We start from the raw sequence: 144,179 nt of genomic DNA, 5'->3' as shown, positions 1-144,179 counted from the left end.
AGGTTAGAGTCCATTAATGATTAGCAATGCCTATGTGCAGGACTAAGCAGAAGTTGCTAACTGACATGTCAGGCTCAAGCAGGATGGGGTCAGAAAGACTGATTATTTTGTTTTATTACATCACCTCACTCCTTTTCTTACTCTTGTACCTCACTCTTGAATTTAACTTCAAGCACTCTTTTCCTTAATTCTATTGCTCTTATTGATTTACATGAATGGCAAATAAGCTATGTAAGATTCAAGAAAAAAAGACTCTTGGATCAAAAATTGGGACAAGTAACAGGAGTGGTGATAACTTATTCTTTAAAGCTAAGAGCTTGAAATTGCCTTCAATGTAACTACTGATTTTAATCTTATTCTGAAAACTTTCAACCATTCATAATGAACCGTAATACATGATGAGACACCTAGATTAAGAGAGAAGACAAAGAAGCTAACATGTTTTGAGACCTCTACTATGACAAAGGCAGTAAGTACCATGGCAATATTTTACATGTAGCAGACCAGGACATTTTTTGATATCGTTTGCAAGAAGCTTGTTATTTATTTCCTGAAGAATCACTAAAGTAGCTCTATTCTTCATGCAAATGTCAGGCAGGCAGAGGTCTTGAATGAAGACGTAATGTCCTGTAATGAGAGAATGTAGCAGATATCTTTCATCACTCCATCAAGTCTGTCACTGTGATTTCCTGGAATATAAAGCTGGTCACTAGGGCAGAGGTAGATCAATTTGCTTAAAGGAGCCCAAGGCCTTCTGTGAGAGAATAAATCCTAAATATCCTCTCTGGAGATAACCTCGCCCTCCTCTCTGAAATATGAAATTAGAGAATGCTGTTGGAACGAATAAGGCAGGCTTCATTCACCTAAGGGCCAGTTGTAGGGACTGGCAGTATGTCTCCTAAAATAAAATTAATGTAGAGAAAAGGATTGTCTGAACTAGAAGCTCTAACTCATGACAAACAAATAATATAGAAGTAGGTAGTGATACATATGTTTAAACTTTTTCAACGTAAAGGATTACTTGTATCCTTCCCCTGAACAAGATAAAACTTTTACCTAGTATTGGGTTTCCCCTCCTTTACTTTGCACTGCCTTGAAATTATCTGGAAATGCAGCTCTAAATTAATTGTGTACACCATACCTCTACTTTCCTAGAAAAATTACCTATGTATAAAATACTGTTGCTTGTATTTTAAAATTGAGGGAAAATAATTTAGAGTCAGTTGTAGTGGACAAAGCAAGAGATGTTCAAATCCGTATAGTCTGCTCAATGGCTGCAGACTTCCTCATCCTAACTCTGACTTCGTTTTCATCTTACTTCCTTATCTGAATAGTTCTCACCCTTGATTTCCCACCGCAGGTCCCATTTCCTCCTTGAAATCTCACCAAGCATCTTACATCACAGAAATGTTTTTCTACCTCTGAATTCCTGTCATACTTAACATTCATTTTCATACATTCATGAGAGAATGTAGCAGATATCTTTCATCACTCCATCAAGTCTGTCACTGCGATTTCCTGGAATATAAAGCTGGTCACTAGGGCAGAGGTAGATCAATTTGCTCTTGTTACATTTTAAGTATATAAACTAAAATGGAACTTATTTGAAAGCAGTGACTGCATTGTAAATCTCCCTGGATTCTTCAGGGGCTTTAATGTAAGGTTTTATGTGTCGGTGAACATCAGGCTAAAACTCTAATTTGGTCAGAACACATGAGTTCTTCCCCTACTGCTCTTTGGTTCTTTATAGCTTAGTAACCGTCAGGGACAACTGGGAATCTTAAGGCTGTTATTGGTCTACCTAGCAACCATGAGGGTTCCCAAGAATACACACTCTGAACACATACCCTTTTGATATGGAAATGAATGAAACTAAGGAGGCAGTCCTAAAACAGAGTATATTTCCATATAAACTGAAATCATATGTCAATATTAGAACTATTGTATAAATAACTGTAGCTTTATGGTCTTAGGAGGAGCTATTATTGACTTCTCTATAATCAAACATTTTTATTTTAGTCACATCAAGCAAACATCTCTAACTTTTAAAAAATGAAATAGTGAGGACATTGTTGACTGAAAAATAATATCGACTAGAGAACCATATGATTTCACTGATATGCGGTATATAAAACTGAAAACAACAAAGGAACAAGGCAAACAAATGAAGAAACAAAAACTCATAGACACAGACAATAGTTTAGTGGTTACCAGAGGGTGGCGGGGAGGAAGGTGTAGATCAGGGTAAAAGCGATCAAATACATGGTGATGGAAGGAGAACTAATTCTGGGTGGTGAGCACACAATGTGATATATAGATGATGTATTACAGAATTGTATACCTGAAACCTATGTAACTTTACTAACACTTGTCACCCCAATAAATTTTAATTTAAAAAGAAATAATAATAATGATATCGACTAGGTGTTTCGTCACCAAAAGGGATTTATTTGAGAAAAAAAAAGGTTGTAACCCAGTGCATGTAGACATGGCAAGCCACGTGCACACTTTGGCCTGCATGCCAAGATGGAGGGGTATTTATAGAAGGGGAAAGGATGGTAAGTGAAGCGGAGGTTAGAACCATAATGCTTTATTACAGAGTTCTTCTTGCAGGGTTCTCCTGTGTAGAGTTCTCACACGTAGGGTTCTTGTGATTATGTAGAATGGAAGACCTTCCATAAGCCCTGACTCCACTCACAGGCCCTCCCGACTGACTGATTGTTTGCTTAAAGTTCCAGTTAGTCTTTATCAACATATAGAAGAGTACCAAGAAAAATATTACAACCAACTACATATAGATAAAGCACATTTAACAAATATTAACATTCAGACATTTTTTCCTAAGAAATAAAACATTATAGAGGGTGGAAATTAAGAGAATAGAAATAAAAGAACATATTTGAAAGCTATTTTACAGAAATTATTCACAGAAGATAATAAATAACTAGATTAGGTTAAAAGGAGATGGATAAATCCAAGATTTTCTGCACAGAAGGCTATGTGACTTCTTGAATAGTACAATCAAGAAAAGCAAGTAAGTTGTGAGGGGTCTGAGAAATAATCTTTGTGATATTGTAATTTATAGTAAGAAACATATGTTAGGTCTTTGTCCCATTGCTGTCATAGAGCTCCTGAAACCCTTGTAAATTCCTCAATGATAACAGTACTCGGAGCATATTTTGCTCGAATGAGGTGACTCCGGGTGGGCTCCTGGATGGCTCGGAATGGGGGGGCTGGTTACCAGGAAGACCAAGCCATGATTAGAAGTTCAGGAATTTTCAGTCTCACACCCTACACCCCAGGAGAAGGGCTGAGAAGGGACTTAATAACTCACCATGCCTATGTGAGGAATCTTCTGTAAAATCCCAATAGTATGGGGTTCAGAGAGCTTCCAGGTTGGTGAACTCATCCATGTTCCAGTAGGATGACATACTCCAACTCCACAGGGATAGAAGCTCCTGTGTTTGGGACCCTCTCAGACCTCGCCTTATGTATTTCATCTGGTTGCTCATCTGTATCCTTTAATAAATGTAAGTAAGTGTTTCACTGAGTTCTGTGAGCCACCCTAGAAAATTAACTGAACCTGAGAAGGGGGTCAAGGGAACCTCAGATTTATAGCTGATTGGTCAGAAGCACAGATGACAAACTAGACTTGAGATTGGCATCTGAAGTGGGGTGGGAGGAGTCTTGTGGGACTAAGCCCTTAAGCTGTGGAATCTGATGCAGGTAGACAGCATCAGAAATGAGTTTGAGATAAATTGCAGGACAGCCAGCTGGTGTCAGAGAATTGCTTGGTGTAGGGAAATTGGATGCATAATCTTAATCTCCAAAAGTGACCGCTGTCAATTCTTCTTCATGCTGTACAACATACGCTACTCCTTTCATTCAGATTGCCTTGTGACTCATTTTGACCAATGAAATATGGCCAAAGTGGTATTGTGCAGTTTATATGGGCCTTTACTTAAAGGAGTCATCTTGAACATTTTGGCCCTAGCTAAGCTCCCAGCTGAATGTAACCCTAGTCAACATCATTCAACGGAAGCTAGCCAACTCAAAGAATCATGAGAAATTACAAACAGTTGTTGTCTTAAGCCATTAAGTTTTGGGTTAGTTTGGTACTCAGTAATAGATAATTCAGAGAGAAATTGGTACTGGGCATGAAGTTCAGTCAAAACAAAAATCTTAAAAAACGTAGCATTAGCTTTTGGACTAGATGGTGAGCAGAGAATAGAAGAACACAAGGAGACTGTTAGGGGAAGCTGGAAAGGCAGTGAGGAAATTATTATTGGAAACTAGGAAAGGGGGATCCAAAGTATGTAGTGGCAAAACAATTAGCAAGGCTGCCATCTGTAGTAACTTGAAAGAGAAAAAGTAGTCAATGAGCATACAGATTTCTTTACGGAGATTTCCAGACAGAACATTTTAAAGCATCAGTTGGTGTCTGTTAGCAACAACATATGATCAGGTATTACAAGAAGAAGATGAGGGTAAATAAAGGGATTGTTCCATTTTCAAGTGGAATTTAGAGGATATATAGAGACCTAGGTCAGTCTTACTAGTAAGCAAAAAATTCTCAAAGCAAGAAATCTCCTTAGGTTAAAGTTAAGAATCCAGAATTCTGCCAGTAAAACACAGTCAAGATCAAGTCAAGGGTGCAGCTGTAAGACCATTAGTTAAGGCCACAGAACCATTTATGGAAGAGTCTTGTGGAGCCTTACAATTATACAGAAGGACTTCTAAGAATCATAAGGCCTTTGCTCCATAGCAGCCTAATATACTCCAAATAGAGAGAGGGCTGTCTTGAACAAAAAATTATCAATATGGCTTTGAGACATGAAGTGAACCCCAAAAAGAGTTATTTAAAACTTCCAAAGTTGTTAAGAGAATTGTCCTGGTAAAAACAATGTTTTACACTGAGAGATACAGACAGCCTAGCCTCTGGCCACCCAACTTCTTTTCTTTTTTCTTTCTTTTTTTTTTTTTTAAAGATTTTATTAGGGAAGAGGAACAGGACCTTATTGGGGAACAATGTGTACTTCCAGGACTTTTTCAAAGTCAAGTTGTTCTTTCAGTCTTAGTTGTGGAGGGCGCAGCTCAGCTCCAGGTCTAGCTGCCATTGTTAGTTGCAGGGGGCTCAGCCCACCATCCCTTGCGGGACTGGAGCAATTGAACTGGCAACCTTGTGGTTGAGAGCCCACTGGCCAATGTGGGAATCAAACCTGCAGCCTTCGGCGTTAGAAGCACGGAGCTCCAACCACCTGAGCCACTGGGCTGGCCCCTGGGCCCCCTAACTTCTAATGGCAGAAAGCAGGCGGTAAGAATCTCTTACAGAAAAGGAATGATAACTTAGGTAGAGCAAAAATCCCACAGAGGCCAAAACCAAGAATAAATAGAACAATGAATTTGGAAAATCCCAAGAACATAACTGGGACCGGTCTCTTGGGACCGGTCTCTTGAGTTTGGGGAAAGGGCCACATGCACTGGCCAGATTTCAGGCTGCTATAGACCAGTAACTACTATGTGTCATTCATTTCCTACTTTTAGAACATTAGTTTTTCTTGCAGTTATCCTACCCGTTTCTCATATACTGGGTACGGTCGGGGGTGGGAGGTGGGATGACAGGTGTTTTTAACTTACACATCTCCAGATCAAGGTGAACTGAATCTGAGGCATCTCATCTACATCTGGACCTAATACAGATGACAAGATCTTGGACTTTGAGCCAGCAGAGTAGTGTGATGACATTTGAAGACAATGGGGGAGATGAATGTATTTTGCGTGTGGGAAGAAGATAAATTCTAAAGGTTGGACTCTGGTGGATTGTGTCTAAAGATAGCTGCCAACAATTCCTCCCTCTCTGCTGTGCATGTCACTCCACCAATCAAAATGTAGAACCTGTTTCCCCTCTCCCAAGAATTTGGGATGGATCGTGACTTGCTTTGTCCTACGTAATGTGTTAGAAGTTACGTTTTAGAACATCCAACCACAGGCCTTAGGAAGTTTCTGCTTTTGGGGGGCTCCAGATGCCTTATAAATAGCTTGGGCTAGACTACTGAATAGTGAGAGAGAAGGGAGTTCAAGTTTTGTTTGGCTTCCAGTGCTTCCTGCCAAAGTCCCAGACACGAGGGAAACTATGCTGGATATTTCAGCCCATCTTAGCTTCCAGATGCATGAATGATTTCAGCTGATACTACATGAAAAAACAATAAGCCATTGTCACCGAGCCCTGCAACAAACTGCATAATCATACACAAATAAATTCCTGGTCTTAACAGACACTAAATTATTGGGGTGGTTATTATGCAACAATAAAAAACTAAAATAGGTTGCTTGAGAACATTTTGGGGATGGTGGGAAACATTTAGGGAAACGGAAAATGATTTAATAATTAGGGACTCAAATATGTTGAATTTGTGATCAGAGTGGGATCTATGAACAGGATGTTGTGCTGTTAAATTTATAACACCTTTAAGAAGAGTAAAACAGGGTTGTACGGTCATATAATACTTTAAGAACTGATTTATCAAACAACTATTTACTGATAATGTCTTATGTGCCAGGCACTGTGCTAGGGGTTGAAAGACGTGTTTCAAGATGACTTAAATTAATTTAGCCAGTTAGCAATTTTCAGAATATTTTTGTAAATATTGGTAGCTTCTAGCAATTAAAAGTAGGCGGGTCTATTTCTCCACTTCTCCATCCCCAATTCTTAATAGACTTGATGTCACTGGTATCTTACAATAAAAGGAAATCATAGACCAAATTCTGACAAATGTATTAACATTTATTAGAATGTCATTTCAATATATATAGAAATTATGGTCCTTTCATGGTGAGAATGCAGAATTCCATTAAGAAATACACATTAAGATTGTTGAGGAGCAAGGGAGAACTCCCCCACTCTCTCTACCCTTCTTTAGTCCTTATGGCTGGACTAGATATAAAATTAACACAAGACTAGATTAGCAGGAGGAAAAAACAATTTAAGTGCACTGGGAAATCTCAATATGATTCTCAGATCATAAAATGAGTCTCAAAGAAATGAGGCTCATGATGAACTTGGCACCTTTTTATACCTTTGTAGACAAAGAAACAATAAATTGGTGAGAAATTGACAGGACGAAGGAAGTTAGTGCTCATTAGAAAGGAATCTAAGCAGGTTTGGGGATTTGTTAGCGAGAAATTTAAAGTTTGGGCTTGGGTAGTATATTGGTAAAGGCATTTATACACGCTTTTTTGACTCTGGATTTTATAACTCTTGTGATAGGTTATCTTTCAGGACTTCAGGACCGGGGAGGGCACCTATCATGGAGATTTATTTCCTGCTTTTAAGGGGACCGAGGAGAGTCAGAGAGCTCTTCCTGCTCGTCAGGTGGTTTTAGTTCAAAATAATCAATATGCCATCTGGGCCCTGACAAGATGATGAAGCAAACCAAAGTCATAGTATTAATATTTTTATGGCAGGCTCAGGAATAAGCTGTTTATCCTTGGTATATTTTAATGTTTTTTGTTTTAATGCTTTAAGGAGTTTGACACTTTTAATATTTTACAGATTATCCTTATGATTCCAATATAAAATGTTTCATTGATTTAGGCTTGCAATTTTAAGGCATAAGACACGTTGAAAGGCGTAAGACAATGTTATTAGGTTTGTCAATAGTATTACAATTTTTAAAGTAACTTGAGATTCAATATAAATATGTGTACATATTTAATTTCCTAAATTTATGAGTTATTTAAACACTTGGGAAATTTTGCCAATCAGACAATTGAAAGAGTAAATCAAAAGCGTAAACGGCACCAAATAGTAATGAAAGGCCTCTTAAAAGTAATTGTTAAAATGTTTGAGATTTATAAATTAATAAGTTGATTTATAATTGAAGTTAAAAGTTTAAGAAAAAGGTATTAAAATTTTAACTTTAGTAAGTCAAAGATTAATTTTTAATAGCCTCAACTAATCTTTTCTTAAGTCATTGTCAAGGACACCAAGATATTCTCACTAACATAATATGGATCGAAAGTTCATCAATTTTAGGTACAGCTTTGGTTGAAAAAGAACATGCTGCTGTGCGTGTGTGTGTGTGTGTGTGTGTGTGTATGTGTGTGTGTGTGTGTGTGTGTTCTTTTGCTTTCTTTTTCTATTTGTTTAATTTAATGGCTTAAATTTACATTTCTAAAATTTGATTTGAATATTTAAGTATTTTAATAAACTGCTGAGAGACAGATTTTTTTTTTTTTTTCTGTACTGCTCTGTAAGGAGCAGAATTGTTCAAAAGTGGACCAGAGAACTCATTGGAGGTTTCCCAGACAATAAGCAGCTCCATCTCCCAGTGGCTAGGACTGCAATTGAACTCAACTACCCAACAGCTGGTGACTTCTTCTACCTAGCAGAAGGTTTACAATTTCTCATGGGTCCCAAAATCTCTAGGAAGAAGTGGATCTAGGTTTTGTGGGCTTGAAGTTTACCCCTCTCCTTTTGCTGACCCTTCATTTTTATTTCCCAAATAAACCTTATTCCTTGACCATATCATGTGACACTGTGGAATTCACTTTTTCTCTCCTCATCTCAAGTTCTACTATTTGTGTGCTGGCTCAGTGCTATTACTTTACATCTCTTTGACATGCAGCTACAAAGGAAACTAATTTGAAATTTTATCCTGGTCAAATACAGTGGAAGTGCAAGCTATAGCCCTGCAGTCACAATTTTATGTGTAAATGGAATGTAAGAAGCTTAGAAAGATAATTAAAATAATTAAATTAGAAATTGTCATTCTTATCAGCAAATTATGACAGATCTGAAAAATGTTAGGAATAAAAGTGGCTATTGTAGCAAATTATTAGTATGTTTTTCACTATATAACCCTTTCTCATTTATGCAATTAACTTGATTTTCTTATTAAACACAAGTTTTTCAAGAGCAAACTGATCTTAAGCTGGGAAAAAAAAACATCTACGTTTATGGACTTCAGTTTCTACAGATGCCCCAGTGTGATAAGTAGGTTTAGGAAGAAGACTAAAGAGAGCAGGTTGCGGTCCTGGTTCTGCCTTTCACCTGCCATGTGACTTCACTCTAGCTCACCTGGAAAGTGGAGGTAGTAGAGCTTACTCTGCCAACCTGACAAAGCTATTCTGTAGTTTAGCTGAACACGGGGATGTGACAGGATCTCTAAAGTTCAGAGGAGAGGTACTATTATATTACTCACTCACTCACTGCTCCGTAATGCTAAACACACACACAGCATCCCTGTGCCTAGAATACACTGCTCTCTCCTCTTTGCCTGTTGAAATTGCACTTCACTCTCTAAGCCGACGTGCAAGTGTTATCACCTAGAACTTTCACTGAACACCCCATCTGCAGTCTTCTTATTCTCAAAGCATTTATTATATAATTATTTAGCTCATACTTTTTGCTACCTGTATATTATTCATTTTCTTATAATGGATCAATTATCCTGAGGGGGCCAAAAAAATTATACACATTTTAAAAAAGGAAAACTATTAAAATTGTAATACTCAATATATACGGATATCAAAAGATGAATACAAGTCATATTTGACTTCTGCAATTACAAGAGGTGCTTAAAGTGGTTACCATCAGCATCCAGACACTTCTGGTTACGGTGAACTACTGCCTGAGCAATGTTGACCAAAGTGTCCACTTGTGTACATTTTTTTGACACCCTGGTGTTTTTCAATAGTACAATGTCGCACATGGAAGGTAGAAAGCATACAGTGTTCAACTTCATGTGCTGAGCGAACGTTGCCTGTTCTTTGCTAGGCAACATGGGGATTCTAAGGTGAGCCCTCTTCCTGTTTCAGAAGTACAATGTAGTAGCAGAGATGACATTTTGTTTATTGAATATTACCATGACACACCTATAAAACCATTATCCTCTAGATATATCTGAAGCCCACACAGTAAAGGAACTTGATCTGAAAAGACTGTAGAGAGATGAGGGCCTAGAGCAGAGCCTTAGAAATTCAATCTATTAGAGATAGGAAAAGATGCTGAGAGTCCAGGGAAGGCTGTGAGGCTAAAACTGCTCTAAAAAAAGTCCATTTAAAAAAAAAAAAGAGCACTGAAAAAAATGTTCAACATCATAAGTCATCAGTGAAAAACAAATTGCAACAAGATACCACTTCCCATCCATTAGAGTAGGTAAAATTTCAAAGACTTAAAACATCAAGTGTTGGAGAGAATGTAAAGCAACTGGGACTCAAGGATTGCTGGGGGGAATGCAAATGGTGTGGCGATTTTGGAAAACGGTTTGCATTTTGGAAAACAGTTTGGCAGTTTGTTATAAACTTAAATATACTAATAGTACAACCCCAAAATTCCATTCCTCCATTTTGAGTCAAAGAAAATGAAAACATATAGGTACATAAGGACTTGATCCAGAATAATTACAGCAAATTTATTCATAATAGCTCAGAACGGGATCCAACCCAAATGTTGATCAATAGGTGAATGAATAAGCCAATGTGTTCTTGTATATTGCTAAATAGTATTCTTAGTATGGATGTATCATAATTTTTTTTTTTCTATTCAATAGCTGATAGACATTTGAGTTGTTTCCAATTTAGGGCAATAAAAATAAAGCTCCTACAAATATGCACCAGAAGTCTTTGTATGGACATACGTTTTCATTTCTCTTGGGTAAACATCTAGGGGTGGAATTGCTGGGATATATGTTAAGGGTATGTTTAATTTTATAAGAAACTGCCAAACTGTTTTCTAAAATGGCTGTACAGTTTGCATTCCCACCAGCAATGTATGAGAGTCCAAGTTACTCCGTATCCTGGCCAACATTTGCTATCGTCATTTAAAAAATAATTTTAACCCTTCTAATAGATATTATTATGAACTGAATTGTGCCACCCCCTTACCCCCGCAAATTTATATGTTAAAGCCCTAACCCCAAATGTGGCTGTATTTAGAGACAGAATCTTTAAGGAGGTAATTGAGCCTAAATGAGGTCACAAAGGTAGGGCCCTCATCCAATAAGGACTGGTGTCCTTAGAAGAAGAGTAAGAGATACCAGGAGTACATGTGCACAGAGGAAAAGCCAAGCAACACAGTGATATGCAGCCATCTGCAAGCCAGGAAGAGAGATCTCACCAAAAACCAACCTGCTGGTACCCAGAACTGTGAGAAAACAAATTTCTGTTGTTTAAGCAACTCGATCTGTGGTATTCTGTCACAGCAGCTTGAGCAAACTAATACAGGTGTATGGTGGTATTTCATTGTAGTTTTAATTTCATTTCTAATGATTAATAATATTGAACCTCTTTTCATGTACTTATTTGATATTTCTCTTCTTGTGAAATATGTTTGTACATAAATATGAATATTAGAACACCAAAACCAATTTTTGCTCCAAGTTTTCTTAATTTGTTAAGATCATTGTTTTTATCATGATTCTGTATTCCATCAGTACTTGTATTTGAATAATCTTTGTAAAAATTAGGTTTCAATACTGAAATTTTAAAATGGAATTTATAACATGGCTCTCACAATAATGTTAGAGGTTTAGATAGTTCACCTTGGACAGAATGACCTTCCCAAAGCTTTTTTTTTTTTTTTATTCCGTGAATTGGATTAAAAAAAACTATTATTGAAATAAACTGATTTTCTATTTGAAGCATTAAACTGAGGTAAAAATAGGCATCAATTTAACTGTAAAGTTCTTGTTCTGCTAATGGAGCCAACACATTAACAGCTCTTGCTCTACTTTTTATAAATACACAAGAAAACATTCAATAAAAAAATGAATGAAATTAATTGAAACAGTCATTTGATCTAAAGACTCACAATGTGATATATAAATGGATTTTCTTCACCTGCATATGCTAAATTTTTGTCTTTGGACATAGTTGTTGTTTTTATTTTTCTTTTAAATAAGTATTCCCCTTTGAAGTAGACACCAATGTTTCTTCAACTGCTTTGTGTCTTCTGAATTTTCAGTAGTCAGTGCTATCACTGTGGTCCCCAGGGCGAATGTAAACAGTGGCAAACATGTTATGCGAGTTACAATTCTATCATCAATGTTATTAAGAAATGGAAACACAGTAATTTTTCATTACACATGTATGTTATAGGTGGAATTGTGTTGTGGTCTCCTCCAAAATTCATACATGTTGAAGTTCTGGTCCCCCAGTACCTCAGAATGTGACCTTATTTCAGAATAGGGTTGTTGAAGATTTATGTGGTCATACTGGAATAGAGTGGTCCTCTACTCTAATATGGCTAGTATATTTATAAAAAGGGTAAATTTGGATATAGGCATGCATACAGGGAGAACACTATGTGAAGATGAAGATGGAGATTGAGGTGATCCTTCTACAAGCCATGGAATGCCAAAGATTGCCAGAAAACTACCTGAAGATAGGCAAGAGGCATGGAGAGTTAGTCTATCAGATGATATAAGAAGATAGGATGGGACGCTAGGATATTGGTGCAAAAATGGCTGACGTGATGCCCTACTGCAGTGTAACTTGAATAGAAACAGAAGTGAAGGTGGAAAAGGGCTGATAAACAGCCAGTCCAGGTATAGGGCCATTTAAGTCTTGATGATCTCAAGGAACTGATAACAGGAATGACAGAGGGAAGAGTTGGAAGTTTAAAGTCCTAGAGTAGTATGTTTGAACTTAAGATTTTACAGTGGAAGAGTTTCAGGTAATGACTGGATGTGTGTGGCTAATCCAGGGGTTAAAGTCTTTGATGAGAAACAGGAAATGACCAACTTATCAATAAGTGACAGTTCCAACAAAGCTTAGAGGTTGACACAGCTGATGACATGAATCGACTGATCAGTGAGATTGAAAATGTAATGATGTGAAAATGGTTCAGGGACAAAGGAAAGATCCATCAGTTGCTCTAACACATGTCTGACACTCCCTGGTCGTCTCCCTTCCAACAATTAGCTCCCAACTTTTTACACCTATATCCCAAGAAATTAGGTCCTTCAAGATCCTTTTCTTTCCTCCCAAAGAACTGGTCTGGCAGGGAAACAATAATGAAGACACTCAGAGGCTAACAGGTAAGAGAGCAAAAACTGGGATAACAATTTTTACTTCATTATATTTATATATTTCAATTGTCTACTGGAATCTCCAGCCGAATGTATCAGAAGCTTCTTAAGCAAAATATGCATGTCCAAATGCATGATTCTGTCAAAAACAGAACTTAATTTACTCCTTGACACATCCTACCATTTCTCCCTGTCTAAACTTTTGCCTCTCCTTAGTATTCTCTCTTAGAAAAAGACATTGCCAACATTGCGCACAACGCCTTTCATAGTTTTTTTTTTTTTTAAATCCATCCAACTGTTTTTATATCCAGTGCTTCTTCTCTGCTTCAGGCTCTCATCACCTCCCACCTGGATTATTATAACATCCTTTCAATTGTTCTCCCTAATAATCCTACTTTTATTTAAAATTTTCCTAAATTGTTCATCATGGATTTTTTGCATTACTTTTGAATTTTTTAAAAAAAATATTGCACTAAAATATTCATCTTGTTTAGTGTTTTGGTGTGTCCTTAAATTGTGCATACAAAGCAAGTACTTCACTCACTTGTCCCAGCCCTACTTACTACCCCTAGTCTTATCTCCTGCAATCTGTTTTTAATCAGCAGGGACAGTCAACTAAAATGCATAAGAAATGATGCCACATTCCTGCTTGAAATTCTTCAATAGATCCCTCTCAGGTTAATTCAACAAGACCTTAATAAGATTAGTCTTTTTCTGGTTCTTGCTTACTAGTTTAGCCTCTAATCTAGATTTCCTCCTCCTTTACCCATCATCACCATGGCTAACATTATGTACATGCATGAGCACAGAACAAACACTTTGTTCTTAGCACTTTACATGTAATTGATCACCCTACATGATGAGGTGAAATAAATACTGTTATATTCTTTTATAGCCAAGCCACTGAGCTATAAAGTTCCACAGCTCACTTCCTTTAGGTCTCTTTTAGGCTTTTCCACAGCCTGGAAGACTCCAATCTCTTTCTATGGTTATTTCCATAATGGTCCACATCCAAAGACATCCACATCCTAATCCCTTAAGCCTGTGACCTTACATGGTGAAACAGACTGCAGATGTGATTAGGTTTAGAATTTTGAGATGAATTATTCTGGATGAATTTATCCTGGATGGATGAAATGAATGAATTTATCTTAGATTATCTGGGTGGGTCCAATGTAATCACAAGAGGGAGGCAGGAGGATCAAAGTGAGAGAGAAGACGTGACATGGAAGTAGAGATCAAAGTGATGTTATTGCTGGAAGGGGGCCCACCCAGTTCATTTCCCTATCTTAGGGTCACTTCTGCCATATAACAACATAATCACAAGAGGAAAAGGTATTGTATTTAGTCCCAGGGATAATCAAGGCATGCACAGCATATGGGGGGGGGGGGGGGGAATTTTAAGGCCATTTTAGAATTCTGCCCTCCACATCATTACCCATGAAAGTTTATCAGGATGGGGAAAGGGAGTATATTTTGAAAATAACCTAACAAATAAACAACATAAAAACCATTTACGGTGTTTAGTACTTTTCTCCACATTCCCGTAAAGAACCATTCTTTCAGTGGAATTAAACTTGAACAACTCACAATTATATAATTAGTTTCATATAGTGTGATTAATATGACTAATTCAATTCTTTACCTAACAAATAAACAAACAAAAAACATTTACGGTATTTTCAGTACTTTTCCCCACATTCTCATAGAGAACCATTCCTTCAGTGGAATTAAACTTGAACAACTCACAATTATATAATTAGTTTCATTTAGTGTGATTAACATGATTAATTCAATTCTTCCAACATGACTCTTAACTCCTTTTGGTTATGCAATTCACCTGTGCAGGCTACCCCTGCTGGAAGATGAGTTCAAGTGCATTAGCTAATCCATAAACAACAAAACATTTTTCTGGAGCGCTAACAATATCAGGTGGTAGTTGTGTCATGATACCAGTTTTGTAAGATGCTCCTGCTAGGGAAAATAATGTAAAGGGTACATGGGATCTCTCTGTATATTATTGCTTCTTACAACTGCATGTGAACCTATAAATTCCATCTTAATGTTTAATTTAAAAAAATCCATTCTGGGTGGCACAGGAGATCCTGGTGCCTCGTGTTAGATATCTGGAATATAGGCATTGGCTTTGCTCTTCTCCCTGTCCTCCCCAAAAAATGAAGGATGAATGGAGGCAGGATAGAATTGGAAGATTGAGGAGTGGGTAGGGGATTTAGAATACTCTGAGTAATCTGGTAAGAGCTCTGAAAAATGAAAAAGAACACTAAATAGTCTCTTCCTCAGTGGTCTTGGCAGTTTCTAGATTTTGCAGAGTGGGTAAATTGGCTATTAATGTTTTGGAATTTGTACATTGTTTAGAAGATTAGAAATACAAACCTTTTTCTCAGTTTCCATTATATTATGCAGAGAACCAGATACTTTAAGTAAAAACATTGTGACCTTTGTAACCACTTAACAGAGAACAATAAAAGAAAACGTTTAAAGCCCCTAAGGAACGAGGTACCTATTTTCTCCTAGACAGTGTTTCTGTGATTCCAGTCACCATCGCCATGTGACAAGAAAGGCCTGGCCAGTGTGTTCTTCTCTATGGATACGATACACACTGGCAAGGAAAGCAGAGAACTGAAATGAGCCTTTGATTCAGTCAATTATGATTTCTACAATAAAAAGGTTTTTTTTTAAGATTTTATTGGCGGAAGGGAACAGGACTTTATTGGGGAACAGCATGTACTTCCAGGCCTTTTTTCCAAGTCAAGTTGTTGTCCTTTCAATCTTAGTTGTGGAGGGTGCCGTTCAGCTTCAAGTTGTTCTTTCAGTTTTAGTTGTGGAGGGCGCAGCTCAGCTCCAGGTCCAGTTCCTGTTTCTAGTTGCAGGGGGCACAGCCCACCATCCCTTGTGGAACTCGAACTGGCAACCTTGTGGTTGAGAGGATGCGCTCCAACCAACTGAGCCATCCCAGAACTCAGCGGCAGCTCAGCTCAAGGTGCTATGTTCAATCTTAGTTGCAGGAGGCGTTGCTCACCATCCCTTGCGGGACTCCAGGAATTGAACTGGCAACCTTGTGGTTGAGAGCCCACTGGCCCATGTGGGAATCGAACCGCAGCCTTTGGAGTTAGGAGCATGGAGCTCTAACCGCCTGAGCCACAGGGCCAGCCCCAATAAAAAGTATTTTAACATAACTATTAACTTTTACCTGTCACATAATAAAACATCGAAATAAAAGTACTGTATTCTATGATTGACTTCAATTCTAATTTATTCTATTAACTCCAAACAAAATTTCCAGGAATGTTCCAGATGCCATCTGTCAGCTATCTTTTTCCCTTACATCTTAGTTGTTAAATCTTCATGTGTTGTTACTCTAAGCCTGTAATAATTAGGTTATTGACTAAGGTGTCCTCACTCTGCTAATCCCTGCTTATTTTTCTCAAAATAACTAATCTTCGGGGAACACCTTAAATCATCAATTTTATTTCTGAGTCAGAAAAACAAAAAGTAGAGAAAGGTATGGATGACAAGGAATCTTGGAACATTAGACTTCAACATGGGCCATGTAACAGTCGCTCCTTTATCTGGAAGGAGATGGATTTGATACAATGTCATTAGAAGTTCAAGATGCTCCAAAGCTAGGATTATTTGATTATCAATACATAACTTTTAAAAACTAAGACAAGGTCTAGGGAAAAAAGTATGGAGGGTGTTTTTGTCCTTGTATCTTACTCTATGTCATGAGAATTTTTGTATGCGTGTAGCACTTTAATTAAAGGAAGCCCATCTTTCAAGGCTCTAAATATTAAAAAACAAACAACATTTTAATTTGATGTCATTTTAGGCATCAAAGTCACTTTGCAAGGAAAGAAGTGATTAGGTCATGGCAATGGGTCCTGATCATATATGTACTTTTCAAATATTGAAAACAATTAAGGCAAGAAATTTCACCAGCAGATGCTTTTGCCCTGTTGGGAATGCTGCCTGAGACTGCCAGGTAACAGCCAATTTATCATCCCAGAGGATGGCAAGCCATGCAGAGGAGACCTGACACCCCTAGCTGACAGCCAGTACCAAACTGCCAGACTTTTAAGGCTACATTCTAGCCTAACCAACCTGTATGCAGCTACATGAGTGGGCCCAGCAAAACTAACAGAAGAACCATCCAACCAGCCCACAGAACTGTGAGCTTAATAAATTCTTGTTAAGTCACCTAGTTTTAGGGTGGGCAAAACAGATTGGAATAATTGAGGACGAGTTCATGAACTCAACATGTACAGAACTTGAATCATTTTTCTTGACTTTCAGAGTTCACTATTTATAGCAATAGTGCCATCATTTGTCTTTTACTGTTTTGAAACAGAGATGTGTTTTTCTCTTCATTTTCTTTATTTCCCTCCCTGATATGCAGTGTCTTTGAATCCTCATGTAACTGTTATTGTAGTAAAATATTGTTCTAATTATGCTTCTTTCCAGCAAAAAACTCCTTAAATGGCTTCCTTTGCCTACACAATGTTCTTGAACCTTAGCCTTATCTATTGAATCACCTTCGCAATTCTGATTGCCATGTATATTTCCAGGCATAACCTATCTTTCTTTCAAGTTATCATTTTTCTCCAAAAATCCCCACCCCAGCCAAATTAGCCTAGTCATTCTTTCTAGACTACAACATAAGCATTCTTTCTTAATACTTTCGCTCTTAATTTTTTTTTTCTTGAATGAATTTCCACTACCTAGATCTTGCTTGTGCACAAGTGTCCAATTCAAATTCTACCTCCCATGTGAGGTTTCTTCCATAATTATTTCCAGATAAATTTTTTGAACTCCTTTGTTATTTTATTGTCCAAACCAACTGGTTAATATCCACTATTTAGTCATTTATTATAGTTACATTTTTCATGTATAAATGCTTTATCCACACATCTAAATTGCAACATTCTGGAGATCACGGTCCATGTTTTATGCCTTGTGTAAACATAAAGTGTTGTCCATAAATAATAATTGATGTTGAAGGAGAGAGTTAAGATTTGGATAGGTGGGCAGAGAAGAAACATTCTAGAGGAACAAGAGGAACAAGTGAGAAAAATGTATAGTTTGTTCCAGAGATGGGAAAGATAACATCAAATAAAGGGTCAATTTAATTATCTAACAACAACAACCACCACAACAAAAGCAGCACTCAGCCATCACTTTTCCCTTTGCTTACTTTTCTTCAAAGCACAATGGTGCTCATTTTTGCCTCACTACTTTTAACTCATGGAAAATACGATCACCGCAATATAATTTAAAAATTACTTTGTTGTTTGCAAGAACTGTGTTACAGGAAGGAAAGAGGCGGAGTGTTCACTAACTGTAAGCGAATTAACACCATACCCCAGTTCTTTAACATACAGAATTACAGGATCTATTTTATACCTATGTCCCGCCCCAGTTGCCCTGTGGTTAGCACTGGAGGAAATGTCTCAAAACATCCAGCAGGGTGGGGGAAGGGAGAGGCCTGCAGTCAAAAGTTCCAAAGAGTTCTTTGAAAGGGGCGCTCTGTGAATATATTTGAAAGGGTCACACAGTTGAAAACACTGAACTACTATTTAAGTGAGATCTTAACTTTCTCCAACAACTGACACATAGTACTGTCTTCATTCAACAAATTCATTTAATCAACAAATACTCCCTGAGTGCCCACTATGAGATGAGCACTGTTCTAGGGGAAACATGCCTTATAATAAACAAAAATTATATACGCAGAAGTTGAAAAAAAAGTAGGAAAAATATATACCATGAGAATACTGGCCAAAAGAAAGCTGGTATAGCTATATGAATATAAGTGAAATATACTTTAAGGCAAAAAATATTACTAGCAGATCACTTCATAATGTTGAAATGTTCAATTCATCAGGAAGATATCACAATTTTATTTCTGTATCCTCTGAAAAATAGCCTTAATATAAAGTAAAAAAACTGACAAAACTATAATGAAAAATAAATAAATCCATAATCACAGTAGATTATTGTGGAAAAGCTAATTTCTTTACCATCCTTTTTCTCCCCACATCTTTGCATTACTCATTTCCTTCCTTTTTTCAGATATCTCCTCAGAGAATTATTTTCAAGTTATTACATTTAAAATAGTGTCTCTATCATTCTTTATAGTATTTACATATGCCCAATGTTATAGTACTCATTTCTTAATTTTTCTCTTACTAAAAGTATTCCATGAAAACAGGGATATCACCTTGCTCATTCACCATGAAATCTCTGGTTCTCTGAACAGTTTCTGTCACGTACAAATGTTTACTGAATCAATGAATATCTAAATAATAGTTAACAATTGTTGTATACTTCTTTGTACAATAAGTAGTCCCTCCTTATTTATGGGTGACATGTTCTAAAATCCCCTGTAGATGCCTGAAACTACTTATAGTAATGACCTTATAGATACTGTTTTTTCCTACACATATATACCTATGATAAAGTTTATGATTAACAATAACTAATAAAATAATTGTGACAATATACTGTAATAAAGGTTACGTGCATATGGTTCCTCTCTCATGCTCTCAAAATATCTTATTGTATTGTACTCACCCTTCTTCTTGTGACGATATGAGATGACACAATGGCTATGTGATAAAATAGAGTAAGGGGAATGCTGTAGGCATTATGACATAGCATTAGGCTACTATAAGGGTGACTTGAACACAAGCACTGCTATACAGTGACAGTCAATCTGACAACCAAGATGGCTACTAGGTGACTAACGGTTGAGTAGAGTATAGAACATGGATATACTAGATAAAGGGATGATTCATGTCTCTGGCAGACAAACTGGGATGGTGTGACATTTCAGCACACTTCTTAGAACAGTTTGCAATAAAACTTACAAAGGTTTATTTCTGGAATTTTCCATTTAATATTTTGGACCAGGGTTGACTGCAGGTAACGGAAACCATGGAAAATAAGACTGTGGATAAGGGGACCAACTGTACTAGAAACTTTAAATGCATTATCTTAATTCTCTGAACAATCCTTTCTTTCACAAGAAGGGGTAAGTAATTTACTCAATTTCACACTGTGAATAAATGACAGTCAAGACTTGAATCCAGGGATATTGTCTCCTTGTGAGTCCTTGACATTTCACTGGACTTGGGAATCCACCATAGGCTCTTCTTACACAGGGATATGACATTTTATTCATTCAATAAAAATATATTAAAATGCCTACTGGGCATTATGTGTCAGAGAGGCAATCGCGAGGCAGAAATGGATAGTGCTTGATTTCATGGGGGCTTGTATGCTATTAGAGTAGAAGACATTAAATAATACTTGCATACTTAATTATTTAGTTACAATTATTTTAGTATCAGAAGGGTAACTTAAGGTACTTATGACACTACATAACAGGAGAAGCTGACCTAGTCTGGGGATTCAGGAATAGTTTATTGGAGGAAGTGACATTTGGGTTGAAATTGATTCTTACTCATTTTTCAGATTTCAAACCAAATGTCATGAGCACTCCAGACAAGGTGAGTAAAATGCATCACAGTAGATAAAACTGTAAAAGAAAACTTTATTATTGTATGTATTTCTGTAATATAAAGTTAAAATATCTACAATATTGTTATTATGCCTAAGAAACTTAACAATAAATATCAAATATCCAATCAAAATTAAAATTTTCCTAATTGTTTCAGAAGTGTTCTTACAGTTGATTTGTTAACATAAGAATCCACTCAGGATTCATACACTACCTTTGGTTGAATTGTATCTTAAACCTTTTAAAATATATAACATTTTAGCACCTTTTCTTTCCTTTAATATGTCGCTTGAAAAAACTGGACCATTTGTTCTGCAGAATTGCCCTTAGTTTGAATTTTCCTGATTGCATTTCTATGGTGTTATTTAACATATTCCACTATCTCTTATATTTTCTGTAAACTGGTAATTAGGTATAGAGGTTTGGTCAGATTCAAGTTCAATTTAGAAGGGGGTTGCGGCAACCTACTTCATAGGTGTTGTGTACGTCTTATTGAGTCAAATCAGGAAACATGTAAGCCTAACTGCTCTCCTTTTGTGATGTCAGCAGCCATTTATCACCAGGATTTCATTAGGGATTGTAGATTGGTAGTATTTTAATTTTACCATTCCTTCTTCATTTATTATCTGGAATATTTCTCTATAGAGAAACTTTCTATCATTAATTATTCCCTCAGATTACCCTCAGGTGCATTTCTTCCAGGAAAGGCAAGATAAATGCTTCATTCATTCTCTTTATTTAGTTTTTGTTTTCAGAATAATGTGTAGCATTCTCCAAAGGGCTCAGCGAGTTTTGTGTTGTTTTTTTTTTTTCTATTGTTAATAGCATATGGACTCTGGAGTTTTACAAATTTGATGTGTTCCAATAAAAATATATATTATTATATTTGATGTGTTTCAATTATATGCAATTCTGAATATACACAAATGTTATTACTAACAATATGATTATTGAAAACAGATTAATATTTCTTTGTCCTTAGGCTATTTCCCAGTAAGGATGTATAGATGTGATATTGGTTTATGATAAATATGTATTTGGTCTTCATCCCTGTTACTGGCACAGAGCTCCTAAAACCCTTGGAATTTCCTAAGTGATAAGAGCAATAAAAGTATCTTTTGTTCTAAAAGATGGTCTTTGACCCTAGTTCATGACACTAGGTTCCTGAAATCCTTCTAATTTCCTGGTTGATAGCAGTTTCTGTTGTTCTAACAAGGCAACTCTGGGTGGACTCCTGGATGGTTCCTGGGTGAGGGACCAGTGGAAAAACTAAGCCATGATTAGAAGCTTGGAATTTTCAGCTTTTCTCCCTATTCTCTTAGGAGGGAGAAAGGCTAAACAAAGGCTAAACATTGATCATGCCTACATGATGAAACCTCCATAAAAATTCTAATAGTATGGTGTTCAGACAGCTTCCAGAACAGTGAACATACCCACGTACCTGGAGGGTGATGCGCTCCGACTCCATGGGGTCAGAAGCTCCTGCACTTGGGACCCTCCTGGACCTCTCCCTATGTATCTCTTCATCTGGCTGTTCATCTGTATGCTTTACCATATCCTTTAAATGCCTGGTAAATGTAAATGTTTTCCTGAATTCTGTGAACTACTCTAGCAAATAATTAAATCCAAGGGGGACAAAGTCATGGGAAACTTCGATTTGTAGCCAAGTTGGACTAAAATTGTGAGACACCTGGGGACCTACTACTGGAGATAGCATCAGAATTGAGCTGAATTGCAGGACACCCAGCTAGAAGAGACTTGCTTTGTGTGGGGAAAAAGTTCCACACATTTGGTAACCAGAAGTGAAGTGTTTTGTATGAGGAGTAAAGGAAACTCATAGGAGGGACTACTGGGTTTTTCCCTACATGGGAGGAAAACTAGGCTTTTCCTAATACAATAGATAATTTCTATGTAGTAAAGAAACTTGGAATAATTCTTCTCTGTGTGGTTAATCTGCCATCTCTCTATATAATTAGGTTTATTTATTTCATTTTGCTTTCAATTAAAATGTATTGATTTTATTTTGCTTTATAATTATGTAAAACATTTACAGGTTTCCAAAATCTGTGCTACAAAACAAGGTACTTTTGGGCCGGCCCAGTGGCTCAGGCAGTTAGAGCTCCATGCTCCTAACTCCAAAGGCTGCTGGTTCGATTCCCACATGGGCTAGTGGGCTCTCAACCACAAGGTTGCCGGTTCGATTCCTCGAGTCCCGCAAGGGATGGTGGGCAGCGCCCCCTGCAACTAAGATTGAGCATGGCACCTTGAGCAGAGCTGCAGATGAGCTCCCGGATGGCTCGGTTGGTTGGAGCGTGTCCTCTCAACCACAAAGGTTGGCGGTTCCACTCCCGCAAGGGATGATGGGCTGCGCCCCCTGCAACTAACAATGGCAATTGGATCTGGAGCTGAGCTGCACCCTCCACAACTAAGACTGAAAGGACAACAACTTGAAGCTGAATGGCACCCTCCACAACTAAGATTGAAAGGACAACAACTTGACTTGGAAAAAAATTCTGGAAGTACACACTGTTCCCCAATAAAGTCCTATTCCCCTTCCCCACTAAAATCTAAAAAAAAACAACAAAAAAAAAACAAGGTACTTTTCTGAAGAAATATCTAGTGTCATTCCTATCTCACCCACCCTGATTTCTCTATCCCCCCATAGGTAATTATTTTTATTCATTTTTGTTTACCTTCATTAAAAAATATACGTAAGTACATTTTTCTATATATTATTCCTTCCCTTTCTTAGATGAAAGATACTGTTTGTGTCCTCCCCCCCAAACATGCTTGTTTTCCAAACATGCTTCTTTTAAATGCTTAACTGGTATATTTTGGTGACTACTCCACAATAGTATGTAGATATTGTCTTTATTCGTGTTACAGTTGCATATTATTTAAATATGCAAACCAACATAGTTTACTCAACCAGTCTTTTTTATGATGGGTATATGTGCTGTTCCTAATCTTTTGGTATTACAAAGAATGCTGCCATTAACAGCTTATGAAGTTAACTTTTTGGGATAAGTTCCTGGAATGAGATTATTGGGTTAAACATAAATACATAGGCAATTGTGATGAATATTACCAAATTCACCTCCATATGGGTTATGTAATTTTACGTTCAAACCAGCAATGTATGATAGTGTCTATTTCCCCACAGCTTTGGCAACAGAGTATGTTGTCAAACTTTGAGAGTTTTCCCTTTGTGATATGCAAGAAATGACAACTCATTATGGTATTAATGTGCATCTTTCGTATTAAGAGTAAGTTTTCATACGCTAAAGGGCCATTTGACTTTCATTTTCCATGAATCATCTGTTTATATTTCTTGTCCATTTTTCAAAAGGATTTTAGAAGTTCTTTATATATTATGTACTCAGTGAAGTGGTTGCCTTAATCACTAGAGATTATGGAAAATATACCCCAGTGGGAAACACATTTTCTAAGAGCTCCCCTCCCTCCCACTGTGAGGGCATTAGCCTTGTGGCAGGGGAAGGCTCCAACCCATCTGGAAAACATACATACAATAAGAACATATTGATAACCCATACTAAGAGGCAGTTGAATGAAGTCTAGTTTAAATGTACTGTGGTGGATGAAGGAATGCAAAAACAAAAAAATGGGGTTTGCCAGGGAGCTTTGAAGAACCAAGTAGCCATTTTGGGGTTCCCATTGCCCCAACTATTCCTGTAATTTACAGCCATTGTTTACCCGTCTTAGTCTCTCTGGTTTAGGAGCTGACTAGTTGCCATGTCCCAAGGACATCAGGATGGCGAAAGACTGGCAATAAGAGGTCATTTTTTGCAGAAGCAGAATGGAATCCATCTATATTTGCCACAATCTTTGTAGATTTTGTTGCTGAGGCCTTTTCATGAAAGTCAAGGTATTTCAAATATAGAAGGTTAGCTTTTACTATTGAGAAGATTCAGTTTCTTCAAGTAATCAAAAACCTTATTCAGACAACACAAAACACAGAAAATTATTTTGCAAAAACATAGAATCTTTCTTTTCTTGGCAGAAAACTTTTCAAAGTATCTTATCATGAGCAGAACAATAAAGAAAACTTTGTCTTTTCAACAGAGAGAGAACCAAACTCTAATTTTGCAATTTTAGAACCAAACTCTAAGTTTACTTTTGATATTGACATTCACTTAATTAAATTAACTTTAATCTTATTCAACTTGACAACACATAACATTTGTTCTCAAGATTCATTTTCATTAACCTTCTACAACTTGTAATTTCCTTTAAAAAAATGCATTTCCATACCTTATACCTTCTATAACTGAAAACACATACCCTACTTTTCTTGAAAGTCAATGTCATTTCCCTTATTATTTCTAGTAGTTTCAGTTACATACGTTGGAAATTTTAGTTCTTTAAAACCTCAATTTGTAATGAAAAATAAGTAATTGTAAACTGTTATATCAATGTTTTTTTTAGATTGGTAAATTTATGAATACATTACCTCTAGAAACATATTCTTTTACTGGCAAAAGTATTTCTTAATTGTTAGAAACAAAGCACTAAATAGTCATTAACAAATCCCAATTTATCTTTTAGTTTCTCTGTATTAAGAAGACAAAAGTAGGTAAACTTATTTAACAATCAATGTTTCAGTGTTTTATCTTACTTTGAAATGTCCTAGACATTCAATAATTTCCATTTTAATTTAACTTAGTAAAACTCTAAAGTTCAAGTAACCAAAAGAATTTGGGAAACTATTTTTAAGTACATATACCATATAATTACTGTTAAAAATTTCACTTAAGAGGTCTATTAAGTTCACGAATTTGCCACTATACGCTTTCATTGGCAGCACTATACAAACAGCTCGGTCAGGTTTCATAACCTTGGTATATCAATATCTCACAGCTGTGTTCATGTCGATGTATGACGGTGTCTCACTGAGTGGTATTCATTACATTCATTACTGTTGCTGCGTGTTTTTTGTGTGCCGTCACAAGAATGTCTGAGCTTGAATTAGAATAATGAACAAACATTAAATTTCTTGTTAAACTTGGCAAGAGTGGAAGTGAAATCAGTCCTATGTTAGTCCAAGTTTATGGGGATAATGCCATGAAGAAAACAGCAATGTACAAATGGATTAAACATTTTTCGGAGGGGAGAGAATGCGTCACTGATGAAGAGAGGTCAGGAAGGCCAGTAACTAGCAGAACTGATGAAAACATTGCAAAAATTCGTTGAATTGTGTGTCAAAATTGTTGGCTGACTGTGAGAAGCATAGCAGACCAAGTCAATATTGATAAACAGTTAGGAAAATCTTAACTGAAAATCTTGGCATGAGAAAGGTGTGTGCAAAAATGGTCCCAAAGGGGCTCACCGATGAACAAAAGCAAAGGAGAGTCGAAGTTTGCCAAGACCTTTTGGAGAGGCAAGAGGATGTTTTGACCGTGTTATCACTGGTGATGAAAAAATAGGTGTAACAATACGACCCCGAAACAAAGGGTCAATGGAAGTCAGTCAATTCTCCACGACCAAAGAAGCTCCATCAGTCCAAATCAAGAGTCAAAACGATGTTGCTAACCTTTTTTTATTATTCAGAGGAATTATTCATGATGAATTTGTACCAATTGGACAAACCTATATAGTTAACCAAGTTTACTATTTGGAAATGCTGAAAAGGTTGTGTGAAAAAGTTAGATGACTTGAACTTTTCACCAACAATTCATGGCTCTTGCGTCACAACAATGCACTAGCTCACATGGCACCATCTGTGAGGGAGTTGTTAGCCAGTAAACAAATAACTGTATTGGAACACCCTCCCTACTCACCTGATCTGGCCCCCAGTGACTTCTTTCTTTACCCAAAGATAAAGGGAATGTTGAAAGGAAGATATTTTGATGACATTCAAGACATCAAAATTAATATGATGACAGCTTTGATGGCCATTCCAGAAAAAGAGTTCCATTTGAAGGGTGGACTAGTCACTGGCATTGGTGCATAGCTTCCCAAGGGGAGTACTTTGAAGGTGACCATAGTGATATTCAGCAATGAGGTATGTAGCACCTTTTCTAGGATGAGTTTGCAAACTTAATTGTCAGAACTACTTATTTTATTTACATCTATTTACTTAATTAGTTCTTAACGATTATGTTTAGATCATTCATGAACACTCGTGCGATGTTAGATGAAGTCAGCCATCATTCTAAGTCATGTTTGCTGAAAATTTTGTAAGCCTATGTAGAATAAAGGTATTATATTTAGTGCTACTAATTCTAAAGACATGTATGTTACAATTAAACCAAAAAACGTAAACTAGCTTTTATTTACAGAAGATTAATCTTAGATAACGTGAACTTGAAAAACATTTAGGTTTTTTTGCTATATTTTCAAGAATTTATGTAAGTGCTTAATTACTTTAAGCCAATTAACAGAGCTTTTTAGTAATATTCTCTGGCAGTAGAAAACTACCATGTTATACATAAAACATACAGATAAACACAGAGATTTCACAGTCCGTATTTTAAAATGATTACCACAGTTGGGTATAACAATGTAACAGGCCCGCTGGATTCAAACTGTTTCTGCAGATAGAACAAATTACGGTTAACTGCTTAGATAGATAAATCTTTTTATTAATATTTATGGAGAAGACAATCTCATGGAAGCTATGGCTAGATTTTGGGCAAGGGTGCTTCTATAACAATTTGTACTTAAAAAAAAAATCCCCCTCCCACCTTTTTTTTCTTCAGTCTTGGAATTGAGAATGGTAAAGACAGGTGGGCTTAGATTTGCTCCTCGAGTTACTTTTCTGGTTTTGCAAAGAATTTCAAGAATAGTTGCTCTCAACTTCCCAAAGAATTGGGTTGTAACTTAAGTGACATTATAGGTTGGTCTACCCATCCAACTACATAATTCCTGACCTGCTTCTTTTCCTCTGGGTACAGAGTTTTATTTTAGCTTAGTTTTATTTTAGCTTTAAAAAAATTCCGATCAGGCTCTGAACCTTCAGCTTCCAATTTTGACAAATTTCTGATAAAAATGTAACTAAATCCTTTCAAGTGTCTCATCAGGTTTCAGCTTGGAAAAAACAGTAAATATTTCTGATAGTGTTAAATGATTCCACGGAGTCAAGAGGGTGCAAAGTTTATTACCTTCCAGAGTCATTCCCTCTGGAATGTACTGACAGCCTGCAAATTTCAGGCAGAAAGAAAGCCACACCCACTCCTTAGAACACAGGCAATAGTTAGCAGTAGGAGAAAAAGGACCAATAACCACTTGGTCTAGATTTGGGAAGGAAGGGACAATGTGAAATTTTATTTCCAAATCTCACTGGGATCAGGAGATAATCCATTTACAAAAACTTTTAAGGATCCTTCCTGGGTTTAAGAAATTCTCTCATTATGTCCCCTAGATTCACCTTAGACCAAGGTGTGAAGAATATCTGAGGAAAATCACTTGCAAAGAATAACATCAGTTTTAAAGTCTTTTGTTTTAGTACCTTTTATCTCTTTAATATTTCATTAGCCTTTTTCAACAAATCTTTCAATGAAGCCATAATTTTTTCTTTGTTAAGCATATCTAATTAATATTGCTTGAAGGGTGGATTTATATGCCTTCTGTTTTACATTAGGCAAAGGTACATTTCCCAGTAGACACAATGTCTATTTCCACAATACAATCAGGTAGAAGAGGTAAAATCACTTCACATAAAGCCTGTTCAAAATTTACCAGTTGATGAAATTTTACCTTAATCTCATCAACTCTTACATTCTTAACTATAGTCTTCTTTAGGACTCTGTCAATAGGGTTTGGTTTTACACTACTGGGTAGCAGATGTGTTTATTACCAGACATAATAACCATTCCCATAAAACATTCAGGCAAAGTTGATATAATTTCTTTACATAAAACTTGTTTAAACATTCTAATTTTCATAATTTTATCAATCCTTATATTTCTATATTCTTTTAAACTAATTGTACCCTGAGTCATGGCTTCACCATTAGGTTTTGGTACCACAGTTCATAGAATGCCCATATCAAGGAGCCCTGGAAATTTCTCTTTTCTATCCCCTGGCTTTGGGTCCTTGGTGAAGGGTCAAGACAAGAGACCTTGGCCCTGCTGTCAATCTTTAACTTGATTAACTGGCCTAAATGTTGCCCCCAAGCAACTGCTGATCAGGTTTTCTCACTGTAATCTTTGCTTTGCTGCCTTTTAAATTCCTCCAAACTGGGGTAAACAGAGCAGGTTTGTTCAGGGCTCTTTAATGTTGGGAGACCAGGAAGGGGTCTTCTTGGCTTACCCAACCTTAGGTAGTGCTGTATTAACCCATTGTTTTAATCCCGTTAATGTCCATTTTTATTTATCCCAATTATTCAAAATAACTATGTAAAGATTTCCACCTTGATGGGAGGCATCCTGTGAACTTCCTTTCGATTTTCTCTCTGTTTCATCCCTATCAATATTTTTTAAAAATTGGTATCTTATTCTGTTTATTTAATTTGGAAATCCTTGTTTTTTAAATACATTTTTAAATGATCCAATCTAATTGGAACTTTCCTCATACTAGACATCGTAATTTTAGGTTATAATTTCCCTGAAGGCTGGCAGCGATTTGATGGGACCCTAGCTGTAAATCGAGTTTAGCCCACATTTTTTTTTTTAAATGAACATGTGTTAGAGATTTTATTTAATTCGTTAATGAGGAAACTGGTGAGGTATCACAACCAGTTCAAGAAGTTAGTATTACAAAAGTATGTAATTCTTTATTTTTATTTTTTTAATTTTTATTACTTTCAGGTGCACAAAACAATGTAATAGACATTTATCATTTATATCCCTCACACTGTGTCAACCCCCCTCCCCCCATCCACTATCCCTCTGACATCGCACATAGCCATTACATTTCCACTGTCTCTATTCCTAATGCTGTACTCCACTTCTTGTGGGGACAAAGCCATGGAGGGCAGTTTCCAGGCTCTCGGCCTCATGTGGAAAGGTGCTGGCTCAGGTAGTAGATGGCCATCAGCTGTGGCTAGTTGGCCGTCAGCTGTAGCCAGTTAGCCAGTTGGCTACTGATATAACTGCCGCGACTGCACTGGGGAGTGGGAGTCAGTCAGTTGGCAGAAAAGCGGACAGCAGGTCGCACGTCGTGTGAATCCAGCCTCCAGTGAGACTAGAGTGGTATGAGTACCCTACCAATGGCTCCGTGGGTGTTCCTTTTTAGCCTAGCCACATCCTGCGTTCTTATGTGGGGAGTGGGAGCAGAGACCCTGCGTGACTCCCCGCACAACATAGATACTATATATATATATATGCATATATATATGTATATGTATATATACACTCACATATACATACACATACATATACATGTATATATATACACATTTACATATATAAACTTGTAGTTGACATTCATTATTGTTCAGCTTCAGCTTCAGGTGTACAGTGCAGTGATCAGGCATCTACATCATCCCTGAGGTGGTCTCCCTAACGAGACAAGTGTCCATCGGATACCCTACAAAATCTTTACAACATTATTGATGACATTCCCCAAATTAACTTTTGTAACCCTGTGGCAATCTTGTGGTTACTGACTGTGCTTTCTAATCCCCTCACCTTCCCCCTTATCCCCACACCCCCTCCCATCTAGCAACGCTCAGTTTTTCCTCTATGTCTCTGAAACTGTTTCTGATTAGTTCATTCATTTATTCTTTTCTTTAGATTCCACATATAAGTGAGATCATATGGTATTTGTCTTTCTCTGCCTGACTTATTTCACTTAACATCATGTTCTCTAGGTCCATCCATGTTGTTGCAAATGGTAAGATTTCTTTCTTCCTTATGGCTGCGTAATACTCCATTGTATAAATGTACCACAGTTTCTTAATCCAGTCATCTACCACTGGGCATTTCGATTGTTTCCATGTCCTTAGCCCACATTTTTGTCTGACCATATTTTCGAGCTTCTAACCCGACAGTTACCAACCTGAGTTCTTAGGACGTAAAAACTTTAGGTTGTCTTTTAGTAAGATTCTGCCATTATTTTTCTTTCCTCCTTTTTCTTAAGTGCAGGACAATTATATTTCCAATGTCCTGATTTGAAAAAAAAAATATTTATTTATTATTATTATGTTTTTACGATATCTGCAAATGTCTGAATGGCAAATAATAAGGGGTCTGAGTAGATATTGTTTTTTTTTTCTAATTTCTGTCCTTCATTCTTACCAAGGATTCTTAGTGACTAGCAATTACAACAATATGAGAGCTCTCTAAACATTTTTCTTCCAATTTAGAATTTTTTCTAGTTCAAAGGACCCATCATGTGGCTTTGACAAGTAGGATCTTAATAGAGATTCAAACCAATAAAAACTATGGATGCAAGAGGAATCCCCCAGAGAGACCACAAAAAGATGCAATCCTCACAAAATAAAGTTCAATTCCAGAGTTAGAAACAGCCATTCCAAAACACAGGGAGTCACATGCCCCTCCTCCACTTTTGAATGGGGTGTTTAGATTCCCTACGCTCAGAATCACAGCATACTCGGCTGCCCAACAGATGCACATGCATCCTCTGACTGATGGAAAACAAGAATGAGGGGCCTTATTCTTACCCTCTCTGGGAGGAAATGGATAGACACAGAAAATACCCTTGAGAGCTTGGCATAGCTGGATAGAGAGCAAAGTGAAACCTAGTTAAATGCACCCTCTGGATAATAGAGGCCAAAGAGAAAATATTCTCACTATTCATAAAGGCCATGCCCTCAGGACATATGACAAGATGAAGGGAGAGAAACTAGATAGAGGAATACAGAATTAACAAAACCCTGTATATGTTTTTGTATAACAAAACATATGTACTCATACCAAATAACCAATAGTTGCTAAGCTCAAGAAACTAGTTTCAGAAATATTTTCTCCTGCTAATCTAAATTTAGAAAAGGAAAAAAAAGACTCTCACCACTTTGCTTCCACCAAACTGCAGATAGAGATCTGGGAGTCTGATTTGGCAAGAATTCTTTCCTTGACAGCTCATGCTAGAGGTCCCAGGATCTTTCTACTGCAGCAGCTTTGGGGTGAGCAGTGACCAGCTGCTGAGGAATTCTACTTACAGTGCGAACTGTGGGGGAGGAAGAAATTTTCCTCTACCCTTCAAGGTTCTTTTGGCTGGTCTAATAATTAAATCTACATGAGACAGATTAACAAAATAACACAATTTAATTGCATACATACATATGGGAACCCCACATACATGAGAGAGTCAGAGACCCCACATACATGAAAGACTCAGGGTCAGAAAGTTCAAACGATGTATATATGGCATTCTATGATAAGGATGAGGTAAGGTCCTTGGGGTTTTAGAGAGAAGGAAGGTCATTGCAGGATGAGAGATGTTCAATAATTAGTAGCTTGCCCTGCGATGTAGATGTCAAAAAGGTATTCTCTGACCATCTCTTGTTATGGGCAACACCCTCGATTTAAATTCTTCTAGGTAATTAAGGGAATAGAAGTTTCTCTTGAGTCTGTAGGGCCTCAGTTGCCTTTAGCTCAACATAGCCCACATACCACAGAAGTACATGTTGGGGTAACTTATTCTGAACCCCTACGACTTCTTCTGAATTGCAGTCAGTAGCTGTCTGCATGTGCGATACCTGTAAGGTGTGAAACTATTCCACCCTGTGGTTAACAACACACCTGATAGCAGGTTTAGAAATCCTTCATGCAGCTGTCTGGAACAGATTGACTAGGTATCATATCACAGTAAGTTGTACAGAGGTACTAGCCATAGACTCAGTTCACTTTTGTTCTTGCCATCTATTGCAGTAATTAGTAACTTCCCCGGTTGTTAGTATTTCTCCTTTACATAATGCACATCCATAGTGAGTTTAGCCGGGAAGCTGAATCTTGCTCATGACAAATTTAGTAAATATATATACTATATATCTAGCTTTGCTTTCCAAGGTACATTGTATACATTATCGAATCACTCCTCTAACAATAAGAAAAAATTGAGAAGTTAACAAAGGGGTTGGGAAATTATATATCAATGTAATTAACCCAATTAATGTTACAGTTAGTGTCTCTGTGAAGATAATAGGATCATAAAAACTCTATTAGTGCCACCTAATTGGCAAAGGAAAAATGGTTGTACAAGAGGAAATCCAGTGTTGGGTTAAAACTTTTGTTGGTCAGGCATATAACTTGGATGGCATGAACTGAGGTGAACTGGCACCTACCTCAGTTTGTAGATACTGAAATGGAACTGTTCATTTGAACAATTCATTTGAAATGGAACAATCTAGCACTAGGTGATAGGGTAATACAAAGTGAAGAAGTCATAGTTTGACTTTAAACCCAACAAGACAAAAATAAAATAAAATTACAAACCCACTTCTGACTCTATATTGAATTTCTGAACATTTTAACTTCCTTATACAGAAAAGGGTCTGACAAGATTAAGGGAGTGCCTTCTGATCTTTGGCAAAAGACTCTCTTAAAACAGAGTAATACAAACGTGTTTCTATTAAAAAAGATCACTTGGCTGCTTTATGGTGAATAGATTAGAGCGAGGCAAGAATGGAAGTGGGGATAACCATCTTTCAGGTGATATATAATGGTGGAAATTAGATAAATATGAGAGATGTTTAGGAGGTATAAACAATAGGACTTAGTGATTAATTGGGTGTCATGGATAAGGAAGAGGAAGGGTCAAACATAATTGTCAAATGGGGTTAGAATTTTCCACAAAGGCCTTAAGTAGACACAAGCTGAAAATCTCCAGGCTTTGTAGTACAGGCACCAAAAGGGGAGCTTGTTCTGGTCCTGGCACAATAACGAAGCCAAGGTATATAATAACCTGCCCATTACACCTTGGCGACATGGCTCACTGAGTGCATTAACAGGTAGTGATACAAGGCGATGTGTTCCACTTCAATTATGTTCTAATCAGTAGAACATTTTACTCAATGTGGCCGTTATGCCCACTGTACAGCCGACATACCTTTATGAGGTACAAGGGAACCAATAAGATGAGCTTCCCTATCTGCCTAGTTAGCTCATTTTTACACTTTACTCAGTTGATTTGCTACTTTAGGAATAAATCAAAGCAAAAGTAACTGAACTGAGTTCAAGTTGTCATTTTCATCCACCCTCAAACTTAAACCAGTGAATTGACTAGGTAGCTGGTGTTGTCACAGATCGAATTTTTTTTCCTGTATACATTTCAGTATTTTTTTTTTAATATTTTATTGGGGAAGGGGGACAGGACTTTATTGGGGAACAGTGTGTACTTTCCAGGACTTTTTTCCAAGTCAAGTTGTTGTCCTTTCAGTCTTAGTTGTGGAGGGAGCAGCTCAGCTCTAGGTCCAGTTGCCGTTGCTAGTTGCAGGGGGCGCAGCCCACCATCCCTTGCAGGAGTTGAACCGGTAACCTTGTGGTTGAGAGGACACACTCCAACCAACTGAGCCATTCGGGAGCTCAGTGGCAGCTCAGCTCAAGGTGCCGTGTTCAATCTTAGTTGCAGGAAGCGCTGTCCACCATCCCTTGCGGGACTTGAGGAATTGAACTGGCAACCTTGTGGTTAAGAGCCCACTGGCCCATGTGGGAATCAAACTGGCAGCCTTTGGAGTTAGGAGCATGGAGTCCTAACCTCCTGAGCCACCGGGCCAGCCCCATTTCAGTATTTTTAAAAACATGAATTGGTAGTACTGGTGATCCTTTGATTTCAGTAAAAAGGCTATTTCAACTTTACCACCAAAATACACCAGAATTAATGGGATCAGATAGTGTAGCTGACCTTGAGAGTTTGGTAAGGGCATTTTAAGGATAGATAGACTTAGACTCCACAAAAAGGCTGCAGGAGGATCTAAGGAAATTTTCATGGGGTCTTTGAACTTTTGTCATAGTTTGAATGGATAAAGGATCCTCAAGTCCTAAAAGCCAGCGATTTATCTTGTAGATTTTTATTTTGAGAAAGTCTTATTTTTTTCTTTGCAAGAGTCCAACTACTCACTTATGTACATAAAACAACACTCCCTCTGGAGAAAGAATTTTTGCCCCGAAGATAATTCTGGGTCAGCATTGCCTGGAGTTCTTAATTTAACCTGTTGAGTATTTCTGAAGATCATCCTGATATCTTCATTTAGGAATTTTCCATTCCTGCTGAATCCAGTGGTGTTATCTTTCTACTATAATTGTTAATGCTGATTTTGTATTTGAAATGCCATGAACTGTTAATGCTGTTTTTGTTTTTTGTATGCCGCGATTGCCTTATATCCTGTGCGTGTGCCTCAATTTCCCTAATATTTTTCTGACGGTCTGAGCCTATAGATTATGCGTTTTAGCACCTATATATACACATATACACACATACATATGTCCTGAACTCCTACCATCAATGAAGGTCTTATCTTTAGGCTTGTAAACGCTTAATAAGCACACTGAGACGATCTATGAGGGCAGGGCAAACTCCTTCAAGCAGTGACTTTGGATTTCAAAGTATTTTTTCCCCCCAAGACCTACAGTAACATCTTTAACCCAGTACACAGTACACGTGTGTGTGACAGAATGAAAAAATGTTATTATAGAATACTTATTCGACTATCCGAGATTCCTCAGAAATTTCTTACTCTATATAAAACAAAAACTTCATCCCTTCCAGGTAGAACTAAATTGATTGTACGAACCACTAACTGGTCGTTAAAGGCTGATTGAAATCGCTCCTCTAAGCAGTCTCCGCCGCTGCTACTTCGGTCACAGCCCTGCGGAAACACCACGCCCATGGCCGGCGGAGAAGTCACTGAGCTGCACCAACGCTTTGCTCCTGGAGGTTGGAGCCAGCTCTCCTCCAGGGAAGCAGCGCCGCACTAACCTTACAGCCCGGACTGGGTGGATGATGCAGGGCTCGCCCCATTTCCCTGCCCTCCAGCTAGTCCCGCCCCTTTCTACTTTACTCCGCGTATTTAATTTCTGCCCTGCGAAGTGCGCCGAGCGCCGAATAATCGATGCTTCCTCCACACCCCGAGAGCCGCCATTTTTTGGGGGGAGGAGAAACACTTGTAGCGGCTGCAGAGGCTCAGCGGGATGTTGACTGGCTGTTGCTTCTCTTGCCAGCACGCTAGGACCTGGGCAGAACAGTCCAACGGGGCCACTCCGGCTGCCTCTTCGGAATGAGGCCTCAGTTCCCGCGCGGGACGGCCCCCTTTCTCTTCCTAGCGTGAGTGCCCACGGCGGCGCGGCGCGCCCTCCGCTGTCAGTTACCCGGCGCGCTCCCGCTGGCGCGCACAGCTCCCCACGCGCTCTCACTCTTCCCCCGCCCGACTTGGCGCTCGGCGCAGACTCGTTTGTTTGTTTCTGCAGGAGCCCAAGAAGAGGCCGAAGCCGAGACGATGCCTGGGAAGCTGAAGGTGAAAATCGTGGCCGGGCGCCATTTGCCAGTGATGGACCGAGCTAGTGACCTGACTGATGCTTTCGTGGAGGTTGGTGCAAGGTCCTGCTTCTCAAACACAGGGAGCGCCAAGCCCTGTGAAGGATCCTACCCATCTCGGCCCCATCCCATTCCCCTTCCGACAGTCCTGGGTGCCTTTCTTGTCCAGGCATCCCTCGAGGGCAGTCAGAAGGCTGACTGCCGAGACTTCAGCCCATGTGATGGGTGCACGGCTTGCAGGTGTCCGCCGCACACTGCGCGGCGCCGGTAGGCTGTTAACTGCTCTGCATGTTGGGGTGACTGATGTCAGGACTCATAATAGGCCACCTGCCAGTCAGGAGATCAAGGCGTGGCCGTGCGGCCATCTAAATACACATACGCACAAATACACCCTTCTTTTGGGGAGGGGTGGCTCTTCACTCTAGAGTGATGGAAATGATGTTTAAAAATGTAGATACACTGTGTTGTGGGCACTTGGAGACCTACAAGGCTATGAGATCCACTTTTTAGTATAGTTATTTTCTGAATCATTAGTGTAAGTTCTAAAACACAACTGTATCACTTTCTGCTCTTGTATGGACTGGTAGGCTGGTGAGCTATTTCTGGGTAATTTAGTGCCTTGGGGTAGGAAGCCAATTAAATGTCATGGATTAAAATTGCAAAATTGCTTTTTGAATCTAATGATTAGTTTTAAACTTTTGCAAATTAGCACAGGCCTAGGGCCCTGCAAGTAACAACCCAGAGTATGAAAGAAACCAAATAAAAATTGTAATAAAAATTGACATGATGAGCCAGAGCATTAGAACAATGATCATTTGGGCTATTAATGCATAGAGTTGATAGATACATGAATAATATACAGCCTGATTTCATCTCAATACAAAATATTCTTGATGTTCTCTAAAGGTTCTCTAACCTAGTAATGGCAGTTTTGCCCCCAAACATTGCCATGGTAAGTCTTCATCTCAGCTTCATTTTCATTTAAGAAACAGTTGCTGAGTGTGTTCTTGGTCCAGATGTTAGGTAATGGGGATACACCGATTATCAAAATACAGTTTTCAGGTAGCTCAGAGACTGACTCCACAGAGTTTAGGTTAATAACATGTATTGAGTCTTATTATTGTCAGGTCTGTGCTAAGTACTTTTCAATTCTTGGTCCTCAAAACAGTCCTGCTATTGTATTGCTATTATCCCATATTACAGTTGAGGTAACTGAGGCCTAGGAACAGTAATAATTTGCCTAAGATGGCTTCACCTTGGAAATCCCCATAGCCTTGTTGCTTATCTTAATCGCTGTGCTAATACTGCCTCTCCGGGGCAAGATGATGAGTGTTGTAGAATGTGGAAATTTAATTCTGTCTCTGAAAGTTTAGGGAGGCTTCCTAAACTTTGAGCTGGACGGTGACATTTGAGCTGGGCCTTGAGGGACACACAGGATTTTACCAGGCAGAGGGAACATTAAAAGCATAGGATGGAATGCATGGTATATTTATGAAGTTTGGGATGTGTCTGGAGTAAAAGGGGATATGTGGGTAGTAGAGGTCATGGGGAATAAGGCTAGTAAGGTAGGCTGGAACCAAACCTCATTTTCTATACCAAAGAAAATTTTCTTTATTCTATAAGCAGGGGGTTAACCAGGGAAGCTTTCTTTTTAAGCAGAAATGAAATAAGATCATGTTTGTGTTAGGTTGTTTCTTTCTAGGGTCACTTGAATGATGATGTTATTGATGGACTTGACAGATGAGAGATGAGGCCAGGAGATCAATTAAGAAGGTGGTAAAATTATCCAGCACTATGTGCAGTGGTAATGGGAACGGGTTAAAGGAGAAAGATTTGAAGGACATTTCTTAAGTAAAATTGTTAGGCCTTGGTAACAGATGGTTTTTGCTGGTGAGGGAGGGGTTGGATTTAAGGGTGACTCATTAATTCCTTCTTTCAACAAATAGTTATCGAATGTCCCTTATTTGCGAGGCCTATGCTAGTCACTGGTCTAGCTGATGCATATATGATGGAAAGTTGGTTCTTGTTTTTAAGGACCTTATATTTTGGTGGGAGAGACAGACATTAAAAAGTTAAAGGAATGATTAATTATATAATTGCAAGTTGTGATGAGTGCCACGAAAGAAAACAATAGGAAGAAAATAATAGGGAACATCTATTTTAGTTGAGTAATCAGGGGAGGCCCCTGAGGAAGAGTCAGTTAGGCAAAGACCTGCTGCATGAGATGGAGGTAGCTGCTCAGGGGAGCGTATATGTGTATGGAGGGGAGTTAGGAGCAAGAGAGGCTGGAGGAGAAGAGAGTCTCAGCAGAGGGAAGATCCTGAGGAGACGTGCTTTGTTTTAGGAAGTGAAGGAAGATGTGTGTGGCTGGCATGTTATGAGTAAAGAGAAGAGTGTATAAGATAACAGTTGGAGAGTTAGTCAAGGAGCCAATTTTGCAGGATCTTAGAGGCCATGATTAGAAGACTGGATTTTATTCTCAGTTCAGTTGTTAAGGTGAGCAGTTTTGTTGCTATCTGGAGAGTGGACTGAAGAGGGGAAAGAGTTAAAGCATGCAACTAGTTAAGAGATTCTGTGATAGTTCATAAAAGAGCGGGTGAGGGCCAGGGTGCTGATTTTGGTAATGGAGAGAAGTGGATGGATTCCAGACATACTTTGAAGATAGACTCTAGAAGATTTGTTGGTAGATTGGAGTAGGGGCCCAGGGAAAGGGAGACTAAGAGACGACTCCTAGCTTTCTGAAGTCATTAGGGGGTAATTTTCGGAAACTCCATGGGGTTGATAGAGATTGGTTGAGTGGGTGGAGAATCACTTTCCATCTGGGCATGTTATATTTGAGGGGTCTTGTCTTTGGACCTTCAATTGGAGTTGTCAAGGAGAAAGTTGGATTTGTCAGTATGGTGTTCAGAAGAGAGATATGAGTTAAAAATGAGCTCACACAGGCCAGTGCTTCTCATCTCCGTGAGACCCAGTATCTCCTTATATAACTGGTATTTTGAAATCCACTCTTTACTTTCTTAGCATGATATTGATAGCTAGTATAACCTATCTATGCTCACAATTTAAAAAATCGAAAATGCTCTAACTGTAATATGACAGAAACATAAAAGTATATTTTTAGTATGTATTTTAGTATGGAAGTACTTGTTCATGACCATAGTAGAGCCATGAAGTAATCAGATTGAGTCCATACATGCTTATTGAGCTTTTGCATACATCAGATATTATACTGGATATAGTATAGTGTGCTGTGGATATAGCAATGAATAACAGAAATTTTTTTTTAGTCATGGAACTTTTGTTTTAGGAGGAGTAGGGAGTTCATAAAGAAGGTAAGCAAAAGATTAAGTAAGAAAAGAGTGAGAAATGCCCCATGTGGAGAAAATAAAGCAACAATGCAGGATAAGGGAGTGTCTCACCTATGTGTAAAGTCACATGACTATGATTGTGCTCCTCACACAGTGAGACAGTTGTGTAGTTTTGGCATCTTAGATAGGCCTTTACTGCCATTGGTAGGCAAAAGGAGAGTTGTCCCTTAATGTACATGATGGTTGTATTTCTTGACAATAATGTGTATTAAAATCCTATCACAATATTTTTATCTATAAAACTGCGTTAGGTTCTAGGTAGGTTTTTCACCCACGTAATCTGGTGGGACAATTGAAAGTCATGACATAAGACAAGTCTTCATTCTTGAGGAATATTTCTTGCATTGCAGGACACTAGCATCTTTCATCTTCCTCACTAAATACTGCTACTACTTGTCCCAAAACACCACTAGAAATGTCTAAAGTTCCCTTAGAAGTTGGTTCTATCCCTTTTGCAGGCCCCTTCTGGGGAGAGAGAAGAGGGATGGATCCTCGAAAAACTTGGCATTAAGAATTTTATTAGATGTGGAGGACTAGGGGAAGGAAACTGAGATTGTCAGCCAGTGGGTAGGCTGCAGAACCGGAAAGTAATGTCTTAGAAGGCAAGAGAGGAAGTTTCTAGAAAGCGGAAGCCCTCAATTGTCAAATGGCACTGAGAGGTCAAGTAACTGGACAAAGAAATCACTGGCTTGGGCAACATGGAGGTGGTTAATGATCCTGACTAGAGGAGTGGAAGCCCACACTCGAGTGAGGTAAAGAGGGTTAAAGCACACGGGAGGTGAGTAGGAGTGGTAGGTATAGGCAGCTGTTTCAAGAAATACGGTATGAAGGGGCGAGGAGAAATAGTGTGGTATTTTGGGGACGACGTAGCTTTTAATGCTTAAAAATAAGTTAGAAGATAGAACACGTTTGTATGCTAATAGGAATAATCCAGCAGAAAGGGAAAGATTAATGCAGGAAGGAGGGGATAATGAGGGATTAGAATATAACAAAGGGATAAATTGTATGTTGTAGACTCTAAGTACTATATAAGCTCATAGGAGAGGGACATAATGAAGCCTGGGCTGGTGGTAAGAAATCTTTGTGCTGGGCTTGAAGGATGGTAAAATTTCCACAAGGTGAGAGGAAAAAGGGACATTTTTCTGATGAACCGGACAAACTTAGTAAAAGCAAAAGACAGGATAAAGCACGTTATTTCTATTGTTGAATAGAAGGGGGAAATTACCTTGACTAGGTAGTCAGGGATACAGATGACCAAATAGTCTGAAAGCTAGGGGAGAAGTCTGTGTAGTAGAAGTTCACTTAACTTCTGCTAACTGACTCCTTAACAGTGTTCTGCATTCCTGCTATAAGCACGTTCTTCAATACCCCGGATAGATTATTCTCCAGTGTACCTGTGTGCCTGCTTCTCCCATCGGTTGGCTGATATACTTTACCAGGAAGGCAGTTGTTTATACCAACTCTACTTGTTATTGTAATTTATTTAAATCTCCTATAAATCGGTGAAATGAGTGAAAATGATGTTGATAATGCTATGTAAAGACTTAGGGATATAGTCACTAAAAAGTACTCTTGAACTAGATGAAGACTGTAAAAAAAATCTAGGATTCTATGTTCGTGGTTTTTACAAGCAATTTTAAGGTCTACCACCACGTTTTAAAGAAAACCAAACTGTCAATCAAAGATGATACATTATAGGTGTAGTTTATGCAAACAAAGATGATGTAGAACTCTGAAGAATGGACCCTTACTCAAAGAAGAGACCTTAGTCTTACATTAAAAGATAGAGAAATGAATATTTGTATGTTTTATCTTAATGTTTATCATTTGTATCATTTGTAATAATTCTCTCGTTTAACCAAATTATTTGATTAACCAAATACTGGCCTTGACTGCATTGGTGAAGGGAATTTCTACAGTATATGATGTGAGGAGTTTAGGAAGCCAGTGAAGACCAAGTAGTATTTAAAGAAGATTATTTTTGCAGGAATCCCAAGGATGAATGGGATGGGATTCTGTACAAGGGAAGTATTAATGGAAATCTATCCCAGCATTACTGTGCATGTTACAAACTGTTCTGCCAAACTACGTTACCATTTTGTGTTTATCCAGGAGGCTTTGAGGGAACAGAGAGGAGAAAAGGAATTAGTATTAAATGGTGTTTTTTGGGTATCAGACATTTTGTTAGGTCTCTGCATACATTATCTCATGTAATGTTCACAGTAACCCCCCCTTTTCAGAGGAGGAAGCAGCCTTAAATAACAGATTAAATAACTTTCTCAAGGTAGTTTAACTAATGAGTGGGGAAAGAGAATGCTTTTACTTTACTAGGGAATCTCATTAAAATCCCAGATGTTCCTTAATAAAGTGGTAAGGCATTCACTTAACTGCTGAGTAATAAAATCTTTGAATTAAACAAAACTGAATGAACTGTGATTCTTCTTTAGTAGAACAGGAATCATCACAATGTTGGCAAAATACACACTCTAGCCTTTTTTTACCTTAACTCTTGTTTTTTGCTTAATATAGTGTGGGGACTGTCAGATCTTTATTATATCTAGAATGGGTAGTTGACCAAAAAAAAAGCAAAAATATGCAATCTAGCACTACAGTGTAGTGGGACAAAACTGAAAGGGGTTTTAAATCATAATTTTAAAAATATGCTATTTTTGGCAATTGAGCCCAAACCCTTAAGTACATTTGATTTTTGAGTGGTTTTGAATGGTTTTATGAATCCTAACATTTTACTTCAAATAAGGTTGTTTTTAGGTAAATTAAACATTAAGTATTTCTTTGATATTTTGAATATTGAAATGTAACGAAAGTTAATTAGTAGTTGAGCAGTAACCTCTATTCTTCCTGGGTTTCTTTTCCTCCATTGAGTTTTATTTCTTTAACATTTATGATTTAAAATTTAAATTATGCTAGTAATACATGAATAGGTCCCATTTCAAAAGATTTGAATACTCAGAAGTAAAACTTGAAAGCCTCTTCATACTTACTATACTGTACTGGTTTGCCTACACACTGTCAGTCCTTTCTTCAGAGATAATTGCTGTCAGGTATATATTCTTTTACTTGGTTTTTTCAGGTACTCGTATGTCCTTGACATTTTCTCCGCACAGTACATATAATCGATTCCATTCTTTAGCAGGATTCTTTAGGGATTTATTCAGTCACTTTCCTGTTGACTCACTATTCAGGTTTTTGTGTATTTTGGGGGTGGAGGCCTCATGTGAAAGTGCTTCTTTAGTCTAATTGTCAGACGTGGCTCTATAATTTGAATGAAAATAAAGCTTTTGCCATTTGTATTTTATGTTAATTTTTGGTGTTTTTGAATTTTAAAATAATGCATTTGAAAAATAGGTAATATGTGCAGGTTCAAAATTCCAAAGGTGCAGAATGAGTCAACCTCTTATTGCTTTTCCTTTAACCAATCTGTTCTTTGTAGTGGCCACCATTAACATTTCCTGTATGTCCTAGAAATAATCTGTGCATATATAGGCATATATTATATGCCGTATAACTAACAGTTTGTCATATTTATGCAAATTGTGCCATACTCACTGTTGCGTAGTATAAAGGTTTCTCTAGGATATTGTTCCATACCATGGCTTAGAGAACTGCTTCATTCTTCTTATTAGGACTGCATTGGGTGGCTTTACCAAATTAATTTTAACCAGTTCCAAACTGTTGGTCATCTAGGTTGTTTCCAATCTTGCTCTACTGTAATGTTCCTTTCATACATTGCTTACCTCTGTGTGAACTTAAAGGGTATAGACATTTAAAATTTCGATACATGTTGCCAAATTGTACTCTATAGAGATTGTTCTAATTTACATTAAGGGAGTGTGAGTGCCTCACTAACACTGTTTTGAAACTTTTTGATCTTTGCCGACCTGATAAGTAAAAATGTCGGTTTAGTGTGCATTTCTGTTAGTGTGAATGAGGTTGATCATCTCTTGACGTATTTAAAAGACATCTGTTTTTCCATTTCTTTGAATTGGCTGTTCATGTCATTTGCCCATTTTTCTGTTGGTTTGTTGATCTTTTAATTACTTTGTAGGAACTTGTTAAAAATTTAGTAAATTATCACTGTGACATATTTGGCAAAGACTTTTTCTGTTTTTTATTTATCTTTGATTTTACCATGTTTCTTATCATGCAAGAAGTTATTATTTTTATGTAATCATTTAAACCTTTTTTACCCTCTAACCAAACTGCCTAGGTACCATATGGTTATTTCTAATAATTCAAATTGAGTGATAAAATAACTAGAAATATATACAGAAGATAAAAATAGTTATAGTTTTGGATATTTTGCTTTTAGAAAATTTCCTGGACTGATTAAACATTAATATCTATAAGTATTATAATACCAAAAGTAGGATTGTAGGTCAAAAAGGAAAGGAGATTTCATAGATGATCTGATTGAACCAGCACTTCCTAAGTATCTACAGTGTGCAAAACTCTGCTGGGTATTGTGCTAAAGGGGATAACCTTTAGTGAATTTTGAGGTTAGGAAAGATGCTTAATGTTGATAACTGTTAGGAGTAGGGAGGACCTTGAAGAGATCAAATTTAGGGAAGGTGATGCAATCTAGGATGTAGTGGCCTACTAGCTGTTTTGCTCTTAAACTTCCTGACCAACTTCTCAAGTTCATTCTGAGGTTTCACGATCTCCATTCTTGGTTGGAAACAAATCCTAGGGATTTAGCCCACTTTCCGCCTTCTTCATTTCCTTCTTATTTACTTATTTTTAGATGTTTGTGATTTAGTGTTTGCCCAGACTGGCTATGAAATAAGAGTCTCTCTATCCAACCCTTTTCATTGTCCCTGAAGATAGGAACATAAAATTCCTACTGACCATAGTTTATTGCTGATCACTGTGTGTGCACAGATATGGAATTAAAAAAATGAATATGGGGAAGGTAGAAAATACAATGTACAACAAGTGTATTTTACTGAGTTCTTATAATAATGAGCTGTAGTTCTGGATTACCTTGCTGAGATGGTAAGAGAAAGCTGGCCTTTTATCTTCTGATTTTATTTTTGCTCGTCCTCTGCCTGTAAAACTGTCTTTTGTCTGAGCTCCTGTTTAGTGAAGGCCATACTGATTCCTTTCTCCATACTTACATAATGGTCTATGTTTCTAATTTCCTGTAGAGCTAGTCGAGCAGTACAGTGGGTAATCCCATGTTCTAGATGTCGTAAGTAAATTTACTGGGACCCATCCATACTTTCTTCCCTTTTGTCTCAGGGGATAAGTTGTCTTTTTTCCCCTCCAAGGTTAATCCTCCCATCGCTTGGCTGATACTAAATTTTTTTATTCGCATTTTTGATACTTATATTTGAATTGTTTATTTGTTTTTAGGTAAAATTTGGTAATACCACCTTTAAAACAGATGTATATCTCAAGTCCCTCAACCCTCAGTGGAACTCAGAATGGTTTAAATTTGAGGTAAGTTTTTAAATGTCAGCATGTTTTAGTGTGTTTTTTTGAGGTGACCTCTTTCCCCAAGAATGATAGGAGTACCTTTTATTTCAGGTATAACAGTTTTCCTGCACCATAAATGTATTTCCTAGGAATATAGAGTTTTTAAAAAATATTAACAGTTAAGAAAATATATGAATAGGAGAACCCAGACTAAAAAATAATTATATTATTATATATATTTATTTTCTCTGAATTTTAGCATATACCAGAAATCACTTAAGAACAATGTATAGATTAAAAAATTTTTTATCACACTTTTTATCACTCTTAACACTTAGGAAATTCCAAGGGTTTTGGGAGATGTGAGCCAGGATGAAGACCAAATATCTTATAAATCACAATATTGTACCCACCCTATCTACCTCCATTTAGTGACGTATGCTTATATATTGTTAGCTGCAAAGGAGGCTAGGAACTAGAGTGTTTTAGCTGGGCATCTTGCTATGCAGCTACACTTTTTAAAAACTTAGAACATTTCTGAGAAAGTCTTAATTAAAATTAGTTGCTGAACTCCTCTATTCATATTATTTATTAGTTATCTATATGTCATGAACTATTTCTAGTCTCTAAGTATGGAGCCCTATAATGTCAGGGAAGGGATACTTTGTGTTTCATGAGATAAGTTGATAGTACTCATAGGTGAATGTGTGGGTGGTTAAATAAATGTACACAAAAAATTGTCATTAATGGTTAGTTAGAAATTGGAGGGACGTCTTTAGAAGGATGGTTAATGGCTTAGTTTATGACTCTTTTCTTTTTATTAAGTGTATAGAGTATGTAGAAGTGGTAGAACACCATTGATGACAGATAATTCAGAATGGATTAGAATTCAAAATGATCATTTTATTTGAACATTTCATTATTGAAATTTTTAAATATGCACAAAAGTAGGTGTATACTGTTACAATACCATTGACTGTATTCCCTATATGTTATATATATCCCATGACTCTATATACATATATATTTAATTATAGTTGACATTCAATATTATTCTACTTCAGCTTCAGGTATATAATGCAGTGGTCAGGCATCTACACAGTCTATGAAGTGAACCCCCTGATAAGTCCAGTGCCCATCTGTCACCCTACATAATCTTTACAAAATTATTGATTACATTCTCCATACTGTATTTCATATGCCTGTGGCTATTTTGTGAAGAACAATTTGTACTTTCTAATCTCTTCACCTTCTCCCCCATCCCTACCCCCCTCCCACCTAGCAACCATCAGTTTTTTCTCTATCTCTGAGTCTATTTCTGTTTTGTTTGCTCGTTTATTTTGTTCTTTAGATTCCACATGTAAGTGAGATCATGTGGTATTTGTCTGAGAAAGGCTCCTTGTTTAAAACAAATCATCCAGTCACATCACATTAATGATATCAATAGTAACTCCTTCATGTACTTTAACTCTTAAAATAATCTGAGAGAGGCTGGCTTATTAGCCTAAAATCAAAAAGAAATTAAACGGGATGGGGAAAGGCATAATAATGTTCATAATTAAGTTTAAAAATTTAATGAAAACATGAGGATTGCAGAGCTATAACTTGACCAAAGCATATGTAATGAAGATGTAGAGATTTTAACCATAAACTCAATCTTAATGAATTGTATGCTGTATCTATTATAACGGCAAACATTCATAGACTGCATTTAAAAAGTATAGTATTTTAGTTACAATAATCCTTTTGTATTCTATCCTAGACTTATTACTATCTCTAGTGTTTTGTTCCATCTAGCCACTATATTTGATGAGGAGTACTGGCAAATTATAGGATGACATGGTATCCAGAGGATGGCAGCCAGCATAGTCAATGTGTCTTCCCCGAGGGAGAAATCTATTGTTTTTTGCCTTGTTCATTGTCTTAGTTTGGACTGGTATAACAGAAGACCACAGACTGGGTATCTTAAACAATAGTATTTTATTTCTCATGGTTCTGGATGTGGGGAAGTCTGAGATCAGGGTACTATAATGATTGGTTATGGTGAGGGCCCTCTTTCTGGTTTGCCCATGGCCATTTTCTTGTTGTGTCCTTACACGGTGGGGAGAGAGATCATCTCTCCCTCTTTCTGTTTATAAGGATACTAATCCCATTGATAAAGCCTCCACCCTTATAATCTACCTCCCAAAGTCCCCATCTCCAAATATCATCGTATTAGGAATTAGGGCATCAACATTGAATGTTGAGGGGACACAAACATTCAGTCCATTGCATTCCCCATGGTAGTCCCTCTCTTTGGCACAGTGCCTGGCACATCATAAGTACTTGATAATAAGTAAGTGAAAAAAGAAGAGAATTTAAGTAACAAACTTAAATTGTTTTTCCTTACAAATAGTGTTAGTTTTGCTTACAGTTTTATTCTCTGCAGTTGTCCTTAGAAATTGTGTTATTGGGCTCGTTAGCATCCTTACTCTCTGTAGCTAATATAGGGACTCTATTATGACATTCCTAAAGCATTTTTGCTGGATATCATAGGTAGAGGAGTAAGACACAGGATAACATGTGGAAAAGGAATTAAAACCCTTTTGTGTGTTAATCATACTAACTTTGTGCTTGGAGGTAAACTGTACTTTTTTGTCTAGAAATTTGGCATTTTGTATAGAAATAGGAGTTACAACTTTTTGTTTGTGTGTTAATCAGATTTATTTTTCAGAAATAAGTATTCTTTTACATTTCCTGTATGCATACATTTGTGGTAATGCTGATTTTTAAATTATAAGATTTAATTTTACATTATACTTTTAGGTGGACGATGAAGATTTACAGGACGAACCTCTACAGATCACCGTTCTTGACCATGACACTTACAGTGCAAACGATGCCATTGGTAAAGTGTATATCGATATCGATCCTTTACTCTATAGTGAAGCTGCAACAGTCATCTCAGGATGGTTTCCAATTTATGATACCATACACGGTGAGGAGTATATTTAAAATTTTTTTTTTAACCTTCATTTATTTTAAGTGTGTTTTTCCAGGACCCATCAGCTCTAAGTCAAGTAGTTGTTTCAATCTAGTTGTGGAGGGTGCAGCTCACAGTGGCCCATGTGGGGATCGAACCAACAACTTTGTTGTTAAGAGCACCGCGCTCTAACCAACTGAGCCATCTGGCCGCCCCAGGAGTATATTTCAAGAAAATAAATCAGTCTTTTACATTTGTCTTTAAAGACTTTTGTGCTACACTTGGTGGTTTTAAAATTTATAGATGTCTTCTTTTTAGACATAGTAGTAAAGTATTATCGGTAGAATTGTTCTCTGAATACAATTTGAAATACAATTTCCTGTGCTAAATTTGTACAGTATAGTAAGTAAATGCATTATTTAAAAATCATCTCATATTTGTACTCTGTTCCTAAAACATATTTTCAACTGTATTCCATGAAGCTAGACATTATAGAGATTTGTAAAAATGTAATATAGTGCTACTCTGGTCATTAATTTTTTTGGTTTTCAAAATAGTTATTTGTATAAAAAGTATTGTTTATATTAATATAGATTTATTATTACTGTAAATGGAGTAATGAATAATTTTTTTTAATTCTCAATTTTAATTTATAATATGGTAAATATTGATAAATATGAGCCATATAAATAAAAACTCAGTAATTTTTAAGATTAAAAAGAGTCCTATGATCAAAAAGTTTGAGAACTGCTAGCCTGAAAATGTGCTGTCTCTTTAGAATGGTAAATGGACTTCTAAGGAACTGGCAGATGCTTCTATCTACAGTATTGTATCTTTCTGCCTGTTTTACATTTTTGACCTGGCAATTCCATTGATAATCATTTATTATAAGAAAATAAGATATTTGCTGAAATTAATGTAGATTTATTATACTTAACCATACGTATGCATTTATTTATGTTATAAATATATAATATGTCATATATATTGTTATTATTTACTAATGTTTAAATTGGTAAAAATAAATTGGAAAACAGCAATTACTTAAATAATTTAGAGCACATATAGACCATAAGTTACACAGCCAGAGCAAAAAGCATGTTTGCAGAATACGATGGCATAAGGAAATGTTATGAGTTAACAAAATTCAGATTGTAAAATATTATTATATGATGATCCCAAATTTGTTAGAAGCAAAAGCATTGCATATATGTGTTATCATTGGATAAATTGGCAGAATATGTGATAAAAATGTTTATCCTTGGATAGTTTTATTTCTGCACTAGAATTCTACTTTTCCTCTTTGTACTCTTTGGCTTTATTCCATAGTTTCTACAATGTATGTGTATTATCTTTGTACTCAGGAAATAAAATCCAGTCAAATGTTTTATTACCAATAAAAAAAGTCACTGGAGAATTATTCTGGGCTTGGATTAAAGGCAATAGGTCTATGAGTGAATGCATTTTCCAAAAAATTAAGTATTGTTTATAATTGGTTTAGTATGTTATATGGGCCCTTTGTTAGGAAAATAATCTCTTATTATTTCAATTGGTAAATGTGCAAGGCTTCTCAGAACTATTCCATAAGTATGAATTTGTCAGGAAGTCAGGATAATTAAACTACTTAGTAAATGTTTAGAAAAGGGCTGGGTCATACTTTGTTTTGTTAAAGCATCTTCTGAAAAACCCTTTTTCTTAGCTTGTTTTATTTTATTGGAATTTCTTAGCTTATTTTATTACTGTATATTCATTGAAAAGAATAAAACTTCTTTTGTGTTAAATCAGATTCTTGCATTAGTTACTAAGAGCGTTTAGTCTGGGATAATAATAATCTGACTTATAATCCTGGCTTCACCACTTACTAGCTATTGACACCATGCAAATTACATAACTTTTTTTTTTTAAAAAAGATTTTATTGGGGAAGGGGAACAGGACTTTATTGGGGAACAGTGTGTACTTCCAGGACTTTTTTTCCAAGTCAAGTTGTTGTCCTTTGAATCTTAGTTGTGGAGGGTGCCATTCAGCTTCAAGTTGTTGTACTTTCAGTCTTAGTTGTGGAGGGCGCAGCTCAGTTCCAGGTCCAGTTGCTGTTGCTAGTTGCAGGGGGCATAGCCCACCATCCCTTGCGGGAGTTGAACTGGCAACCTTGTGGTTGAGAGGACACACTCCAACCAACTGAGCCATTAGGGAACTCAGCCGCAACTCAGCTCAAAGTGCCGTGTTCAGTCTTAGTTGCAGGGCTGCCCACTTGCGGGACTCGAGGAATTGAACTGGCAACTTTGTGGTTGAGAGCCCACTGGCCCATGTGGGAATCGAACCAGCAGCTTTCGGAGTGAGGAGCATGGAGCTTAACCGCCTGAGCCACTGGGCCAGCTCAAATTATTTAACTTTTATTAAACTTTGGTTTCTTTCTCTGAAAAATGAGGATAATAATACTACTACAGGAATTACCTTACTGGGTAGGTGTGAGCACTATGAGATACTACTTGTAAAGCATTTAGCACATTATCAATGCTCAGCAAATGTTATCATCGTCATCATCATCAATTTAAATGGGACTCCTTTCCTGTTAAATTGGTTCAGATAAGTGCAGGCTTGTGGTAAAAATGAAAATCATTGATTCTTTAATACTTACATGTTTTTCAGAAAATGTAATAAAGAAACTAGTTACAATGAAAACAATTAGGAAACAAAGTTAGAATTGCTATTATGATTGATACATTATTTAAAAATCATTAATTGGCATTTATTTTCTTCTTTAATTATACTTTATTTTCTTAATGTAGAAACTTGATTTTCCTTTTGAAATTATAGGTATCCGTGGGGAAATCAATGTAGTTGTCAAAGTAGACCTCTTCAATGATTTAAATCGATTTAGGCAGTCATCATGTGGAGTCAAATTCTTTTGCAGTAAGTAATACATTTTATTACTCATTTAACAAGAAACGTAATAATTGATAAATATGGGAAATCAAGTTAATATTTTAAAAGGCTAATGGGAAACCTGCTATACTTTGGTTTTAAAGCCAAAGAGAAAATTGTTAATTTTTCAGAAACAATTGCTGTAGCTCTGGGGACTATCTAATTTTAAGTAAATGACACCTAAGTTTTTACAAGTTCATAGAAATTTTTGTTAGAAAAATTTATTGAGGCACATGTGCATGCAGTCGTCATGACAGTGCCACTGTGGCCCACGGGGAGGGTGTACTTGGCCTTGCCCCACACCTGCCCCACTCCGGCCCCTTTTCTAGCCATTGCGCTAATCACCCTGGCCTACAAGAATGATTGGAAGAAATAACATTAAACGTTGCTGGTGACAGCCACTAGAAAGAGTAACAGCCAGCAGGAACAGTTTACAGGTGAAGATTTTTGGATTCTTTCCAGAATTTTAAAGAATAATTCATATATTAATGAAACAACTGAATCTGATTTACTTAAACCTTACGTTTCATGATATTAGGCCTGAAGGTAGAGAATTGATTGTTAAAGCACTACATAAGAATAAAACTGAGATACCTAAGAATGACTGGAAGAAAGATTGAAAATAAAGGTGGAATGTGTTTTGCTGCAATGCTACAAAATAATTCATCTTAGAGAAATTAGATCTGGGTGACTTTCATCTGGAAAAGCAAAGTGTGATAGCACTTGCTGGAGTCCTAACTCAAAACCAAACCATTAAGGGAATACACTTAAACCAACCTATACTCTATGGTCAATAGGAAGAGTCCACAGTTCATCTAGGCCACATGTTGAAAGAAAGTCACTGCCTTGTTGAACTGTATATGTGTAAGTAAGCATGTTATAAAAAACTGGTATAAAACAGGTGATGCACTGTATCTGAAGAGTAGCCTGTGCTGCCTTGATGTCAGCGGGTTGTCAGTGGTCAGCAACAACTTCAAGGGAGAAGGACTTGGACTTTCTCAGTCACTGAATACAAATCTCACACTCTGAGACTTCATTCAAATGGGCTGTCTAAAACTAGACAATACAGATGTGGAGCCGTTTGTGGTGAATGGATGTGTGTGTCTTGCCAAAGTTCTCCAGTGGCCTTAAAAAACATAATTATTGGACACCAACTTACGGTGAAGCTTGCAGCCACTCATCTAATGCAGGTTTTAACCTTGTACCAGAGGTCAACATCTGTGAAAAACAAGCTCAAAAATAATTTTCACATATTTGTCTTAACTGCTTTCACAGAGATTAATATTTTATTGCCTATTTTTATTTCGTAAGTCAGAACAAGTTACATTTGTGAAATGTGTAAAATATATGACTATATTAAACTTCTTATAACTGTCAAAAAGAAAACGAAAAAGCAAAATCCAGTGGTATTTTACTCCTACACGACACTGCAAGATAGGAGCAGAGCACTATAGCCAAACATTGCAGTGTTTTCCAAAATTATATATGCTTCTCTGGGTATGGAGCCCCGTGAACGCGATGCAATATGGATTGTAATTGGGCAGATCTGGGCAATTCATAGCCAGTTTAGATGAATAGAGTTGAAAACTCCTCAGTAGTTGAGTTAGCTTCAAGGCACGAGTGTCTATTTTAAGAGACTAGCTTGGTCTAGATGTTTTCAGGTTCTCATGCTGCTGAATCTGACAAGATCTTACTCAAATCCAATGACATTTGGTGTCCTACATATTAAATGAGTCTGTTAAGTAGTACAGTGACTACTGAACCAGTTGGCCATATGGCCATGGATTATTAGAAACTGTAGGGCTGTATGACTGTAAATTATATCCAAAAGGTCATGGTTTGATTTTTGAGACTGCCGTATGTGGTATGTAGAACTTTTTCAAAGGGCTTTGAATAAGGACAATTCTTTGTATTCATTATCTGCTTTCTACCTATTTATATAACAATCAGCTAGCTGACCTTAATTTTGATTTTTTTTGAACTTTGTATTGAGTGCTATTTAAGAAGTCTATAGCTGGTTTCTAAATTACAAAAATGCAGTTTATATCTATTATGCTTACATGAAAAAGGTGAGAGGTCTCATGAAAGAAAATGATTATATCTAAGAATAAAATGGAACTTAGAAGACTGTTAGATTGGATTGGAAATATTATTATAATTACATTGAGATTATCACAGTAAAAGATATTCTTGTACTATATACCTAAAAGGTAAGAACTTAGTTGTACATTTTTTAAAAAATTGAATTTAACATTTTGATAAATAGAAGCATAATAGACAATTTCTTTTAACAGCGACATCTATTCCAAAGTGCTATAGAGCTGTAATAATTCATGGATTTGTAGAAGAACTTGTGGTCAATGAAGACCCAGAATATCAATGGATTGATCGAATTCGCACACCAAGGGCATCAAATGAGGCCAGACAGAGACTCATTTCTTTAATGTCAGGTATTTAAAAAAAAGAACTTCATTACTGATTGACTTACTATTCCAATTTTTTTTTTACTTCCTTTTAACATGCTATCTGAAATTTTGCAATGAAGACTGTAAATTAAGTGACTGATTCCCTACCCTTGGCCCCATCCTACATTGTCATCTTATAATAAGAAATTTGAGTCAGAACCTTATAATTTCTGCTTAACTAGGTAGTAAAAGGAAATTGTGCTTGTGAAGTGACTTGGTGGAAAGTGACCTGAGCAAGGAGGTAGGAAAGTGTGTTCTAGTTTCTCTCTAGCATTTATTTATAATCAGAGCTTAGGTGATCTCTCTAATGCTTTTTGTTCAAATGTTACTTTTTCATAGTCCTTCTCTAACAATTTGTAGCTCCTTCTATCCCTCCCTGCCACTCTTACCCAATTACTTTATTTTTCTTTGAAGAACTTATTTGCCATCTAAAATTCATATTTATATGTATATATGTGTGAGTGTATATATATATATATACACACATCAGACAAGTGTAAATGTTATCTTTATACATAATAAATTTATGTATTTTAAATAGAAAATACAAATATATTTATGCTTACATTAGCATTAAATTATATTCAATTGGTACTTGTAAATAAATATAAATATCATATTCCTTTAATATGTATCACATTGTATGTAATATATTAAGTAATACATTTACTTATGTTTTGTATTATATTCTACATATTTGTATTAAATGACATATAGTCATATATAATGTGTAAATTATATATTATAATTATATTAAACTATGTGCCAGGTATTATATGTTATATATAATACTTATATTTGATTACTTGTTTTTTATCTGTTTCTCTCATCATTATGTAAACTCCCCTTGATTTGGGGCTTTATCTTTTGAGTTTATTTCTGTATTTCCAGTACTTAGAAGAAAGGAATAATGCTAGGCACATAGAACACAACCAAAAATTATTTGGTAAATAAATGCATAAATGAGTGAACCTTACCTGCCACATCTGTAAAATGTAGCTAATGGTATCTTAGCTCACTGAAAGTAGGAGGCTGAACGAGATAATCTTTAGGTCCCCTTCAGGTTCTAAAAAACATCTATGGCTTTTTGGACTCTTATACTACCATATTCAGTTTTATCTAACGTGGATATTTAAAGCAGAATATTTTCTTCCTTTTTTGTAGGTGAACTGCAGAGGAAGATTGGCTTGAAAGTCCTTGAAATGAGAGGAAATGCAGTTGTTGGGTACTTACAGTGTTTTGATCTGGAAGGTGAATCTGGGTTAGTGGTACGAGCCATAGGAACAGCCTGTACATTGGATAAATTAAATAGCCCAGCAGCATTCCTTCCTGCATGTAATTCCCCATCCAAAGAAATGAAGGAGTAAGTATGAATCAATGAATTGTTCTTATGGCTCTTTTTATCTTTTACCTATACATTTTCATTTGATATGAAACATTTTAGTAGTGTTGGTCAACATACATTTTTTCCTGTGGTGATTTTTTTTTTTTTTTAATAGAGATGACTGTTACCATTCGAAGCTTAAAACTATTTAGATATTCCTCAGATTTTATTTATAGTCTTAATATGAAATTCAAATTAAGTAATGTAAAGTTAAACTTATTCCAGATCTTTAGACACTATTACCTAAAGCATAAAATGAATATGCAGCATGTGGCATTTTACTTGTTCTCTGGGGAATGCTTAAAACCATGCACCTGATAATTCAGTTATGCTTATTATTAGCAACATTATGGACAGCAGGACAGATTGACTTGGACAGGGGTCTCAAACTCGAATGTGTACACAGGCCAGGCAGTTTATAAATAAAATAGTTGGGTATAATTAAATAGGTAATACTGGGGACTGTGTAAAGCAGATGTTAGCAAACGTTTTCTGTAAAAGGCTAGTTTGTAAATATTTCAGACACTGGCCATATAGTTTCTATCTTTGTTTACCGAAAAAAAAAAGGAGTTTACTGATCCTGATTTAAAGGCTCATACATTTTTTTAAAAACTACGTGTGATCCAATAAAACACTGCTGTAGGCTAGATTTGACCTATGTGTCACTATTCAAGTTGGTGGTACTGGTGGTGTCAACAGAGAATCTGAAACGAAAACTTTCTGTCATAATTTGGGGTGAGGAGGACAATCCTGTTGGGGACTAGAAATGCTGACTCTCCTACAGAGCGAGAGACAACTCCATACAACTCCATCCTAAATGCCAATAGTACTTCCATTGAGAACCACTGATCTAGGGATTCTTCTAGATCAAAGGTCAACAAACTTTTTCTATAAATGACAAGAAGGTACATGTAAATAATGTAGTCCTTGCTAACAGCAACTACTCCACTCTGCTGTTGTGTGAAAGCAGCCACCAACAAAATGCAAATTAATGAGTGTGGCTGTTGATTAAGGAGAACTTATTTCCTTACAAAACAGATAGCAGGATGAATTTGGCCTGCAGTGTGTAGTTTGCTGACCCCTTTCCCAAGTCATCAGGGAGTCAGAATTCTATAGTCAGAAAACCTGAAATATTTCCTAGTTCAGCAATAGTCAAGAGAGGTTAAATAGAAAGCAGTCTTTTTTATTTTTATTTTTTAAATAACCTTTTTTAAAATGAGATTTTTCTCTTTACCTTAAGCTTATACTTTTTGTTAAATTATTTCCCTTCTGCCGGCCTTTAGTTATTTGGATTAAATTTTAGTCACGAGAGGGAGTACATGTATTGCTTAATTTTATTTGGAAATACATTGCAAGTGAAATAACTGTTTTAAATAAATTGGAAGAGTGAATTTGCTTTATATTCCATTTAAAATGTGTTTTAAAAAGATATAAACTGCCTGCTGCTACAGGTAAAGTCAGATTGCAGGGTTAACTTTTTTGAGGGATTCAGATTTTTTTTTTCTCTTTCCATAGCAAATTTAAGTAAAGGCCTGGGTCCCTCCTCCTACCACCCTCCAGCTTTATCTACATTGCCTGAAGGGGTCTGATTTTTGCAGTTGTGATGTGTGAAGTTCTCCTCTTTTCGCTAAATTACTGAGTGGAAAGAGAAAGCTATATTACCTGTTGGTGTCTTAGAATGATAAATGGGTAGTAGGGGAATACATTTTGCCTGCACTCAGGAAGTGATCCAATAATGTAAATCTTCTGGGATTGTGTAAGTGTTCTCCTTTTCTAATTTTGCTGTAGCTATTTGCTTTAGATTGTCAAGTAGTCACACCATGATGAATTTAAGTTGCTTCATTAAGATTTTCTGAAAGGCATCTTACAACCACAGTCATGTTATTTAAAGACAAAGCAAAACACCTCAGTATTCATGCTGCTTTATTTCAACTAACTTCTTTGTATTTTTGATAAGGAATCAATTTGAGTGCTAGCTTAAAATTGTTTTATGATTCAGTTGATTATAATTATTCTGGTATTATAACATTATTGATTCCTAGACAGAAATTTGATAAACGTTAGTTTGGATTATGTTCCTGTCTGAATGAATTCAGTATTAGAAATACCACTAGCGTATTATTGTAAGACAACCTTTCATGCAAGGAAACCGATCAGAATCAGAACTCCAAGTGTACATTATGGTGATGCTCTAGCATATTTGGATTTTAATGTGATGTCATAATTTGAACATTTTGCAATGTTCATTTTTTTTTATTCATTTTAATTTACCTTTATTAATGGTGTGTTTCTACTCCATCGGTTTTCTTTTCCTTTTAGATATTTAGTGTAATGCACAATATAAATCTCTTTTGTGTTTCCTAGCTGAACTATCTTGATGATGGAAAGTACATTTAAATATATTTTATTGCTTCTCTACTTTAGGAGAAAAAGTACTAAGAGACTTTAGCCATAATTTTTCCTCTGTACAGCACAGATTCTTAGACTTTTTAACTTCATTAATCACATCAACAGAGAAAAAACAAAAATAAAACCTCACTGAGTTATTTGTATACAAATAAGTTGCTAATGAGATGTTTGATTTTTATCAGTTATATTAAACACGTTTTTAAACTAGCAACAAAATCAGAAACATTTGTTCTACTGTAAAGTCAGTGATATTTTCTGAAAGTAGTCTGTAGACTCTATGAAAGACCATTATTGCCAATTAGTGATACCAGTACCTTGACAAATTGTGATTGTTGGGAATGTTCCCTGGGCAATGGAAAAGAAAAAAAAGGCCAGGAAAAGTTGGCCTGTTGGCTTGCTTTTTACTTAAATTCTAAAAAATGGGGATATGATAGTTTTTCAGTGTGTATTCATTTATGACTCTTTTCACCTCATTGTGTATAAGCAAAGGCATTGCAGAGTGAAATGATTGCTAATTTGAAGTCCAGCACTCTTAGTTATATAATAAACCTTTTTCCCTATCCAATGTAACTATGTCCTTTTAGCCAAATTTCTTTGTGAAAATTTTAAATGTTACATATGAATATATATCCGTATCTGAGCTAAAAAATATATCTATACATGTGCATAGATGTGGTCTATTGCAGGATATGTTGATATCTTATAAAATTTCAATTCAGAATATAGTTTAAATACTGTTTTAAGTTTACATAATATATTCTGTTTGAGAGCTAGACAAAAATCTTTTACATTGCTTTATTAATGTGTTTTTAAAAGCAGTGTTTCTTTGTTTTGTTCCCAGTGTAACCTGGTTTTCAGTTACATATTTGGTGTGCAAAAATATGGACTGTTTATATCTGAATTATATCCATGCAATTCACTCACTTCTCTTTATGCCATCATTGTTCATATTCTTAAGTACTCCTATCTTGACAGAAACAGTTTTGTTAGTTAAGCTTTCTTTATAGAAAATATAATTAGTTATATCAACAATTATTCATATCTCAGTTTCAAAGGTAATATAAGAACTTCATATTTGACTTTTCACTTTTATGGGTGTTTTCTTCCTAAAACACTGTGTAGTAACCTCTATGGTGATCAAAATCATAACAGAAGTTTTAGAGCAACTTAAAATCCAAATCTTAGTCTTTTTAAAAATTTTGATTCCACTGACAATTCTGCTTGCTGTTCTTCTGATTCACGGTCCTAATTTATTAATCTGAGCCTTTAAAACTATAGCTATATCCTAATGAATGAATATTTAGCTTTTTTTTTTTTTTTTTTTTAATTTCAACTTGTTTTTTGCATGCTAGGGATTAACAAAATAATTCCTTTCCCCTAACTAAAGCTCCTTTGAAATTATTTTAACATAACTTTGCTATCTGTTGTATGTATTGTTTTCTTTTCTTCCACTTTGACCACAAATTCCCTCAGGTCTCCGCTGGTCCATCCTCCAAGCCATGGATGCCGCTCGACTCACAACAGCCCAATTCACACTGCTACTGGCTCTCGACTTACTCAGAACTTCTCTGTGTCTGTTCCCACTCTCATCTATACTGGTACGAGACTGCTCAGACTCCAGAGCTGGGGAAGGCAGGCCACAGGCAGAGTGGCTGCAGAGGGCAGGCAGGCAGGTAGCGTAGGCAGGTACCACAAGTGTTGGCTTCCTCCTTTTCTCACTTGAAGTCCAGCTGCAGTGAAGAAATCCTGTATTTAGCTGTCACTACATGAAAGTAAAAGTGTCCTTCCAGCTTCCAGAGTCTCTTCCATAGATCCTCTAAGGACCCTATTCTGTGTGTACGTACTCTGAGTTTTTAGGAGAATCCTCCAGTACGTATTTTTGCCGTTATAACTACATTTGGTTAGAAATAAAATTGGTGATTGGATTCTAAATGAAATAGTTGCCAAAGCTTCCGATTTGCTTACTTTTTTTGTGTACAAAACTTGTTACAGTAGGGTCTCTTTCATTCTGTGGAAGAGAGCTATTGGAAAACAGGTAAGCGACTATTCTGTATAAAATGCAACCTTTCTGTGTAGCTATATTCATTTTCCTCTCTGCTGTGTTTTTAGCTGTGGCATTCTTGATGCTATAGGATAAGGAAACATTTTTCTTTTGAAGATATTTGTGTGTGTGTGCAAATATAAAAATAATTGTGAATATTTACACACACCATTTGCAGTCATTTTTTTCGTTTGTAACTTAAAAAGGCATTATTTGAAAGTATTTTCCGTCATGTATTTATTTTTTTTATTTGTCCTTTTAATATTTTTTACCCTCTTAGTCTGTCATTTCATTCTTTTTTGCGTTTTTACTTGGCTTACTAACTGTTTCAATGCAGATAATTATTTATCTGAAGAATGATGAACGGTTAAACAGAAATTGGTTGACTTTGGCCTCAGACCCAGCTCCACACTTAAGAAATGACTGTTGGTCGTGCCCCAATACTTTCCTGGTGTTTGGATCATGCTGCCTTCCGTCAAGTCCTTTGGCACATGATTACTTAATATTTCTCCACCTTCTTCTGGCAGGATTCCCTTCAATGAAGATCCCAACCCCAATACTCACTCATCAGGACCCTCAACCCCTCTGAAAAACCAAACTTATTCCTTTTCACCTTCCAAGTCCTACAGTCGACAGTCCTCTTCTTCTGACACAGATTTGAGTTTGACACCCAAAACTGGTAAGGCGCTTCCACCCACCTTTTCTTTCTTTCTTTTTTTTTTTTCTTCAAATTTGTTTCTGTTCCTTATTAGCTTTCCATCCAAGCCTTTTCTCCTGTTTTTGGCATTTAAGTTAAAAGATAATGTGAATACTGATCATTTTTAGTTACTACAATTAAAATACGAAAGTTTTGTATAGTTCAGAAATTAATTGTGTTCAAGAGATCTACATTTTGTTGATGTAATCATAGTGTAGATATGAAGTCCAGGATTTATTTTTGCATATAGATATTTTTCAGTTCATGCTCAAATTAAGAGGAATAACATCTTAAAGCAGCGTTTAAATAGAAAGTACCACTAGTAGTTTGTGATCCAATTCTTCATGCAGTATAAGCATTTTTAATTCATTGTTTCTATTTCTGAATTTAATTCTAAGAGTTTATCGTGAAAAACATATTAAGAACAACTAGAATGGTTATAATGGAGTACATATATCTATTAAATTCTTGTTATTTAAAATGTTTGATTTTGCTAGTCTTACTCTCTAGATTAGAAAATAGCAGTTTTGTTTTACTTATTGCATATTTATCAATGTATGAAATTTATTATTTTTTCCCTCTGTGTGTTTTGATAATCTTTTCAGTTTTTATGAATGTTTTATGACAAAAAATTGATAAAAATTAAATTAGCTCCTTACTCCCTAAAATAGAATAAGCTTATTTCATCATTAAATTATTATTCTCAAGAAAAATAGAAAATAAATAAAATGTTTCAAAGTTAATAGTTTTCAGTTTTTGTAAATAGTATTTTGGTCTGGCAGTTTTCTTGCCAGATTGATGAAAACATTTTGCGTAGTTCTTGTTTGTGTTATTTTTTAATTTATCTTTAATGACCTTATTGTTCTATTACTCAAGATATTTATAAAATGACCCCAGATTTTATGAAGGCAATCAAAAGAAGTCTTAATTCTAGAACCAGTGCTACTTCCAAAACAAAGAAAGGGGCATTAAGAAAAATAAGCCTGTAGATTTAATATCTGTTTTTATAAATGTCATAAAATATAAAGAAGATAATTAAGAATATCCAATTCTTTGAAAAGAATAGCTTTATTTTTACATACATGTAATTATGAGGAACATCTAAAAATAATTGATATTTGATAGTAATGGATGCGTTGGCATGTGACATCTTAACCATATTCATGTCATAAAATTGAACCATTTAAATTATAGTGGGTTTTCTTTTTCTTTTTCTTTCTTTTTTTTTTTTAAATAAAGAATGAGATTCTGGCCTTGAATTCATAACAATCAAAACAAGAAAGACTTAGGATAGTATTTGAAGGCTAAGTTTTCAGAAAAGCCTAAGTTTTGAGGCTTTGTCCACTGGCTGTTTTTTTTTGTGTGTGTTCTACGCCATTTTTTAATGTTCTTATCTTTATTTTTCTTTGCTATACCACAGATAAATTTTTAAAAGTATTTCCGTGGTCCTTCTGTTTTTCTTTCTTTAATTCACCACAAAGGCCAAGCCTAAAGAAGATTGTCAAGCAACAAATTAACTGAAGCAGTCTACTCTTCTGTTAGCTTTCTAGTAGGCAGTCAGTTGTATTATCAAGTGAAAATTTTTTTGCATTTTGTTTTCTAGCTCCAAATTTTTGGTTTTTAAAAATTCAATTATAGGAGGTATTATTCTCATGTAGTTCTATATTTATAAGCTACCTCTAAATAAATTGTTTTGCCTATAATTATTCATGACCTCAATAGCATATTTATAGGATATTAGCCATTTTTAGTCCTTTTGCTTTATCATGAGTCCCTGAATATCTTCAAATACTCCCTAGGAACATTCCCATTTCTTGTGAAGATTTTAAATGGCAAAATTATGATTGTTCTAAAATGTCTAAAGCTGTAATTCAGCATGTATTTCATGTTCTCTGCCTTCTAATTTACCTACATACAAAATCAGTCTCTTGAGAAATAGAATAGATAAGCTGATTATGATTGATATATTATATGTAAACTAGGGAGCCAACAATAGAATAAAGTTAATATACCTTAGACTGATAAAGTTTTTTTTTTCTATTTGCAGTTATGCTACACCTGTAGTAAAGCTGTCACCTGTTTTTCAGAGAGCTCTTGTTTTTAAAAAAATTCATATTGATTGATTTCTAATTCTAATTTTTGATATTTTACATTTTATTTTCATATTTTTTCCCAAGTACTCAACTAGTCATAGTAGAGTTTTAGAATGCTAATGATAGGATATTGATTCAACACCTAACTCAAGCTAATTTTTACTTTTTCTAGTCAGATTGTTAATCATGTATAGTTTTTGTGATCCAGAGGATATTTGGCCCTTAGGTACTCAAATCTTTGTAAATGCAAAGAGTAACATGGTCAGATTTGAGTATTTAAAATTTTAGAGGAAAAATATGCATTAGCAGACGTCTTTAAGCTGGACAGAAAGAAGTTAATATTTTATTTATTTAAAATTAATAATGACAACTCCTTAATGTGGTACTGTCAGATTTTTTTATGGGTATTCAGTTTAAATACTCATAAGGGCTATGTTCTAGTAACATTTGAAGAACTCTACTACTTTAAGTGTTTATATTTGAGGCAACAGTCTCTGGCTTTAAAAATTTGTAACGTGATAGATTTTAACTTTATACATTCTTAAGCAAAACAAGACAGGTAATTTAAGCGTTTTTAAAAAATCAGCTAAAACTGATTAGAATGGCATAAAATCTTATGTTTGTGATTTAAAAAATTTTAATGAATGCAAAGTTTGTAAAGGTTTTGTTAAATTTTAGACTGCTTTTTATTTATATTATGTTGGATAGGTGGTCTTGCTAATGACTTCATATGCTTACTGTAATTTGTGTACGCATTTTAAAATTCATTTTTACTGTTATGTTTTGCTTCATCATTGCTTTCCTTATCTTGTGTTTTCTAATCATCTTCTGAATCTGCATCTTTTCTCTGCTACTTTCCTCCACAGCACCTTACCCACAGGGGCCTAGGATTTACCTGTGTCCCAGCTCCCCCTCTCTTTCTTGTGGTTCCCTTCATCTTAAAAAGTCCTGTCACCTCCTCTCGGAATCTAGCCTTTCCCCTCATCATTCTAGCCTTGTCAGCCCAGTTCTGAGGAAAAGTGTTTCTTTCAGTGAAGAGCTGTTCCTGGCTGCTTCTGGTAGGATCACATTATGTCAGCTTTTTAATCCCTTTATTTTGAATCATCTTTGAAAAAAATTATTTCATACTATAAAGAAGTAGTGGGTATTTTACACAGGATGTACTTATTTTTTTTTATTGGCAGACAGATTTAAATGATTCGAATTGTCCTAAGGACATGATTGAGGATTACTTGTTGGATAATTATGAATATTCTGCTAAAATTATATGTTAAAAAGTTACATGCCTAAGGGCATAGATATGCATATTTTGAATAATTATTAGTTTCTCCTTTACAAGAGTTTCTATTTTAGATGCTTTACTTTCTTTCCCTTCACACCAACTTGTCATGTTGGACCTGTATCATCATGTTGCTAAACCATACGGTTACATGAGTAAATTATTCTGTTTGAATCAGTTTAAGTCTTATTTTGGTAATATTCTTTCATTATCCAATTTTTTTTCTGTCCATTGCTTTAATTTTCAAATTATTCTGCTATATTTTCTGATATTTCATTTCAGAAAATAAAATTACATTTTATTTTGTGGCTTTCAATATGCTTCATGTAAAGATCTTAGTTTCCTTTCTATGTTTAGTATTGTATAGTCTCTAAAAGTCATGTTAGGTTATTACAAGAAAATTAATTTCCTTTTTTAAAAAAATGGGACTATACAGATGCTAACTTTTGTTTCCTTATCCAAGAACAGCTAAAAATGTAAAAGTAAATTACGTAGTTCCTTTTTTTAAGTCATTGTAGTAAATCTGACTGTATGTATCTTCAGTTTAAAAGGGTGGGATTGAACTATTAACTCTGTAGAGGAAATGCTTCTCACCTGTCCCCTGCTTTCTATAACTCTTTGACCATAGTTGGTCTATTGCTATTATCAAAAGAATAAAAGAAGAGAAATTTAAAATTAAGTCTTTAAAAAATACACCTAAGAGCTTGGGCAATATAATTTTTTCATCCATAACTATGTACATTTGTGATGTGTTTATTATATGTTTGTGATTTTTAATTAAAAAAAAATTTATGTTGATTTTTGCAAATGAGTGGAAAACTTTGGACATTAATACTGTTTTGTCATGAATGTTTGTTTAGGAATAGGAAGTGATCAGAAAATAGATTTGACTGTATTTCAAAATTGCCTAAAATTCATGCTCTTTAGAGAGTTTTGGAATATTTTAAGGAAGTACAGCTAGTGCTTTTCCTCTCTATATTTACTTTTAAACAAACATTTAATGTTTGTCTTATTTTAGTATTCTTAAATTGTTAGCGTAAGTAATTGGTATTATCTTGATTATTATTTGTTAGAAGACTCAACTTTTAAAAATTGAATATTATACAAAAATTCAACACCTTAACATAATTTTTAAAGTAACTTTTAGAATGAAATAAATCTAAAACTAGCTGTGATCAGTAGGACTTTAACATCTTGCTTCCAAAATAAACTGTGACTAAAACAGAGTAAATATGTGCTTAGTTGCCATCCCAAATACCTTAAATGTTTGGATTATTTTAACTCATGATGTTTATAAAGATGAATGCAATTAATCTTTCTGTTTCTATAGCTGTTTTTTTGGTTATTTATGTACTGCTGTTCTGTAGGAATGGGAAGTGGTAGTGCTGGAAAAGAAGGGGGGCCATTTAAAGCTCTTTTAAGACAACAGACTCAGTCAGCATTGGAACAGAGGGTAAGTCACTCAAGATTCTTTATCCTTACACTGTTAATATGATTTTATTATTATGCTTCCATATACTTATAACTTATTTCCATACTGATTTTGGTCCTGTGTCTGTAATATTGTAACTTCAAAGTCCAATGTGTATTTAAGATATCAAAGTAATTTGTTTATGAATAATTACTTTTTTTTAATAATTACTTTTAATTTGGAATAATTCTGTAACTATTTTTGTTTTGTTTTCCAGTCTTTTATTAGAAATAGTGTATTTGGAAATATTATTTGAGTGATGAAATCATTTCTAATTTTACATTAAAGTGATGGAAAGGGAAATAATAGATATTTTTTCAGAAAAATATTTTAGTTGTATTATATTAAAAATAATATTTTAGTACTTTAATATATCTATTTGCTGAGATTGTTTTTATCACTGACCAATCTCCTATGGGTAAGAAATGCACAGATTCCACATTTCTACAGATTAACATAAATAATGTAGTTTGTTCAGTATGTGAGTATATCTCTTTTCATTATTGTAAGTGTAATGCTTTATTAAATATGTTAAATGGGAAAATGAAGAATTAAAGTTTTTGGATGATTTTTCTCTTTATTTTTTATTTTTGTATATACTTCATTGCTAAGGGAGGATCGCCTCATAGGTTCTGTAGAAGGCGGGTATGTTTCTGAACATGTGTGATATAGCCTATTTCTTGTATTGGTAGCTTTTCTACTTTTAATCTTCATCATTTAAGTTTTATTTGAGCTTTTAACAAATGTTGCCAGCTTGTTTTCCTTTCGTAATGCAAAGTTGTTTTTTTTTTCAAATTTAATAGCACTGAGGCTCATTTTTTTTTGTTTTCTACTTAACTAATATAGTGCATGATTTTACGTCACGGCAGTTGTTTTAAGGCGTAGTTCCATAGCTCTCATTATGTCTGATTTGGAAGTTACAAGCATTTACAGAATTTTCTTTTACAAGTTCTATTTTACACTAGCATTAAAAAAAAAGAAAAGAAAAAAGACATAACAAATACTTGTAAAAGGATGCATTCCTTTTCAATGGAAGAGAACCTGTAAATTCATCAGGTATAATAATAGACTAGAGATTAAAATCAACTCTTTAACTTAGTGTTTTAACCAGAAATGACAGGAAGCCAGGTGATAAGGTTTGCTCAGAAAGAGTCTAGACCCCCTTGAACTCAGTTTTTCACCTAAAGCATGGAGATGATAGTACCTCCCTCTTAGGGTAAGGGAAAGATTATAAAGCGTAGTTTTAAGATGCTTTGCACAGAGCTGGCGTATTGTGAGCACTCCATAGTAGTCGCTGGTGATGGTGGAGGTGATGGGTTTGTAACAGCTGTAAGTATTGGCAGTAGCTCGTCTGAGAAGGTTGTCTGGAGGTGTAGTTTGGGTTAAATAACAGTGCCATTTTATTTACTCTAGGTTACATTTTTTGTGTTAAAGTGAGTGGATGTGCTGATGGGAGGAACTGGGGACATGGAAGACAGGGATAGTTGCCAGAGTGGGCCTCTGCCTGCTTGGGCAGCCATTCCCCTACTTTTTCTGCTGAGACCACGCTAGTGTGACGCTGTCCCTCTTGTCCCCTTATCCCATGTTCTGAAATTTAAAGATAAGTGTCAAAGAATCCCAAATGGAGAAATCATTTAGGTTTATTTTTTTCATAATTGGAAATCTTGTATGCATGTGAATTTCAACATGTGAATTTACCCAGTTTATTTCTCAGTTTTAGAAAGAATTACTACTTTCCATTTAGCTTACAGAAATTTTGTTTTCAGTGTCTTTTGTCTAGAATATTTGAAATGTTTAAGTATGAAGAGTAAACGTGAAGTGCTTTTTTATATCGTGCCTCAGTATTTTGAGGACATTTTAAAACTTCAGTGTTCTTGAAATTGAAAAAAATTAATTAAGGTTTGACTTATTAGGTAAAATACTGAAGTTTCTAATAATACAAGCTTACCTGTACATTTCTCATTTAAAACTTATATTAAAAAAATTCAGATGGCAATAAGGGAGCATTTTGACTAAACATTTTATAATAACATTTTATAGTTACATTTAGGGAAGTTTTCTTTTCGTCTTTTCCCTTCTCTTCCTTTGCCTTTGCCTATCAGCTGGGCCAAACCTACCCACTTCCACAGACTAGTTCTTTTTTTTTTTTTTTTAACTTTTTTTTACATAGCCTACGTTTTCTTGCCCTTGTTAATTTAAAGATGATTTTTAAATTCTAGCAGAATTAATTTCTAAATGTGTATGTGCGTATGTGTATATACACACACACATACATATTTTATATTGTGTCGTCATGGGTTGGTGGCTGAGGTGTGCAGGACTGTATGCTTTGGTGCTGAATGACTCCCACGTGGCTATGCTTTGTGGGTTATGCTTTGGTGAGTTCATATTCTCCATGCTTTAAGTTCATATTCTGCAGTCAGTAATCTTGCTGCTTTTAATGTACCTGCTTCTAGTAGATTCTGTATCTCTTTATGTCCTAGCTTTTATTTGCGGCATTTAGTCTACTGTGGTCTAGAAATAAAAGATACTGATAGATTTTAGAACATGTTCCTAAAGTTATATATTTGTAATTAGTATAGGCCATTCTATGAATATGATCTGTGGGGATTTCTTATGAATAAAGTACATAAACTTTAGTACTTGGAACTGTGACAGTTCTTTTTACGGATCAGAGCCCTGTTTTGTTGATTTTCCAGTTCTTAGTTAGGTTCTAAAGAACTGAGGGAAGTGACTTCTGACTAAGTGAGCTACATTAATCTTGGCAACCAGACAAGTCAGATACTTAGTTTCCCTGATCGGCATCCAATCTAAGCAATGTGAGAAGTCTCTGTATTTGGGCAGCTACAGGAGCTCCCCTTTATTCTGGGTACTATTTCAGTGAATTTCCTTTCTCTACCATTTCTCTCTTGCATGCTTCTCTTTGTCTCTAAATTGACAAGATTGATGTCCTTGAGAGAGAAGGGGAGAATAAAGCTTTGAAGAACATGTGGAATTGTATTGCCTCCCTTGCTACATACCTCTCCCCTTTCCTTAATATACATTTATGAATTTACATTTTCTCCTACTGTCCTGATGTTGATAGTGTAAATAATCTCACATAGTGATTCTCTACCCACCTCAACTTGTTATTTCCCTTATCTTCACCTTTTACATATCTCTTAACCCACAAATCTCATGTTCTCACTCCCCCTCCCTCAGTCCCACATTCTTGTAGACCTGCTGCCCTAGGCCTTCAGAATCTTTACCAGTAGCCTGGAATTGGGTGTGTATCTGAGGGGGAGTCTACCTCATTGAGAAGTAGATATGGAGTACAGGGGCAGGGGAGTCTCCTCATCTCATTGTGAAATTGCTTCAGAGTAGGAGATTGAGAGGAAGGAAATGTGTGTTCAAATATCTCAAATTGGAGCTCAAGAACATTTTTCTCATTGAAAATTGATATAAAGAGCACTTGGATTCTGTATGATGTGATATATATGGGTAAATGGATTCAGAACTCTAAACATCCCAGGAAACTTAATTACAGAGCATGTGTAATGTGTAATTGGTAGCCTGTTGTTAAGGGAGAGAATTCACTTCCTTATGACAAGCTTTGTAACAAACAAATTTTTGTACTTGACACACAGTCAGTAGTATTTTTTCCCCTATTCTTTCTCCTAGGAATTTCCATTTTTCACCTTGACGGCGTTTCCTCCTGGATTTCTTGTGCATGTTGGGGGTGTTGTTAGTGCACGTTCTGTGAAGCTTTTGGATCGTATCCACAATCCTGGTACGTGTTTTAAAAGTTTGTTTTCAATGTTTTATTTGCTTATATTATGATTATTAAAAGAGATTTTTATAATGTTCTTTTTAAGCCAAATCTATCTGAAAGAGAAATGAAAAAGAGTATGAACTGACACGTTACTTTAAAATATTTGCAGTAATCTTAATTAAAAATGATCAAACTAAGTAGAAGTACAGTTTAGTTATTTTTTTATACAAAACAAACAAACAAATCTTGATTCATTTTTGGCCAAAGTATCACTTTGAGGGAATCCTTAAGTAACTTTTTGGTCAGCTATTTTCTTTGACCTAAGTAGATAACCAATTTTTTTTTTTTTAAATTTATTGGGGTGACAATTGTTAGTAAAATTACATAGATTTCAGATGTACAATTCTGTATTACATCATCTATAAATCCCATTGTGTGTTCACCACCCAGAGTCAGTTCTCCTTCCATCACCATATATTTGATCCCCCTTACCCTCATCTGCCACCCCCAACCCCTTACCCTCTGGTATAGATAACAAATTTTACAATTCGACCATTGTGGTCATTAACCTAAGGTGTTAATTCTTTTTAATAGCAATAACTATAGATTATTTGAGTCATTTCCTTATTCCTAAAAGAAGTATTCTTTTAAAACGTAACTGTAAACATTGTGTAGAGTATCTAAAAAGCAACAACTTCTGTCTGGTTCCTCGGTTTCTTTTATGTAGCTCTTTGATCTATATAAGTGAACAAGAATAGTAAATTGCTTACTTCTTTAAAAAATGGGCCTATGATTATAAAATAAGAAAAGCATCAAAGTGCTAGTAATTTCAGGCCCTTGGATTAGGAATGCTTTGATAATTTTTCTAAATCTAAAATAAGTGTGATAATTGTGGTAGGAACTTTTTGTATGGAATGTGTTCTTTCATTTCTGATGGATGAGATGCCCAATAACTTGCTCGACTCATTTATGATTTTAATGACATATCTTAAACTTGATGATGCATTAGCATTTTTATTTGGCATATATACATGTATATTTTTGAAAATCTGAAATTGTCACTTCCAGTAACCTCTTCCTGAGGCTTATATTGACCGCTATAAAAAGAGTAAAATACTTTGAGATTATTGCATGCAAAATTTTGCAGATAATGATTTTGAGGATACAGAGCATTACCATTCTTTTAGATATAAAAAAAAAAAGTGTGCCCTGTAGTTTGATGTCATTTGAGTTAATAAAAGAAAAACAGAATGAAATTTTTCTAGACCCTGAACAAGATTTCAGAAAAGCAATACTAGCTAGGATTATTACACTCTAAAGCTGATCAAGTACATATTTTAAGCATCAGTCTTCTCTTTTTCTTCTGTGTTATTATTTTTTCCCCCTTTTTATTTTTCTGGTCAACTTAAGATCTTTTCTTCATGTAGTTATTTGTATATTCTGCAGTAATTAAAGGCAAATTTAGATGCCAGTTTAATGTTTTGAGATCTTCAAGACTGCCAAGTTCCATATCTTTGTGTTTAGGAACTTGTATGATTTGGAAAGTAAAAGGAAATACTGGGTTAAGATATCTGACATTAACTGTGACCCAACCTGTGTTTCTATTGACCACTGACTCAAATATTTTGGTAGAGGGCACCTGCTGATAGAGCAATTTCAAAAATTGTTTCAGGAATATATTAAATTATTGGTGATATCTCCAGTTTACTGAAAACATTTTGATTTTATTGTTGCTTCCAGGTACCCTGAATAACCTGTAGAGTCTGGGAGAACAAATGAAAGTCACAAAATAAGATTAAGTAGAGAGCTATATTTAGAATCGCGTTATTTTTTACAAAAGAAACTGTTTTATGGAGTTTGTCATACTTGCCAGTTATTCTAGCTATGTAAGAAATGTAAGAATCCAGGCCCAGGGAATAAAATAGGAATCCTTATTACAGAATACATTTTGTGTATTATAATTACCAGATCATCCATTCTCTTTCTTTCCTTCCCTTTCAGAATACTTTTTCAATTCACACATAGAAATCCTCAGTTACTGATAGACTGTTTCCCAGACAATCATGGGCGCATATATATATATATAAATGCTTTTAATGATATATAAGTTATATTTTAATTTTGTTTTATTTTCAGTTAAATAAAATCAATTATATATTCTAATCGTTCCAATATTACATTATTTTTATATAAATATCATATTCTTTGTGTTGCTTTATATACGTATTATGCATTAAAAAGGAACGTTTTCTTAAGAACATCTTATTAATCTTCCAGCCCCTTAAATAAATATTTATGAAAAAATATTTTGTTTGTTGTAAAAAGCTGAATGTTAAAACAAAACTCTAGATTAGCATCTCATAATGATGATGAATCAATTTTATGACACTGAGTTACTCTGCTGAGAGAAATTTAGGGTGGATTCAGTGCATGTGCTAATGTTAAAAGTGCTGTATTTGCACTCTCAAATGGATCTTGGAGTTATTTTTTGACTAGTGAACATGGGAAATTTGTATTTCACACTGAGGGTAGAAGGAAAAAAATCTTATTTTAAAACCACTACCACATGCTTAATTCTATGGATTATTTGGAGTTATTTCTTTTAGAACTTTCTCTTCTGTTAAATATTAAGCAAACAGGATCATATAACAAAGGAAAGAATGGTGTGGTTTTAAAAATCAAGGTAATTATCTTAAATAATTAGACTTTAGTTAATGTTAGATTATGATAGCATGCTCCTTCTTCTCTTTCTATTTCTACTTCTTATTAACTCTGCTGTCTGTGTCTTTCCAGTTCCTGTCGAGTGGTGTTGTCAATTGTGTTTTTGTTTGTAGTGTTTTTGTTTTTTTTCCTACTATTCTGCACCTAAAACTGATCTACTAATTTGCTGTTTTGAACTCAGCCTTTGTCGGAATTATGGGTAACACAAGATCTTACAAACTGCTAGACTGGAATAGTTTCAATTCAGGTATTTTAATGGTCATTCAGTACTACATATGCTGACAAAAATTATGGCAGCTCAGTGAAGTTTTTAGAAATGTTCTAGATTAAATAGGTTTAATGTCAATTTAGTTATATAATACATTCTTCAGTACATTTATGTTATAACTCTTGTAATTTCCATGGAAATGCAAATATAAAAACGTGTTAACTAGAATGAATTAAGAAATATATAAATTATGAATGGTTTTTGTTAGGTGATTAATTTTCAGAATGATAATTTTAAATTACATTTATTACATTTTGGACACTTTTTTCATATCAGGTAAATGGCACAGGCATTAACCTTATGATTAAGGAAATATTAATTTTAAATATAAATATTAAATGACTAGCTTGTTAATATTAAAGTATGTCTAAACTTCAACACATAATATATTTAGTGTTTTATAAATACTATAAAAGCATAACTGTTACCATTTTTATATGTAATTCTAGAAGTATTCCAAAATTTGGTAAGTTAGAACAGATTTTGGGGAATTAACAGCTTTCATAGGCTTTCCTCCTTCCCCTTCCATGTGAGAATATTATTTTTTTTAAAGTAATTTTACATATGGATATTGTTTGTAGCTTTTAAAGAAACTAAACTAAGGTGACTTTACAGCTGATGATGTGTTTTAGAGTCAAAGCCAGTTAATTTTTCTTTTTGGTAAATGCATACTTTCTTAGTAATACAAATATCTAAATTTTTATGTCATTTATGTGTTAGAATTAAATTATAAAACCATCTTGATTCAGTATCAGAAGCTGTTATTTTGCCTAAAGAACCTTTTCAGTTCTTGGTGTCAAAAACTATATTTATAGAAAAACAAAAACAAACACCCAGAGGCTCAGCCTTTAAGATAACATCCCATAATCTTTTCAATATTGTAAACTTTTTTTGCTCTTAGGAGTCCAGGATGTAAGTTCTGATGTAAGTAACGCATGTTTGACTATGAAGTAATTCATGTTTATCATGCAGATTTATGTAATTCAGTCTAGTAAGTAAGTCATCTGATCCGATCCAATCGTTGCAGATTTAGACTGACATCAGTTGGTAAATCTTTTGGGAAATTACCTGTTTCCTATTGAGTTTTTGCCAGCATGTTCTCACATTGATTAGTATTAAAACAATCATTTTTAATGTAATCCTGTGTATTTGGTTTTTAGTAACAAATTAAAAAATACCCTGCTGGATTGGTTTAATAAAAATGGGAATATATTTTTAAAATATTAGGCAGATTAAGTGTAATGGCAAGAGTAAAAGGCTTATTATGTAAGAATGGGACACTGAGAGCAGACTAATTAAAAATTTAAGGAGCTGAAACCTTGTCAGGGCAAAGATATTTAGGATGAGATGTGTATTAATCGGAAGATAGAACAGTCCTGGGAAGTGGAAGAAGCAAAATTTAAACCTTATAAGACACATTAAAGACTTTGTCTGTGTAAGCAGAAGTATAGAATTTGGCAAAGAGAAACATGGTTGAGGAAGCAGTATATCTTGCCATCATTTAAAATAAAGTCAGGTAGTAAGTGTGTGATAAAAATAGATGGGTATAAGTTACAGAATACTAAAAGAACATACAAGATGACAGTCAGTTTAGTGGTCTCGTAGTTGTATGGTTTTGACTGAGGTATTAGAATCGTTATGGTAACTGTACGTATTCAGAAATCAGGCAGATTTTGATAGTAGTTTAGGAAAAATAACTTGATCCTGAAAAAAATGTGATATATCTGGTAAATATATTTAAATTATTTATGTCTTCTTCTCTGTAATTAGGGAATATTGCTGTTCTGTATTACCATAGAGAATCAAGAATTGACCATGTCAGTAAGGAAATTGTTGATAAAGTTTTTATTAATGCTAGAAATTGCTCATCTGTACTGTATTTCCTGGATTCTCTGATACCATGTATTGTATAATGTATCATCAATTTAATAATAGCCTTCCAAGTGCAAAGAGAAACAGTACCATATTAAATATACTTATTAATTATTAGACATTCTTATTTCACAGACATTAAGAGGTGGAAAGATATAGGAAAATATTTTATATTACACAATAATTTCATGAACTATGATATGCAAAAATTTACTAGAATTTATTTTGTGTCATGCAATTTGCTAGATAATAGGTGTGCAAAGATGCCCGTCCTCCTGTTTTCATGAAGCTCATAATGTGGGAGGATAGAAAATATGTAAATGGTTTAATAAGTGGTGTGGTGTAATATAAGATACAGTGTTAAGGCATGGTTAACTCTATGTGTCAGGGAGGCTTATAGATGTAGTAATTCTTGAGCTCAGTTTTTAAAGGTGTATAGGAGATTCACATGGATTTATATTTCCAACAGTGTATTTGGAGCCCTGTTAATGTACATCCTTTGAATGTAATTCTGAAACTTGTAGCATTTGCAAAATAGTATCCTAGTCAGTACTCATTTGATGATGTTTGTTATTTCATACTTATTAAGTTGTTTGCCATTGAGTATAAAATGTCTTGGTTCGTTTAGCTTTTTTTCCTGTCCCCTTCTCTCCTGCTTTGCTATCTTAATTTGTGTTAAATACAAAAATAGAGGGGCGGGCCCAGTGGCTCAGGCAGTTGGAGCTCCATGCTCTAAACTCCGAAGGCTGCCGGTTCGATTCCTACATGGGCCAGTGGGCTCTCAACCACAAGGTTGCCAGTTTAATTCCTCGAGTCCCGCAAGGGATGGTGGGCAGCACCCCCTGCAACTAGCAATGGCAACTGGACCTGGAGCTGAGCTGCACCCTCCACAACTAAGACTGAAAGGACAACAACTTGAAGCTAAACGGTACCCTCCACAACTAAGATTGAAAGGACAACAACTTGAAAAAAAAAAAAAAAAAGTCCTGGAAGTACACACTGTTCCCCAATAAAGTCCTGTTCCCCTTCCCCAATAAAATCTTTAAAAAAAAAAAATACAAAGATAGAAAATACAGAGGATGCCCCCCCAAAAAATGTATACACATTTTTTTACTTTTTATTTTTATTTTTGATTTTTTTGTATACACATTTTAAGAACGGAAAAAAAACTATTAAAATTGTAATACTCAATATATACTGATAACAAAAGATGAATACAAGTCACATTTGACTTCTGCAATTACAAGAGATGTTCAAAGTGGTTATCAGTGTAATTTTAATACAGTTTTTACCTTTCTTAAAATGTGTATACATTTTTTGGCAACCTCTGTATTTTTATGGAGCAGGAGGAAGGGAACTCAATATTTGAATATTTATTTTAAAATTATTACCTTTTCTTATCTTGCTTCTTATGTTTCTGTCCTAGTAACAGACTTTAAGACAAGATGAATCTTGCTTCTAGGAAGGAAGATGCAGCATTTGCAAACCTTGTGTGTAACATGCCAGCAACAGGGGGTCCCTAGGAATAAGACAGGGTGGCCAGTGGTCACACTTGTGTTAGATCATTGACTGTAGGGTGGAAAAGGGACTTAAAGTTTGCACGACTAGAGACAGAAACGAGTTAGCAGACCACAATAGTTCTGGCCAGATAAATGGCCTAGGGTTTGGTGGTGACAGGAGAGCTAAAGTTTATAGAACACTTACTGTGTGTCAGGTGCTTTGCTAAGTTCTTTGTGGTAGGAGGTCATTTAATCAAAACACAGATTTGAGGTAGGCACTATTCCCATTTTGTAGATGAGCAAACTGAAACAGCATTTTCCAAGGTCAAATGCAAAGTGGCTAAGCCATGATTGAACCTAACTGCTCTGGCTTCAGGGCTTACACTCTTCACTGTAAATTTCCAAAATATTAAGGATGTAAAATCAGCAAGGCTGGGTAATTAGTGTAATAGAATGTGGTGAGGGTAACAGGCCTTTGGCAATTTTTAGCTGAGAATAAGAAAAAGATAAGTCATGATTATCCTATATTCATGTCTATTTGAAAATTGAGTTGTAAAAAATTCTTTAAGAGTAAATTTTAATAGTCCCAGTTCATTGTTTTTCAAATGGCTATGATCTTTTTTTCTTCTTTTGCATTTACCACTAAAAGTATTTGTGAATAACTCACACAAATAACTTTAATTAGTAGTAGTCTTTAGTGTAGTTGGGGGAAATTTGTTGTTTTTTTCTTTGTATCAGATGAATGTCAGTTTAGATATTTTTTCAGGAAGTGACGAGGAAATATAAAGTAGCTATATAATTGAGAAGTACTGTGAGTCAAGTGACGTTTAAGGAAATATTTATAGACTATACATATCAGTCTGATCATCCAGAACATTTTTTTTCACTTTTGAGTAGAAGCCTTTTACTCAGTGGATATTCATGGAGTGCCTGCCATGCCTTGAGCAGTGTTGGGGATTGGGAACCCCATCGTTCAGCCAGGCAGACGTCCTGTTTACACACTAGTCTAGGCTGTTTTTTACACCATTTCACTGTGTGTGTGTGTGTGTGTGTGTGTGTGTGTGTGTTAGTTAAATGGAGATAGGCTTTCTTGGAACTTGAATTCTACTGATGATCTCAGCAATTATTCTTTTTTACCAAATCTGAGAGGTACAGATAAGCAGATGTGAAAACTAAGTCCAAAGTACTTCAGGAGCTCTTAGTTTTTAGTATTTCAATAAGGTTTTCAGGAAGTAGATAGGTACAATTCAAGAAAACATAAATATAGCGTGTAGGCTATGTGAACTATTTTTATAAATAAAATAACAAATGTATATGTAATGTTCTTTCTATATAATGTAATTAGATATTCAGTATTATTGATTCTTTACTATCTATAAAAAAATCAGATATGTAATCTTAATTATGAATTTTTACTCTTTATATATATATTTAAAATGTGACTGGATATTCATTACATTGTTATAATGTAACATGTAAATGTAATATATAATTTTCTCTATAATGTAACCAATCTCCAGTTACATTATATATGTAAAAAGGGTGAAATTTCACAAAAAAGACGAAAATTGCATACCTGGATTTGTTTACAAATAGTAAAGAACTCCAGTTTGGTCCAACGTGGATTATATCCCAGCTACCATCCTAACATCCCAAATTACTGTATCTTGATGTATACTCTGAGTTTGTACATCCCTCCTGTAAAAAGATTCTTCTTTCTGGTCTGATACTGAATCCCCACCCATTTTGAGCTTGTATACTCCCTTGAGTCTGAACTCTCTAATTTCTATTTCATTAGGGGAAGTCTGTCTTCTTCAAAGATTGTTTTGGGTTAGAGTATTACTTTCAGGTTTTTGACAATGTACTTTTTTATGCTGTCTATTAACATGATAGATTATCATTGTACTATATACCTTTATTTAATCCTATCTAACAATTTATCTCCTCTTGTTCATGTAAAAATTAGATTGCATAACTGTCCGTTTTCTTCTTTCTTTCAACCAGGTTAAAAGATTCTCAAGGGCAGAATTATTTTCTTCCAGAGCTATGTAAAATAGAATTGAGTTTAACACTTCAGGTAGTCTGTGTTTCTTAGTTTTGAGTGTGGATTACCTAAAAATTTCAAAGGGATTGAGTTTTATAAAGACATATTATAATACATTGAGTTGTTCACTTCTTTACTTGTTGAGATATGATAAACTATTACTGTTATTTTGAATCTTTACCAGTTTCACCTGCGTTTCAAAAACAAGATATAATAGATAAAATGCTAAAAAGATGGCAAGATATCAAGCTCTGGCCATGCTCTATGAAAGTAACAGTAGTAAAATGAATTAATTGTGATGTCAACCCAACAGCACAAACATTGCCCCTAAAAGAGGCCTCAGTGAGGTACTAATCTAGAGCTCAGTTCATGCCTACAATTAAGAGGATATATTAAAAAAATTGTGATATTATCTATGACGAGTTTTAACCCATAGAAGAAAAACGTAAAATAGTATGAAATATGATTTGTATAATAAATGAACTTTAATATCTCCTAAAATGATATCTTTATAATTACAAATTATTCTGTAGATTTGGGAGGAGCATGGTATTTAAAGGGAAAGTATTTTTTTCTTAACATCTCTGAAATGTTATCAATTGTGGTCCTCACATCTCAGCTGTATATCCTCCAAATGAGTAAATTTTAACTAGTTTCATGTATGGCTGCTATAAAATTTTAAGACTCTTTGTTTTGCCTTTTATGTAAGTGTGGTAGATAGTCAATTTTGACTTATGTATGGTGAATAAAAGAATTCAAATTCACTAGTGTGATTCCTGTAAGAATGTAGTTTGCAGTTTTTAAGCTTTTAAAATTCCATTATAAGGATTAAATACTATGATCATTTCTGAATTTTCAGTTGTAATAAGTTAGGGTGAAATATAAAGTTACTACTTCAATATTCTCTGGCTCATCTCTGGCATAAATATGATACCGATGTTGAAGATAAATTTAATTTTTTTAATAATAAATAAATTGATTAACCTTAATTTTATTTTAATTAAACAACCCCTAAATTAAATAGCCGAAAAATTCACCCTTTGGCTTTTTGCATACAGTTATAGATAACTATTGTTAATCCAATTATTAGTTTGTGATTAAGTGCTCCCTACTGTACGCTTGCCTTGCTTTCCACCTAGGATCTAGGGCCATTACTTTCTGTAACCATTTCAGTGAGCTGCCATAGTTTCAGTCTGTACTGTCACCTGATCCAAGCATGCGCCAAAATATCCACTGTTTCTGGCTCCTGTCTGCTGAATCTGCTTTGCAAAACCCTTCGTTCTTGAGCTTTTGCTTTAGCCAATACCAAATTTAAAAAATTCTTTGGAGTGTGGACATATGCCATTTGCTTCCTTAGCTCCCATGTTATGTAACTCTAGCTTTTATTAAACTTGTAAATAAATACAACAATGGCATCCCCATGTGCAACTGTGTGGCTCGTGTGTCAAAATAAAGGCTGCTTGTGAACTTGTCAGAAGAATATGAATGCTCCACTTGTGCTGCATTCAGCTTTTTTTTCTTTAATTAGCCACCTATTTTTTCCATAGTGTTTGATTTAATTATCTGATTATTTTATGTGTTATACCAAGGTAAGTTCAATGTAAATAAACTTTGTATTCTATGTGATTACATGTATCTCATAATAATTATTATTACATACTTTTCTGTTTAGACATGCTGGCCATTTTAAAATAAATATATCTTGAACTTAAACTAAGTGGCTTCCTCCATTTTTCATTAATTTAAAAATAATGTTATGGATTGCTTATTGTAAAATTTATTTTTAAAACAGAAAAGCTACCATGTATTGCTTGTGGCACAGATGTAGGCACACCTAATGTGAGAAAATCTGTTTTTATAAAAACATAGTATACAATTATTTGTTTTAGCAAATAATATTTTAAACTTCCAGAATGATTTAAAAAGTAAATAGCAGGGCCTACTAGTGCATTTGAGAAAAGTCAAGACTTTTTATTTTACATCGTTTTTCAGAAAAATAACTTTTTTAAACTGATGAATATTCTATTTATGATATCTATTTTCAAAGAATCAAATAATTTCATAAATTGAGCAACTACTTGAATAACAGTTTGTCTTACAACCTAAAAATTCCCTATTAGGAAAGGATGATGTTAAATAGGTGTCCAAATTGGTTTAGAAACATGTATGTCTTAGTTAAAAGAAAAAGAGAATGGATTTAAAGGTATATTTGTGCTGTTAATGTCTACATTTCAGTTAGGAATATGAAGAAATTCTTTAACATAGTAGCGTTTGTGCAAAATAGGACCACCTAATTGTCTCTGTGTTTCTAACTTCATAATATTGATAGCTAGCACCATATTGTAGTCTTTTCTATTTCTCTTCCTTTATTTTATCTCATACTTTGATCTTTTCCTCAGTTTCCTGGAGTCTGCATTTCTTTCTTTTCTTCTGAAAGGAAGTTTTAGGGTAGCCCTGTCTTGGATCCAAAACTTTAATTGAAGAACTGGCTGGCATTTGTAGTTCTGATATTTATCTCCTCATTTCTCTTTTTTGTTGATCCTCCTCCCTGTGGAGGAAACAAAATTACATCATAGGAATGTGAACTATAATAAGCCTTTTAACCTTTCTTTACTTTGCTGTCTTCAGTGTTTTACTAGTGAGTATAATTCTACTTATTCTACTTGTTTTGCAAAACATTTTGAAACTAGATATATACTGAAATTCAAAAAAACGTTTTGGGATTGTTTGATTTTTCCGTTTTAATAGTGCCTTTTATGTGGAAGTTTTACAGTAAAAGCTTAGCATGCTATTTAGAGTTTGTTGAGATTTTTTTCTGTCTCAGATTGTTCCCAAATGGAATTGGCCACAAAAAGAAACAAATTAGGATATACTGATTATAGACCATTTCTGTTTTTAACATCTTTGCACATAAAAAGTTACTGTAATTTTCAGATGCTGTTCACCAATAGTTTGCAGCTAAGTGCAAGTGATTAGGAGGTATGTGTGACACATGCCCATTTATAATGCTCTATTACAAGCAATATTGAACTCCTCTACGACAATAAAATATAATTCTTTGATTCTAAGGCATTTTAATTATACACCCATACATGGAATTGTAGTGTTCTGTCTGAAATTTGCCCCTATATACATTAACCAAATTGTTTTGATTAATCTTTTAAATGTATTTGTTTTCTTTATTTTTGAATTGGCGAGTCCTTTTATTTCTTGTCACTTTGCTTTAGAACTCACATCTCTTTAGAAGGATGGCTACAGGTGGCTTTCTCTTTTTTAATATCGACCAATCTTTCTTTGCCTTGGAAAGAACCCAGAATATAGTGGGTTATAAAAAATAGGTAGCAGGAAATGAAATCAGAATTTTTATTAAATTTATGGATATGACTCATAAAGTGTTCGCTCACTGAGGTGAGATATAGGATATTCTCTCAGTTTAAGATTAGAATCTGGACAGTCTGGGTCTACATTTTAAGTTGTGTCTAATAAAATACATTCCTATAGATGTCCCTTAAAGTAATAAAACAAATAGAACTTGGTGGTTTATTTTCTAGCAATCAAGTTTAAAATGTTAAATTTTTGGAGAAGTAGTATTGAATTTTGGAGAAGTAGTAGCATTTTAAAGACGTGAAGTTTTAAAATCTGTTGTAGAACAGTAATCCTTTGCCTTCCAGAGTATGTTTATTTTAAACATTTCTTGTTCATATAGACAATGTGCTATTGACTAGTGAACTGATTTAAAATTTATTTTTCAGATGAACCTGAAACTCGAGATGCGTGGTGGGCAGAAATCAGACAAGAAATAAAATCACATGCTAAAGCATTAGGCTGTCATGCTGTAGTGGGCTACAGTGAATCAACTAGCATCTGGTAAATGATAATAACTTGATTTTCTAGATGCTGTAATTTACAGATTGTCATCTGAAAAGGGAAAAGCTTTATGCAAATACAGAGAAAGGAATAGTGGAGTGATCCAGGAGCATGGGCTTTAGAGTACATCCCATTGAGGTTCATATGCCATTTTTGCCACTGAATTGCTATGAAACTTTGAGAACGTTACTCTACTCATCTGAGACTCAATGTATATATTGAAATTGAGATGATAACCACCTATTATTTAAGGTTGTTGTTGATTAAATGAGAATATATTATGTTGGTGCAAAAGTAATTGTGGTTTAAAAGGTTAGAAATAATTGCAAAAACCCCAATTACTTTTGTACCACCCTAATAATACTGGGAAGTATTAACTCTAGGTCTACTTTACTCCAGTTTGTGACTCAGCTAACTCCTTCCTCTGGGATCTTTGGAACCCTTGATCTATTGTAAATGAACTGCCTTGTGTCTTTAAAGTTCATCTCTAAACTCTTTCTACCTTCTTTTACTAATTGTAACAACTTTCTCCTGCTAACAAATCATCCTTCCTAACTCTGCCAGGTAATGAAGGGACTCTTAGTTCTCAAAACCTTTTTTCCTACCTTTTATTTGAACAGCCTCTCCTCCTTTAAAGTCCATGCCATTCCATAGGTCAGACTTTTCTACCTCCAAAACACTCTTCTGCTTTTTTAAATTCCTTCTCTGCCACTCCTCCAGTTAAATATGATTATCTCCCTTCGAACAGCCTAGCATTGTACTTTCTCATTCGTCAGTCCTCTCTCTCCCCACTTGACTTTGAACCATATTTTGGACCTCATTATCGCTCGTAACTGTTGCCTCATAAAAATTTAAAACTATAAAATTTCACTCTTGGATCATTGCTTAGTATTTTTCTACCCATATCATTTGCTTCTTTACATCTGGTTTGTTTTTTACCCTTTTCTTAACCAAGAGTTTTTCTAGTTCCTTACTCAGGTGCTGACTTTACTTACTGCCTGCCATCCTTAAGCCCTACTATCAGCCTCTTCAAAAATTTATAATAGATGTAATTTAGAAACTGTTTGGCCATCTGCTATTTTATTTTTCCACCATCTATTCTTGGATAATTCTTACTGCCAGCTATTACATGGATAATTTTCTTGCACTTGTGATCATTCTTAGAGAAAAATGATGAGACTGTAGTAAATGTGGACCTTACAGAACTGTGCTATTTCATCTTCTGAGGACCCTTTCTTTTCCTTTGTAGACCATGTATTGTATCTGTTCTACTCCCATTCTCCTCTTCTTAATCTACTAACTTTATTATGCTTATCCTGTATTACTCCCCAGTAGATAGTTTCACCTCATTCATGTGTTTAGTGTCATACACTTTCAAGTCCTAGGGATACGGTTTTAAAAGACATAGTTCTTGCCATCAGATTCACATTCTACTGGAGAATTATGACAAATACAATGCATTTTATGATATAGAGATCCCAGGATGTTTTGGGATTCCAGAGGGTTGGAAGTTAGAAGTAGGATTGGAAGAAAGTGTGAATTAAGAACTGAAGCACAAACTAAATTTCATAAGATGAGTTTGAATTGTATAAATGAAGAGAAGAGGCATAGGGAGAGTGTTCAAGGCTAAAAGAACAGCATGTGGAGAAGGCCTGAGGTGTGGATTCAGTGTGGCTGGAGATAGGTCACAGATACAAGATTCTACAGAAATGAGTCCAATTAATTTACTTAGAAGTTTGAATTCATGTGGCACAAACTCTTTTTCCCTCTAGATCTCAAAAAAATCTTGGTATTTAAATCCCATCTTTACTAATTTGTTGTGTTCTAACCCATCCTACTCACTATTACTGGGTTAAACTCTTTAAAATGCACTTCTGCTCATAGCTCCTTGATTCACTCAGTGCCTTCAGTGACCCCTCGTTATTCCTTCTGCATCCTCAGCGCCCACCTAAACATTTCAAGCCTGGCCTCTACTCAATTACAAATCAAGTGACCATTTATTTACGTCATCTTAGGCTTCTGGTCCATTTACACCTTGTTTCCAGTGTTTTGTCCCTAGGCTGCTACTTCTCTCATTTGCTTTAGGTGATCTCATTCAATAATTATGTTGATTGTTTACGTTTTTGGCATTCAAATTGGGTGCTATGTAGTGAAGAGTTTCAAAGCATTCTTTTGAATGTTAATTTTTGCCATATGCATAATGATGTAGTTTAAGCTTCATTTAGTATATTTTGGATATTATTTGTTTCCTTTTTTATTATTTGATACCTTTCTGATTAAGTTTACATTAAGTTATAACAATATAGATATTTATGTAGTTGTGCTTTTAGAATAATTTAAATAAAATTTAGTATGCATTTAAAGACTATTTTAATACAGCTTAATGAATTGTTGCTGGATTCAACAATATAGTTTATTACTACTTTTATTTTGAAATATTCTACTCTTTATCAGCTTTATCATATTTTAAAGGAATCAGTTATCATTAATGTTATACTTTATCTTTTACAATTTTTAAGTAATAAAGAATTCTTGCCCTCTCCATTTTAATAACATTATATTACTTCTGTTTTCTCTCCTAGGTTTAGGAGATAACCCTGTGATAATGTTAATATTTAGTAGAGTCTAATCTGAATTTAAATTGTCATCCTCATAGTCGCTTTGATATTTGACATTTTCCAAAGTTACAGTGCCTGAAAATGTTAACTTGTTTATTTTTTTTCTTTTATAGTGAAGAGGTCTGTATTTTATCAGCATCCGGCACGGCAGCTGTCCTGAACCCTAGATTTCTGCAGGATGGCACTGTGGAGGGCTCTTTGGAACAGAGGTTGTCATGGCAGCCTGGCTTATTTTCCATAAGGGCTGAGAAGGGAGAGAGGTTGACTGTTTTTTCTCTCAGAGCTGGGATAGTTCTGTGTGAGGGTGGGTTACAGTGCTACAGTGTAGAGATCAGGACCAGGCACTTTACTGAGTGTTACCTAACTCAGCAACAGAGAAGTATCGGATCTGCACTACATTATAATTGACATACTTGATAAGTGACATGTATGACTACCAACTGAAGAATTTCAAGGATACATTTTTTTTCTTTTGTTACATTATAGAAATAATTTCTTTGATTTTTCTCTTTCCTTTCCCTTTGTCTGACCTCCAAAACAGAAAAAAGTCATGAAACAATTTTCATAAAGAAAATTCTTCATTTTGAAAACAACCAAAACACTGTATTGTACCAAAATTATATATAAAAGCTTCATGTTAAGTGAAGTATAACGTTAATATATGTAAAAGAGAAAGTGAAAGCATTAGGTAACATGAGATTACTTTTTGGTCTATTTGATTATTGGTCCCATTATCTGTTAGCTTCCATAAATGTCAAAAATGCTTTCCATAAATAGATGAAATTATCAAATATATATGCAGAAAATTATTAGTTTGGTTCCAGAGTCTACTTGGATAATATAAATTTTAATTATCCCTTACCCCGCAATATGCATATTTGCCTTAAAAATGTTTTTAGTATTAATATATTAGAATATATTAAGGAAGAAAGCAAAAAAAATCTGTCAAATTTAGTACAAATTTTCAAGTCTCTATATAACAAATAAAGATATTTTCACTCTGGTAGGCACACAGAATACCTTGTCTTTTTGATACAATATAGTGTCTTTTGTCAATATTAAAAATGGATTTTGACTATACTATATTCTAGAACATTATAAATCATCATAAATAGGAAAATGAAGGTGGGACATTTGACGTATATTAAACAATTGGAATATTCTACTGAGAACACTGACTTTGCCAGTGAGTTCTCCCAGTACAACAGTATAGTTCTCAAACGTCAGTAGATTTAATTCTTGAGTAGATAGAAGCCTAATTTAACAAATGACTATTCCCATGCAGCTAGGTTATTTCATTATTGTGACTTGGGTGGATACAGTGAATTCTCCTGTATGGCAGTCCGATGCAACAGATATCATCCCTATTTGTAAAAGATAAAAATGTATTTTGTTCTGCTATGACATTATTAGTGCTTACTAGAGAAAATTTGAAAAATTTTCTAAAACACACGAAAGATACCAATCTATAGATTCCAGAAGTCCATGTATAACAAGATAAAGATAACTCCACACCCAACACTTCATAGGGAAACGGCAGAAAACCAAAGACAAATAGAATAGTTCACAAGTAAGCGAGTAGAAGGAAGAATTCCCTATGATTTCAATATTCAGAGACAATCCCTTTTGTACATTTCATATTTGAAATGTTTTTATAGACTTTAATGCTTTTATTTTTTATGCCTTATGTTGCACCATTTATGTTCAAATTCCTGTGAAGTATTTAGTTAAAAATTGCCCCAGTTTTTATCCTTTTGTGCTCCCTCATAACACATGGTCTTTGGATGCTAACAAACCGGCATTAAAATTTCAGTTCTGTTACTTGGTACTTAGTGTGACTGAGCAAGATACTTAGTGTCTCAGGTTGGTTTCAGGCCAAGTGGAACTAGTTTTTGTTGTCTGCTGGGTATTATTGGGGGGTTGGGGTGATTACCTATAGTTTTATTACTTAATCGTCAAAAAATAAAAATAAAGAGAACCTTTCTAGGTAATTATTGTTATTCCCATTTTATAGAGGAAGCTCTGAGAGGTTAAAGAACTTGTTCAGGGTCACACAGCTTCACTCAGATCTGTCTGATTTCCCTGTTACTTCTAATATACGAGAATGCTATGTCAACAATAATGGTATCTAAGAGTAAATTAAATTGACTTAGAGGGTTATTGTGAAAATTCAGTGAAATAATGTATGCAAAGAATCTGCAGAAAGCCTGATTCCTAGTAGGTATAGTATGAGTTTCCTTTCCTTCTTAAAATTTGTCTACTTGCCAAGTTTCAACTTCTAAAAAGTTTCTTTAGATTAGAGAGAATGGAGAGTCCACATCTATCCAGAGCTCTAGAAGACCTGGTGAAAGTCTGTTCTCCCTCTGTTTCCATGTCTATTCTAATTTCCTCAGATATAATGAGTGAAAAAATACTTACTCATTCTGAAATGAATTAATAAACAGCATATTACAACAAACATTTTACAACGAAGTTTGTAGGTTCATTTGAGGTTTATGTATGATGTATGTTCTTATGAAACACAGGTTTTTGGTTTCTCAGAAATGTAAAACAGTCATTGGAAATTAGAAAGTTTAGTTTTCCTATTTTTGACTTAATTTTTCTCTTAAATAGATTTGTTTTTAAACATAAATTTATATTCAAATTATCTGATTAAGAAATGTTTTTCTTCGAAAAATTTTAAAATTATTTTTGTGTCGTATTTGTCAGACAGTAAGAAAACATTACCCTTATTGTCTAACCATTTGTTCTCACTGTGTTTCCACAAGAATAAGACCTAGCCGGACCGTCAGCTCTAATGTGTCTTTTGGAGCAAAAATTAATATAAGACCCGGTCTTATTTTACTATAAGACCGAGTCTAATATAATATAATATAATATAATATAATATAATATAATATAATGTAATGTAATGTAATATAGGACCCGGTCTTATTTTACTATAAGACCAGGTATGATATAATATAATATAATATAATATAATATAATATAATATAATATAATATAATATAATATAATACCCAGTCTTATTTTATTATGATATAAGACTGGATCTTATGTAAGACCCGGTCTTATATTCATTTTTGCTCCAAAAGACTCATTAGAGCTGATGGTCTAGCTAGGTCTTATTTTTTGGGAAACACGGTATGTTGTATCCCAAAGTTAAATCTTCAAAATATTATTGTTTTTTGTCAGGTGGTAGGTCATCACACGTACAAATTGATGCAAAATGACTTTCTACTTGTATAAGTGTTTCTCTCATAGAAAAGTGTATGATTCTCATTTCATGGTTATTTGTAATTCTTGTAGTGGTATTCTTACAACCTACTGTGGAGAAGTTGTGGTGTAGTTTGTACACAAGTATTATATATATAATATATGAGTATGTTTTTGAAAACACAGAATTTTTAAGAATGCCTTATTTTTTTTTCTTAATTATTCATACAGGCTAGAAGAAACTGTGCCTACAGCCTGTGGATTTTGCCATATACCCTATGATGAACTGAATATGCCGTTTCCAGCTCATCTCACATATTGCTATAACTGCAGGAAACAAAAAGTTCCTGATGTTCTGTTTACGACTATAGATCTCCCAATAGATGCAGCAGTTATTGGAAAAGGTTGTCTAATTCAAGCAAGGTATGTCTGTGAAAACAATATTTTGGGTCCTTGAAAGAGTATGGGGACGTGGAGTCAAATAGACCTGTTTTCAAATATTTGTTCTGCTGTTTCCTAACTGTGGGATCCTGTGCAGGCTGAGCAATTGTAACTGAACCTTGTATTTTATTGTATGGAAAATTGGGAGAAAAAATACCCTCTTTTTAAAACTCAAATATGTTTATATTAGTTTTAAACATTTAAATTCTGTATAAATGCTTATTATTATGAGAATTATTAGCCTGATGTAGGCTAGGGATGTGACTCAGTATGCTTTAATGACATTAAACATGCAACACATTTTGGAAATTGACTATTTTTTCTTTTAAAGAACAGTGCTATGTTGTACTTCTTTTACAACTTCACTTAACTGTTAAGAATTCCTTTTAAAATGTACTGTAGTAGGAAATGCTAAATTATGGTAGGTATGTAGAAGACAGCTGTAACTGTCTAGGGCACTAACAACTGCCAGGTTACCAATTCCTTTGAGCATTTCTGTCCTCATCTTACTTGACATCTCAGCAGTAGTCATATGAGGTCAGATAGTTAAGTTTGAGAACTTATCCTAGAAAAAGTGCTACATATCTCATTGCTGAATATCACTATGGTCACCTTCAAAGTACTCCCCTTGGGGAGCTATGCACCGACACCAGCACCTAGTCCACCCTTCAAAGCAATTTTGGAACTCTTTTTCTGCAATGGCCATCAGAGCTATCGTCGTATTACCCTTAATGTCCTGAATGTCATCAAAATGTCTTCCTTTCAATATTTCCTTTATATTTGGGTAAAGAAAGAAGTCATTGGAGGCCAGGTCAGGTGAGTATGGAGGGTGTTCCAATACAGTTGTTTGTTTACTGGCTAAAAACTCTCTCACAGACAGTGCCGTGTGAGCTGGTGCATTGTTGTGATGCAAGAGCCGTGAATTGTTGGCAAAATGTTCAGATCGTCCAACCTTTACACACAGTCTTTTTAGCACTTGCAAATAGTAAACTTGGTTAACTCTTTGTCCAGTAGGTACAAATTCATCATGAATAATCCCTCTGATATCAAAGAAGGTTAGCAACATCGTTGCAACAAGTTTGCGAACTTAATTGTTCAGATCTCCTGCAGTCAATTGTTTCCTCCTTGAAACTCCTTTGAGTTCACAAGGCCACAGCTGTTGCTTTTTCCTACCTTTGTGTATAATCTCCAGTCTTCTTATTGATTCCTCTTTATTTCTTGATCCTCGAGAGCGATTGGTCTGGACTTACTTCTCAAAACTCTCTCCCTAGTTGAACTCATCATATGGTAGGCTATCTCTATGTCTGTGACCCCCAAATTTATAACTTCAGTCCAGAACTTTCTCCTGAGCTTCAGATTCATATATGTCATGTGGGGTGGCATGTGGAGTCTCAGCTCCTGCTCCCCGCTTAAGAACGCAGGACATGGTGAGGCCAAAAAGGAACACCCACGGAGCCATAGATAGGGGAATCATAGCACTATATTCTTGCTGGCGGCTGGGTTGGAGACACAGGAAGCAGGAACCACACTATCTGCAATCTGCTGTCCACTTCTCTACCAACCAGTCTCTCCTGCCAACTGCAATCCGTGCTTGCCAGTCCAGCCACCATCTTCTTGCTAGCCCCCCATTTTTCTGCTAGCGTAGCCACTGCAGTTATATTAGTGGCCAATAGCTCACTGGTTACAGCTGATGGCCAACTAGCCACAGCTGATGGCCATCCAATCACAGTTGATGGCCATTTACTACCTGAGCCAGCACCTTTCCATGTGAGGCCGAGAGCCTGGAAACTGCTCTCCTGGCTCTGTCCCCACAATATATTTACCTCTGTACTCACACCCCATTTTGATGTGTCAGATGCATCTCATTCTTGTTTCAAATTGAACTCCTGATTTTCTCCACTTCTTTTATATTAATTAGCCTTATCTATTTTAATTAATGATACCTTGCTATATCCAGTTCTTAAAACCAAATATTTTATTCTTTGATGTTATCCTTTCTTCTAACCTTCCCACATCAAAGTTACAAAGTCATGTTGCATTTTCTTCTAAAATACATTTGTAATCCATTTACTTTTGTTTCATCCTCTCTTGTATGTTAGGCCTTCCATGTTGGATTGTTTTTCTTCTGCCTGAGGTATATCCTTTAGTATTCCTTTTGGTGGGTCCAGTTGTGGTGAACTATTTTTTCTTGTCTGTATGCGTGTTTATTTGATCTTCAAAAGGTATTTTGGGCTGACAGTTATTTTATTTCAGCACATTGAAGATACCCTTCTGGCATTCATCGTTAGTGTTGAGAAATAATCTATTAGACTTGTTGTTTTTTGAAGACATTGTATGTTTTTTGCTCGGGTTGTGTGTGAACTATTTCATTTGTCTTTGGTTTTCTGCAGTTTCTCTATGAAGTGTTAGGTATGGAGTTATCTTTGTCTTAGTTGTTATACATTGGGCTTCTTGATTCTGGAGAATGGTGTCTTTCATGTGTTTTAGAACATTTTTAGATATTAATTCTCCTGTTTCATCTCTTCTCTCTTCTTGATACGCCACTTAAAAATATGATAGACTTTCCTACTACCTCCTTTATGTCTGTTACTCTCCTGTGTTTTCTATCATTTTGTGTCTCTGCTATATTTTGGATACTTTATCTGTCTTTCAATTCTTTAATTTTTCTCTTCGTCTGTCTCTAATAGTCTAATAAGCCTAATAATTGCAGCTTACAAATTCTGATAATCTAGTTTTTATTTCTAGAAGTTTTGTTTTTTTCAAATATAATATCACGTTATAATCTGATTGATTCTGTAACTAGTAATTTTCATATATGAAATCTCCGTTTTCTCTTGTTTCTACTGGTTATTGTCCATAGTGTTTTGTTTCCTTTGATTGTGATAGACTCACAGGAAATTACAAAAATGGTACAAAGCGTCTCCTGTACCCTCCCTGACCTTCCCCCATTGGTAGCATCTTATACAGCTGTTATAGAGTATCAGCTAGGAAATTGACATTGGTATAATGCTGTTAACTATACTATAGCTCTTATTCAATCTTTGCCAATTTTTAAACTTGCATTTATTTATATATTTGTGTGTATAATTTTTTGCAATTTTATCCTGCATTTGAGTAACCACCACCTTAGTCAAGACAGAACTGTTCCACCCCACAAAATAACTTCCTTGTGCTGTCTCTTTATGTTTATACTCCACACTGCCCCTTGCCTTGGTCCTGTGATGCTTTTCAGAAGATTGTTAAAAATATGTAACTTATCCAATTGCCTTTTTTTTGTTGTTTTTTTTGTTTGTTTTTGTTTATGGTAGGAGGGGTTGGTCTCTATCAGCAGTTCTCGGTGTTCTCCTGGACCAATAAATGGCATCACCATCTTAGGGGGATCTTTAGAAATGCAAATTCTCAGGTCTGAGACCTAATGAATCAGTGAATCAGAAACTCTGGGGATGGGGCCCAGTAACTGTTTCTTAACTGGTCCACCAGGTGGTTATAATACAAGCTAAAGTTTGAGAACTACTAGCCTAAATAACCTGACTTGAAATTTTGGGATCTTTTCTTCATCTTCATTGCTACCTTTTTAGATATTAATTCTCATTGTCTCTCATCATAATAGCCTCTTGTCTACCATCCCTACATGAATTCTGTCATCTTTACTCCGTTCTCTGAGTAGCCATATTAATGATGACCTAAAATATAAATTGAATCTGTTATTACTTAAAACGTATTTGGGGTTTCCCATTGCTGACAGAATAAAATCAAACTCCTTACCATGATCCATAAACCCTTAATATGCTCATGCCCCTGCTTAATGGCACCCTCATCCACCCTACTCTCACCCTGCTCACTTCACTTTAGCTACTGTCGTCTCCTTTTGGTTCTCCTAATATGCCAGCTCCATTCCTTAACTGTCTTTCTTTAACTCTCCCAGTTCCATCATGTCTTTAGGATCCCAACTCAGGTATCATCTCTTCTATGAGGCCTTCTCTGTAGTTAGTCCCACTCACTTCATCTGCTTTATTTGCTTCAGACACTTGGTTCTTAAACATAATCTGAGGTTGCCTTGTTTCTTTGTTTATTCCCACCCACCATCCCTCCACTAGACTATAACCATGAGAATAGGGACTTTGTGTTTTTGTCACTAATTAATGCTCACCACCTAGAACAGTGCCTGGACACATAGGAGATACTCAAGTAAGTTTTATATTCTTTTAATACATAAATTAACCTTTTCCCTCTGCTATCCTTCCATCATAAGATCATATGGAGTTATAAAACTTAAGATTTTACATTACATTCTCTTATGATTTTGATCAGTATTTCATTTCTAAAGATTCTGAGATTTTTCCTTTTTGTTTAGTGAAATAGGGTTTTCAGCAAAAGAACATACAGTGAAAAAAATGGCAGAAAAGATTAATATAACTTAGTACACCCATTTGGAACAAGTAAATGTTTTATCAAGCACACTCTTAGAAAGTTTTAAAAATCGAATGTTTCTTAAGATGGTATAAAAAATACTGTCCACTGACTAAATTATTGTTTAAACAGGTTATGTCGCTTGAAAAAGAAAGCACAGGCAGAAGCAAATGCTACAGCTATAAGTAATCTATTGCCATTTATGGAATATGAAGTGCATACTCAGCTAATGAATAAACTAAAACTCAAAGGAATGAACGCTTTATTTGGACTGAGAATTCAGATCACAGTGGGTGAAAATATGTTGATGAGCTTAGCGGTAAGTTTACATGTTTCTGTTTTGTGATTTCTTTAGTTGTAGTAGATTCTGTTTTATGTGATTGAAAGAGTCTTTTAAAAAGACTTATCTAAAGAAATTGGCATCAAGACCTTTAAGGGTTGGAAACATGAGTAACAAATATGGTGATAGCCTTTCAAATATTTTTATGTTTAATTGTAAAATAATTATCTATTAAATTAAATCAATAAATTATCACATAAAATATTTATTTATTTATATTATATTTATGTTACTATATTTTTATGTTCTGACCATAATAACCTCAGTAAGTCAGATTTCTAAAAATTATCATGTGTTTAGTAAGTTGGCCACCATTATTCTGGGCTTTATTGTTGTTTATACATTGCTAAAACAGAGTTTCTCCTTGGAACTGTTGACATTTGAGGTTGGATAACTCTTGATTGTAGTGGGTTGTCTTGTTTGTTGTAGGGTGTTGTAGGCAGTAGAGTGTGCAGTAAAATATGTGTGTTTCTTGAGTGCTGCTAAGTTGTGAGTCAGTAGAAAGCTCTTTGTCTTAGCTTCATGTTCACCTTTGCTTGTTAGAAAACAAGTTCTGACTAGAAAGTTGTCAAGGAGGTAAGCGAGAGCTGCCTTTGTAAGTAGCCTGAGACCCAGAGAACTAGATGCCTGCAAAATACATGTATTGATAAGTTAGAATCTGATCAACATTATTTGTGGAAATCCTCTCACATTCTAGACTCATAGCTAGCCAAAATTTTTGTCTATATTACTTGTACTTTTTAAATTGAAATTCTCTACTATCTTTCTGAGACATGCATAGGAACTTAATTTTAAAAATTAATGGAACTTGGATTCTTTTTCTCAGTATGCATTTGTAGATAAAATGCTAAATTGTTTCTTAATCTTTTTTTTCTATAAGAGCAAATATGGAAATTTCTGTATGTAGGGGATAATTGTATGATGATGATTAATTATATAATCACCATTTTTAACAAATTTGTAATGATTAGTGAAAGTAATCTGATTTATATTTAAATATTTGATATTTAGATTAACTTGGAGAAAAAAGTGCTCATTATAATTCATTTATCTACAAACTCTCATGTTTAGTGAGGACATAACATAAATGTGTAAATTGGGCTAAACACAAAACTGGTTATAAGTGAGTGCCTATAGGAACTAAGAGCTTGATTCATAGTCAGAGGTTTAAGAAACATTGTGCCTACTTTATCAAAGACTTCTGATGGTTGAGCCTAAAGAAACTGTTTTGTGACCCTGATACCATCCTTCACTGTCTGCCTTAAATACTGCCTTTTCTGATTCTGACCAATCTTTTCCTCTTGATCACTAGTGACACTAATTGCAATTGTTTAAGAATTCGATCTTTGTTCTGTGTTTTAGCTTGTGCACTTAAATATCCAGGTACCAAGAGTAGCTTCCATGATAGTTGATCTCTGATGAGTGCTACTGTGTGTCTGGCTCTGCTTTCCCACAAAGAATGTAATGTTATTTTCACAGGAGGAGAACGTAGATGCTGTGATATGTTGAGACTTGTCCAAAGTGATATGGTTACATGTCCTGCACCTGGGTTTCAAACCTAGGTCTGTTGAGTTCCAGAGTCTGTGTTCTCAATCACGCTGGGCTGTTGCCGTGTTGGCGAATGCAGTTTAGAAAGTGTTAGAGATGGTGTACTAAGGCTTCGTATGGCACCAACGGCCTTCTGAGGTTGAGCAGCGTGCAGTCACAGGTGCAGGAGAGTGAGTCACAGGTGCAGTCATGAACACTAATGAACAAACAGGAGAGAGAGCTTCTGAGGATCAATTTCATCTACTGCACAGACGTCATCATACAGTAGCATAATTTCAAAATAGTAATAATTCAAAATACACAGATATCTGGAGTTAAAATAATTGTCATCTCTTTTCTCCATTCCACTCCTTTGATGTTAACAATTTGGTGTTTATACTTATATGTATTGTTTTGCTTTGCTTATATAAGCGTATTTAAACTTAAATGCACATAGATGTGTGTATAGTGTGTGTGTGTGTGTGTGTGTGTGTGTGTGTGGTTTTGTATTTCCCGAAATAATTTTCCAGCACTAATGGCACATAGTACTGTTACAGAGTCAGAAATTTATGGTCATTTAATTAAATATTTAAAATAAATCTGTATCAAATAAAGCTTTCTTTCTTGGTAATTACGGAGGTAGGGTGGTATAGTGAAAAGATGTTAGGTTTTGGAGAGAGAAATGGATTCAAGTCTCTTCTCCACATTTATTGACAATATGATCTTGAGTCAGTTCCCTGTCCTTTCTGCACTTCACTTTTCTTCACTTGCTTTGCAAAAGTTTCCCTTTCACTTTTGCCATATAAAAGGTAAATTGTCTACTCATTCATGAAAAACGTACTTTTAACAACTTTTTATCTTTACATTCTAAACTTTTTTCGATGAAATTTATTTTTACAATCATAAGGTAAAAATTTCATAGTATAGTTGGATATGCAGTGAAAAGTGAATTCTCAGTCCCCCACCAACCCAGAGTTCTCACCAGAAGCAACCAACCCCTGATACCAGTTGCGCTTTTGTGCCCTTCCACATATGTCCTGTGCATACACTGATGCTAACTATCTTTTTCCTAGGGCAAAGATCACATTCCTAAATAAACTTAAGGATTGTTATTCTTTTTTATTTTTTATTTTTTTTATTTCCCCATTATTTTTACAAGTCGGCCACAGGTGTATATTTATCAGCGTTACCAACTCCTGGTGGAATTCAGATTGCTGGGAAGACTCCAAATGATGGCTCATACGAACAGCATATATCTCATATGCAAAAGAAGATAAATGACACGATCGCTAAGAATAAAGAGTTATATGAAATCAATCCTCCGGCAAGTAAAATAAATCTGTATTGTGAATATATAAGTTAGTGTTTAGATGTTAGTAGTGTATTTTTAGGTTATCTTATTTTGGACATTAAAGATTTTTTTTTCCAGTGTTTAGATTTGCTCTCCTCATTAGTCATTCTTTTACCTCTTTTATGTCTATGCTCAAATACCTCCTTTTTAAGGAGGCTGACTTTGACTTCCTTATTTAAAATTGCAACTCTTCTGTCAATTTTTGGTACTTCCTATCCCCTTTTCTGTCTATTGCTTGTTACTCTCAGTGGAATGAAGCTCCGTTAGGGCTGTATTTCTAATGCTTAGGACAGTTCCTCCTGGTATTCTTTTCTTTTTTTAAAGATTTTTGGGGAATATTGGGGAACAGTGTGTTTCTCCAGGGCCCATCAGCTCTAAGTCATTGTCCTTCAATCAAGTTGTGGAGGGCGCAGCTCAGCTCCAAGTCCAGTTTCCTTTTTCAATCTTTAGTTGCAGGGGGCGCATCCCACCATCCCGTGCGGGAATTGAACCAGCAACCTTGTCTTCCTTTACTATAATGTGAGCCCCTTGAAGATAGACATATTTAGTGAATGTGACTGAAGTTACTTCATCCATTCAATAAATATTTTTTGAACTTCTGTTTTAGTAGTACTGTTTTAAGGAGGGAATAAATCTTTTATGAATTAAAAAATTTCAGCATATGTGGATTCCATGTGTTGAATATGACTGTTTCTACAAAAGTGCTTATCAATTTATGAATCTTCTACAGTGTCTTTCCTTATTTCAGATCCTGACTACATTACAGTCTGTTAGCGTAACATCTCAGAATTTCTTTGACAAAGTCAGTGTACCAGGCCACTACTCATAGTACAGTTTTGTGTTTTTGATTTCCCAAAACAATGTATGCCCACCCTGAAAATGTGGATCAGAGTGGTCCTTCCCTTCGGAAGGTAGCCCCAGAGGAAGTGAATGCTTCTCAGTACATTGAGAAATGTTCCCAAGACAAAGGTGCAGTACCACTTACCTGGAGATAATTCAACCAGAAGTACCACAATAAGGTGCAAAACTTTTATTTGGAATAGCACCAGTGGTGAAACTTCATTATGAATCTAAGGTACATTAAGTTCCAGATAGTTACATATGTTAGGTCTGTGATACAGAGAACAGAGGCATAACCAAATTTTGAACTACTATAAAATTATAAAAAGAAGGATGGTATCCGTTAGGAAGAACCCTGCATTCAGAATCAAAAGAACGATTTAGACAAGTTCTTCACTTACCAGTTTTCAAACCCAGGCAAACTACTTTACCTCTGAACTGCAGCTCTTTCTCATTTTGTAGTCATTTAGTAGGCACCCTGTCAAATTTATATAGGGCAGGCTAATTTGGAGTGCAAACATAATAAATGGATGTGAAAGTACTCCATAGATAGCTATGTTATGAAACTGTGGTGGTCGTCTTATGTAAGGTATGCACTATATTTTTGAAAAACTTTTTCTTATAACTTGCTTTTTAAAAAGATAGGCCTGTTACATCAACAATAGGCTATGCCTTTTGCATTTGTGCTCCCATATCCACATTCCCTATATTCCTTGACAAGAAATATTTAGAATCTCTAGTTACCTTTGATCTTTGGCTTTGTAATAGGTAAAACTTACGAACCGATGTAGGATTGCCCCATACACTGACCTCAAAAAGGTGATTATTGTAACCACCGAAGTTTATTTAGCTAACTAAGTTGCACAACAAATACATGTGTAATATATGTATTATGTGTACATACACATACATACACACGTTATATTTATTGTATCCCTCATTTACTTTGTGGAGCTTTGAAAAATTACCACTGAATAAGAAAAGATATAGAATTATATCTGGGGACATAAATCTTTAATTCTTTATGGACTATTAGGACTTTTAAATGAGGACTAGAAAATAGCTTCTGAACTGGAAGGACTATCAGTTCCCTACTCATTGTAGTTTCCTCTCTGTATAGTAAATATCAGTAATGCCTTGCTATGTCTGTGAAAGTTACACAGGTATTTCTGGATTAGTGTGTCAAGGCTGCTATTATCAATTAAAGGAAATAGCTATATACATACTCTATAAAAAGTTAGTCATAAAGTGTATAATTAAATACAGACTTTGAATATATTTTATAGACTTTCCCTCTCTCAGTAATTGTCTATTAATATAAAAATTTAAAACCAAACTGAATTATGCAAATAGCAAATCATTATGTTGTACACCTGAAACTAATATAATGCTGTATGTCAATTAAACCTCAATTAAAAAAAAAATAAAAGACTACCATTTACAAACAAACAAAAAACCAAACCTGAAAAATATAGTCATCTAATATAAAGTAATTATATTTCTTTTAGGAGATAGCTGAAGAGATTATAGGATCACCCATCCCAGAACCAAGACAACGCTCGAGACTTTTAAGATCTCAATCAGAAAGCTCTGATGAAGTTACAGAATTGGACCTTTCACATGGGAAAAAAGATGCTTTTGTTTTGGAGGTATTGCATTAGACTAAGTATTTAGAAAATAAGATGCACATTTTTACAATCAGATCTTAAGTTGATGTGATACTTTTGTATCATTACAACTTTATAAATATCAAAAAACATTATAGAAATTACAACAAAATTGAAAGTATCAGAATTTGGTAATGTATTTTTTTTCAATGCCAGATACTAACGGTCATGGAAAAATTAATGTATGGATTAAAATAAAATTGATATTTAACTCTTGGAGATATTTTTACAAACTTGAATAAGAAGTTAAAGTGTTATTCTTTCACTTACTATAATTACCTGCTTTATGTGTTACACCATATTACTATAATTATAACATTTTACATGTAATGATATAAGCACTATGAATTCCGAACGAAGTGTGTTCTTACTGAATTCAGAAAATATAATTGAGCTTTCATTATAGAAATATACTCAGAACAAGCTTTTTGGAGAATAAATGTGGCATGAAAGATTTATGGAGCTTCCTTCCTCACAAATCTGCTTCCCCTGCCCTCCCCTGTAGAACAGTTAGCTTTGAAAGAGATAGATGATCTTCCTTTGATATTGAAGGAAAGGAAAACAAATAAGATACACAGAAATGTTCTGGTAAGATGCCAGTTGAGAGAAAAAGTCAGATGCCTTGATATTAGTGAAGCAGGAAGCTGATGGTAGAATTGTATTGGGATGGGACTGGAGGTTTGAAGAATCTAGAACAGTGTCAGTGAATGTGATCAGGATGTCAGCCATGAGAGATGCACAAAGTTTGACTGAAATAAGAGTGTTAATTTTTGGAAAACTCAAACTGGATGGATTTGTGCCCTTTTTCCCATATTTTCCTACAGTCTGATAATGGGGGGAAAATGGAGATCGGTAAAAATATGTCAGGTTAAGGAGGTAAAGGGATCCAGGGTAGTCTTTAGAGCAGTGCTTATTCAAAGTAGGCCAGCCGTGACTAACTGTAGTGTCAGCACTGGCTGGGAGCTTGTGACAAATACAAATTACTGGGGCCCTTACTTCAGACCTAGTAAATGAAAATTTCAAGGTGGAGCCCAGGAATCTGTTTAACAAACCCTCCAGGTGATTCTTAGCATTGCCTGAAGTTTGATCTATGGCATTATTGATATTTCTGATCCTGGGATCCTGCCTAAGTAGAGAACAGCAGTGCTTCAAATGTGGGCAGAAGACTGAGGGCAAGATGCAGCTTCAGTAAGAGAAAGGACAACGGACGGGTTGTAGTTGGAGAATACTTGAGATCTGCATGTGGAATCAGGGAATAATGTGTTGAAGTATGCCAGGACTGTGGGTAGCGAAATTTACGTGGAATTGACAGTGGTTCTTGGAAGTCCCACAGATGATGGGAGAGGAAGCTTAGACTGTGTGGGCCAGGACTTTGACCCCTCGACCCCTCGATACACAGATGAATGTCAATATATATCTAGTTGGATATGTTCACTCCTCATTATTCACAATGAAATATTATGATGTAAGAAAAATAGTATTTGGACTTCTTTCTTTTAGACATGCCTTTACATTTATTCCTATGTAATTATTTTAAAGCATTTCTGTATTGAGTCAAAAAATTTTTTTAAATTGCTCTTTATTAATTTAAACAAATGGAGATAATGATTGCTTATGGCATCTTTGTATTTTGAAGCATGCCATCACAAAAGCTTGAGAAAAAGCTCAGTTTTTAAAAGCTCAATATATTTTATAAAATATTTTATTTAGAAGTATTTATAATTGCTATGGAGAAATTTATAGATATTAGAAAATTTTTTTCACGTTTTGTGTTTTAACTTAGGGAAAAATGGCTCTACTTTTTTGACTCTTGCTTTCTAATTAGTAAATAATAAACTTCTTAAATTTGAAATTATTATATATTTACTACTCATGTAATAGTTTTAATCTTTCTATTTTTAGATTGATGACACAGATGCTATGGAAGATGTACATTCTCTACTTACTGATGTTCCTCCTCCTTCAGGTAAACAGAAAAAAATTACCTTTGAGATAAGACTCTTTTTTTACATATCAGTATTTTAGTTCGTAATCATTATGGTACTGACTTTATTTTAAAGGCTTTATCAATGTCACATGCTTTGCTGCTCCAAGTTTGAGAACATATAGTTTAAAAATATTTATGTTAGAACTTAAGTTAACTGATTTATAATCCTTTTATGATTATACATTTTTAAAAACCTTATAATTTATTAAGGTGGTCTAAAGTTTTCTGAAGGTATAGACTTTTAGAAAAACAAGATGAATGGATCTTACGGTTAGAACTTCATGTAATAATTGAAAAATGTTATTCTTTAACACAAAATAAATGAAATATTATCATATATTTTAACTATAATTTATTTTGACAGGCTTTTATAGTTGCAATACAGAAATTATGCCTGGCATAAATAATTGGACATCTGAAATACAGGTGAACCTTTCATTCTTAATTTTAAGCAAATAAAACCTAAGTGATTTTAGCAAGTTCCTTCTTAATATATGTTTTCTTTTTGACTTCCTCATTTCGGTTAAAACGTGACCCCTTTTCATGCCACATTAGTTATTGTTCATTATTTGGTTTTATTAACTGTTATAGTATTTAGTTAAAATAATAAAATGACGTGCTATTATATCTCCCTATATTTAGATGTTCACATCAGTAAGAGTAATCCGATTAAGCAGCCTTAACCTGACTAATCAAGCCCTCAATAAGAACTTTAATGACCTCTGTGAAAATTTGCTCAAGGTAGGAACCTTCTCACTAATTATTTTTTAGTTAAAACTCCTAAGAATCATGAAATTAAAAAAAGAAAAGTATATATATGTCTGGAACACCTTACACAGTTGTGGTCTGAATTATTTTTATTTTCATATCAATCTTAACTCTGCCATCAGGTAAAATGCTAAAGTTGACCTGTCCATCTTAATATACGAATAAAATAAATATGTTTTAATTATTTCATAGCTTTAAACTTCATAAAAACCTATTGTATATATGTAAATTTAAAAACTTCTTATTTTTTTACGACTTACTGATAAATATGATTAAATCTTATTGTCTACTTAAATATTAAAAATGTATTCATAATGTAAGAATAGACAAAATAGAAATGGACGACCTTTGTTTTCACCTTTTAAACTTTTCATTTGCCAAAGTATAATATGCATTGAAAAATCCGTTTTTATAAATTTTTTAAATTAAAAGAAGTGATGTTACTGATGTTTTCTATTTTGTAGAGCCTGTATTTTAAACTACGGTCTATGATCCCCTGCTGCCTTTGCCATGTCAATTTTACAGTATCTCTGCCTGAAGATGAATTAATTCAGGTAATCAAAATTCAGTCTATTATTAAGAAGACTTTTAGTTTGTTTTTTAAATTTATTTTCAGTTGCAATTGACATTCGATATTGTTTTATATTAGTTTCAGGTGTACAGCATAGTGGTTAGACATTTATATAATTTACGAATTGATCCTCTCAATTAGTCTAGTACCGACCTGGCACCATACATAGTTATTACAATAATATTGACTATATTCCCTGAAGATTTCTGGTTTTTATCTGATCTGTTTTAATATTATAAGTTTTAATATTATAATTAATATTAAATAGTATAAACTGTTTTACTTCAAAATATTTTAAAACATGTTAGTATGAATCAGACCGTGTATGTTTCATTTTTATTAACTGGTTATCTGCTGGTGGAATCATATATGTGCTCCAGCACACATACAATAGGATGTGTACTTATGTGGGATTTTTTCCAGATCCCATCTTTAAGGATCTTGAGCTCTTTCTGAAATATCTGTGTTCAGTTATACATGTTGAGCTTAGTTCTCATCTGAATATCTGAGTTGATGTATAATTCTGTTGAGAATCTTAACTAAGAAAGACAAATTAGCCAATTAGTGTAAGTTGTTCCATGGTACTGAAAAAGGTTTGTAAGAAACTTATTCTGGCAATGATTATTTTGTTAATCATACTGTTTTTGTGATTCTAGGTTACAGTCACAGCAGTTGCGATAACTTTTGACAAAAATCAGGCTTTACAGACCATAAAACCACATGTTGAAAAGTCATTGCAAAGAGGTAAACCTGTGATGGATGGGAGCATAGTTCACGTTTGTCTATCTTATAGTTCAGTGGTAAAATATAGAGGATAAGTAGATTAAATAAAAATGACGTGTTTCTTGAAGAGACTCTGTCACTTTTTCTGTTTATCTTTATCAGAATAACTGTGTGGATAAGCATATGGCTGACTTGATACTTTTCACACATGAATAGGTGGTTGACTGGTATTTACATCGAGAATGCTATTGTTATATAGACTTACATGGTAGCGTATTAATTCTGCAGTAGTTTAGAGGCCCCTATTCGAGGACTTCTAAGGAGGTCCTCCAGGCATTTGAGGAGCTACTGATGTAGTAAGCATCACGTATTTTTCTCAAGGAAAAGTCCCATAGTGTTCAACAGATTCTCAGAGTTGTCATTGATCCAGTAAAATTTAGGAAGTACCATGCTTAATATATTCCAAAGAAACCCAAATTATTAGAAACCATTTACATGTTCTGAAAAAAAAGGAGAGGGAAATAGTAAATAGTGTACTTTCTAAAGTTTAATGACTTATTGGCTAGATAAAATATTCATGGATAGTCTAAAATATTTTAAGTTGATTACATTCTACATGTATAGCATTGAATTAATACCAAATAGAGACATGTATTTAATGATTATGTGTTCAGATATTCATCAAAGAAGATAGATAATAACTGGTTTACATATCATAGAACTAGTAAGGTACAAAGAGTAGGATAATATTTAGCACTCATTATTATTTGCAAGGCACTGTGCTAAGAGATTTATAAGTATTATCCTTTCTAAATATCACAACAGTCCTACCAGGGAAGGTAGCACCACACTCAGCATCATGCAGATGAAGGGTCCCTATGGGAAAAACCAAGGAGAAAATAACCAGAATAAATTGGGGGTGTATGTATATGTTATCTCAGTTCCTTAATTAAAAAAAAAAAAGATTATTACTAAATAACTAGTCTTTTTCTTGTCTCACAAGCCTCTACAGATAATGAAGAGCTTCTGCAGTTTCCACTGGAACTCTGTTCAGATTCGTTGCCTTCTCATCCTTTTCCACCAGCTAAAGGTTGGTTAAGTAAGGGAAATCCAAACATAAATCCTAGTTTCTAGTGTCTTTCACCTGTTTCTTCATTGTAGGCAATCTTACTTAATCTTGAGATGAAGATTTATCCTTTATTCCCTCATTGTATGTTTCTTCATGTTCATAAAGGGGAGAAAGTGATGTTCTTTTCATTTCTCAAGTAATCTCATCATAAATTTTTAAGGTAATTTTTCGTATAATACTCCATTTTTACATCTCAAATATAGTAAACTTTTATTTTTAGAGATTTGGATTTCCCAAAGCAATTACTTACACATAATGTATTTGGTATTTATATTATATTTGGTAAAATTAATTTTTCCAGCAACAGTCAAACCTTTACAAAAATGTTCAGTTTGAAAATGACAAGAAACTATTTTCTTCAGAAGGTATTGCAGAGGTTTTGGGTGGTGGATGGATATGTAAGAAAGGGATGTACTTTTTGTTTTTTGGGTGCCTTGGCTATATTTGAGGAACATTGTTAGATACTTAAAGTATGCTGCCATTTTTCTGATGCAAAATGATTGTCCCTTACCTTAACAGCAGTAAATCTACTCAGAGCTGTGCAATTGTTGGAGAAAAATGAAAACATAGTTTGTTCCATTTTTCTTCTGATTTCCATGCAATTTTTATTATAAAATTCACAGAATTATTGTACCTTATTTCATAGCATTACATGTACAATAAATGTAGTTTGTGTTTCTTTCTAAATTTTTTATTGCATTTATTATTTAAAAGCAAGTTGACTTTTCTAATATATATATTTCATAATACAGGTGAATATATTTTATGATTTCTACTTGTCAATTACTTATCTGACACCAAATTAGGTATAATACAATATAGTTTTATATTCACTATTGGATATATGTCAATAGAGTCTTTACTAAGTCAGTGCAAGCTCTGTCTATGTAGGTAAATAGAGCCTGTGTCATATTTTGAAGATGAAAAGGTAAGCTACTTTCAAAATCTGAGCTTTCTAACATGGTAACTCTTTCCTTTTTGTCTAAATTAAAATTCTGATTTAGAATTCCATGGAGAATTTTTGCATACCTCAACTTCTTTGATAGAATAGAGAGGAAAGATCAAATCCAAAGATAATCTCAGTTCAGATTTATAAATTAAGTGTAGCTTCCAGAACAAAAAGCAGAGCTGCCAAAATATTCCTTAACTGAGTAAACAGGATTTTTTTTTAAATACCTATTTTATACAGAAATTTGTATTTAACACAGGTACCATTTCATTTATCCTGACCCTGCAATGAGGGGAAAAAAAACAAAACCAAAAACACAATCAACAAACAAAGATTTGATCAACTAATAATCTATAGGACTATATATTTGTGTACTTAAGGTCCCTGTTAACTCAACTTTACCATATTGTCAATAGCTACTGAATTCTGCAGATTAGATTTAAACTCTGTAAGTTTGCCTTATGTGTATAACTTACAGTTTCTGTAGTAGCTTTCAAAATGTTTTTGAGCGTAATTAAAACTACTATCTCTTATGGTCATTAGTATATTTTGTACAAATGATAGATACTTTGTGAACTGAAGAAGAAGGAAAGAATTTGGGTAGACTAAGTCATATCTGAACAATACCTAAAATATTTGTAGTTCATTTTAGGCACCATAGAGAGGGGCCATGAGGTGGAGAGATAAAGCAATAGACCTGGGATCTCTTCTCAGTTTTGCTACTGGTGAAGTGTGAGAAGTTGGGTCAGTTAACCTCTTATAAACCTCAGTTCCTCGTCCATAAAATGTGAAAGTATTAAGGTTGTTTCTAGCCTTTAAAATTCTCTGATTCCTTGAGTTTCTATAGTTTATGGTTCTTTAATTATTAACATATTCCTATTATTAAAAACAAATCAAAATCTATGCTTGTCGTCACACTGAATTTCTATTAAGTTAAATAAAATATTTCCAAATAACTTCTAATCAGTTAAACCAATAATTTTTAAAACATAAAGTTTCTTCAAAGATGCCTCATGGCTTTCCAGAAGGCAAGGTGGGAAGGGACCTGAGAAGTGTGGCGGAGTGAGAGGACAGGTCTCTGGACCCCCTGTTCTGCCTGTGAACTAGAGCAGCTTCAATTCTGTGTGCTTTTACGTGTCAGTTTTCTATACGTGATTTTGTTTGAAGACAGCGTTTCAAAAAGTTGGAAAACAACTGAATCAGAACATTCCACCTTTATCATCATCATCATCATCATCATCATCATCTTCAGATATCATCACATCTGATACTAATGTATATAAAACTTTTCATGTTAAGTATTCAACTGAAAGACCTATGTGTTTTTCCTTCAGTATTACATTTCAAAATCATCAGTAAACACTAAAAAGTTTATCTGTACCTTTTTGTAAGTAGTTTTGTAAATTGTGGTTTATGTTGCATGCTTATTTATTGTCTTTGTTTCCTTAAGTCTTTTCAGGAGGACATGGACTATAACAAATATATTTGAAAAAGTTATCTTAAAAGTATTTTTGAAGATTTGAGGATAGGATGGGTATTGAAAAGGTCTGCAGAATGTTATAATGGAGTGTTATAACATGAATGTAATAATGGGCATTGTAACATGAAGAAAAGTTTGGATAGAGAATAGAAATATCTGGACAAAGTTAAGTGCAGCAATTTAGAGGAAACAGGCAGGAGAGAGAAAGGTAAGAGTTCTAGGAATAAATGCGCAGAAAACTTCCTACTTGTGTGCAACTACAAGAGGCTTAAAATACTAACACTGAGAAGTAAACACATGCATAATTTTATAGTGTTGTTAGGTCATTTAGCTAAGTTGATAGAGCTCTTTTTTAAATTCTGAAAACTTTGGATTTTAATTTATTTTTCATGTTCTTATCACAAATAGGATGATTTGTTAAAATTTTTCATTTCCTTTTATGTTGACAGTAGTTTCAAGAACTAAGCACAGTATGTTTATTAATACTTCCATCTTTTCACTTGTAGATAAACTTTTTGTGTTATTGAAAATGAATGACTGTTATGTGAAGAAAAGATGCTTTAATTATATGTGTCCTAATTCTCTGTGTAGAGTAAGCCTGGGCCTGAATTGTCCATCCATGTTCAATTTTTTCCTCCATCTTTTGTTATATTTGGTTTTGTATCTCAAGGTAACAAAATAGTTTGATGTATGTCTCAAATTTATGGTTGATTTGGTGTTACCTTGCTAGTTATCTTGATTTTTCTGATTTGAAAATATTAAAAGATGCTGAGCCAAAGTAAAATCTTAAAGCACGTCATGTGAAGGTCATCAAAATTTTTTGATGAACACTATGAGAGGATCATAGATGATGTGGCATCAACATATAAGGCTGTGTTATGAGAAAGAACGTGGCTATAGCAAATTTTTTTATACCACTTTCATGATGTTTTTCAAATTATTAATATTATACTTTGTGTTTTCTCTGAAATGGTTTTAAGAGACTTTAAAAATGACATACACAGAAAAAAACAAATATAGTAAAAATGGGCAATCTAAGTGAATACAATTTGGGTGAAAAGTAAAAAAAAAGTCAGTAAGATTTTTCTCATGATTTTTCTCAAGATTAATCTCAAGAATTTTATACGTGTCATTTTCATAAAAGGTTACCATATTACTTTAGATACATACCTAAAAACCTAAATCTTCAGATATTAGATAGCGGATAGAATTAAGAACTTACATTAATGACAAAAATGTGTGAATCATATACCACTATAAATATATCTCAAATACTTTATAAATCTCATGTATAATAGGGTAATCATTTTCATTAAAATTCTGAGAGTTTAAGACTTTAAAAAGGTTTAATTAAGTCAGTTTTAGTTTTTATATACTGTTTGATAGACGTGTATAGAAGAAAAGTTTTTTACACCCACCTTGTTTCTGCTTTCATTTTGCTTTATGCTGGGATAATTTCCTCTTGTTCAGTGGCATACGCTAGGCTGGCAGAGTACTCTTTTCATTATGCAGCTGCTGACTAATGTGACAAGCATAGGTCAAAATCTGGATTTTAATATAAAAGAAAACAAATTAGCTTATACCCTTAATATACTGTACTCCCTAATTAGGTATACACATCGGAAATTTTTTTATTTTTATTTTTATTGTAGGCTTATAAGAGTTCCTTTTTATTTTTGTTAAACTAAATTTGATTTTAAAAGATAGTTTAACTTTAAATTTAGTGACTTGCCTCATGTTTTAAACTAGCAATTGGAAATACTCCTAAAACTCCAAAGTTAGCTTTTGTTTTTTTCCTGCCAACTAATGGTTCTGATTTCTTACAAGTATATATAATTCTTTATACTAAAATATCTTTATATATTAACAATTCAGTGCATGTCTGTTTTTTCTCTTTGTTTGAACAATATATTTTGTCACAATGACCAAATGTTAGCAACAATAAAAAACACTACAGTTCTCCATGTTATTTATGGCCACAACAATCCATGAGAAGTTCTGAAAGGGGAAAGATGCTGAGCGGAAGGAGAGTGAGAGGAAAGTAGAAACTGAAGAGAGAGAGAGGTGTGAAAAAGTTATCTAAGAAATGGGAAGGAAGGAAGGGAGGGATGGAGGGAGGAAGGGAAAGAGGGAAGAGAATTGATGGAGAAGTAGGGTAAAGGAATATTAGCTTCTTTATGGCAGCTTGAGGACAGTGAAATCCAAAATCAGAGGAAGAGTAAAAAGTAAAAAAAAAGGGAGTAAAAAACAAAGAAAGATTTAATTGGGTTACTGACAGAAAGCAGATAATTTGGAAGAGAGAATATAAAGGATGGTAGTGAGAGGAGGAATGGATACCTAGTAATGGATGCAGGAAAATGGAAAAGGTAGACTGAAATAAAAAGACAAGTGGTTTAGGATGTTGTACATCTTTAGTTGGACTTTTTTTATTTTTATTTTTTATTTTTATTAGCATTTATTTGATGCTGCATTTACTCCCAGGCCTTAAGTTTTTGTTTCTTCAGTTTCTTCTGAGAGATCTTTTTGTTCTGTGCAACATCTTCTGGTTTGGAAAAATCTGCCCTTTTTCCATTAGGATCATCTCAGTGTGGCAGGGGGAGCTCATGTATGGGCTTACCCGCCCACAAGCTCTAAATTCTGTGCAGCATCTTTCTTGGGAGCTTCGTTCACTGGTTCTGCTCAGTGACCAGAGAGTCTGCATCTAAACCCTCAAGTTCAGTATCACTCTGCATTTTTAAGCCTGTGCAGCAAAAATTTTACACTCTTTTTGGGCCACTGACCCTCAATCCAGCCCCACTCTTAGGTCTGGGCAAACCTACCAACTCTGCCCTTGTAACAACGGAATAGCACATTGCTTCTGTACAATGACATCCTTCAGATACTTGGTCGCTTTTCTGATATGCATATCCATGATGGCCTGGCATTTCCACGATTGTTCTTAAATTGAACAAGATTTGAACCTCTTGATTTTCATGATATTTTAGGGTTCTCTGGGTCAAGTGAATGGTGAACCATTTTCAGAGGTCACCTCAGGATGCTTACGGGAAGAGTAGTTGGAAACTTTAATGACCCAAATAGAGAAGCTAATTTTTTTGTCCTCTAATGAGGTATTACATGTGTATTATAGTGAATTTTTTTTCCCTTGTGGACTATACAAATTGAAGCTATTTATATCTTCCTCTGTGCCTTAATAATTTTTAACTATAACATGGCAATTTCATTATCAATCCACCAATATTTGAATATCGTTATGGACATAGTTTATACTGGATGTTTATAAACATCTGACTCAGTTGTTAGGCCAGTTATAAGACTTAGCCAATCAATGCATTATAGATTGATAGAAATGCCTAGAGGAACATAAACACACATTTTGGTCATAATAACTTAAAACAAGAATGTTTAAATAGGAAAATACAGCATAAATTTTGAAGACTCCAGATTGCACATGTTTTAATCTGCCAAAGAACCTTTTCAGAAGTTTCAGGAATTTTTTCAGTTTTAGTAATTTTCTTAAGATGACCAGAATTGTCTCAAATATTTTTTATCAGAGCAAAGATGTTCTGTAAATTCTAATGATACAAAGTGAATAAGTGGTCAGAACAGTTAATGGTCAGTGTAGAACTTGATCATAGCTAATCAATACCTCGTCATTTGTTATGACAAATTACATAAGAGAATGGAGAAGCCACAAACTTTAGAAGCATTGGACCATGTGTAATTAAAGGATGAAGTATCCTTGCCATATTTTGTTTCTTTTTGTCATCAATATGCTCACTTACACTAAACTTTTAACCTAGGTTAGTGCCCTCCCCACACCTGTAGGGCTTGTTAAATATTGCTAGAGTGTACTAAGAATAATAAAACTGCATGTTCTGTTTGCCTTGCTAACTTTCTTGGGTCATTTATTTGGGGATAACAAGTAAGTTATCACTTACTTGTGCTTTGTAAAAAAGCAAAGTGATCTTTTTCTTGTATTTAGCAGGGAAGGAAATCGTGAGAGAAGTGGGCTGCTGTGTGGCTTTTGAGACTGTGTGCAGCTAGAATGGGGACCTAAGATAAGAAGTGTTTTTCTCCAACTCTTCCAAATACATATACAGGTGGCCCACAACTGAGCATTAACGCCTCAACAAAGCCTGAGATACTTTTAATAAGATTTCTACCCCTGAATATGAAATGTGGTGTTTTTTTTGGTCTTGTTTTTAGTATTGGCATAGATATTGAGTGTGTATTTTTTTATTGCTTTTTAACCAGAATTACTAGTTTGTCAGTGAGCCAGACAGCTTATATCTGTAGTACCTTCTGTTTTTAAAATCCTACTACCTGGGAAGCCAAACTGTAATCTGAAGGAGCAGTGACTGAGAACGTGAGGTCATTAGTTGTATGAGGTATTCAAACCAGTCCGAGGTGCTGATGTTCATCTGCTGCCAGGACCCGCTCATCTTGGGCCTTTTCTCTGGGAGAAAAATTAAGATCATAGCAAGCATGTTAAAAGGTGAACCTGCTTTTATTAAGAGAGATTGGAAAAAAAACCTCCCTTACCGTTTCCGTTAATAATATCTCCAATTTTAAAAGTTTTTTTGTTGTTGTTTTTTTTTTCAGATTTTAGTTTAGATACATTCATATTTGATGGAAGGGTATAAACATTTTCCCTCACTTGTATGTTCCTTCTTCCCATCCTTTGTAAAAATTTTTTGGAAAAGAAATCAATGCCCATGGTGAAAAATTCAAATCCTACAAAGAAAAAAAATATCATCCAAAATAAAGCTCCCTTTCCTTTCATTTCCCTTCCCAGGAGGCAACTACTCTTGATAACTTATTATCTTATTATCTGTCTTTGTAAAGATATCCTAGTTTTCCTTTTTTTAAAACACGTATTTTACACATTTGTGTACCTTTGTTTTTTTCATTTGATATGTTTTAGAGATGGGAACAGATACTTTGTACGTTTAAGCTCTTTTTGTGGGCATTTGCCATTAAATTATATACAGTTGCTACTGGGGAATTCCATTTTACACAGATAATATTGATATATAGAAGACGATTTCATTTTAGTAATTTTTACTTTTTTTTTTAGCTTCCCCCCCTTTCCACATTTAAAAAAAATTCACAGAATTCCTAATGCCAACTGTATTTTCTATTATTCTACACTCACCAAGTATACTGCACGGGCTGTATGAGAGCCTTGGGACCCAGCTGGAGTAGTTAGGTCTCTGGGTCTGGCCCTGTGCTGAGCTGTCCCTAGAGATCTGGTAAGCCTCTGAATGTCAGTTCTCTTCTGGTCTTGTTCCTGTAGGTTCCATCTCCTCCTGGGCTTCCAGTGCCACTCAGGATCCTAAATTGGGAGGACTCTCCTTGTCTAGATCTACAGGCTGAGGGCATGATTGTCAGGGCATGTCCACAACGTAGCACCCTCAAGGCATTTTGTGCACCCCACCTAGTGATCCCATGTATTCATCAGCTCTATATTATAAGAGCACTGTACATTCTCCATTATTAGTTGATAGTCTCATATGACTTAAAAAATGGTGTGGTGATATGGGAGAAACTTCCATTCCACCCAATTACCAGAAACATTCTGTACAAATCTTATTTTTGAAAAGTGTAGTTTTTATTAATTTAAGACTATTACCCAAAGACCAGCACATTAGGCAGAGACAAAAATATGTATTTACTTAGTTTACAATTATTTTTTAAACCAGCTGACCCAAATAATTCTCAGTGTTTCTTATAAGTTATTTCTAACTTGACAACACTATTACAACACTATTCCTAACTTGACAACACTATTCCAAATATGCTAATGTAGATAGAGCCTGAACATTAGAAATAGATGATGAAGTTTTTTTCTTTTATAGTACTGTTTAAATTTGTACAATACCTTAGGTATCTATAGTAACAATATAAAATATCAGGGAAAATTCTGGGTCTACTTTTGTGAGGTCACTGAAAGGGAAGTGATTGGGGTTCCTAGTTATTTCAATGGCTAGCTGTCACTTTTTCATTTCACATAGTTTTGATATCACCAGAGGGAGCTCTTGATAGTGAAGTCCTTGAATGAGAGGGAGGGTTATGGCTAGTGAAGAGCAAAGAGCTTGTGTTTATCTGTGAGACATCCATCATTGCCCTATGTGTAATTTTTATCTCACTGGCTCTTCCCCCCACAAATATTTCCCTTCCATGTTTCATTTCAGATTTACTTCCCAATACATTGACCCTTTTCTCTGCTCAGTTTTCTTACATCCTGCTTTCATCATACTAACATTTGTTGTTGTGTTTATGTTTCCTCATGTCCTTAAAATTTTTGAAACTTTTTCTGTTATAGTAACAAGTAGTCTTCCTTGGCATGATATTGATTAATGGAGCTAGTTTTCATTAATCAATAGAAATTGCTTTTTAAACCTAAATACTTCTATTTGGTTTGCTTTTGTAATGAAGCCATAAAAATTTCCTTCTAGTTGTCTGGCTTATCGAGAATATTTACAAACAGCAAAGAAGAGATACTGGCTTGTATTTAGCATCCAAGCTAATGTTGTTCATGTTGTCTTATTAGAACACCTGGAGAGTGCAAGTTCTAACTCAGGTATACCAGCTGCACAGAGAGGTGAGTTTGTCTAATTAAGCAAATAGTCACCAAAGGTGTGAAATTCTAGTGTGGTGGTGCATAAACATACAGACATTGAAGAAATGCACTGGACAATAGAATAGACACCAAAATGTGGCTTTATTATAGTTAGAGTATGCCTTAAAAATATTAATTAAACTAATATTTAACATTTTTAGCATTTTAATAGTTTCCCAGTTTCTAAAAATAAAATTTTAGCTCTTTAACATTTTTTTTTTTTAGCTTCGTGGTAGTAAAAGTTATTCTTTTCAAAAGGAGAACTCAGACTCACATCTAACCCCCTGTATCTTATGTAATCATAAGCTTTGTTACCAAAATCATACTTGGAAACAAAATACTGATAAAAACAACCCTTTGGCTTTCCTGTTACTGATGGTAGAAAGAAGATATTTTAATAAAAAATAAGTCAACTATTGATTTTTTAAAAATATTTTTCAACATTTGATTCTCAGTTTTAGTTTTGATTTTAGTATAAAATCAAAGTAGGGAAGGCAGTTATTCACAAAGTTTGGATGGCAAATTAAAAGCTCTAAAATACAAAGTGCTAAAACATTGTGAAGTAAGAATGGGAAATAAAATTAGTGAAAACACAGTATATGGTCCTTTCACTTGATATTTCTGTTGAACCCCACTTCGTTTTCCCTAAGAGAACACACCAGAAATGCTCAGCCAGCTGAGAACTTGGTTTTGGACAAATCAGTGTCTAAAGCTTGACTCTTTACTGCCTCTCTTACCTGACTTGATAAGGACCATTCTTTTTCTAAATTACAGTTAAGTTACTTCATCGGAAGGAGTTATGACGAGTAAGAGACGTCATACATATTTTTTTTCTTTGTTTTTTCTTTTGTTTTCTGTCTGTGTTTCCAGCAACGTCAGTTGATTACAGTTCCTTTGCAGACAGATGCAGCAGCTGGATAGAGCTCATTAAACTGAAAGCTCAGACCATAAGGCGCGGATCAATTAAGACAAGTAGGCGGATGTTTCTACCACATTATGATCTGAGAAGCATATCCCTGATTTCCCAGCGGTGAAGGCTAGACCTTTCTACCCAGTAATAATATTGCCAATCAATCATGTATTGGAGTGTGAAAGCTGCGGACTCTAATGGTCATTTAGCAAAAGTTATTGCAGGGCCTTTAGATTTGTTAATTTTTAACTGTAGAATTGTGTTTCTAAATTTTTACTTTTTGTGAAGGTATTCTTAAAAGTATATAAATAGATAATATCATCTAATGGAAGGAAATGGTCAGCTCTTATTGAAGAGACACTCTCCCAGGACCCAAGGTACTATGTAGCATATGACATATGTCAGTTACTAAGTGTGATATCCAGAAGGCTGAAAGAAGGAGGTATTTCTGGAGAGAAAGTAGTTAACTCTTATCTCACTGCTAGACTCAAGATCATTATATGTTCTTTATTTATACTGCATGTGTTTTGGTAGATTTTGAGGTAAATGTATTTGAGTGAAAGAATTTACAGTACATTAATAGGGAAGGAACTATGTTTTAGGGGAAAGATCATAGGATATAAAACCAGCCAGACCTGGTTTTGAATCCTAGAAGTGCCATTTTAATAGCTGTGTGACCTTGGGCAAGTTATTTAACTTCTCAGAACCTTGGTTTCCTCATGTGTAAAATGGGGCTAATGATACCAATGTTGCTGGATTGTTCTAAGGATTCGATATATATGTCTGGCTTATAATAGTTATTTGATAAGTGGTAGTTATTATTTTTGTTATTGTACAAACAGTCAACTTTTAAACAGCCAAGGTCATTTTTTAAGTTTTTAAAATTATGAGTTTAATCAAAATGGTTTGGAAAAGAAACCTATTGCAACTAGTTAACATAAGGTTTATCTACAAGTTGACAGTGATGAAGTCATCTGAAAAAGATGGAAAAAAACTGGGAAATATAACAACTTTCACACTCTCTTTGTAATAATTTGTTCCTACAGCAGATAATTTTTAATTGCTCTGCCGCTTTTTCTGTTTCTTCACTTTATAACGATCATTGTATGTGTAGCTACACTGCATCAACATTTTCTTTTGCAGGAATGCCATTTTTCTTCCAAAAGAATTCCATTCCAGCATTTCTTATGTTTTTCTTTCTCTCTCTTTTTTAATTGCATGCACTGCATGATAATTTCTTTTCTTTCATGACATGGCTTAGCCTCACAGACAGCTGAATGTTGTCACCACTTACTCCGAAACCTTTGGGAACACTTGAATTACTAGCATCTGATCTTGATGCTTTCTCTTCTTTCTTCAATTTTAGCTGTGACAGTTGAAAAAACAAGTCCAGTGGGTGAAGGAAATTTCCGGAATCGTTCTGCTCCACCTTGTGCAAATTCTACAGTAGGGGTTGTTAAGATGACTCCTCTTTCTTTCATTCCTGGAGCAAAAATAACAAAATATCTTGGGATAATTAACATGTTTTTCATTCGAGAAACCACGTCTCTACGCGAGGTAATTTTATAGATGTTATTTCATTATTTTTGTGAATTTTGTCTGATTGAAGATAGTAGTGACAAAAAGCAAACATGTTTCAAATCAAATTTGTTTCCCCAAAAATAACACATATACACATCATTTTTTTTCAATAACCTGTCTGAATTGGTTCCAGATTAGATTTACCAAATTTCATACAATAACTAGTATTATCATGAGTTGTGTTGAATTTAAGCCCATTTATTATTAAAATTTCTAGATCCTTATCATATGATAAATAAAACAAATTTGCCCATGTTTGATTAGAGGTTTAAAATAGCCCTGTAAGAAAAGCTTAGTTTTCTGAGTAGTTATTTCCCCAACATATTTAAATAGCAATTTTTAAGGGTTATATTCAGAAATAGCAGGGAACAATATTGTAGCTGTGTTATTTATGGGGATAGTTTATATAATTCCCTCTGAAAAAGAATGAGGCTACTTATTTTCTTTCACTCCATCAGTATATGAGAATACCATTTATGTAAATTCTTGCACTGCATATCTTTAAACTTTAATTTGTATTTTAAATAACCTTAGTTATAATATTTTACTTGATGTGATCAAAGTTAATCAGGCTATTACTGTTTTTCATTACACAGGAATTTCAACTCAATAAAAAATTATATTGTTGTCTTATGGAACAAGCTGCTGAGCAAATTAATATGAATAGAGAAACTTTTTAATGATTGAGATGTGAAGTGAAACTCAGTAAACTCTTCAAGTTCTACTTTAGCAGCAGTTGTATTTTTTTCAGTGTGTTCATTATAAAGATGACTTAGCTATGCTTTTTTCCCACTGTTTCACTAGCATTGTTTTTATACTTTGTTAGAAATAATAGCCTACATACTGTTTTTGAAAATCGTGCTACTATGCTGCACATAACACAGTGTCCAGCACAGTGTAAACATAAGACATTTTTTTGTGTAAATGAGTAAACAATTTCAGACAAATTAATTAGACACATGTTTCCTTTAAGATAAAGTAGTTTTTCAATCATATTCTAATTGTGTTGAGATGGAAAAGAAGCTATCTTAATTAAGATGTTCTCAGAAACCTTTACTATAGAATTAAAATAGGTGACACTTCTAAGTCCATTTAAGTTTGACAAAGAAAGTTGGGTGTGAGAAGCTGGCATATATTGGTGAATTAACTTTTTCTAATTGCTCTTAATAGCCTATGCCTATGGCACTGTTTTAAATCCATAAAGTTTTATTTCCTAAGTGCCTTCTCTATTAAGCAACCATACCCCAAAATGTTGCTTCACGGTAGATTTTTCCTTCAACAGAGATTTATAATATTAACTGTATGGCATAAATATACCAAATTTATTCATTGCTTGATGAATATTTTGCTTAGAGTCATTAAAATCTTTTCAAACTTACCCCTCTGTTACTCTGCCATCAGAATTTCTTAATTTAAAAGGTGGGAGGAAAACTAGGAGACAGGCTGAAACAGCTCAATTCCTTAATTACAAAAAGAGATATTTTTACAAAATTATACACAACTTGTTCAGAAAGAGGTGACCTAGTCAAATGTTTTTCTAACAGTGCATTTAGTTTTGCACTTAACTTCCAGTGTAAAGTTGGAAATTTCTTCCTAGACTGTAAATAACCTCTAGTAAAATTTGTGAAAAACTTAGATTGAAAAGCATTTTAAGCAATCTGCTATCCTTTGTTTTCTATATTGTTTGTTTTTGAACAATGAAAAAGGTCTTCAAAGTACTGGATTTCATTCCTAGCAATACTTAGTATGGAATACTTAGTATACACACCTGTTGAACTAGGTGTTAGCGTATAGTAAGGAACAAAACCGATGCAGTCGCTGACCTAGGAAGTTTACAGTCCAGTGGAACTGGAGCATGGTGGACATTAAACAAATAATTATATAACCAGTATGTAACTACTAGTGATGTTAAGTAAACTAAAGAAATACAACAGAGGCTATCAGAGAATATGCTGGGGGAACTCGCTTTAGATTAGACTGTCCAGGAAGGTATCTCTGAGGAAGTTCCATGTAAGCCAGGACCTGAAGAATTGAATAAGAGTTATCCTGGTGGAAAGATGGGTGAGGTGCCCTCAGGAACAGTATGTGCAAAAACCCTGAGGCAGGAAAAGTGCTTGACACCTTTGAGAAACGGATAAAGGGCAAGTGTGACTGGAATATGGTTCAGAATGGGAAATATGCATAGCAGGGAGGTTTTATTGTTTCTGTTTACCATCAATTTATTCGAATAATGATGGGAATGGTTTGATAGAGGGAGCTGTTGAAGATGGAGGAACAATTTGAATTCTTGCTCTGCCATTCGCTCACTGGCTATGGGATCAGTCACAGCTAGTCACGGGCATATTACAAATTCTTTGAGCTTCGATTTCATCATCTGTACAATAGGGGTGGTCATCTCTGTCATAGAATGTCTACTGAAGGTTGGTTGGTTTGTTCATGCATTCAATAAATGCCCATTATGAAGGATATTAAAATTATGCATTCCACTAAGATCATTTAAGATGTCTTAATATATATTCTTTGACATTTTATATTCATTCCTGTGTACATGTATAGAGTTTGAGTTTCCTGTGCATTATTATGTAGGAAGGAGGAGTCAGTGGTTTTCTCCATGCTTTTATTGCTGAAGTGTTCGCAATGGTGAGAGCTCATGTTGCTGCACTAGGAGGGAATGCTGTTGTCTCCTACATAATGAAGCAGTGTGTCTTCATGGAGAATCCAAATAAGAACCAGGTGAGATGTAGTTAAACTTCTCTGACAGGGGATCCTGCGAATTTCCCCCATGGCCTTCCCGCCTGCCACCCTCCCCCACTAAAGAGATTTGCTCTTTCTGGAGCTTTTTGATTCTCGATGTTTAGGACATGTTCTAATGAATATATTGATAACCATTGTCATACATAGGTCAGATGCTATTTTCAGATCCCAGGTGCTAGTTATTATTCCTACATACTTCTGGAAGTTTTACTCCTAATTTACTGCTCTTTCCACCATCTTGGTGGGTCTTTGGAATACAGTGCTGGCTTACTGAGGAGTTAAAAATGCCCTCTGGGTTTAGATGCCGTTCTGGTGGAAAGTACACCATGGTTGGGTCGCCCTGTTTTTTGTTGTGGTTTTTTTTTTTTTTTTTTAATGAGTAGCATAATTATGTTAATGGGGCAAAAGAATGTTGGTTAGGTTAAATTTTAGAATAAATTTATCAGTTTTGTTAAGATAATTCACTTAAAATTGTTAAAGATTCCTTTAAAAATTAGATAACTGTATTAATGGGTTTCTTGATTTGCCTTTCCTGTGAACTGCCTTCTTATCTTTTGCTCATTTTTCTATTGGGTTGTCTATCTTTTCTTTGATGATTTATAAGCCTATGCTTGTGTAACCATAGAATAGTGCCCCTAATGTAGCAGAAGAATATGAGCGTATTGTTGAATTTGTGACTGAACATGTCCTGTTGTTCTTATAGGCACAGTGTCTTATAAATGTAAGTGGTGACGTGGTGGTTTTTGTTCGTGAATCTGAATTGGAAGTGGTATCAACTCAGCAACCTACTGCCAACTGCCAGTCATCATGCTCTGGAGGAGAAGTTACAACCTGAAGTAGCTTAGAAAGAAAGAGCTCAACTAAATGAAATTCATCTGTCTCCCCTGTTTTGTCATTAATCATCTTACTAGACTTTTTAAAAATTCAACTTGATTTGAGATAATTAAGGAAGATTGATATGAGTAGATTAATTTGTCTAGAATCTCTTGGACGCATGAGAATTTTCTAGTCTTGACAATTTGTTTCCCAAGCCTAGATAGACAGGCCCCTTGGAATCTTAACCCTTCAGAAAGTTAGGATAAATTTCTCAAAGAACTGTGGCAAAGATGGAAGATATTTGTAATTTATGTTGATTTTATTAAAATAGTAATTTACAAAATGAAATGGAAAGATCATCAGGAAACTAGGATAGCTTCCCCAATGTAACTTAGAAAAGGGAAGCAACACATTCACAAGTTGTTAATGAGTAAATAGTCTGATTTGAGGGATGTGTGGGGGGAAATGGAGAAAAGTTTTCAGAAAACGGGGTTTCTTAATGTGTTTAATTTTGGTGAGGAATTTGATCACAACTGAAAGAGAACCGTGCTTCAGCCATCTTTCAATAAGAAGTTAAAATTCTGCAGCTTGGATCCATACTATGTCTTAGGTACTATAAAAGAAGACATAACTTATCAATGCCAGTGTCCTTTCATTGAAAATTTTAACAATATCTCTAAGGAGGGAGGAAAAAATTCTATATAACTTCATAACTGGCTAAATTTCAGTTGGTGCTTAATTTGTCTATAAGAGGCTTGGCTTCAACAGGGAAGAAAAGGTCAGTGAATTTTACTGAAGTAGTTAAAATACTATTGATTTTTAAATACTAGTTAAAATACTAGTAGGAACATAAAATTATTTCCTAATAAAATTATGATGTACTCCTACCAAATAAACAGAATTTTAGTAATATCTTAGGGACTTTTGATGGTGAGTTAGACTATATTTGGCATAGAATTTGGAAATGTAACTTGAATGTAAATATGCTGCAAAATGTTGAATGTATACGTAGAAACACTTTTTCTGTCCATGCCAAATACCTATTATGAATGAACCTAAAAAAGTACATCCCTCCTTTGCACAATAATATTTCTTTATAAACTCATGATTTTGCTCTTCCGGGATAACAAACTGCCCTAAATATTAGAAGTCATTTTCTTGTTATCACAGGTGTCAATATTTTTCTGTATTTTGTTTATAATTTTATTTTTTAAATAAAAGTTTATAAAGATAAACAGGAATATTCCTAAATCTCTTCTTTGCTTCCTTGATGTGGTACTGTCAGTAGTCTGAAATCACTTTGTATTTGATCATCTCCATTCATTCCTCCAGTCAACAAACATCTGTTGTGCATCTACTGTATGCAAAGCCCTATTCTTAATTTTGGGGGAAAAAAATATATATATGTAATTGTGGCACTTTGTGTCTTTGGCAGGTAGGTATTTATTCAGTAACTCTTGAATGCCTCCTGGATCACAGGGCATAGTTTTAGGCAGTGAACAAAACACACCTAAGTTCCTGCTCTTGTGGAGCTTATGTTCATGGGTTACACAAGTAACTGATTTGTAAAAGTGTACTATAGCACTATAAAAATTGCTACTGTTTGTTGAATGCTTACTATGTGCCAGATAGTCTAACATATATTTTTGTATTAACCCCTTTAATCTTTTCAGAAACGCTATGAGGTAGATATTATTGTTAAGTCCCATTTTATAGTTGAGGCAGCTGAGCAGAATTTTTGTGATTCGCCCAAAGACACAATAAATAGTTGAGCCAAGATTCAAGCACAGGCACTCAATGTGGCTCTGATGTCTGCATTACTGAGAAAATGAGTGTTGCTTGCGATGAAGGTAGCTCGGTAGCTTCCCAAAGAAAAGAATAGTTAAGCTCAGTCTGGAAAGATAGGCAGTTCACTAGAATTGTTCATAGTTCTGTTCATCCATTCATCCAACCAACAGCTATTTTGTGATTGCCTAGTATGTTTCAGAGTCCTTTCTAGGCAGGGGAATAATAATACAACTCTCACTAATTGAGTACCTATTATTTGTAATATCTTGTGCCTATACATTACTACTAATTTTTAAAACATAAAACTAGCTGGATGGCATTATCTCCGTTTTGCTATGAATAATTGTATAGTCAACAGAGGCCCAGGCTGATTTCTAGGAAATCTGGGGTTTCCTTAACCAGGCAGGCTTGCTGTCTGTCTGCTCAAATGAGCTGTTTGCTCATACGGGCTGCCTTTGACGCACAATCAGCTCACGCCCAGACTGGCTCCTTCCAGAACAGCTAATGTTAGTTACCCTATGCCCCAAGAGGCGCTGCTGTTCCCTATATGTGGATTCCCTCAGAAATATCATTTTAAACAGATGTGCTCGGACTTACTGTTTTGGAATCCTGAGGCCACTTATAGTGTCTACAGCATGCCTTGTATTATTCATTCTTCATTGCTGCTCCAAAGCGAAAGGACACAGTTTAACCAATACTTTGCTAGACTGACTTCTACTTGCATCTCCTACTCGCCATACTCCATTACCATCTGGCTTCCATCTCTTGATCTGCCCCTGAATTGAAACATGCCAAGGATACAAGGATTGGATTGCAGTATTGGATAGCTGACAAGCTTTTTTATGTGTGTACATACATTTTTTCATAAAGGCATAAATGAGATCATACAATTTTTAAAGTTTTATTTTTTTGCCTTTTTTGCCTTTTTCTCCTTTCCTATCACATGTTAATAACTTAGTATGTATTCTTGCATATTAAAAATCTGCTAATGAGATATAATTTACATTCAGTAAAATTAATCTATTTTAAGTGTATGGTTCAAGGAGTTTTGACAGATAGATTCAGTCAGTAACCAAGATAAAGAACATTTCCATCCCCCCCCCACCCACCCACACACACACGAGAGTTATGTCCTTTTGTAGTCAGTCCACATCCCCTTCCATGTAAATGGGATCTTGTGCTTGGTAACTTTCACTTAGTATAATGTTTTCTAGGTGCATCCACATATGGACAACATTTTTGGCTATAGTGAATAAAGCTATTTTTTATTTGAGAGTGCTCTTTTCTGTGAAAATATAATTTCTGTTCTGTGGGGTTGACTTTCTTGTTGATAATCTGCCATGTGTGTGCCAGAATTTCCTCTTATTTTGTTCGTCCATGTAGTTTATGGTAACTTTTATCATATTCAAATTTTTAATTTTATTATGGACAATATGACTATCTTTTCTTTCTTAGATACTCAGTTAAGTTGTTCTCCCCTGGATTTTTTGGCTATTTTGAAGGTTCATCAAATTTAACTTGTTTGAATTACTTTCATCTTGGTGGCTCCCCATCAAATTTCTTACTCTTCATTATTTCTTATTATTAAATTCTGTCACCACTTATCCAGTTTTAGCTTGAGTCAGATACTTGAGGGAAATCCAAAGCCTGTACTGTTTCCAACACATCATCCAGTCTCACCGAACAAGATACATAAAAATGTGGAAGCATGAAAACGTATGTTGTATGAAAGCAACAAATTTATTCACACTTTTGTAGTTCCCCCCACTCCCACCCCCTGCCGCCCCTCAGGGTTGGGTCTTTCACAGAGTACTTTGAGAATCTGATCTAAGCTTTGGATCTTTTCCCCAGAAAAATAAGCATACACATGAAATTTTGCACACAGGCGGTTTATTGAAACCCCTTCATTGACCCCAGGTTAAATCTAGTATAGGATGAATAGAGGGGAATAAGGAACCAGACCAAAGAATATGTTAGGAATGATTGGGTAAATGCTATCTTAAAAAATTGATGGTTTTAGGGCCTTGTGGGAGGGGCTCTGGTGCAGGTCCAGGTAACCTGCGTGTGGCAGGGTGGAAACTATATCATAGGAGTTACAAACAGATCTGTGGTTGTTCACTGCCTGTGCTAAAGTTGGAGACATGTGGGAGAGACCCCGCTAATGTTCTGAAGACAGCTGCTGCCAATTATAGGCCTGGGGGAGCTCTGCAAAAAGCCAGGACACTCCGAGGCCTGCTGCCACTTGCTTTCTCCCTTAAGTTTCAGCTACTGATAAAGCCTCGTGTAGAGCAGGATTTGGGTGAGGCAGGGTCTCAGGGAGTCACTAGACTGGAAAGAGTTGTCAGCACGTTAATGTAGACTCTGGTTTGGTGTCAGTGCTGAGCCTGGAGATACTCAGTAGAAGTCTCAGAGCACCTGGGGCCTGTGGACTCCCATAGTTTTCCAAGAAAGTGCAATGTGGATGAGGATGGCTACTGGAGGAGAAAGTACTTCCGGCAGCGGCGGCGGGGGTAGGGGGGGTCTTGTGTAGGGTGGGGGCTTGTGTAGGGTGGGTGAGTCAGCAGAGCTCACCAGACCAATCAGATTCAGATTTGGCCTGTGGGGGCGGGCTCAACACAGGAAAAATGGTGTTGGCCTGCTGGCTGCATGGGAAAGGTAGCACAGGCAGCAAAAATGGCGACTGTCCTCCAGCCCGTGCTCTGAAGCCACACACCACAGTCTGCCCTCGTATGTCTCGGACAACTCCCAAGTCACTGTCCCTCCATTGGAGCCCAAGGTGAGTGCCCGTGAGTGAGTTGGTGCATGGGCCCTTTAAGACGATGTCTGGGTTTCCTGTAGCCTTCTGTCCCACCTGGCTGGTTGGAATCCCCTTTTTCACAGCCACATGTGGGGGCTCTTCCTGGCACTAGTATTCCAGGCTTGGGAGGCCAGTGTGGGACTGGGGCCCCCCTCCCCTCCTCCGGGGAAAATCTCTGCAGCTGAGATATCTCCCCTGATTCTCAACTGCCACACAGAGGTTTGGGGCCAGCCGTTTTCACGTCTCCACCCCTCCTACGGTAAGTCTTGACATGTCTTTTTCTTTATAGTTACAGAACTTCTGTTCAGCCAGACTTCAGATGGTTCTCCAGGTGATTGTTCTATAATTTAGTTGTAATTTTAATGTGTTCATGGAAGGAAGCATGCACAGTGTTTATATACTCTTTATATACTCTGCCATCTTGGATCTGTCAAGACGTTTTTTAGATTAGGTTTTTAAATGTCAAAAAAATCCGGTATAGCGGGGGTAGGCAGAATAATAGCCCCACTTATGCCCCCCAAAATATCCAGAGCTTAATCCCCAGAACCTGTGAATATATTACCTTTCATAACAAAAGGGACTTTGCAGATGTGATAAAAGTTAAAGACCTTGAGATGGGAAGTTATCTGTGGTTATCTGTGAGGGTCCTAGAATCTAATTACGTGAATCCTTAAAAGTGGAAGGGTGAGGGTAGAAGCATAGGTCAGAGATTCTTTGAGAGTTGGACTCAAGCTGCCATTGTTGGCTTTGAAGAAGGAAGATGGGAGCTCAAAGGTGAGGAATGTAGGTGGCCTCTAGGTGCTAGATATGGCTGGCACCCTGCTGACAGCCAGCAAGGAAACAGGGTTCTCGGTTCTACAACCACAAGGAACTGAATTTTGCCAGCAACTCAAATGGACAAGAAAATGGATTCTCCCCTAGAGCCTCTAGAAAGGAACAGAGCCCTGCCTAGAGCTTAATTTTAGCCTTGTGAGACTGTTATCTAACCTCTGACCTATGGAAGTATAAGGTAATAAAGCTGTTTAAGCCATTAAATTTGTGGTAATTTGTGGTGGTAGGAATAGAAAACTAATACAAATTCTTATAAACTCTCTATATATGTAAAGTTACCATATAGTTATGCTATTTATGATAACATCTAATATTAAATCACAAATTCGGGGTACAAGTACAGTCATATCTCTTACTTTTCCAATTAATTTTTTTTGAATACCCACTTGACTAATTATCACAAATCTAGAATCTCATGCCTTTGAGGTCATCTCCACTTAGAATTGTCCAAGAACTCTAGGGGCTCAATGCAGTCCCCCAAAAAAGTTCAGCTTCCACACCCAAGCTGTGACAGTACAGTAACTTCTTTGGTACACTGTTGCATTTGCTTCTCATTGCCACATGACGTCGCTGTTGGAATGGGTTCCACACAGTAGCACAGAAGATGCATGTCTTCCGTTGATGACGCCAAACTGACCAAGGCTTCTTTCTACACAGGTTTCCAGGTTCTTCCGCAAGTGATCTTATTTCTAACTCTGTGCTGGCTCCACCCAAGGCAGCCTGATAAGTTTCAGGTCCTAGTGCTCAACCCAACTGTCAATTGAGTTGTGACCACCCCCCCAAAAAAAAAAATTCTCATTTTTTCCATATAATTTTAGAATGGCGTGTTAATTTATATATATATATATAATTTTTATACGTAAACATCCTGCTTTTTAAAATTGAGGTTGTGTGAAATCTATAGTTCCGTTTAGGGAGCATTCACAGCTTAATGTGGAGTCTCCATGAACATGCTATTTCTGTCTTTTCTCATCAGTATTCTGTAGTTTTCAGTACATAAATCTTGAACTTTTTTGTTTTTTTGGAGGGGGTCTTTATACTTATACTTAAGTACTTCATGTATTTTTGGTCCTATTATAAATGAGTACTGTTTTAATTTCCAGTAGTTATTCCTTCTTAGTGTATACAAATATAATTGATTTTTTACACTGATCTTGTATCCTGCAGCTACATATCTATTCTAGTAACATTTTTTTTGTGTCTGATTTTGGGGAGCTTTTATGTAGACAGTCATTGTTAAGACAATGCATAGGGACAATTTTATTTCTTTTGCTTCCCAATCTGAATGACTTTTATGTATTTTCTTGTTCATTACTAAATTGGCAGTATTAATAATTACCTTAGTAAATAATTAAGTATAATGTAGAGTGGTAGGAGTGGATATCTTAGCTTTGTTCAGATCTCAGGGGGAAGGCATTCAGTCTTTCACTATTAGGTGTGATGTTACCTGGGTTTTTCCAAGAAGCTCTTTGAATTTTGTCAAATGCTTATTTTCCATCTATTGAGACAGTCATATGAATTTTCTTCTTTAGTGTGTTGATATGGTGACTTGCACTTACTGATTTTCAAATGTTAAACCAAACATTCCTTCCTCTTTTATTTTCTAGAAGAGTTTATCTATAATTGATACAATTTATTCCATAAATGTGTGATAGAATTTGCCAGTAAAGCCGTCTAAGCCTTGAGTTTCCTTTGTTGGAATGTCTTTATAAATTGATTTTATTAATAGATATGGGGCTCTTCAGGTTATCTTTCTCTTCTTGTGTGAGTGTTGGTAGTTTGTCTCTAAGGAATTTGTCCATTTTTTCTAAATTGTCAAATGTATTGGTAGAAAGTTATTAATGCTATTTCTATATTATCTTTTAATTACCTGCGGGACCTATAGTTATAGATTTGCTTTTCACTCCTGAGATTGGTAATTTGTGGCACCTCATTTTTTTTTTTTTTCTTGATCAGTTTGGCTAGGAGTTCATCTCATTTATTGATCTTTTCAAAGAACCAGCTTTTAATTTCATTGATTTTTCTCTGTTTTCAATTTTATTTGATTCTGCTCTTATCTTTGTATTTCCTTCCTTATACTGGCTTAGGGTTTAATTTGCTCTTATTTTTCTAGTTCTTTAAGGTGGAAACTTAGATCATTGATTTGAAGCCTTTCTTCTTTTCTAATATAAGCATTTAATATGATACATTTCCCTCTGTGCAGTTTCTTTTAGTAGGATCCCCAAATTTTGATAGGTGTTTTCTATTTTCATTAACCTCAAAGTATTTTATAATTTTTTTCTTTTACCTTCCTCTTTATTTAATGGGTTATTTAAAAGAATGTTGTATACTTTTCAAATATTTAGGGATTTTCCAGATATATCTTTTGTGGTGGTAACAATTATGTTCTAGTCTCTTAGCAACTTTGCAGTTTATCACACAGTATTGTTGACTATAATTACTATGCTGTTCATTAGATCTCCAGAACTTATTTATTCATTGTTTGCAAATTTATATCCTTAAACAGCATCTCCTCAATTCCTTCACTCCCCAGCCCCTGGTAACCAGCATTCTACTCTCTGTTTTTACAAATCTGGCTTTTTATATTATTTATTTATTTAATTGATATCATTGACATGTAACATCATATAAATTTAAGTATACAGCCTGTTGGTTTGACACATTTGTGTATTACAGAATGATTGCCACCGTAGCATTAGCTAATATCTCTGTCACATCATATAATTATCATTTCTTTTTTATGGTAGGAATAATTAAGTTCTAGTTTCTTAGCAAGTTTGATGTTTGTAATACAATATCGTTGTTTACAATCACTATACTGTGCAAGTCTGATATTTTTAGATTCTACATATAAGTGAAGTTATACAGTATTTGTCTTTCTCTGTCTGACATCTCTCTTAGTATAATGCCCTCAAGATCTTTCTGATTTTATTTTATTTCCACTATTGACAAAACTTATGCTGCTTCTTTAAACAGTCTTAGTGGTTGCTCTAGGCTTTTCAATATATACTTTTAATTTATCATGGTCTACCTACAAATAGTATTATAGTACTTATTGCTTCAATAGTAATAAATTATTTTTATAATTATTTTGTGGCTGGAGAATATTCTCAATGATTGCAAACAATATTATTATTATTATTATTATTATTATTATTATGTTTCATTCTTCTTTCAGGCTTTATCAGCTTCCTGGGGTGGATGCTTAGCTTGTTTAATGTCAGTCTTTCTTAGTTTCTAATAACTGTAACTAAAGTTATAAATTCCCCTGCAATTGCTCTTTTATCACGCTATAAATTTTATGTAGTGTTTTTATTTCTTTTAAATCTGAATATTTATAATTACCATTATGATTTCTTCATTAATCTATAAGTTATTGAGAAATGTACTTTTAGTCTCCAAATGTATGGGTTTTTTTTTTTTCTTTGTTGTTTTCTAATGAAGTTGCCCTGATAAAATAATGTGACCTAAATGACAAGTTCTTTGGAAACTGTTGAATTCCCTGGTTGCTTTTCTGCTCAATTTGTGTAACTGTTTCATATACACTTTAAAAGAAAATTTGTTGTTTATTTGTTGCATGCAAGGTTTTATATATATATATATATATATATATATATATATATATATATGTGTGTGTATATATATATATACACATATGTGTATATATACACACATATATATATACACATATATAGATACACATATATGTATACATATATACATATTTATATCTATAGATATCTATATATCTGTGTAATCTCTATGTATATCTGTATTATCTATCATCTATCATCACATAGCTATAAAAATCAAGCTTGTTAATTGCATTGTTAATCTTCTATATCCTTACCAATATTTTTGTTCCTATATCTATCATCTATCTATCTATCTATCTATCTATCTATCTATCCATCTATCTATCTATAGATATATCTATCTATCTGTATAATCTATCATCACATATCTATAAAAATCAAGCTTGTTAGTTACATTGTTAAATCTTCTATATCCTTACCAATATTTTTGTTCCTCTGATCTATCAATTTCTAAGAGAGGTGAATGTGCTATGTTGATTACACTGATAGCCCTAACTAATGGCCTTTGTGTAACCATGCATGTAGCAATGTGACTTTGCAGCTTCTCCCATCAAAAGGTGGAATTTATTTCCCCACGTCTTGAATTTGGGCTGCCTTTCTGCCTTGGGTTGGCCCCTGGAATGTAGCAGAAGTAATGATGTGCCTACTCTAAGCCAAGGTCACAGACGTATTGTGTGCTGCTGCTTTCTCTCTGGAAGCTCTACCATACCACGCAAACAACCCCTGGCTAGTCTGCTAGAAGATGACAAACTTTGTGAAACAAAGGTAAGTCATCTTAACTGTGCTCATCCTGCAGTTGAATTAGTTAACTGATGAATAGATTCATGAATAATCATTAAAGACAATTCATTTAAGCCAGAGAGTTAGAGGGCATTTTTTATGGAGCAATGAACATTAACATAGCAATTTTCCTCAGGTTAATTTATTCCTGGTGTATTTCCCCCCAACTCATTATATTTAAATTCTCTGTGGATTTTTGTTCTGATCGTATCTTTTATACGTGACCCACCATTTTTTTTTGCTTCTTTTTGTTTTCTTTCTCTGCTGTTTGTTGAATTGATCAAGTCGCCCTATCTTTTTTTTCTTTACCTGTTTGAAAATTAAGATTTCAAAAAACTAATATGTAATACCTTTCTTTTCCCCATGTGTGTTCTGAAGCAATTGAGAGACAGACAATAGAGTAAGGCAGATGGAGATGGCATACCACTTTTATTACTAATAAAGGTTTTGGAGAATGTAACTTTAAGTCTGTTATTCCTGAATTAGACAGATTTACCTGGTTCCTAACATTGTTGAGTAACCACAAGACTCCTTCCTCAGGGAGGAACAGAGTAGAAAATATGTTCTCTGCTGATAAGGAGATCCCAAGACAGGAAGATTAGAAGGGGCTGAACTAAGGGTTCAGTAATGATGGGTGAGTTAGGTCATCGAGGGATATGACAACCAGTTGACTTGAGAACTAGACGAGGGCAATCAGAGGTTCCTCACCCCTCCCTGTCCTAGGAATACATGCTCTGCCCACTGTTCCCAAAGTGGGAGCTTTTCCAAGGCTGTGGCCTGAGAGAGTAAGGTGTTGTTGAGACCATCTGGTCTGTCTACATGACTGAACCCAGTTAAGGCCTTATAGAATATTTTAAGCGTCTGACAGGTGGGTGCGGAGATCTAGTCTTATGGCTGCGCACAATAAGCTTAGTATATAAGTTCCCTTGCTTATTAAACCTGCCACCTGCCAATCTGGAGAGGCATCAGGAGTGGTCTCTTTCTTTGGTCTCTCATTGCTTTCCCTGTACAGGGGCCAGTTTGCAAACCAACAAGTTGCTTCTCCTAAACTATAGAGAAATGCAGATTCTCCTCTATTTACGCTGGGATTACATCCTGATAAACCCATCGTGAATTGAAAATATCATTAAGTCAAAAATGCATGTAATATACCTAGCCTACTGAACACCATAGCTTAGCCTAGCCAGTTTCTACTGAATGCGTATCACTTTCACACCATTGTAGAGTTGAAAATTTGTAAGTTGAGCCATCAAAAGTTGGGGATAGCCTGTGATTTTGTCCCTACAAGAGAAGAGTGAAAATAATGACCTGAGTACCCAGTATTACTTTAATAAAAATCACTCCTAAAAACATGAGGAGTGAAGGTATAAGTATTCCCTGAAAATAAGTCATATATTCCACATCAATTCTTTTAGTGATTAACTCATGATTTTTAATATATTAGTTTCCTTTGGTTGCTGTGACAATTACCACAAACTTGGTAGTTTCAAACAACACTCATTTATTCTTTTACAGTTCTGGAGGCCAGAGCCTGACAGCAATATCACTAGGCTGAGATCACGGTGACAGCAGGCTGTGCTCCTTCCAGGTGCTCTCAGGCGTCGTTGGGTTGCAACCTCTTCTGGAGCTTCCCAGGTGTAATCTGAAACAGGCCCCCATAAGCAGAGGGCAGGGAGAGACTGAAGAAAGAGGCAGGCCACTCCAGGGTGGTAGGTTGGAAGTTTAATAAAGAAGGGAATTTACTAACAAAGCTCATATTGGGAATCTGCAAACGAGTAGATCTCTGCGCCCACTTGCCAAATCTTAAGTTTATACAGAGGTCGTAACTGGGGTCCGTCGCACACTTTAGGAGGCTTTAACTGGGATCAGTCATATACCACATCCAGATAGTCTCAACATCACATTTCTACCTCAAGGCTATATCACTGGAGCAGTTTCTGGGGATGGGGGAGGCAAGCGGAGCAGAGTGTACATTTCAAAGCACAGGGGAGGGGTGAGGAGGCTCCAATTGCCTCAGTCCAGATTGTGGGTCAAACCAACCATCATGTCTTCTTGATGACCTTCCCTAACAGGCGTGAATTTGTTTCCTTTTCCTTTCCAGCTTCTAGAGCTACATTCTTTGCATTTCTTGGCTCCTGCTCCCTTCCTCCATTTTCAAAGCCAGAAATTAACATTATGCTTCACTCATCGCATTTCCTTCTGTCTCAGCTGTCTTCAAATCTCTTATTAGGACACTTGTGATTACAGTTAGGACCCACCTGGGTAATCCAGGATAATCTCCCCATCTCAAAATCATTAATCACATCTGCAAGGTCCCTTTGCCATATAAAATAATATTCACGGGTCTGGAGATTAGGGCATAGCTATCTCTGGGGGCCATTATTCAGATTTCCACATATGTATTCTTAATATCTTATATCTCTAACAAGTCTAAACTTAGAGTATCTCTCTTCTTGTCCCAAATAAGCAAAGAGTTAATACTGTTGTCTATGATTTTCAATTCTAACCTTTTCTAAATATGCACAAATTGTGGTTGCTTTTATATTGTAAACATGTCTTTAGATTAGCTATGTGCTTAACTGATGTCTGCTTATTACATCTGACAAACCATTCCTTCTGATTTAATTTTCTTTCTTGCATCTCAAGTATATTTATTAGAAGTTAGTTTACCAGATTCTGTGTTATCTAAAATTGTTTTTATTCAAACTTCACTTTCAGTGTAGTTTAGATGATTGTGTAATTGTAGGTTTACAATATTTCTTCCTCAGATCTGTGCCACAGTTCCGAGCAGAGCACCAGACACTGAGGGATGAGTGAATGAATGAGCTTTATAAATATTAGAAGGACAGAGCAGTGAAAATAATCCTGGACTAAGGGTCAGAAGAACTAGCCTTAAATGCCAGATCTTTTACTTATTAGATTTTGGCTTTGGTAAAACCATTTAGCATAATCTCATTTCAAAATGCAAATAATACCTAGATCACATCTTTGTGAGTTTCAAGATAAAAATGAAATAATTAATTTGAAAATTCTTTGTTAATTGTGAAATTATATAATTTCTGAGTGATGAATTAATTATTGTAAAATAATTAATAGCAATTGAAAAACATTTCCAAAGTATTGATTGCAATCTACATCCACTTAATTGAGTTTGATAACATGTCTTGCAAATGATTCAGAATTTTTTATAAGGCTTGTGTTTCAATGCTAAACAATAATATTATTTTATGTTTCACAGATGTAACTCTTACCTGTAGAATTTAATTAGATCAATTAGTAAAAAAGTATACTGCCACAGCAAAACAAAACAAAACAAAAGCATATTGTATATTTGAAGATTCTCCTCCAATATATCAATATAGTTGTTTGTTTTTTGTTTTTTGTGTGTGATGGTTTTTGAAGTAACTTTAAGAATAAGTGGTTAACTGGAAAATTTGATATTCCTAGCAATAATGTTTTGTTTTGTTTTGTTCCAATTCAATTGGTGCTTTCTTTTATTAACTTTATTGTCCTTTAAAATTGGGATTAGTGTTTGTCTGCATTTGGAGAAGGTCACATTTGCCCAAAGATGGATGGATGACTGGGTAAGGCAGCCACTTGCACTGAGAATGCCAACAAGAGACTGGGCTCTATAGGCTGTGTCCAAACCTTGGCTCTGCAGTGTCTTGTCTGTTACCCTGGGCATATTTTCCCTCCCAACCAGCCAAGCCTCAGTTTCCTTGTGTGAAGTGGGGATAGTACTACAGTGCAAAGCTGTGTTGAGGATTAAGATAGCTGCAGTATGTAAGGAAAGCACCTTGCACACCATGTGGGCCAAGGAAGGGTCAATTATCCATGACACGCATCCCTCTTCCCTCTTCCTTTCACTTCAGAGATAGCCTCTCCCAATCATATTCACTCTTTTTTTGTTGTTTATTTTGTTTTTTATATTCCATATATAAGTGAAATTACATTGCATTTGTCTTTCTCTGTCTTGCATACTCCACTCAGCACTATACGCTCCAGGTCCATCCATGCCACCGTGGATGGCAAGAACCCATTCCCTTCCATGGCTGAGCAATATTCCATTGTATGTATGTACCACCTCCTCTTTATCCATTCATGCACTGATGGACATCCAAGCTAGTGCAATGAACATATGGATGCACTTGTCCCCTCGAAGTAGTATTTTGGGTTTCTTTGAATAAATACCCAGAAGTGAGATTACTGGGTCCTTCTTTGTCTCTTGTTATAGCCTTTGTTTTAAAGTCTATTTTGTCTGGTATAAGTATTGCTACCTCAACGTTTTTTTGTTTCCATTTTCATGAAATATATTTGTTCCACCCGTTTACTTTCAGTCCATGTGTGTCTTTTGATCTGAAGTGAGTCTCTGTAGGCAGCATATGTAAGGGTCTTGTTTTCTTCATTCAGCCTCCTATCTTTTGATTGAAGCATTTAATCCATTTATATTTAAAGTAATTGTTGATAGATATGTAGTTACTGCCATTTTATTATTCATATTTTTTATTTTTATTTTTTCCATCTTAAAGAAGTCCTTCTAAGATTCCTTGTAATACTGTTTTGGTGGTGATGAACTCCTTTAACTTCTTTTTATCTGGGAAGCTCTTTATCTTCTTATCTGGGAAGCTCTTAAGCTTTGCTAGGTAGAGTAATCTTGATTGTAGTTCCTTGCTTTTCATCACTTTGAATATTTCCTGCCAAATCCTTCTGGCCTTCAAAGTTTTTGTGGAGAAATCAGCTGACAATCTTATGGGAGCTCCCTTGTATGTACCTAACATTTTTTTTCTTGCAGCTTTTAACATTCCTTTGTCTTTAATTTTTGGCATTTTAATTGTGATATGTCTTGGTGTGGGCCTCTTTGGGTTCATCTTTTTTGGGACTGTTTGCACTTGGGCTTGTATGTCTATTTCCTTCACCAAGTTAGTGAAGTTTTCAGTTACTATTTATTTAAATAGATTTTCAATTCCTTGCACTCTCTCTTCTTCTGGTAGGCCTATGATACAAATATTGGTCCTGTTGTTATTGTCCCAGAGTTCCCTTAAACTGTCCTCATTTTTTTTGGATTCTTTTTTCTTTTTACTCTTCTGTTTGAGTGTTTTCTCCTACCTTGTCTGATTCACATCTCTGCTTCATCTAATCTACTATTGATTCCCTCTAATGTATTCTTCCTTTAAGTTATTGTATTCTTTATTTCTGACTGGTTCTTTTTATGTTTTCTATCTTCATTTTTATGTTTCCTCTCTCTTTGTTGAAGTCTTCCCTGAGATTATCAAGCATCCTTATAACAAATGTTTGGAACTCTGCATCTGGTAGATTGCTTGTCTCCATTTTGTTTAGTTCTTTTTCTGGAGCTTTGTTCTGTTCTTTCATTTGGGACATGTTTCTTTATCTCCCCATTTTAGTTGCCTCCCTGTGTTTGTTTCTATGTATTAGGTAGGGTTGCTATGCCTCCCAGTCTTAGTAGAGTGGCCTGTAGATTAGGTGTCCTGCGGGACCCAGTGGTACAATGTCCATGATCACTAGAGCTGGGTGCTCCAGGTATATCCCTTGTGTGGGTTTGTGTGTGCCCTCCTGTTGTAGTTGAGCCTTGGTTGCTGTTTGCACATCAATGGGAAGGATTGCCTCTCGGAGTGATTGGTTGTGAGGACTGGTGGTGACTACAGTGGAGGAGCTGTGGTGCAAGGGCTGACCCTATCGAGCACGGTTTGCTTTAGTAGGGCTCTGGTGCCTGCCCAGTCTGCCCTTTGGGTATGTTGTTTTTGGAGGTGGCTGGGTGATACTCTGGCTTGGTTCAAAGCTGGCCACCAGATGTGCCAGTTGTGGGGCCACCTGGGAGGGGACCTACTGGAGGCCAAGTTTAGTTGTAGCCTATGCCCTGCCTGGGGCCACCTGGTATGAGCCATAAAGCAATCTGTAGATGCCCTACCCACACTGGGATTCGAGGTGCCTCAAGAAGCCAATCTGGGAATTGAGGCTGGCTGTTGCTACCATGTTTCCCTGAAAATAAGACCAGGTCTTATATTAAGTTTTGCTCCAAAAGACGCATTAGGGCTTATGTTCAGGGACGTCCTCCTGAAAAATCATGCTAGGGCTTATTTTCTGGTTAGGTCTTATTTTCAGGGAAAAACAGTAGTACCGGGCTCAGGGCTGCTCAGCCAGAGGTATGGGATACACCAAAGTCAGATGCTGTTTGATTGGTTTTTGTGAACCTTTGAGAGATTTTAGAAAGTCTGCAACATGCAGCAAGAATGGTTGTTTGTAGGGAAAAGCCACTGGAAGCAGCTTGGGTGTGTCTGAAAGTTCAGTAGAGCAGGGTCTCAGGGAATCACTAGGGTGGAGCAGATGAATGGTGATAACCAGTTTGATGGAGACTCAGATATGGCATCTGCATGCGTTTGCATATGTCTGCATGCGTTTGCATATGTCTGCATGCAGGGCGGGGGAGAAGGACTCAACAAAGTAACAGTGACTTCCACCAGCTCCTCCCTCTGGGAGCAAGCTGCCCCTCCTTCCCTCCCCCTGAAGCTAGACAATTCAATTCCTCCTCGTATGGCCCTGGCACCTTTCAAGAGTTACTCCAGCACTGGAGCTCAGAGTGAATGGGTCCATCAGTGAGCAAGTCTGTGCATGGGCTTTTTAAGAGGAGCTCCTCGGACTGCAGCAGCCCTCTGTCTTACTCCACTGGTTTTTACAGCCAGAAATAATGGGAACTTCTCTCCCTGGCACTGGAACCTTGGGCTTGGGTGCTTAGTGTGGGGCTGGGACCCCTCACTCCTCTGGGGGTCCCATAGGAGATATCCCTCCCAATTTTTAATGGTCACTTGTGGGAGTGGGACTAGCCTGTTTTGCATCTATATCCCCCTACCAGTCTTGAGGTGGCTTCTTCTGTATGTCTGTAGTTGGAGGGCTTTGGTTCAGCTAGACTTCAGGTGATTCTCAATGATGGTTGTTCTGTAGTTTAGTTGTAATTGATGTGGTCCTGAGAGGAGGGAGCACAGCATTTACCTACCCCTCCATCTTGACTGGAAATCCCCCAGTAATATTTTCTTGAAAGGATATTATTTATTTGAGATTGTTTAAAGGAATTGATTAGATCTGTAGAGAACATGACAGGTGGAATTTAGAATGAATAATGACCCAGAATCTACAATGGTTAGAAAAGTTTTTCTCCTTTTGCATTACAGTTAGTCACACACAACATTTTATCTTCACAGATAAGATATTCAAAGAAACTACTACAAATCAGGTTGAGGGAACATGAGGGCTTCTTTTTGGCATAAAAATGAAGATAACACTTCCATAGTCTACAAGACACAAACATACACATATATGTTTTAATAACAGTTATCTAGTTAAATTATTCTTGGATGGTATTTGCTAGGGTTATTTAGAGAAGCCGGTCTATTTACAGATGTCATTCCTATCTCTCACTCTCTGAAATTAAAAAAAAAAAAAAATTGTGTTTTTTGCCTGGCCCCACGCAGTTATGTTTGATGGGCCTTCTCAGAATTTAAATTGATCAGTCTCTTAATCCTCTATTTTGAAATAAAGTACTCAGCCATTATTGGTTCCTAGTATATATATTAGAAATACTTATTGGTCTGTAAGGTTTTCCACCACACATTGGCACAAACATCTCATTTACCAAAGTGGTTATAATAGTGGAAATAAAAGCTGAAGCATCAATTCACAATGGGTGGAAGGAGGTGGAAAGCAGCTGGGTTTAGTGGACTGAGTGCTATTTGTCCTCTTGGGCATTTTCCAGAAAGGTCTTTCATATTTCTTCTTATGCTCCAGAGGCATGAAGCTTAGGGATTGCCACTTAATGGTCCCAACTAGAAACCAATTTTCTTTGATACTCTGTGTGATGGACATAAGTACCACTTTATCCCTTATATTTTAGGTCTTAAACTATTAATAACCTGTTCACAGTTGCTTTTATATTACTGCAGCTGATCTGGGTATATTAAGAAGAGTTCTACTACCACCAGCACAGTAATTGGTACATGATAAGGGCGCAGTAAGTATTTATGACATGTAAAATCAATGAAAGCTTTTATTTCTTCTTTTAAAACAATCGAAATGCTATTGTTTTGGGTCCAAGATAAGCTTTTAAGCATAAAGCTGTTTAAGCTAAGAAGCAGTTAATTCTCTTAGTGCTTATGTGTGTTTAATACCTTATAACCATTTTAGTGTCGTGCTGAGTTTGATCTATCTCAGGAGTTACCTTGTATGTCTTTTTTATTAACATTTTATTATTCTTTGATCCCCATGTTTTAGGATGTTTTAAAATTTTATCACTTCTTTTGTGGGCTTGTTTTTGAAACCTCAACCTGGTATTTTAAAACTAAGGTCACTGGCCAAGAACCTGTTAGTTAATTCTTTTATAAACATCCTGGTTTGAAATACCTGCTATCTAAACAGCAATCAATCAGGAAAAGAATAAAAAGCCAGTTAAGTCAATGATTCCTTTACCCAAACTCAAAATTGATATCTTCAGTTCTATTATTGATTTTGTCTAATTATTTAAAGCTTTGGCAACAGTGGTGATGAGTAAGAACGTTGTTGTTGTCTTTTTTCCTTTCTCCTCCCCTTCCTTCCTTCTTTCTTTTTTTTTCTGCATTTCACAGGGATTTTCAAGATTTATTCTCCCAATGTCACTTAGTGCATCAAAATTTGGGTGTGTATTTTTGTATAAAATACCACCCATCTAAGATATATTTCCACATAAAATGACCAGATTCACTTTGAAATAAAAATTATGCCACCAGAATGAAATAAAGAACTGTAAATAGGCTTCGGCACAATAACCATACCCTCAGCCTGGTGAGGTATGTTGACAAGAGCTGCTATTCAGGAGACTCTTCTAGTCCTGGCTCTTCCCCCATCTAGTGTTATTACTCCTTCAGCTTAAAGTCACCTCCATGAAGCTTGATAATCTAAAGACATCCCTCAGTCACTCTCACGTTACCTAATTCTAATTCTCTACACAGCACTTCTCACTCACTACTTGATATTTTCTTTCTTTATTTTGATCATCCTCCTAGAATTTAAGCTTCAGAGACAATATCCATTTTTTCCATTGCTGAATATCCAGCATTTAGAAGAGAGCCAGGCAGGTATGATACCCCATTGAATCTAAGCTGACACCAATTGTAGGCTACATAATCCTTTTATGTATGTATGAATTTTTTTAAATGCCACCATTTAAGCAATGGGGTCATGTCTTCCTGTCACTTTAGACTTTTTATTTTAATTCATAGAAGAGCTCTTTTAGGTTCCTTTAGAAAGCACATAGATTTATCATATATCTTATGTGCACTCTGAAGATGAGAATATCGGCAAAATATATTGGGTAAGCAATTCCCAAAACAACTTTTCATTCAGAGTCCAACTCTTCAACATCAATTTTCAGTGAAAAGTTGCCAGTATACACAATGTCCCACACAATATCATTGTCTCTGCCATCAAGGGCGTTGGTGAAGCAGTATTTCCTAGAAGATTGCTCCATTATTGACTTTGAGATTTTTTTCTCAGATGGTGACATTCACTCTGCAAATTTTGATGTGCATGGGCCGTCAATGCCTGGCAGACAGCAACTCTAAGACTCACTCTGATTTCAGAGATGAAAAAATGTGAAGAATTGTACACCTTAAAATCACAAAAAATGGGGTTGCAGGTACTCAATAGGTAAATAATTTTTGAATGCCTGAATAAATAACTGTTGTCAACTCTCTGTCCTTGGGCAAGCCAGTTTATTCCTTGAGATTTATTTTCCTCATTTAGAAAATTAAGGTGTTAGATTATAAGCCCTCTAAGATCCTTTTTTACTGTAGGTGTTTTATAAGTGGCTGAAGTTGTGTAAATGTAAGGCAGTATTATTTCAGTGAGTTATTAAAAAAACAAACTCTCTAACTTAGTCTTCAAGGGTTCCAAGTCAAATAGTAAGAATCCCTCCTGGCTGTTCTTTCAGATAATTGATGAGAGGTACAAGAGCTCAGCTCAGAAGATTTAAGTTATGTGAAATGTGGGGATTTTGCCATATTTAGCTGGCCCCTTTCTCCCTTTATCTGGTTATAGCTGGTTAGTATACAGCACACAGAACACTGCCATCAGAGAGAAAAAAAATAAAAACTAATCAATGACAGGATTTACAAACATGAAAGAATGTATGCTTAGCCTTTATATGGCTCAGTCCCCAGGATGTAGGGAAAGGATGACCTGGACTCTTTGCCAAAGTTAGGAAATATTTCGAGGCACCAGGCAGAGACCAGGTCCCTGTTTGCAGCCATGGTAGACTCTCTAGCTAACATGGGAATATGTTGCCTGGTTGCAGGTGACCCCATGGGCAGAAGTTAAAAATATCTTGGTTGTCAAATAAGATCTGTCTATACACAGCCCCCAGGGTCCTGTATCTCCAGATGTGGCTGAATTGCCACTTTGTAAATGCAGAATTGCTTTTTTACAAGCATGAAGTCAGTGCTTACAAACTCCAGGAGTAACTCCATGATCCACCCAATAACCCACCTATATACCCAACTTCCAGCTAAAATTAGCTATAAGCCCTGCCCAAGACGGCTACCTATCCCAATTAATCTCTATGGTCTGTAACTTGCCACACAGCTCACTGTGTTTCAAGAGGTCCTATCTTGGATACAGTGACCTCCTGCACATCGGTGAAAGAACTGAGCTAGAATAAGGAAATTTGGGATTGGTTTCTACTTTGCTTCTTCTATTGCTGAAAGTATCTGACTCTATTGTAATTAATTGCTTCCTGCCTATTTCTTTCCTTCGGTTATGAGATATTCCCACAGAGAACTGGGGAGGAACAATGGAGTACATTATTAACTGAAATCAGCACATTCCTTTTTTTTTAAACCACGCTGAAACAGATAATTTATCATAGTTTGATGCCTCAGGAAACATTCCATTTTGGTTACATGACACAGAGAAAAGCTGTCTTAAACTTCCCTCACAGACTCCTCATATACTTGGCATGATGCTAATATTTCACACTGGTGTGGAATCCTCTTCCCAGCATAATTTGAATTTCTACTTCTAGGTCAGAACCAAAGAAAATAGAGAAAGAAGTCCATTTCAATATTTAAAGACCAGAGTATCCTGCCAGTTATAAATGTATTACATTTACCAAAAATTGCTAAGTACACTGCCAATTTTTTGTTAATATTATAATCAAAGGTACTTAGTTATTGCTATTTCTGCAGCCACTGAAAATGCCATGTAATTATATACAGAATATATTTTCTCCTTTGAAACAGCAAAGCCCCAAAGGTTCAGATTAATGGCCATGGTCTTCCAGATATATTATTCATTATAAATTAGCTTTCTAGAATTCTACATTATGGAAAACCAATTACCTGTCACATTTTAAACCACATGTATGCTAATTTATATTAGGAGGATTTGGAACAATCTTTCACTCCTAGTCAACTAGCAGTTTTAGTAATAAAGACACTGAACCTTTTTTTTTTTTTTTTTTTTGGTAAAGCTTAAAAAATAAGAAAAATAACAAATTAGGAAAATTTGACTAACAAAGAATTTAATACAGTTCATTTTTAGATGCATGATAAGCAAATAAAATGGAAGATGAGTAAGAGATTTGTGTGCTGGCTCATCTGTTAAGATGTAAGTCTTTATTGCGTAGGATTCTGTATAGATGCCAGGACTGAAATGGAAGTGATAAGAGATGTGTCTCTCTATTGAGGATATGAAAGACACCACTCACCAGTTGTACGCAACACCTTAGAGAGGATTAGATGGGCTGCTTTGCTAGGTGCCCTACTTCCCATATATGGAAGTTTCCCAAAGGATAATATATGGAATTATATGCTTGGAAGGGGCTTTTAGGTCACCCAGACCAGCCTTCTGTCCATTAAGTTTATCCTTTGCTATGGGTTTTAGGGAAAGATGGTCAAAATTAATCTCAAGTATAAGTGTTCAAAAACCCTGAGAATTCCTGAAATATTATCATATACAGAACAAACATAGAGAAAAGTTAAACAACAGCAGCAAACCAGGTGCAATGGTAATAGTGACATCTAGAACACAAACCTGCCCCAATCAATCTCTCCATCGACTCCATCACCCTGTGTTGAAGTCTTATTATATTTAGAATGCAATTAAGGCCTTCAAAGATTCTACATGAATTGTCCCCCAACACCCTCTCTGACCTCAGCTCCTACAAATGTCCCACTTTTTCTGCTTCAACTACCAGGAGGTCCTTCACATAATAAGTATTTATACAACTCTAAAAAAAATGGAAAAGTTTTATATATCTGCATATATATATATATATGTTTCTGGGCACAGATATATATGCTATTATTTAAGTAGTGATGCTTTATAGTTTCTGAAGTACCTTTACTTTTTTCCCTTTGATTTCTATCTTGTTTCCAAAACCTTTCTATCAGTTTCCATTCGTTTTCTAAAACTCCCATATCCTTGATATTAGATTAGTAGGACATTAGCAGTTGGTAGAAGTAATTGATAAAATAAATGAGTCAATCATTGTGGCTTGTTGGTGGCATTGAAACAATAAATTAGTACAAAAATAGATGGGAAGAAGTGTGTCTATTGCTGTCAGAACATACATGAAAAAGTCAGTGACTCCAGTTAGACTGAACGCGAGAATATTAGCACAGTTTTTCTGAAAGCAGGTAAAAAAAAAAAGCACAGATGCAGAATGGAGTGACTCAGCTAGCCAAACTTCAATTATTAGAAGGTAAAGAAGCTACGTTTAGGGGAAACCTTGTGAATCATTGACAACATCCTTGCACCAGAGCAAAACTTCATGCATCTTTAGAATGGAGTCTGTGGTGTCTTTAAGCTTCACTTGTAAGAAGGTGGTGATAGCATGTTCTGTCATGGCACCACTTAATGAGAGTCAAAACCCAAGTTGGTGTGCCCTCAACAGGAAGAATAATTAACAGGTGTGTTCAGGTTCTGTTTATGCTTCTGCCACGAATGGAAGTCATTTTCCAGGTTGAATGAAAACAACCTTACCTGTCTCATCCTCACTCTAAATTCAGCAAACAGCATGAGCTAGGTATTGACCACACTGGCTGTGCTCACTTGCTCAGCGCTGAGCTTTCCCCTCCCTCACTGGTGATATGACAAAACATCAACAGAAAGTACTTATGGGTATTGTACAAAGCTCTGAGTTTGAGGTGTGAAATTAAATGGTTTGGTTTAAAAGCCAGACCACTGTTTGAAGCACGTTGAATGAAGGGACTATAAGCAAACAGGAGGGTGATACACCCTTCTCCCGCCCCTGACAAGTTTTTATCAGTAAGCATTTAAAAGAGGTATTAGCCCAGCTCACGATGGGACTCACCTGCCATGACCTAGTGTGCAGCAGATTCTATTTTCCAAAATTGACACTGCAATATTTTCAATTCCGCATGCTCTCCAGAATCTTGCCTTTCTCCACCAAGAGGTGTAGTTGTTTGCCATTTCAAATTGGACTTAGATTCCAAGAAATAAAGAAAGTAGAGGAGATATTGCCCAACTTCTGGGAATACATCATATAAAAGTGATATTGTCAGTACTATCATCTATCTATCTATGTATCTATCTGTCTATCATCATCTATCTATATCTCTCTCTCCTCAGCCTTGGAAACAAGCCATCATGTTTTGAAGGTCGCATGGCCCATGTGAAGAAATGCCAAAAAGAAGCCATCAACCCCAAACAGCTGGGATTACTCCCAGACATGTGAGAGAGTGACATTTTGGTTGATTGCAGCCCTCTCTTTGTTATGCAGCAACTGATATCTAATACAGATGTCTTGCTCTTTGCTCATTAACTTTCATTGTGGAGGCTTGCCATAGCCAAATTCTACATGATTCATACTGGGCTTCTGCATGTATCATACACTCCACTTATAATGTGCTTCTCTTCTTCTACGCAAATGCATGTTCTTCATTTTTATTCCCTAATGTAACTCAAAATTTCTCCTGTAGGGACTAATGCTATTCTCTTTACTCTACATATCCCTGTTACCAATGAACTGCTTTATACTGTATTTATTTTCATTCGTGTGTTTTGCTTTTCTTTCTCTTTGCTTTTTTCCACGGGGCCAAGTTCTGAATATTAAGTTAGACCTATAATGACTGGGATTTACGGAAGGGGCAGTGTGGGGTGGTGGGTTCAGATCATTGGTTCAAGGCCCAGACCATCCAGGTCAGGATAGTGCCTCTACCACTTACCAGTGGTATGCCTTTCAATAATCTACTTAATGTCTATATCCGAGTCCTAGCAGAGAAACACGGCCCCTAGGATATATAACTCTATCCATATCGATGTTTATATCTATCTACATCTACATCTATCTCTATCTCTATCTCTATCTCTATCTCTATCTCTATCTCTATCTCTATCTCTATCTCTATCTCTATCTCTATCTCTCTATCTCTATCTCTATATCATCTATATCTATATCTATATCATCATTTGTATCTATATCATCATCTGTATCTATATCCAGCTACTATACTATATCTAGCTACAAGGTCTAACTATTAAGTTCATGAACTTGTTGCAATGATGTTCATAACCTTTTTTGATATCAGAGGGATTATTCATTATGAATTTGTACCAACTGGACAAACAGTTAACCAAGTTTACTATTTGGAAGTGCTGAAAAGGCTGCATGAAAACGTTAGACAAAAACAACCTGAACTTTTCGCCAACGATTCATGGCTCTTGCATTACAACAATGCACACATGTTGTATTGCAGCTCACATGGCACTGTCTATGAGGGAGTTTTTAGCCAGTAAACAAATAACTGTACTGGAACACCCTCCCTACTCACCTGATCTGGCCCCCAATGACTTCTTTCGTTACCCGAATATCAAAGAAATATCGAAAAGAAGACATTTTGATGACATTCAGGACATCAAGGGTAATACGACGACAGCTCTGATGGTTGTTCCAGAAAAAGAGTTTCAAAAGTGCTTTGAAGGGTGGACTAGGTGCTGGCATTAGTGTATAGCTTCCCCAGGGGAGTACTTCGAAGGTGACCATAGTGATATTCAGCAGGGAGGTATACAGCACTTCTCCTAAGATGAATTTGTGGACTTAATTGTCTGACCTTGTGTATATCTGTATCATCATCTGTATCTATAATCATCATCTATATCTAATCTATATCTATCTACAGAGAGAAAGAGAGATCTATTTTAAGGAATTATACAATTGTGGTCTGGCTGAGCAAATCCAAAATCTGTTTTCCTGTTATATCGGCTGATGAGATCTCAACTCTGGTTCACTCTAGACACCTACCTTTTTCTAGCAAATTGGTGCTGGAGCAATTTCAGCAGGATAGTGAACAATTCAGAAGAGGCCTCATTCTGTCTCTGTCATAAGAAGGGGAATCCCTTCTCTTTTCTCAGGCTAGTCCTTGTACCTATATTTTAAGTCATACCCATGCAGTTTCCTCCTAAAATTCCTCCAAGTTCTTCATCTTTTATTTTCAAGCTTTCCTCTCTACTTGTTCTTAATCTCAACATATAAACTTGCCTGCAATCTTCCCTATGCCAGTCTTTAGATACTGGGTCTTCCTTTTTCAAACAAACTTCTTGGGAAAACATTTAGTACATCTTGCTTTCTTTACATCCTCCCTTGCCATTTACTCTTCCATCCACTGAACTAAGACTTCTTCCTCAACTTTCCCACTGAAACTGCACTTACAAATTTGAAGATTTAAACCACTAATCCAAGAGACAGCAGAAATGCATCTTTAGTGATCTTGTTCAAATCCAGGCAGCTCTGGACACTGTTTACAACTCTGTTCTGCTTGAACCCTTCTCTTCTCTTGGTTTCCATGGCACTGCTTTCTTATAACACATATCTACTTTAATATGCATTGTAATTGCTTGGTCTCCATTTTGCTCCAATTAGCAGGGCTTCATGCATTTCTCTCCTATCCTCCAATAACATGTATGCGAACGTGAAGGCTTACTAGTCCAAAAAGGCCAGTCATGTGTCCAAGTGCCAGGTGAAGAAGGGACTGAAGACTCTGATCCATCCCTGGGGAGACTTCTTTTTCATCTGCTATGACTTCTGTCACTGCCACTCAGCATTACTGTGGCAAACCTATGAGGTGAGGGGACTTCAAGTCTCTTCCTTGAATAACAACAACAAAAAATGCTGACCAAGTGCAATAAGTGGTTCACCTAGAGAGAAAAGAAGCTGGGAATTTTAAATGGCCAGACTTAAAAAGTCCTGCCTAACTGGGCATCATCATATTTCAGGTGTAAGTTACTTTTTAATTACATGAAAGTATAAATATTTCTCAAAATATAGCCACTTCATAGTTTAGACATATAACATACATATTATTTTATATTTTGGGATGTGGTCAAACTAATTCAATTAGTGTTAATTCCCTTGGTTATTATTTGTTGACTCTGATTTTGGGCAGTTCCTGGCTTATGCAGTGTTATTAGTGTTAAATTTGTGGGCTGTAACTTTAGGGTATAAATTTTATAATCCACCATCTGCTATGAAAATATATGAGATAGGTTTTAGGGATGTCAAACTATCAAGTGTAGAGCAGAGAAAGCTAAGCAGCTGTATAATAATTGCCTCAACTAGCTGATGGGTAGCTATCTCTAAAGAAAATGCAATCAATGAAAGGGCAGGTGAATGCCTTGAGGTGAACAGAGTGAGTCAGTTGTTTTCCTGAAGACTGAACAAGAAGAACTACACTTAAATCATAATAGAAGGTACCACACTAGCCTCTTCTTTGTTGTCCTTCATTTCTATCTGAACAAACAACTGCAGAAATAGCTGACATTTATGTCATGCTTCTTATAGACACTGAACACTCGAAATGCTTTATTAACTTTTTAATCCCCACACAATTTTATAAGGGAGGAATTTTACTCTCCTCATTTCTTATTTCGTGTGCTCTGTGGAACACAGGGAAATGAATTATTTTTCCCAAAGTCACACAGCTAATAGTGGCAAAACTATCATTTTAATTTAAACTCTCCAAGTTCATCATTGCAATAAAGGCTGGACAAAGCTCTCTGGCTCCATTTCTCCAATGTGAGTGACCAGAGCTGCTTCTATTTTTATTGTAATATTCTTTTATGTTGCTTTCTCTTTTGCCACAAGAAAAGGACAAAAAAGGCAAAGGACGGA

At 35.3% G+C, this 144,179-nt stretch overlaps 1 protein-coding gene and 1 pseudogene across 20 annotated transcripts; both read left to right on the top strand.

Moving 5' to 3' along the window:
* The first annotated feature begins 35,618 nt into the window (after window positions 1-35,618).
* C2CD5 (C2 calcium dependent domain containing 5) lies at window positions 35,619-118,458 on the top strand. Of its 20 annotated transcripts, XM_088798340.1 has the most exons (30): window positions 35,619-35,757; window positions 35,901-36,019; window positions 44,709-44,795; window positions 47,577-47,748; window positions 50,549-50,644; window positions 52,951-53,106; window positions 54,286-54,484; window positions 59,483-59,634; window positions 62,612-62,803; window positions 64,392-64,477; window positions 65,108-65,140; window positions 68,156-68,264; window positions 71,149-71,214; window positions 80,403-80,517; window positions 83,249-83,344; window positions 86,583-86,774; window positions 91,335-91,521; window positions 94,229-94,393; window positions 96,769-96,909; window positions 98,830-98,893; window positions 99,279-99,340; window positions 99,557-99,655; window positions 100,147-100,236; window positions 100,910-100,997; window positions 101,980-102,066; window positions 111,088-111,138; window positions 112,027-112,128; window positions 113,433-113,623; window positions 116,234-116,380; window positions 117,105-118,458. In XM_088798340.1, the coding sequence occupies exons 2-30, from the start codon at window positions 35,930-35,932 to the stop codon at window positions 117,234-117,236; spliced, it is 3,447 nt and encodes a 1,148-aa protein (XP_088654466.1). In that variant the 5' UTR covers window positions 35,619-35,757; window positions 35,901-35,929; the 3' UTR covers window positions 117,237-118,458. The 20 variants fall into 20 exon arrangements, with proteins under 20 accessions (XP_088654466.1, XP_088654474.1, XP_088654467.1 ...); XM_088798348.1 differs by lacking the exon at window positions 62,612-62,803; XM_088798341.1 differs by lacking the exon at window positions 65,108-65,140.
* LOC109449601 (leucine-rich repeat-containing protein 34-like) lies at window positions 50,907-52,040 on the top strand (annotated as a pseudogene).
* Window positions 118,459-144,179: the final 25,721 nt, after the last annotated feature.

The sequence above is a fragment of the Rhinolophus sinicus genome, chromosome 1 (genome assembly GCF_057876585.1).
Source record: "Rhinolophus sinicus isolate RSI-liver-muscle chromosome 1, RSI-T2T, whole genome shotgun sequence".
Taxonomy (NCBI): domain Eukaryota; kingdom Metazoa; phylum Chordata; class Mammalia; order Chiroptera; family Rhinolophidae; genus Rhinolophus; species Rhinolophus sinicus.
The sequence above is the reverse complement of the archived record's forward strand: the minus strand, read 5'-3'. Positions and strand labels throughout refer to the sequence as shown.

Coding starts and splice junctions, on each gene's coding strand:
- C2CD5 (XM_088798340.1), top strand. CDS start 35,930: ATGCCTGGGAAGCTGAAGGTGAAAATCGTGGCCGGGCGCCATTTGCCA. Junction 62,804..64,391: donor GCTGTTCCTGGCTGCTTCTG/GTAGGATCACAT, acceptor GCTGTTCTGTAG/GAATGGGAAGTGGTAGTGCT. Junction 91,522..94,228: donor ATATGTTGATGAGCTTAGCG/GTAAGTTTACAT, acceptor TATTTTTACAAG/TCGGCCACAGGTGTATATTT.